Below are 144179 nucleotides of genomic sequence, written 5' to 3' on the forward strand. Positions count from 1 at the left end.
CACAGTGAAAACTGGGCCAGGCCAGGTGAGCACAGGCACAAATGAGGGGAACTGGACAGGTGAGGTGCCCCCACTCAGTGCTGGTGAGAACTGCAGACAGCTTTGGGACAAAGGCCAGGAGCTGGACGAAGGAGGTGAAAACAAGAAACACAGGAGGGACCAGGCAGTTACCCAGGGCTGGTCTTTGTGGTTTGGCTCATGAAGAACAGGAGACAACAGTGAGTGGTGACATGGACAGCAGAAGAACCCTCCTGATGGCCAGCAGGAAGGTCTAGTGTCCCTTCTGGGCTGAGGACAGACATTTTAGGGACATATTCCATTGCGGTATTTAAGGAAAAATGAGAGAGTGCACCGTACCGCCTTCTCCCTCACCCCATCACTCCTGTTCTCTGCCATCTACTGTTCCTAAGGCAAGACGCATGAGCCGTTCCACCTAAACTAGGTAGGCAGCCTGGTTACATGTGTGCATTATTTAATGTATGAAGTTATCCTACCCATTGCATATTTTAAAGTTAGCAAACGCTGCTCCTGATCCTCTTTGTACAATGTACTGAAACGGCCTCAAGTTAGCCTACTTCAGGAAAATCCACTGGAGGTCCAGGAAGAAAAGCCCAAATTACAGTGGATCCAAATCGAATCCTGACTAGTTCACAATAGTACCATTGCCTGAAATGATGCTCAAACTGAATAATCATATCACACTCCACCCTGCAAATGTCATTTTTAAAAGAAAGGCAAATATTCATCTATGATAAAGATGTAATTAAGGATATCAGTCAGTGTATTTTATCCAAGATCCCCTTCATGAGACGCTTCAAGATCCCCTTCATTAGGTCTTAGCACAAAGAATAGCTGTGTGGGGAAATTGGTTTTGCTTTTTCTTATAGATATCATGAATTACATAGCTTATCAGATTTTTCCTCTTCTCACTAGCAGCAGGAAAGCTCAAAGTCAAATTGGAAATACTAAATATTGTCTCTAGGAAGTATTTAGGTATTTGTAATAAGCACTTTGGAATTAGCCTCATTCCTGGCTCCATTTTATTTCCAACAATTTCTCTTTCTCACAGAGAGTAACTTTTAAAATTTACTCCTAATGTATGTTATCTTGATATATTTAGGTACCAAAGAAGCTACCTTCAATCCTTTATGGAACAAGATGGCAGAACAGGGAGAGAGAGAGGCTAATAAAGAAAGAAAAAGTATGGATAGAGGAAGTGACATCTCCTTCCTGGAGGGTTCTATAAACAAGACAATCTTCATGACCCCGGTGGCTTTAGCCAGACAAACTAGAGCCAGGTTAATGGGCCAATGCTCTTCAGGTCACGTACCAGCAACTCTTACTCTGTTCCTAGTGGCTCAGCAGTTTCTAGTCATTGATTTCCCAAATGACAAGATCAGTTGTGGGACCTGTTCTCATTCACAAAACTGTCCATGGGAACAGGCAAAGCCACATGACCAGAAATAACAAAGAGCTAACATTGGTGGGCAAAAAGGCAGGGGGTTGATGCTAAGGGATGAAAATTGGAAAAGACTGAAAATTGTTGTAAAAAACTGTCATCATCAAATGAACAGTACTTGTAGATGCTTCATTGCTGATAACAATCACAAGAACACTGGGATTATATATTGGGAAAATATCAGGGTGATTATAACTTTGAGGGAAGTTATCTTATTATTTGCGCTTTGATACATGACATAATATAATTATAGGCAGGGGCTACACTTCACCAAAATCATCAACTGGTTTAGTCACTCATCAATCAGTACACATTTATTGAGCATTTATATATGCCAGACTGTGTTAGGAAATAAGGACATAAGATGGATAAATGAATGAGATATTATCCCTACCTTCAGGGCCCTTACATTCTAGCAGGAAACAGACACATTAATAATTACAATATACTGTCTCTACAGAGTATAAATCAAGTGCGAGAAAAGCATGATAGAGGAGTGGGTTCATTCTATCCTAGGCTTCGAGGAAGGGAGAATCAGAGAAAGCTTCACAGAGGAGTTGAAATTAACTTGGACCTTAGAAATAAGGAGTGCTCAAGCATCAAACCAAGAAGGAGAAGATCAGGGAGAGGGATGAGCTGGAGCAGAGGCCTAGAGGCATGCAAGACCCAGAGGGTTCAAGGATAGCCTGGCGTTTGGGGTGACTGAACCTTAAGTAGGAATTGGGAAGCACTTTACATGTCTGTGCCATGTTTGTGATTTGGCCTTTATCCTGTGCGTGGTGAGGAGGCACTGGAGAATCTTAAGCAGAGAAATGACATAATTAGAATTAAAATTTTTAAAGATAACTGATAGTGATACAGGGAATGAATAGTTGGAAATAAAATGTTATGGGATCAGATGTCGTTTATGACCATCTCAGTTCCGGGAATACAAAATTTGGAGTTATCAGAATGTGGGTATATGCTATAGCTAAAACCATGGGGATGATTGAATTCACCAGTAAAAAAGTATAAAGAAGCAAGAAAAGGGCCAACAGCAGTGTCAACCACTAATGGTGGGCAGGGCAGAGGAAGGCCGGCCATTGAAGGGGACTGAGAAAGGAGGCCAGAACTAGCAGTGATCTTGAATAAGGAAAGTGAATTTGCCAAAGGACCAGTTGGGGGTGGAGTGCCTAGTGTCAACAGTGCCTAGTGGAGTAGGGCAGTAGAGAAAGGCCATTGAGCTGGACATTAGCTGAACATCTGTGACTTTTGCAGTAAATGCTGGAGATAGAAGCCAGACTCTGGAGTTAAAGTGGAGGCATCAGGAATAGACTTTTCTTTTTCAGATACTTGGCTGGGAAGAGGAAGGAATGAGGTAAGTGTAAGAGAGGCGGGATGCAGGAAAGATTCTTTGGGGATGTCAAAAGCCTGAGTCTCTGGGCTAATAGGAAACTGCTAGTGAAGAAGAGATGCTGGAGGGGAAGAGAGAGTGAGGAGGGAATTGGAAAGAGAAAAACAGATGATACGAAGTCTTCAGATGGAGGCTGGGAGATGTAATCAGATGAAAGGATCAGCTCTGGAAATCCATCAGGTCACCGGGAAAAAAGACCAGTCTAGCAAGTTACTTGACACAGCATGCCTGCATTTTAAAATGTTTCAGCCTGTTCTGTTGGACTTTTGAAGACAAAGCCATGGTGACCTATTTAGAAGCCAGCCAATAGAAATAGTGGCTTAAGATACTGTGTTTTGTTTTTTTAAGTAAATCATCCTGGAAAATTTCAGCAGTGCTTAGGAAAAATCTTCCCCTCGTTTTTTTTTTTTCCCCTAAGTTTTGATGTAACCATTGAAGTATTAAAAGCACATTGTTTTTTTTTTGTTTTGTTTTGTTTTCAGTTTTTATTTTTTTTAACATCTTTATTGGAGTATAATTGCTTTACAATGGTGTGTTAGTTTCTGCTTTATAACAAAGTGAATCAGTTATACATATACATATGTTCCCATATCTCTTGCATCTCCCTCCCTCCCACCCTCCCTATCCCACCCCTCTAGGTGGTCACAAGCACAGAGCTGATCTCCCTGTGCTATGCGGTTGCTTCCCATTAGCTATCTATTTTATGTTTGGTAGTGTATATATGTCCATGACACTCTCTCACTTTGTCACATCTTACCCTTCCTCCTCCCCATATCCTCAAGTCCATTCTCTAGTAGGTCTGTGTCTTTATTCCCGTCTTGCCACTAGGTTCTTCATGACCTTTTTTTTTTCCCCTTAGATTCCATATATATGTGTTAGCATACTGTATTTGTTTTTCTCTTTCTGACTTACTTCACTCTGTATGACAGACTCTAACTCCATCCACCTCACTACAAATAACTCCATTTCGTTTCTTTTTATGGCTGAGTAATATTCCATTGTATATAAGTGCCACATCTTCTTTATCCATTCATCCGATGATGGACATTTAGGTTGCTTCCATGCCCTGGCTATTGTAAACAGAGCTGCAATGAATATTTTGGTACATGACTCTTTCTGAATTATGTTTTTCTCAGGGTATATGCCCAGTAGTGGGATTGCTGGGTCGTATGGTAGTTCTATTTTTAGTTTTTTAAGGAACCTCCATACTGTTCTCCATAGTGGCTGTATCAATTTACATTCCCACCAACAGTGCAAGAGGGTTCCCTTTTCTCCACACCCTCTCCAGCATTTATTGTTTCTAGATTTTTTGATGATGGCCATTCTGACCGGTGTGAGATGATACCTCACTGTAGTTTTGATTTGCATTTCTCTAATGATTAATGATGTTGAGCATTCTTTCATGTGTCTGTTGCAATCTGTATATCTTCTTTGGAGAAATGTCTATTTAGGTCTTCTGCCCATTTTTGGACTGGGTTGTTTGTTTTTTTGTTATTGAGCTGCATGAGCTGCTTGTAAATCTTGGAGATTAATCCTTTGTCAGTTGCTTCATTTGCAAATATTTTCTCCCATTCTGAGGGTTGTCTTTTGGTCTTGTTTATGGTTTCCTTTGCTGTGCAAAAGCTTTTAAGTTTCATTAGGTCCCATTTGTTTATTTGTGTTTTTATTTCCATTTCTCTAGGAGCTGGGTCAAAAAGGATCTTGCTGTGATTTATGTCATACAGTGTTCTGCCTATGTTTTCCTCTAAGAGTTTTATAGTGTCTGGCCTTACATTTAGGTCTTTAATCCATTTTGAGTTTATTTTTGTGTATGGTGTTAGGGAGTGTTCTCATTTCATACTTTTACATGTACCTGTCCAGTTTTCCCAGCACCACTTATTAAAGAGACTGTCTTTTCTCCACTGTATATGCTTGCCTCCTTTATCAAAGATAAGGTGACCATATGTGTGTGGGTTTATCTCTGGGCTTTCTATCCTGTTCCATTGATCTATGTTTCTGTTTTTGTGCCAGTACCATACTGTCTTGATTACTGCAGCTTTGTAGTATAGCCTGAAGTCAGGGAGCCTGATTCCTCCAGCTCCATTTTTCGTTCTCAAGATTGCTTTGGCTGTTCGGGGTCTTTTGTGTTTCCATACAAATTGAATACCCCATGAATGAATACTTGCTATTTGTGGGGTGGAAAAGTAAAGGCTTGCCAACAATGAAACAGAAAGGACATTGGGGCTCCCAGACACACACTCCCAGATCTCATGCCTTTGGAGCCTAACCAACACAGGTATTATGTCCTCTGTGTTTATGGACAAGGGACTCAAGCTGGAACTAGAAACAATTCCAAGTTGTTCCCATCTCCATCTAATATGGCACCTCCTCTTGGAAAAAAATGATGACCTGAACCATAAAAAGTGCAGACAAGCACTTTTATACAACTTGATATTGTGAATACTTCTGTCCATAATTATTCACAATGCAGGGCACCTAGGACATCGGCTATCCTCAGTTGTAATTCACAGTTCCAAAATAGGCATCTGGTATGATACTAAATGAAGTAAGTCAGAGAAAGACAAATATCATATGATATCGCTTATATGCGGAATCTAAAAAAATGATACAAATGAACTTATTTACAAAACAGAAACAGACTTGCAAACTTAGAGAATGAATTTATGGTTACTGGGGGGAAGGATGGGGGGAGGGATAGATTGGGAGTTTGGGATTCACATGTATGCACTGCTATATTTAAAATAGATAACCAACAAGGACCTACTGTATAGCACAGGGAACTCTGCTCAATATTCTGTAATAACCTAAATGGGAAAAGAATTTGAAAAAGAATTAAAAAATAAAAAACAAAAACAAAAACAAAACAGGCAGTTGGTCTTTTTCCATAAACTGTTTGCTACTTTTTAATCTTATCACTGACACCTACTAGGAAATAACATAAATCCCACATATTTCTTCTTCCAGTTTGAAAATTTTCTTTTGGCTTCTTAAGATTATTTGGCTTCTCTATGGTTAACAGTTTGAGTTTAATTAAAATCTAATGGAATCAGGAATCAGAATTCCCAATTTATCTTATGATGGAATAATACTTTAATAGGCTCAGTTTTTACCAAGAATGTGATAACAACTTTTAAAATTAAGTATAAGAATTTAGGAAATAAAAGGACTCTTTCCTGGCTATAAGGCACAAAGCTATGTTTAAAAATATATTAAGCTGATACTTGAAAAGCCAGGGCTGACTACATACAGTCTACCCACAAGCAAAGAGGTACATTTATTTGACTACACAGTTTCCTTATGCAACTATAAGAACAAAATCTCTATGTCTCGTTTATTTTTAGGTAAACCAACATGTACGATACACAACAGTGCTATGTGACTGGGGAAAGTGTGTTAAGAGATTGCAGAAACCTGGCTGCCTGACTCCAAATACAGCATTTGAACTGCGATTTGAAGGGTTGGTAGGATTTCAATAAGACAAGAATTGAAGGAAGAAATGCCAGGTAGAATGGCAGAGGCAACACCAACAACAGAAAATTGAAATGTGCATGTTTTTAGTAATCCCACCAAAAAGTGATCTTTTCTCATCTGCTAAACTCTAAAATAATGGAAAGGAAACAGTCCATACTCTCAAAGTTCTCATGGGACACGGGAAGGGCAGCATCAGCAATCCCACAATAGTGTGTCCGTGTTTTCTACCTTTAGGACACTTTGAGCAACCAGAGGAGAGAAGCTGGAGCTTTAGCTCAGTTAGAGGTTTGCATGTTGAGAGAGTAGGAAAAGGGTCATCCCAGCAGAACGAGCAGCACATGCAAAGACACACAGACATTCTTCCTATAGTTTCTTTTTCTAATTATGTAAATATGAGAAGAAGAAGAAGAACATCTAACTCTTTACACTCAACTATTTGTCAGGTACAGGTATTGAAACCTCACTGAATCTTTAGATATCCTTCGGATGAAGGTACTATCTCCATTTAACAGATGAGGAAATTGAGATACAGGGGGTTAAGTAACTTGCCCCAGGTCACAGAGCCAGAAGGGAGGATTTCAACGCAGGGTGTCTGGCTCCAGAGCCCACATCCTCAACTGCAGTGTCACCACAGATAGCCCATGTGGTACGGTCAAGGAAATGTGGGAGATTTACTCTTAACAATTCTATAGTCGGAACAGCTATATTTTTCGAGCCCTAAAAGTTATCCGGCAGGCAGCCAGTTTCAAACATGCATTGAGCCCTCAGAACATTCTACTTGAGACACTACCACCTGTGTCCCTGGGGCTCTTACAGTTTAGGCTGGAAATCGTGATGGACTGCTATCATGTTTTCTGCTCCAAACCTCCCTTGTGTTGAGAACTTGTCTCCCCACCCCCTTTCTTTTCAACCATGTGATCCCAGTGGGGGCTGCCATGATCTTACATGAGATGTTTGGCCACCACTGATGGATCTAGAGGTGTGTCTATCTGGTCTTGACTGAACTAAAACTGAGAAGTGGGAGTTGGCGAATCTAGTGGCCGGAGCCATGAGATACAAGACTTGGCATCATCGGCCATGTGTTCTCAGCCACATGGTCTACAGCGGTTGAGGTCAAAACCAACAGGCAGAAAGAAACACAGCTGAGAGTTGGAGAGAGCAGGAATTCTGAGGGCATTTGAATGTCCAGATCCTATTTTCCCTAAGGTCTAGCCACATATCCCCCCAACCTGAATTTAGGTCAAATAAGATAAACCTGTAGCCTTCCAAAACATTCACCTCTTTCTTAAACGAGCTGGAATTCTGCCACTTGCAATCAAAAAGGTCCTGAATAACACAAGCATAAAGAATTAATTTCCATAAAAATACTCAGAAACGCTTTATAAACAACCTGCAAGCAAGGGCTGCTGTATCACTATGTAAAATATCATTGACATATATATAGTGGAAAAAGTTTGACCAAGGGACACTTTCTTAAAGGTAGAGATTGGCAACAGATAACTTAGTTCATGTTGTCAAGTGATTCAGCTTCACCCACACTTATCGAGACCATCCCTCTTCTCTGACACCAGAAATTTTAGGGCTAGGGGATCCTATGTGCTTTAAAACATGGCACCTCCCAACAGTTTCCTGAGTACACAAAGATTCTGAAAGAGGTGCATTTCTAAGTCAGATGGTACACAAGTTATGACTCCACAGCAAAGCAACTGATTTTTAAATAAATATACCAGAGTCTAAAGCCCAAATGTGTGCTTTTTCATTTAAAGCCATCAACCTAGGACCACACACTTGGTCTCTGAGGCTGCCATGTCTCAAAGCAGCATTGGAACTCCATTTGGGGGATGGCCTTCACAGCTTACCACCTATGCTCTAAATTTTTTTTTTTTTTTTTTACTTACTTACTTATGTATTTATTTTTGGCTGTGTTGGGTCTTCGTTGCTGCACGTGGGCTTTCTCTAGTTGCGGCGAGCAGGGGCTACTCTTTGTTGTGGTGTGCAGGCTTCTCATTGCAGTGGCTTCTCTTGTTGCAGAGCACGGGCTCTAGGGTGCGCGGGCTTCAGTAGTTGTGGCGCACGGCTTAGTTGCTCCACGGCATGTGGGATCTACCCGGACCAGGGATCGAACCTGTGTCTCCTACATTGGCAGGCAGATTCTTAACCACTGTGCCACCAGGGAAGCCCCTCTAAATATTCTTAATGGTACCAAATATTTATCATTGGAGGCAGGTCTAGACTTTTGGAATGAGCCAAAATATTTGGAGCCAAGGTTATTGATTAAGGTGAGTAATCCAGCTTAGAAAACTACTTGGCATCAGAAATAACACTTGAATATAAATATGGAGATAGATTTTTTCATTCATTATTGACAAACTGCTTCTGACAAGTGATTTTGCTCAGTTATATACTGTTATAATTTTATAATATAGTTTAACTGCAAAGTAAAATTTTAAAATCTTACTTTTATGGTTTATCTAATCAGATTCATAAATGAGAAGGAAAAATCTCCTCCCCCTAAGCCCAAGATCTGACAACAAGAGATGTGCCACCAAAAGTGTTTGGATGTATTATGCAAACTTGTTTTAAAAAAAAGACTACTTTGGATTTTACAGAATCTTCCATTCCAACCTCAACAATACTGAATTATCTGGACTATCATCAAGCCCAAGGGGGACATTTATTACCTTGGGGGATGAGAAGGGACAATTCTTCACTCTAAATTCTTCCCTCTAAATGTGATAATTTTCTCTTTGAAAAATATAGCAGTTAAAATATTTTTTTTCATTTTTTGCCTTTTAAAAAGTTTCCTTCCTCTATAAGTTATTCTTTTGCCTACGCTATGAGGCTACTGAGTCTACTGAGGACTCCCCTAATGGTCCAGGAGACAAAGATCCTGGAGGATTGTCTTCATACTTCCAAAATCTTCTTTCTTTATATATTCTCTGTGTTATAGATCACAAGGGTTACAAAGCAATCTCTCACATTTCCCAGAAAATAAATACATCTGATTTGGAAATTCTTACATCAGCAAGATTGTATATTATTTGTACCAGTTATTTCTTAAACAAATAAATGAAACCCCAGAAAATCTTTTTAAAACATCATTTCAAACAATACAAATAGAAATGTGACATGCATGGCACGGCTGTCCGTTTACTTGCACCGTTTTACTGTTTCATATTCTGAGCAAACAGAGAGGCTATTTTCCCCCAAGGGTTCAGGAGGGCATACGATTTCATTTCTTCAGAAAATTGTTTCTCAAGATTTCAATCTTCTTCACTGGAGATGACAAAATATAATATCAGAAACACTTAGGCTTTTTATCTACTATGTTTTCAAAGAATAAATAAAAGCTCAGTATACGTTTAATTCAGGTAGATTCAAACTTAGGAATAAATCACATACATATTGCAAAATAGCTTTATAATGTAAGAACATTTTAATTTTAAAATGTTTAAGAGAAGATCAATAGAAAAACTAAGCCCTTTAAAAATATTTTGCATTGTCACTCTTATTTTACTCAGGTAGCATTCTATTTTCTAAATCTTGGGGTTAATGAGACAAGAAATAAAAAATTAAATTGGATTTTTAGAAAAAGGGATTCAAATGGGCAACATTCAGCTAAAGCTTCTTTTTCCTTTTTCTTTTTCTAATAGTGGTGAGCACTATTTTGGTTTTCAACCTCATTACACTTCTATTCATAGAGCATGGTATAAAAACTTTAAGCCTCAAATGTTTTAAATAAAACAAATCATGCATCAATGAAAAGAAGACCATAATGGTTTTTTTTTTTGTAGCTTGCCTAGTGCAGTTTGCAACTGGTCTCACAGCATTAGCTAAAGAATTCCCATTAGTATTAATATGCTCTTAAGTTCTAACTGTCCTATCATTTAAGCAATAATTTGAGGATCAATTCAATTTCATGGGAATTTCACTATTCCAGGCCAGCCCTGTGGCTTTGTGCGCAGAGAAATTTAGTTGTTGAGACACTGAAGTTTTCACAGTCTTTTGTGGAATAATTGAACACATACACACCCACCACACACATGTCATTAAACTAACATCTTGGATGAAACCAGTTATCAAATAAAGGTAGCTTCTGTGGTATGGATGCCCATCAGCTCCACACCTTTCTTCTCTTGGATCCTAGCTTGTCTGCAGACACCATAGCGAACAGGTCATCCAGGAAAATATCAGGGTTGGTCCCTGAAGAGATTTAAGAGACGCTTAAGGAATACTTGAGTCCCTATTCTGTCCGGTTGCTGTCTTGGCTTAAGGCATTGCCTCTAGAAGGTCTCTGATAAGACAACAATTTCTGATCTGGGAGAGTTAACAGGAACTCATTAGCAGGGTTCCCTACATGTAGTAAGAATATATGCTCATTGAATTGAAATAGCACCCATGAGATCACGTCCATGTAATCTGCCCAATCAGTAATGAGCAAAAGCATCACAGGACAGAGCGAGTCCTGAGTGCTGTGTGGGGGGCAGAGGAGAGAGCAGAAAATAAAAATCCCACCTGAAAATACAGAATTCTTACGTAACTGAAAAAGGCTTAGAAAGAGGCTTCATTGTATACTGAACAAACTATACTCTTGACACAAAAATTATTTTTACTGGTTGTGGGAAAGTTCAGAGAAGTCACCACTATAAGCTTAGGCAGCATTTTATATTTCATTCACTGGAAGTAGAAGAGGCTGAGGAATAAGAACATTGCACCAAGACTGATAGGTTGTGAGACTTCTGAACTTTGACACTAATAAACCCACAAAAACTTCAGCAAGTCTCCTGGCTGATCTTGGAATTTCCTCCTGTTACGTTCTTTATAGATAATCCTGCTCCACCCTTAGTTTAGCTTCCTAGGACAAACCCTGAGCATGATCAGTTATAACAGCCATGCAACATGCATTAAGAAAATGAAATACAGGCTCTTCTACTATAAGATATATATGTGTTTCAGGGCTTCCCTGGTGGCGCAGTGGTTGAGAATCTGCCTGCCAATGCAGGGGACACGGGTTCGAGCCCTGGTCTGGGAAGATCCCACATGCCGCGGAGCAACTAAGCCCGTGAGCCACAGCTACTGATCCTGTGCGTCTGGAGCCTGTGCTCCGCAACGGGAGAGGCCGCGACAGTGAGAGGCCCGCGCACCGCGATGAAGAGTGGCCCCCACTCACCGCAACTGGAGAAAGCCCTCGCACGGAAACGAAGACCCAACACAGACAAAAATAAATTAATTAATTAATTAAAAAAAAAAAAAGATATATATGTGTTTCAAATGATACTTGCATTCTGCAAAATCACAGGATTTACAGGAGAAAAAAAGTAGCAAACCACTCAAAACTTAAGCAACTTTATAATGAAAACACCAACACAGAGAATAATAAACCTAATCAAAATATTTTCAGTTTTTTTAAAAAAGTCGTTAACTTCCTAATTTAAAAGACTACTGCAAAAGTTTAAAATTATATTCTCCGTAACGATTTCTTCTCTGCCTTGTTATTTTTCAGAAACAGTGAATGAACAATGAAGACTAAATAAAACACTGTTATGTAAATAAAGGATGTATTATATTTAAATAAAATGTAACAAATACTGATTTTTAGAAATATCTTTTTTGTGGTTATAAATATTCATGCTCATTATTAGAAGGTATCCTAGAGAAAATGAAAATGACATACAACTCTGTTGCTGCAATATATCTGTTGAAATAATTATTCATAACTTTTCTTAGTTTTTCAAGTGACCAATGGCTGTTTTGTTTTAAAAAGTAAAAGGAACAATTTAACTATCAATAAATTAAATAATGAGATAATTTATAATGTATGCCTACAAAAAAACTTTCACAGTCATTAAGTATAGATGAGACCGTTCTGCAAGTATTGATGTGAATAATGTTCCATATGATACATTAAGTGGGGTAATGTTCAAATTATTGCAAAATATGATTTTATATTATATTTGGTAGAAAAATATCTGTTGTTATCTGTGTGCTTACAGTATAATAATATGTGTCTAACCTGGTAAATTAAGATTGCAATATAATAATATTTGACTAACTTGGTAAATTTTTATTTTACGTATGCAGTTTTCCATTTTTGTGTTGCTGTTTTTAATGAACATATTTTTTTTATCATTGAAAGGATGAAATTTATGTGCATTAAAGTGTGCACATAAATTTCATCCTCAGCCTAATGTGCTCTCAGATATACATACCACAGTGACCACAGGGGCCCCTGCCCTCACCTTTGATCAATAGAAATAAACTTCATGGCAAAAGAAAAAAAAAAAAAAAGACTACTGCAAACACAGGAATTTTTAACTTTTTTAAAAAAAAGATGTATATTTCACCACAATAAAAAGAGAGAGAGAGAGGGAGAGAAGACAGCTTGATGGAAGGGATGAAATGAAAGATAGAGGCTACTGATTTGAGAAGACAAGAGCCAAATACCCAAAGATCAGAGAGAACCACACACTCAGCACTTCTAAGACAAAGCACATGGCCACACTGTTCACAGGCTGGTCTTCTCTTTAACTTAGTTTGGCTGTAGGTTCTATATTCTGTGTTCTTCTAGCTTGCTGCATTCAGCTGCTGTTGTTTGCTGATGCAAAACATTAATGATCTGAGGAAAATCATGTATGACCAACATGACTTCTGAGTTATACTGGCCTCATTCTCCTAATTACCAGTTGCATAAGAGCTAATTCCTGTTACAGAAACATACTACAGACTCCCCTGGAAAAGTTGTCATCCAAGTGTTGACATGGTATTTTCTGAGAACATAGAAGACATCTGAGAATCCTATGCATTACTTCTTTAACCATCTAAAGGCAGAAGCCTGAACCAAATAACCTCCAAGCCCCATCTAGCTCTTTCATTTTAGGAATATTCAATTTTGGAGGCTCAAGAGCAATTTAATTTTTTTAATGATATATAAATGACAATAACAGTAGATGAAATAGATGTAGATGACAATAAATGTAGATACTAATTGGTAGGAGACCATTGCCCAATACCCTACGTGGAAGAGGAATTTTTCATAGCATAATGATTTTGAAATTCCAACATAACAAGGGAACTTAGTCAAACAAGAGGACAGTTAATCAAGTCAGCCATCAGGGGTACGCATGCTTTGGGGAAACAAGTGTCCAAGGTCTATCAGGGTTTTAGATCCAGGAAGGATCACTTTGTTTATAGCCCTTTGAAGACACACTCGTGGAAATCAAAATTTCCACTCTTTGAGATTATTCAACTAATGCATGACCAACAGGCTATACTCTAATCTGTTGCTTTTCACCAAAAGGATTTATCCAGGCCTCTTTTCTTTAGGCTCTTCTCGAAGCTAAGCAGCTCACCCTTTTAATCTGCTTATTCAGCACAAAATATGAAACACAAAATAAAAGCAGTGGTTGACTTTCCATAACTGCCTTTTGTTTTACCTTGTTGGCCCCCTTTTGCACTATTTGAATAGTAGTGTATCTCCTTCACATTCCAGTCTTAATGAGGTTATTTACCTTGCATACCCAATGAGATTATACCTTATATAATAAATTCTCTTCTCTGAGATATATCTGAGAGGGCAGCCTATTTAACTATTAAAAGGATTAACCTTTTAACTGAGAATAATCTTAAGGCTGGACACAATTTTCATGCTGAGCTTTCAATTACTTAAAGATGTCACCACTGCATACAGAGGTGTTTACATTTACATATACTAGTAGATCAGCCTTAAAAATAGCCACTCGTGGGCTTCCCTCGTGGTGCAGTGGTTGAGAATCTGCCTGCCAATGCAGGGGACATGGGTTCGAGTCCTGGTCTGGGAAGATCCCACATGCCGCGGAGCAACTAGGCCGTGAGCCACAACTACTGAGCCTGCGTGTCTGGAGCTTGTGCTCCGCAACAAGAAAGGCCGTGACAGTGAGAGGCCCGCGCACCGTGATGAAGAGTGGCCCCCGCTCGCCGCAACTAGAGAAAGCCCTCGCACAGAAACGAAGACCCAACACAGCCAAAAAATAAATTAATAAATTAATAAATATTAAAAAAAAAAATAGCCACTCGTTAGCTTTGCACAATGGCTGGTAAAGAAAGCTCATTTGTTGCTACGTGTGTATTGCTCTTGCTCATGTGTGTTAATGAAATACATGTGAGCTAAAAATGCAAACTGGGAAGTAAAGAATATCATTTTTAATGCATTAGTATTGCTATCAATTTTATATGCTAACAAAATACGTGGAGGGACAATCCATATGGACCCTTCAAATTTCCTTTTAGCCAATAATTGTTCTTTTCTTCCTCACCCAACTTTTTACCATAAGTGATAATATTAATTGCCTTAATTCTTTTCATATTGTCATTCCAGGTAGGGAACAATAGAATTGGCCAAAAGTCTATAAACAGAAAGGGCATGAGGAAAAGCAAATGGCTTGGGTAATCCACCATTTGGACAATAAGTTTGGCTTTACTTCATCGATTGGGGATGGGGATGGAGATGAGGGGGGAGGCAGTTGGTGGTTGGGGGTTAGGAAAAATAGGAAAAAAAAAGACTTACTTATTTAGCTTATCTAGATCATTGCATTCAGGTAATAGTAAAAAGAATTCTCACAAATCTATTTTCCTCCAAAATCCAGTTGACTTTTGCATTATGGCACATCTCACTCTCAGATCCTCATAAACATTATAACTTAATATGCTTGATTAAATGTTGTACTGACCTAAAAAGGAACTGTTTATAGTAATGTCCAAGGCACTGGGAGAGCAGCTCTCTTAAGTCAAAACAATTTGGTCTCTATTCTTAGGAAAGGAATCATTGAAAGGAGAACCTCCCCTTGGACATAAACTACCTTGTCCATCTCCCCTGCAAAAGTCCCAGAAAAATCTAGTCTATTTACTAACGTTCTGGGGCTCATGGATTATTTCTGGAGAACTCAAATATTTATTGATAACCTACCAACTGCTGTGTACTGGGAGTACAGCAGGGAATAAAATTTTCAGAAATTTCTGGCAACATGGATTACTTTCTACAGGGGGAAAGGGTGCAATAAACAAAGATGCAAAATATACACACGTTAGATGGTGATAATATTGCTATTGAATATTAGTGATAATAGAGAAGTTTTAGCCAATTTTAACAGAGGAAAAAAGCAGGAAAGGGAATGGAGGGATATTTTAAGGAAGGTGTTGCCAGGTTAGGTAAGGCAAGTTGATATTTGAGTAAAGACCTGGGGATGGGGAATCCAGCTAAGCAAAAATGTTTAAGGCAGAGGGACAATTAAGAGAAAAGGCTCTGAGGCAGGAGTATGGCTGGCATGTTAGAGGAAGGCCAAGGAGGTCAGTGAGGGCAAAGAGAGATGGGATCATAAGAACAGGAACATCAAGCAGGGGGTGAGGGTGGATAGTGTAGGACTTTATAAGCCATTGCAATGTCTTGGGCTTTTACTCTAAATAATATGGAGAACTGTGAATCTAAACTATGGACTTAAATGTCTGTCAACAGATGAATGGATAAAGAAGATGTGATATATACACAATGGAATATTATCCAAGCATAAAAAGGAAGAAATCCTGCCCTTTACAACAACATGAATGGACTCTGAGGGCATTGTGCTAAGTGAAATAAGCCAGAGAAAGACAAATACTGTATGATATCACTTGTATGTGGAGTCTTAAAAAGACGAACTCAGAGGAATAGAGAGTAGAGTGGTTGTTACCAGGGATTGGGGGGTGGTGGGAGAAATGGGGAGATACTGGTGAAAGGTTACAAACTTCCAGTTATAAGATTAACAATTTGGGGGATCTAATACACAGCATGGTGGTTGTAGCTAATAATACTGTACCATATACTAGAACATTGCTAAGAGAGTAGATCTTAACTTTCTCACCACAAAAAGAAATTGTAACCATGTGATAGGATGGAGGGGTAGCCAATACTATGGTGGTAACCATTTTACAATTTATAATTATATAAAATCAACACATTGTACATCTTAAACTTACACAATGTTATGTGTCAATTATATCTCAATTAACCTGGAAAAAACCCCAACAACAACAAGAAGAACAAAAAAAGATGAGAAACTATGGGAAGGTTTTTGAGTAGAGGAGTCATCAGATCCTATGAACAGGCTTACTTTGGCTGCTGCTGGGAATGGATTGTGAAGCAAGTGGATGAGTGCCTGTTACAATAACCCAGAGGAGAGATGAGAGGGGCTGGGGTCTGAAAGAAGAACAGACACAGAGCTCAGGTCTGAACAGCATGGAGTGAGATTAGAGACTGCTCACAGAGACAGCCAACATCTAGGTTACAAATGAATTTATTTTATTTTATAAATTCTAATTCATAAAATTTATGTACTGTGAAATCAATCCATCAGTGAGAACACAACTTAGTGGCCTCCAGTGTTAAAATTTGTAATAAAATACATTGTGTGTACATTCTTTAAAGTCACTACACATCTGCATTAGAAGTTGAGTCAAATGTTCGAAGAATGACAGAAGGACCTGTGGAGTCTAGGGTATCTGTGGAGCACAGCATGAAAACTAGAACTCCCTAGGCTGCTAGGAAAGATGCCATATCCTGTGAAAACTGACGGAGGTGGCCTCAGATCACTCTTGGGAGGCATCAGGAGAGGCGGGGGCTGTTGAAGTGAATGGAAGCAATAGGACATCCCACTTCCTCATCACTTTTCTGGGAGGGCTTAGTCTCACAGCCCTGAACTACTTCCTTACTTGCCTTCCCAAACATCTGGCGATAATGTTTGACAGCAACATGTGTTAGAAGTTTGTGTAGAACGCATGTTCTTTGTGAATAGAACCATCACAATGCATGAATTACACATAAGAATCAGGAGTCATGAAAACTACATGCAAAAGCCATAAAGGACTAGGAGAAAGGTTGATACCAACCCCAAATTCAATAGAAGGGCATGCAAAGTACTGGGGATGCAGGTGCTGGGTGAGCACAGGATGATCGCAGAGGAAGGATAGGAGAGGAAGGAAGGGGAGAGGGGCCAGACAAGGCAGCTGACTAGTGTGAGGACCTTTGTTGGGCCAGTGCCTGTAACCAAAGGTTAAGTGGAGAAAGGCAGCTGGTCATCAATGCCTAGACCTCTAGGTAAAGCCCAAGGGCATGGGAGCTGTGCACAGCAGCAGTCCGTAGCCTTCCCTCCCTGGCTTCAGATGAAGACCTAGATGCACAAGGAAATCCAAAATCAAGGTTTCTTCATTTCATTCAAAAATCTTAAATTTCAGAGAAGATAAGCATCTATATCAGGGGCACAGTGTCCTGCTAGAAACAATTCCAATTCAACAAACATGCATGGAGAACGTACTGTTTGCCAAGAACTGTTCTAAGTGGAGAGTTGAAGGTACCTAAGAGACAATTAGTCCCTCAGTGAAAGTGCAATCCAGGAAGAAATCTGCATCCTTTGTATAAATCAAACCAGCATTTGACATGTACTCAGAAGAACATTTCGATAGACAAGAAATATTAGATACTTTTCAGTACTTTCAGTAAAAATCTCATTGGAAAGACAAATTTTTTAATGGCACAGAATCAAAGAATTTAGATGTTGGTTTTAGAAATTCACTTAGTACCAAGAATAGAAAGGTAATTTATGTACTGAGCAACTTATAATCACCTTTTCTGCTGTTGTCACAAATCAAGTCAACTCTGTATGGTAGCACAGAAGAGACACAGCTAACAGTGAAAGCGGAAAGAATGTGCACTGCTCCTTACTAAGTGGAGGAGGAGCCAGCAAGCAGTATCATATTCTTTTTTAGCTTCTAAAATAATAGTAACATCTCCAATACTGTTTCACAAAATCTGGGCAACCCAAGGAGTGAGTGTCTTACCAAAGGGACTCTTCAAGATTTCCTTCAGAATATTACTATGGAACATTTTTACAGGATATTTTAATCACTTAAAAGTATATAAAGTAAAGAGAGTATTGCTGGTAAAAAGTCAACTTGAACAAATGGATAAGACTGGAGGTGGTGTGATACAGTGAAACATTTATGGATCAACCTAGGTTCAAATACTGCCTTTCCCACTTACCAGCTGTGTGACCTTACATGCGTGACTGAATTTCCTGGAACTTCAGTTTCCTTATCTAAAGAACGGAGATAAATAATTTTCTATTTCAAAGAATTCTTCTAAGGATCAAATGACACTGTGTATATGTCTTACAGCAGGTTGGGTATATATTAAGTATTTAGTCAACTATGGTTTCCCCAGTAGGAAACCAGCACATCAGGGGGGCCTCCAGGTACACTAGCCTACATAAATAGACATTTAAAATAACTACCATAAAGTAAATATTTCTACAAAATCTTAAATGTATTCTAAATTTACCTAATTTTCTAAATCATGAAATTCATTCTCATCTCTATCACAAATTGCCACAAATTCTCAATTTGGGAAGCTTGAGTCAGATTTTGCTATGATTGCTATCATATGATAATTCCAGACCAGTCTGCACTAAGATACATTACTGCATACTGTACTGTGATTATTTCTAAATGTTTATCAGAACGCAGATTTAGGAAATTATTTAACCATCCATAGGAAGCAGTCTCGACAACTTGTGAGATTTCCAAAGAAATATATTAAGGGAAGATCAAAGATTATGGTGCCATATGGCATAAAACGAAGCAACTGCTTATTAGAAGACAAAAACCTTTGATTCATTCCTCTTAATCAAAGGAATTAATGAGCTATGTATGCCTATGTGCAAAGAAAGGAAGGTGGAGAAAGTATGTAAATGCACAGGGGTTTTCATAAAAATCTACAGGCTGAGAGTACTTTATTTAAGCTGCTGGAAGAAAAAAATTATCTGAGTTTCTCAGATTCCTTCCTAATTTTTAAGTCCATGTTTTTCATAAAGCATTCATTTCTATTCTTTATTCCAAAGTAACAGAGGTCTCTATTTTTTTCATTTATTCACTCATTCATTCATTCATGGCTGCACTGGGTCTTCGTTGCTGCGCACAGGCTTTTTCTAGTTGCGGCGAGCAGGGGCTACTCTTCGTTGTGGTGCGCGGGCTTCTCATTGCAGTGGCTTCTCTTGCTGCGGAGCACGGGCTCTAGGTGCACGAGCTTCAGTAGTTGTGGCTCGCAGGCTCTCGAGCGTAGGCTCAGTAGTTGTGGCGCATGGGCTTAGTTGTTCAGCGGCATGTGGGATCTTCCTGGACCAGGGCTTGAACCTGTGTCCCCTGCGTTGGCAGGCAGATTCTTAACCACTGCACCACCAGGGGAGTCCTTCTATATTTTTACTGCCCAGATAAACTCATTTTTTTCTCTGCCTTTTGAAGTTGAACTCTTTCTCAAGACTTTGTATATATGAAAATGTTCTGAATTTGGAAATAACTGAACTATTAATTTGAATTTAGAAATCTTTCCGTAACACAGTGATTTGTTGTAGCTCATTATTCTGGATTTTTAATTTTTTACTTTAAAAATTAGACTTGCTAAAAAGTAATGCACATTCTTGATATTCAAAGTACAGGGGGAAAAGGTGAAAAAACAAAGTAACACGTATACTACAACCCAACTATAATTAGTTAAAATTTCTTATATTTTTATAACATTTGTTATAATATTTTTATAAACTCTTCTCTCTCATATATCTATATATTTGTAGATAGATCTATATTTATGTATTTATATAGATATAGATTTATCTCCACATTCTTGTATATGAGACCAGACTAAATATACCATGTAACCTCATATCCACTTTTCTGTTAATATTAAATCTTCAGCATTTTCTCACATTATTAAAAATACTTCAAAAATATTTAAATGCATTATTTAAATACTCGCTCACTTCTGAGCATTTTGATCATCTATTTTTCTCACTATCATAAATAATTCTGTGATGAACTTCATTTTACAATGCAACAGGTTTAGACCTACGAGGCAAATGTACAAACTCAAACTTAAGGTATATTCTGAAGGAGAAATGGAAGAGGAGATACTAGGGGAAGGACGGAGACCAGGCATTCAAGCGTTCAGCCTGCATTTGCCTGAGTGTAAGGGAAAATAACTCATTACCACTTGACAGCTGCTTCGTGGTTTATAAAAAGTTAAGGGTTCAAACCTCTTCCCAGTGACCAGATGCCCATGGCTTCAGGTGCTACGGAACGGTCAGTAACTGACTCACGATTTTGATGACAGTTCACGTGAGAGAAGCTACAGGAGGCAAGTGGGGCCCCACACAGAGCACCTTGCTCAGACACAGTTTGGTTTAAGAATACAACTGTTTACCTATCAATTTATAAAGCATGTAAGCTAAAAGGACTAAAGACTAAAAGGGAACCTAAGGAAGAGAAAGCAGTTAATGCATTACAATGATAGAATGCAGTGAAATAGCTTCTAAAATTTTTATCATTGTGCTTTAGATTTCTTATATTAAAAACCAAGAGAGAAATAGACAAGTATTGGTGAAAAAAACTAATTTTATGACATCATTGCAAGAGCAGGAAGTTCCTGGGTCGTGGGGAGGGAACAAGTAGGGGGTTGGGGGGAGGGTGGTGAGACTTTAACATTTATAACATCAAAATCCAGTAAGATACTTTGGGATTCCTTACAATACCCCTACCTTATTTTCAAAATGCAATCTCACTAATCTCACTAACACTGTCGAGTTTTAAGCAATTCTCCTGTCTAAAAATGATCACTGATAAAGCTATCAGCAATCCAAAAACACTCAAGACCCACACACTAAACTATAGTTCCTTTTTTATACTAATTTTGCCACTGCTGTGGCCATTGCTGCTTTGTACCTGGCATATAGCTTCTGGCCATGGGGATAATTTGATGGGTTCTTTAATGCCCAAAGAAAAGGTACTTGAGATTCAATTGTGGTTTTTTTTAACATCATTAAATATTACAGTAATGTTAACTGGTATCTTTGATAGTTAGCTATTCTCCTAGAAGAGAGCTACAGAGTTCCTGCTCTACTAACTCATGGTCCCCTTTGAAAATTAGATGAGAGCTATGTATTCTCTTCATAGAAAAATGTGCATGCACACATATAAAATTCTGCAGAAAATTTCCAGAGATCCTCGGACTCCCTGAATCCCTGTTAACCTCTATGCCAGAAAGAGAAGAATTTATAGAGAAATAGTAAACAGGCTGAGAGGTATAAAGGGAGATAAAGGAAGGATGGGAAGTAGACAAGGAAGTTTCCCATTCTAGTCCAGACTTGGCCTAGACTTCCCCTATTTACTTTTCACAGCAGCTCTGTGTACTACATATCATTTTCTATGGTGAAGGAAACCAAGGTTCAGAGAGGTTACCTAACTTTCCCACAAGGTCATACTGCTGGAAAGTGGCAGAGTCAAAATGCAAGCCTGGTCTCTTGACTTTTTAAGTCCCATGTACATTTCACTTAGGACTTACTAAGTCAACTTACTGCTTTTTCATCTTGGACTTCCTAAGATAGAACTGACCTATTAGAATAACCACCTAGTAGACTATGAACTCCCTGAGAGTAGGGTCCATGTCTTACTCATTTTATATCTCCAGTGCCTGACACACAGAAGGCACTCATCAAAGGAGAAATGAATATATAAATTAACACCCTGGGGCAACAATCCCTTAGACAGTGGGAGAAGCTACATGCAGCTGTGTGTGATCACAAAGATCCTTATCATCACTAAATATTCCTTTAGATGACCACTGGGCACAGACTTCAATACATTTTAAACTACAAATGGTAAAACTCTTGTACAGAACCAGCATTTAATCCTTTTGAAAAATAACCTATTTATAAAACACAAAGTAGCTTTACAACAAACCTGCCTAATGTTATCATGTCAACAACATCTTTTGATAGTGAACTACTGCATCTTATGAAAACCAAACTCATGTTGAAAATAAGTGCATAAATTAGGACTGTTTTCAAAAGATACTTAACTTTACAAATGTTATAATAAGAACTTAAATGTATTTTTGTTGTTTTTGCAATAATTGCTCTGAAGATGAAAACTAAAGCACCATTTCAATGAGGTAAAGGTAATTGCTGCATTTACTGCTCATGTCATGTTGATGTATGACCATGTATCAAAGGTCATCCTTCTGTACTCATACATTATCAAATTTGAAAGCACAATATTTGATTCTGACCAACCTTTAAACTGCCCACAATGTGTGTGAAAAATAGACGGAGTTCTACCTTGGGTTTAAAAAAAAAAAATGACCCATGTTTCGGAAGCAGAAGGGTCAAGAAGCCAGTGGCGAGGTTAGATATCAGCACCATGAACCTCGCAGTGTCTTAGCTTATCAGTGAGGTCTAGTACAATGATCACAAGCTAAAATTGCTGTACTAATGAAGACAAAGGTCTAAAAACTTAGATAGCACAGGCCCTCTGACAGAGGGCAGTATCTTGGGGACAATTATGCAGAGATAAGGACATAAATCACCCTTTAGAGACAATAAAACCTATAATGCACAAATAAAAACTATAATGCACAAATTGCATTGTTTACATGTCTATTGGAGACACTGTTAAAAACAGAAGTGTTGGAGCCATACCTCTTGTTACTCATCTGCAACACAGTAGCAGAATTCCACTGCAACACAAGAATTCCACTTCTTCATTAGAAGGCAAGTCATCTGCTCCCCTTCCCCTCTTCCTGCTCCAAACATACAACACTACTGTCCAACTTAGTAGTCCTGTGCCATCCTGACCTAAAAGGAGTGCTGAACATTCATGCTTGCTTCAAACTATTGCTTACAATTGTTTGCTGGGAGGAGAAATTGGTCTTACCAGAATCTCCTAAAACCTGAACAGCTGCTGCTCTTGCCTTTGCTGGTTGGGGGAGGGGAGGAGGTGTGGCAGGGTGGGGCGTCAGGCAGCAGGGAAGGAAGAATCCCCACTCTTCAGTAAGGATTGTGGCTGTCTTTAAATAAATAAAACGCCATTTAATTCCATCAAGCCCAACTACAGGAGACTGCCTTATTGAAGAGAAGAAAGATCATACAAACATACAAAAAGAATCCAGATCTTCAAAAACCAAAAGAAAAAAAAAAATCATTCTTAAAAGAATCCACAACGTCCACCCAAAACATGTTTCAAGCATATCAATTTTATTTCAGCCAATTCTCAGGTTAGATTATTTTACAAAATTCACAACATCCTATACTGAAAACTCATTTATTCTTTGGCTGTATGAACACTCATAATTGAGAATACAAATTCACTCCAAAATTTGATTCCTTCTTGTTCCTAGGAAAAGGGTTTTTTTAAGCATACCACTGTAATTTAATAAAATATGTCAACTCTTGGCAGGTAGGCCAAGCCTTTAGAATTCTTGCTATAGACAATAAGGCACAAGTAGCCTTTCTCATTTTCAGAAAAAAATAACATAGCTGACTATAATTCATAAAATATACCACACTAATGCAAGTTTTAATTATACTTGCCATGTACTGTAAACTTTGCCTTTAATGATTTTTTGAGGAAAGTACTCAATTTTAAGGTCTGAATTCCTATAGCTTATATACTGAGAGGAAATATTCTTAAATTATATATATATATATGTATATATATAGTGCGTGTGTGCGTGTGTGTGTGAGTGCGTGTGTGTGTGTGTGTCCAGGCTCCACCAATGTCCAAAAAGCAGCAACTTAATCCATAAAGTTCCTAACTTAATGTCAGTTGCAACATTAAATGGTCAGAAATGAGATAATGAATAAAAATAAACATAAAAACAAGGTATTTTTAAAAACCTCATTCCACAGGTAAGTAAAATATGGGATCGGGGGTGGGGGGAGTATAGGGATCTTCAAGAATGGGAGTTTGCTACAGAACACAAATTATACATACAATTTAGAAATCATACCCAAACAATGGACTCACATGAGTCAAGGAAGAGCTCTGACACTGTGGTCCCCCCCAGCACACCAGTTCTTAGGCCTTCTCCAGGTCTGTTCATTCACAGTTATTGAGCATCTATATCAGGCATTAAGAATTCAAAACAAATGAATCCTCCCCACCCTCAGTGTGCTCACAGTTTCCATTTTCTTATATCTTGAGCCAGTCCTTCTCACTTTCTAGCCCCAATTACTATATTTGTAGGAGTTTCAGATGGAAGTAGCACACCAACCACTAGTGCTGATCAACTCACGTCTATCACTTATAGGAATCCACTCTCTAAACGTACATGTAGCAGAGACCATGCCAGGTTTTAGTTTTGTTTTAATTTGTGCTGTTTTGTTTGAAGAGAAAAAAAGTGAGAAAATAAAAACTGAGAAACATGGCCTTTCTTCAGTGTTTACAATCAAATGAGGGAGGCAAACATCAGGAGACTACAAGTTACACCTGGTATATAAAGTACACTGGGAACAAAAGGCAAGTGACTGCTTAGGAAGGCTGAGGAAATCACTCAGATTACAGACAGAGTTAGTCCTTAAAGAAATGAGAGTTGACAAGAGTAGTGTCATGCAAGATCAGTGCAGGGCATCTCTCAGAAGTATGAAAGACTCAGAGCGCAAGGGAGAATAGTGGGAGACGAGGCCGGAAAAGTGATTTAGATTCTGAGGGCATGCTTACAAGCCACCTAAGGAGTTGGCCATACACAAAGGAGCCTTACAATAATTTTTAAAGTTTATGTTTTAGAAAACTCCAACAGCAATGTGGACAATGTATTAAAAAAAAAAAAAAGACAAAAGTGTCAAATGGAATTTTCCTAAATTGTGAGAAACAAGCTTTCTGGCCCTTTCCCTTCTCAATAATTCAAATAATCTGAGATTTGCAAAATTCTTCACACTATAAAATCTGCATTAAGACTGCAGTGGTATTTCCCATTGTGCGTGTGTGTTCATGCACGCATACTACCATTCAACAGATAATTTATTATCTCTTCTATACGCCAGGCACTAGGAATATAATAAGCAAAACCAGACATGTCCTTGCCTTCAAGGAGTTCATAGTCTGGTGCAAAAGATAATATTATGAAAGCATTTCAAGGGGAGGGTGTGTGTGAGTGAAAAGTCTGACAAGTGTTAGGCTAAGAGAAGATTGCCCTGAAGAAGTAACAACTGAGTTATCACAAAAATGAGAAACCCAGGAGCCTGGGTCTATTTCTTTCAGCTACCAAAGAAAAAGAAGTAGAGGGCTCGTAGGTAGTAGCGAAAAGGACAGGACTTAAAGATCCTAGGTTCCAGTTCCATTTAAAATATCCATAAACTAAGTGATCTTGGGAAATTAATTTAATCCCTGCTTGACAGGATTCCATCCTCTCACATAGCTCATAGTCTCACACAGACTGTAAGGGAATGTATATGAAAGAACCCAGAGCACAGTGCCTGACCAAGAATAGGTATTCAAAAAAATGTTCATTTAATTCCCCACTTTCTTTATCCTTCAAAATCAGACTAAGATAGAAATATTTATTTCCACAAAAATAAATGATTTTTCCCAGTTTTCCTAAATCAAGTGCCAGGGATCTGGTAAAAGTCTTTGGCAGTTGAAGATTTGGCCTATTCTCATATAATCCTGGAATAAGAACTTAAAAAACTAATTTATGAGGGAGATTTTTGAGAACTCTTTTTAATCTTCTCAGAGTGCTTCCAGATTCTATCAGTTGTGCTGCCAAAGAAAAAAGGAAGGCATAAATATCTTTTTAAAAAGAGAAAAATGCATAAAGCAGAAACTCTAGGTTTTAAAAAACATCGAATAATACAGAACTACATAAGTGGACAGTATTTTCTTCTCCTAAAACTACATGAGTAGTATAAATTAAACTACATATAACAGGACCTTTGAAGGAGAAAGAATGGGAAATTAAATGGAATCTAAGTTTCATACAAAGGCAAACTGATAAAGGTAACTGGAGGGATATCTACTATCCAATAAATGCAACAATTTTTTAAAAGGAATTTTTAAATAGTATTAAAGTAGAAAATGTAGATTAGTTTCTGAGGAGGAAAGAAATTAGACAAATAAATAGTTTATGGATTGATACAATTTAATAAGGTTTAATTCTGTACTCATTTTAATTTTTATTCTTATGATTATATTCTCATAAATGTACTTTTCTATGTTTATCTTTCCAAACTCAGAGCCTGAATCTGTGGACATTAATCAAACACTTTAAAGGAGGTCACCAGCAAACTTGTTAACCAGTCTCATTGGCTTCCATCTTTTTTTATGCATAATAAAGTCAACTGACCAAGTGACCATGAACAGAGACTGACTGGGGCTCCTGTTTTTTAGCAGCTGTTCCTCTTCAGCTCTGACCATGTTGTTGTGTGATTATCTCAACTGGTTTTAATCAAGACAGAAACTGAAGCTCTACCACTGAACTGTTTAAAAATAAGACACTAGTTTCTTGTATTAAAATTGTTTGCAGTAACAGCAACAACACAAAATCTCTGTTTGTCTTATGTCCACATTTTACTTATTAACTTGGTAGAGTTAATATATTTAGGTCTTTAATAACTTTGAAACAAGTCAAATTACAAATTGTAAGATTTAGCAGATCATTGATTCACAACTATCTCTATCTTGGTCTATCTTTACATAAGTACTTTTATTATTTTTAATAGCTCTTTGGGAGTTCATAAACTATATCTAAATCCCTTCTATAATTTTTACAATGAACTGAAGTTATACTAGATGACTTACCATATTATTTTTCTTTCAATTTTCTAAAGCAGCTCTGTTCTCCATAATTGTTTCAAAATAGCTACCATAATTCCATAAATTATGCTCATTCTTCGACCCTTCCGCTAACTGATCTGCACACAAGCCAACAGGTAATACTGTAGAGTAATACTGTAAAGTGGTATAAGGAAAAAAATAAGGAAAAAGTTTTAAGATAGTTAAGTAGTTACTGTCAGCTGGAAATAGAAGTAAACATGTTACATATTTTAAATAATCTTAATCTCTAACACCAATATTGATTGTATATAAATGGTGTGTAAAATGTATAAAAATGGTGGTTTAATATAAAGCATCCTACATTAAGAGCTGAGATCTGAGTTCTGACTTGGCTCAGGTAGCTAGCTCTCCCTATGACTTTGTATAAGTCATTTAGTATTTCCAACACTCAGCATACAATATTTAATGAAAAAAATCATTATATAATTAGAATCTTCCCCTCCACCTCATGAAATGGTAGCTTTCCTGATTCAATTATGTTCACCAAACAATAGTGATTGTGTGTCTAATGCATACAATGAGAAAGACCAATTACAAGAATAAAGGGCAAAGCTTAATAACAATAATTAGCAAAATTTCTAAACTTGGGTTCTAACTGGAACTATTTCAATTGAATTCAACAACTACTTACTGAGTGTCCCCATATCTATGTGAGTGGGAAGATACCCCAGGCAGAGAAAGAGTACCAGGAGACTGGGGGATTAGAGGAAAAAAACACTGCCTATGCAAACCACAGAAAATGGTATAGCTACATTAAAAGCATGGGGGAACAAGGGGAGAGGAACAGTGGCAGTAGCTGTGGTGAGAAATGCCAGAGTTAACTAGGAGCAAAATTACACAGGCTTTGTGGGCCATATGGGTAAGTTTGGACCCCATTCCAAGAACAATGAGGAATAATTAAAGGGTTTAAGCAATGGTATGACATGATTTGTTTTCCAATTGTGAAAACTCTTTCAGGCTACAGTGCACAGAACAGATAGCTGTGGGCAAGACGGGAGACGAGAAAACCAGTTAAGAGACAGTTTTGAGACGAAGGAGGCTTGAATTAGAAGGCAGTACAACAGTAATAAAAAGTAAGACTTCTGAAGTCATTTGCCTGCATTCAAACCCCAGACTTCCCACTTACCAAGTTGCTTACTCCCTACACCTCTTTCCTCATCTATAATCCAGAGGAAAAAATCCTCACAGGGTTCTTGCCAAAGAACAAATAAAATAATACTCATACAACAGTTGGCATGTTGACTGGCACATAGTTAGAATGCAAATGTTTACTATCATTAAGTAATGTTAATGGGATGGAGAAATGAGAATATAACTGAAAGATGTTTAGGATACAGAAATTGACAGTTAAGGTACAGGAAAAAGGGTAAAGGAATGAGTGAACAGATTCTAGTTTCTGGCTTGAATAGTGGCACTATTTGATGAGATGAGAAACACAAAGTTTGAAGGAGAAAATAGTGTTCATTTTTTAATAAATTGATTGAGAAAGACATTCCAACAGGCAGGTGAATATATTGCTCTAAAGTGAAGGTAACAGATCAAGGGTGAAGATCTGAGAATGAGAGAGACAGATGGTAATTAAATCCATTGGGGTTGACCAGAACCTCTAGAGAGAGAATACATAGAGTGAAGAAATGCTGACAAGGTAAAAAGTATGAAACACCAACGTTTAAAGGATGGGCAGGGGAAGAGAAGCCTGCAAAGGACACAGAGAAAGGGGCCAGAGAAATAAGAACAATAGTGTGAGAAGTCAAAAGCCAAAAGAAAAAAAGTGTCTCAAACTAAAGGAAGTACTCAACAGTGTCAATACTGCCAAGCAGTGGAATAAATTAAGGACTGAGAGTCTTCACTGGATTTAGCAACAAAGTTATTCATTCACATAATAAATGTGTCAAACATTGTGCTAGGCCCTGGAGAAACAGAGGTAAATAAGACAAGAGCCTTGCACACACAGACTCTAAGTCTTGAAGAGATACAGTAAACTAGTAAACAGATAAAATACTTACACATTATGATAATAAAGTAATGTGACAGAGTAAAAGGCAGAGGCTAGCTTTAGATGCGGAGCTTGGGAGGGCATTTCTCTGAAGAAAGAACATTTAAGCTGAGACCTAAGATGGGAAAAGGTTTAGCTTGGTCAGAGAACTGAAAGAGGCCCTGAGACTGCAGCATAATGGTGGAAGGGCCAAGGAGAGAGAAGCCAGGTCATGACTGTAGATTACGCTGAGGGTATAGTGAGAAAAATTTAGGTGATGACCTGTTGAGCATTAGTAAGTAGGGAAGTTAAGATCACTCTAACTAACAGCACTTATTAGTTTGCTTTTCCTCATTTATACTAGTCTTAATAATCAGAAATAGGACATTTTACCACTCTTTCAACCATTAGCTGTTTATTACAATGTCAAAATAAACTTTTCTATTTTAAAGGGTACTATATGATTACAGTATGTTACCCGTTGCATTAATTTACCTTTTAACCTTTTAACCTTCTTCCATAGATACTTTTCATAATATCTGCTTAATTCTATCATTAAATTATATTTCTCTGAGGTACTCCTCATTTTCCAGTAATGTACATCAGAATTTGAATGCTTTATAACAAGAAGACTCAGCAAGGTGTTACTAAAGTGTTATGGGCCAATAACACACAAAAAATCTGATGGGCTTCATCAAAAAAAAAAAAAAAAAGAGAGAGTGTCTATATCCTGTAGTATTATATTCCACAGTTTCAGGTTCCTATTTTCTTAACCTATGCATTTATATACATGTATATGATAAAGAAAAGCTGATGCAGAAAACTTTGGCTTGATTTTGAACAGCTGAATTATATGTGCATATTGTTTTTTTCATTTCCTTATCTGCAAGAGGAAGAATTTATAGCCCTTCCATATTTCACAAGGATATCCATAGTATAAAATGCTACCATTTACTTAATATCTATTAATTATCAGGCAGTGAGCTAGGCACACTACATAAATTATTTTTAATTGTCCCCATACCTGAAAAAGTAGGTATTATTCTTCCAATTTTACAGATGAAAAAACAGTCTCAGAGAGATCAGCTGATTTGCCCAAGACTGAAGAGCTGGAATTTAAGCCCAGTCCTGTAATCTTGAAAACTCTGGTCACTATACCATGATGCCTCAGACTATCAACAGATTTAGGTTCCTTAAAAATACCTATCAGATATAAGATATTAAACCATAAAGATGAATTTTTAAATGGTAACAAATGGTATTTTATTAAATTTTTAATAAACTGTGTACAACTTAGAAATACTTGCCATATACACCATTCCTATATATTCCTCCCTTTGGCATAACTTGATTTCAATTTTTTTTAATAATAGAGAAGAGAGATAAAAGGAAGAGAGAAAAGATAACAACACTGTACTTAAAGTACAAGAATTACTATTCTGGGTCAAAAAAATTTCCCAGTTAATCCTTAATACACATATTAAATCCAATGAACTACTAGTAATTAACTGCCTATTCTCACAAAACTATGTCTCTCAAAATTAAAAACTACAAATGGCCTAAGGATTTCATGAATCAGAAAAATCTAACCTCTGATTAGAACCTCTAAATGTCACTATTTCTCTGAATTTGAAAGGCAACAAGTCCGAAAAAAAAGATCATAATTTGCTCTTAGCAGAATCTATTGATTTATTGAATTGTGAGCTTTTCCTCCTAAGACTTTTCAGGTAGCCATGTCAGCCACCAAGATACTGTCTGAAGAAGTCTAGGTATTTAACAGAAAGAAATTGCTGCCAGATCATCTTTATTTTCCTTAACAAAATACATAATAGAGCACAAAATTCACTTATAATATCATTTTACAAATATAAATAATGCTCAAAATTCAAGTACAGTGAAGTGCAGAGATAGTTCCTATATGTTAATATGTAAACATAAGCTAATCATATACATCAGGTACCTCTGGCCCAGGTGCAAAAAAAGAGACATCAAAATTAACACTGCACTTGACTGTTCGACTGCATTCTTACTGAGAATTCATACCAATGCCTATATTGTTACTGTAATAACTTTCATACCTCTTAATATAAATGCCTAAATAGACATTTTACCCCTTGGAAAATATCTCAAGAGTTAAAATTCTATCCATTTTAATGATGTAGTATTAAAAATCTTAATTGAGTTTCATTCCTTAAAACAAACGCTATTAGAACTTATTCCTAACCAAAGTTCTTCCTATGTCAAAATGGATAGTATTTACAGGTCACAAATAAAAAATAAAACTGCTATATTTGTTTACATTTAGAATGGAAAAAAATACCTAAAAGCTGTCTAAACAGTGTGGGTTTTATACATTAAAAAGGATTTTACTTTACTGATATCATTTGCTTTTAATTTTAATAGCAGTAGACATAACTTTGACATATTGAAATAGCTAGGCAATCTGAAATTCAGATGACATCAAGCATGTCTTTAGAGGGGGAAAAAAAAAAGAAAGCACCACCTAAGAAAGCAATAACTGACATCAACAAGACTACAAATATCCAGTTGAAGGCACGTGGAAGCATTTACTACATTGTCGAAGATTCTCCACTTAGTTCAGGATTAGGAATAGCATCAGCTCTGGGAACTGTTGATTTGGCTTTATTCATTGAGGTTTCCTCATTCTCGGTCTCTTCTTGCTTCTCCTCTGGTTTCTCTGTGCCAGATGCTTGTTCAATCACTGGGTCTGTCTGCTCTGTATCCGGTATTTTGTCATCTGTCTGCTCTGTATTGTTATCTAGAACATCTTGTTCTTCTAAAGATTCTGAAAAGATAAAGAGTCAAGACTTTAGGTATACCCAAATGTTAAAACTACTAAATAAGATAAGCACATGCAAACATGGACTAAGAAACAGTAGAATGGTCTAACATTAACCTCAAAAATCTTAAAAAATATGTACTTAACTCCCTACAGCATACCATATATGAATTGGTATAAATGAAGGAAAAAACAAATTGGGGGGAAACAAACCCACAAACATACTTTTACCTAAAGACCCATAGTTCATGAAATATATGAACTTTCATAATATTTAAGAACTTCAAGATGGATTTGAAAGTTGAATGTCCAAATATATCAAAGTCCCAACAGAATTATGTGCTATAAGACAACAGCTCAGCAAAAAAAGCAAATGTATTAACTCCCAGATTATGTTTCCTGAAGGAGCAGGTCTCCCTTGCGTCCAGGCAACGCTGTGACCAATGTGTAAATGTGTACCTTTGTGTGTGTGTATGTGGTGTGATTTCCCACACTGATTTACATCTCTATTATCCATGACTGGGGAGGTCTGGATCCACCTTTTCCAAAGGCATGACAAATCTTCCCTCATCCCTCTGCAAGACAAGTCCTCAGGATTTAAACCTCTGGGTCAGAATATGCTACATACCTTGAATGCTAGGGAGAGAAAGGGAAGGGTCTTTTGCCCCTGTCTCCATAGTGGAGGCCAAGTAAGGGTCTTGGTTCCTACCTGAAAACTTACTCCCTTCAAACTCTCTTTTGAGTTTCATTAAATTCAAATCTCTTAATAATAATTTAATAATAACAACTTTAATTCTTTGAAGTTTATAGAAAGGGATAGGAAAGGGAATGACAGGAGCAGAAAGCTTTGAGCCACCCAATTTCCAAATCAAAGATAAAAATCTAACTTTGAGGTGTTTCTTTGTTTTGTTTTTGTAATAAACAGCAACTAATATTATTGTTAGGAGAAATATGGTTAAACTACATCGGCTAAGCAAATAAGCCGATTTTCATACCATCACAGAAGATCCCTTGCAATAAACTACAAATGTTACTAATTCAAAAAATCTGGAGGAAAGGTCAGTCTACACTAGTAAAAAGTTCTAGTTTTGTTCCTTATATAGTACAGGCCAGAATTTTGCTAAATAGAATTAATTAATAGTTTTGCAAAGAAATTATGTGCTATACGCACACATATTGACATGGAGATCTTACAAATTCATGGTTTTATCATATCAGTTTTAATCAATACAAATTATCTATATATCACACACTCTATGCCAAGAGTCGAAAAATATTTTTAAAATTATATTTAAAACAGATATCTTAGACCCTAGTTTACAAAATTAATTACAATCTCTTTCTCTCTTTTTATATATAGAACAAAAGGCCAAAATTGCATAGTTAGGGACATCCAAGTTAATGAGGCTTTACTGTATGAAAATTTCACATGCTCACAAAAAGTAGTGAGGAATGTTCACATGTCACAAAAATGCTATTTTTATCTTAAAAGGAACTTAAAATGGCACTGCTGCACCACTTGGAATCTTACAAAAATCCAAAGCAGAAAAGCAGTAGGTCATTTGAGTCGTGTTACTTGAATGTTCCAGTGCTCAAAGAAAAAGCAGAAAGTGAAATGAAACTCTATGGACATGTACAGATCATTTCTGCTATAAGGGCAAGCAAGCTCTTCAGTGGAAAATTTCAGGAGTCACTAACCATTTGTAATTCTACCTTCACATATTTATCCAGAGTAGAATTTTAAGAGTCATGGTTTTCCACAACTCTCTGGCCATAGAGCAATACTTACTTGCCAAGAACTTTATAAGTGGTTATAATTTAGTAAGCCCTCCAATAAAGTCACATTAAATGAAAAAACAAAAAGCTCAAAATTCAGGACTCATCAATAAACGTGCTTAAGCGAACATAGGCCCACATAGTTTGTCATATTCTGTTTGACAGATTGCCTCAGTACTAAACTTAAAACAGGAGAGGTATCAAAGTTCATGATTTATCATATTAAAGCTCTGTGATGTAACTATTTTCAGAATCAGATACATCCCCAGTCAAATCCGATTTAATTTAAAAATTCTGGGATCTTAAAGAAGCAGTTAATACAAAGAGAAGAATTATAATACTTAATTTTTTAATGTCTATAGAGGTGAATTCTAGGAAATACCATGTGCTGTCATAATTAGAAAATAGCATTATATACAAAACTTGCTCATCAATACTGCACTGTATTTCAGAAAATATACAGAAGACTAAAAACTGGTGAAATGATGAGTAGGGCTGGAGAACAATCAAAAAGCCTAGTAATGACTACTTTTCTTCCCCCAGGTTAATTTTTAGAAAAGTAATTTTAATAGCAGTTAACACTACAAAAATTTGGTATGTGTCATAATATCTATAATGCAGATATCAGCTAGTCTAAACGACATAGATATTCAGTGTATGGATGCCAATGCCATTTTGTGAGAGGTCATCCCAATAAGCTTGAAGTAAACTAGGTGTGCAAGATTAACAGAGAATTAATTACATATCAGTTTAATAACTAAACCACAGAGCTTTATAACAAGTTTATTAAATATATTCCAAAAGTACTTACTTTATTTCTGTGGGGGGGGGGGTATCATTTGCCTATTCTAATAAAAACAGTGAATTTTTTCTGTGAAGTTTAAAATAGCTTGGTGGTATAAAATACATTACAGTAGATGTCAATATTTGGGCATAAAATACCAAAAGAGAAACCAGCTTTCATGTTCACACTAATAAAACAGGCCTACTCTCCCTGTGCAGCACCAGTTTAAGACTAAAATTGATGCAAGTTACATGAGTGACCTAATTCAATCTGTAAGAAATTTTTAAAAATCACCTTTGACATCTGTAATGCCAAGAAAACAACAGATCACAATGTGATAAAACAAAAATTACCCAAGGGATTTGTTCCTTACCTGACTCTACCCCTGCCCAACTCCCACCCCAATATCTTTGAGAGAGAAGCTTTTTCCACAAAATTGTAACAACTGGCTTCCACTTGTCTGGGCAAAGCTTCAGTTCAGCTAGACAGAGCTCAAACTCGTAAAACTGAGTGTAACTGTACAGTGAATACCACTGCCTCACCTGTAAACCACACACATGCAAAAACATCTAAGAAGATCACCTTACCTTTAGGTTTTTATTCTAGCTCTTAAAAGAATAACTTTCTAAGAAAATTAAAGAACAGTCTAGCAAAACAATTTCATATATCTCCAAAAGAAACACATAACTTCCACAGCAAAATACATGATTGTATTTAGATTATGCCTTCCAAAACCCCTCATATTTTAGTGATTTAGATTCTTACTTCTTATTCCTTTTTATAATAACTTAAAAAAATTTTTTTTGCCTTGCTAACACATCAGTACCTACTATATGCATAGACTATAAAACTTACCTCAAGGAAATACGTTAAATTAAAATGGACAATTTGTCTTTGAACTCACAGATTTTAAACAAACAGTTTTTGCAAGATTTTTCTGCCTTAAGAAAAATGGCCAACTTATATTTAAGGACCAAAGACATGAATTTCATCCCAAAACTCAACTCAATGGTTCAACGAACAAAATTCAAATAAATGATAACCACCTATGAGAAAACAGCTTATCTTAAACACACAGAATGTTGTGTAATTATTTACCATTGGTGAACAAATTCATTAGATGAGACTTTAGAATGTCATTATTAAGTAATAATGTAAAACTATTAGGTGAAGGTGTTTTAGAAAAGGGAATCAAAAGGCTAAAAGATCTATATGTCTAAAACAAACATGCAAAACCATACTACAGGCAAGTTTACATCTTGAGTAAGCTATACATAGCTAAATATAAATAAAGGTATAAGTTTTTTTGATCTGATAAATACACAGAATTCAATAAAATTTATATTATCAAATAGTTCAATTTCCTAGAGCATCATAATAAGCAATACTAAAAATAGAATTTTCCCTAGTTCAGCATAACCTAATGGTTACAGTATATTGCTTAAAAGAAAGGAAGAGCAGAAATCAGGTTATCAGATAAATTTCACCTTATATAAATTTTAATCACTATTTTTGATAGTACTGATTAGATGCCATGAGTTTTATTATTAGCAAGTTATTTCCAGTTGAATAAAAGCTATATTCTACTAAAATAATTACATAAGATCTAGCCAAATATAACTGAACAATGAAAATGATAGTAACATTTTTCACACATGCTAACTCCAAATCACTTTACTAAAATACTAACAGTGTAGAAACCTTGTGCTCTAATTATTACCATATCTAACAAAAAGAATGCTATGTATCAGTTATTTTGGAAAACACATTTTTAAAAAAAGCAAAACTGATAAACCCACTTTAACATGGCTTAGCAGAGACTCAAATATTACTGTACTATTCATTTCACAGTAAAAGAAACCAAGGAACCAAAAACCAGTTCATTAGTTTGGCATACCATATCTAGTATGCTTTTAGATAAAATGACAATCCTAATATCTTGCTTTCTCTAATAGTCTATTACCAAAGCATCTGTATACACAGTTCTATAAAAAATACTAGGAATTCAAATGAGCAATTAATGGGAGGAATTTCTTCTAGGTCTCCTTCTTTGATGAAAACTTTCCAAGGTTTCATATGTAGTTCTAAAGAGTGGTCCAAAAATTTCAAAAGCCTTGTGCCTCATCCTAAACGCAAAATCTTCCAGTAGCAGGATCAAGACAAAACTTAATTTCAAAGTCTTGCATCATAAATTGAAAAAAAAAAAAAAAAAAAAAGGTTTCTTCTATTAACTCTAGATTTATATAAATGGTTGTGGAATATTTTTTGAAAAAAAATTCAGATGGAAGAAAGTTACCTTTTGGTTCCATCTGTAAATTCAGTAATGCAATTTCAAGGAGCTATTTCAATACTTTAAAAAAATATAAATATTAAAACAGGAAAGTTTTTCTCTCAGACCTCAAGTTTCTATGTCAAAAGTGTAGAAATCAGCAATCTAAGCCCTTAATCACATTGGCTGTCAGCAGAGAGAGTAGCTGATTCAGATGATATGCTCCTTACTTCATAGTTCAATTTAATCATAAAGGTATGCTACCAGCATTCAAATAAATGCAGCTTCATCCGTTCATCAGAAATACTTCCTGTCATTTACTAATAGAATCCAGCTTGGAATTGATAACTGTATATCAACAGTGTTGAGACAGGAGTCTTCGAAAAAATTTTCAGTCTTCTGGAAAGCCAAAGAAGTAAAAAGGTGCTCATAATAGCCATTTTGATGAATCCAAACAGAAGAATGAAGAAGTTACTACTCTACAGACTATCTTAACCAAATGGAATCGCTTTAGTTTCTAGCACTGTGGAACTATCAGACCCTGCCTCAATGTCTTCACCTATTAACGTTACCTTATTAGGGTTGACTTTGAGCCAGTTAGACTTCATTCCGGAGATTTCTGACAAAAAATGAGACATCTGGGGTATTGCTCCTCCTAGATTAGATGAGAAGGGAAGGTATAGCTGGGTGTTGTTTTGCTAACTGTGCATCTTCACCTTAGCAGAAGATATAAAGTATGGGACTCATTATCAAGACCTCTATTTTGTTGGCTGTTTTTTCTTTTCTTTTGTCCCAACTATTGGCTTTCAAATATTCACTTTAGCTTTCATAAGCAAGGTTACTCATGGAAAGGACTCCAATTTTTCCTCTAGGCATCTTCAGTATGGAATTCTTTAATTTTCAGTTCCAAGAGGCTTGCAATGGCAAAGCAGATGATTTGCATGTGACAGCATGCAGCTCAGAGCATGACTTAAGCAAAAGAAAAAATCTGATATTGTGTTTGGAGTCGATGTTGCAGACTTGGAGAAGACGAATGCACTGATTCAGTGTTGGAAGTACACAGGCCTCTCGTCATGGCTATCTGTATTCAAATTCATTTTGATATTTGTTAGTAAGCCAAAAGCCAAGCCCAAGTCAACACACATATTTTAGGTTCATTTTTCGAAGTTAAAAAAAAAAAAGATACTCACAGTTTCATACTAAACTTTAGATATGTGAAAATTCATTGCCTCATATATTATTCTCAGTTTAAGCACTTTTTCTACTACTCAGTGATTTTATAAAGAAATCAAATATATGTAACTGATAATTACAAGAAGTTAAAAAGATGCATACTGACTACTACTTAAACTATGTGAACTGAACTTCCCATATGGATTTTTTTTTCTGTACCAGGTAAAGCACCAAAATATCAGGGCCTTTGTCATAATTTTAGCAATCTTCATAATTCAGAGCTGCTTAACAAGCAGCTCCTCACCCAATATTAATAACAAGAAATAGCTGGCAATTAATAGTCAGATCTTCCATCTCATCTTTTCCATTTTTTCATGAAACTTCCTCAAGAATTCCTAAAACAGAATTAAAAGATAAGTTCTAAAACTCAATGAATCCTGATAACTTCAGTTTCTCTAAAATAAGGTTGTTTTACAACAAAGGCATTCATCAGCAGTGTTAAATCTTGTGGACCTCAATAAATTGTTTGTTTCAAAGGAACACCAGTCCTATCAACATAGTCTTCCAAAGAATGTAAGGCTGACTTTCCAACTCCAAAGTTTCCAGCTTTCGAGTAACTTCTATTCATTGAAATGGTAGGCACAAACCTATTTTTATCAATGTTAATTACAAAGCTTATAAGAAATTTACCCTTATGAGTAGTAGTTTCATAATTCTCATAATCTGCTTCATTTAAATAAATTGAAAAATAATTCCATGAAAACATTACTAGTTAAATCTCCCAACAGTTATTAAAAGAGGTAACTCCATAAATAATATTTACCTAGCTATTTCTAGATGCTGCTTAACACAATATAACCTGTATTTTAAAACTGAAACACATCATACCAGTTGCACGGGAGGCCACAGTATCAGAACAACAGCTGATATACGCATGCTGCAAAATCTGATCCATTCTTGTCTAAAACATTATTAAGAGACAAAACTTTTTAATTAACATATTCATACCTTCACTGATCTGGTTCTCTGATGAAATCACACTTCCTGAGGGCAAGGAACCAACTGTACTTGAGCGTTCCAAAGTCTGCCCCTTCTCAAAACTAAACTCTGGAAGTCTTGGAGCCTGGGGTCTGGTTTTTCTTGCAGGATTCAAGAAAAAACAGTAGGCACAACGAAAAGCTGCAGAGAATTTAAAAAAACAAAACAAAAACCATAAAACCAAAGAAATTTTAAGGACTAATCAAGTAACTCTCAAGATTACTTTTACAAACAGTCAAAGAACCCTTCAAAAGTTACTTAGCCCTTGTGAAATTACTCGTGGTTTTAATAATATTATGGCAGGTGTTCTAACCAAAGTTTATTTTAAAGCATACTTTCTAATTATTATTAAAATTATAATATCAATTTAAAGCAGAAAAGATAATAAGTTACATAGCAGGTTAACTAATAGCAAAACAATATTAATAATGATCTAAATGTGTTACAGAAATTACATTTCTAGTCACCGGAATCATTAGGTATCTTAAAATCCAGAACTTTGCTCACTTGACCCAAAAAAATGTAGTATGTCATGTTTGAGAAGCATAATTAATCTAGTTCAATATTTTTAAGTACTCGTAGCTGCACATAAAAATATTCTGAGGAGCTTTAAAAAAAATGCTGATTCCTGGACCCCACCCCAGATCAATTAAAGCAGATTATTTCTAGGTGGGACCTGGGCATCACAATTTTTAAAAGCTCTTCATGTGATTCTGATGCACAGTGAAGTTTAAGAACAACTGGCCTAGGGACTTCCCTGGCGGTCCAGTGGTTAAGACTCCGTGCTTCCAATGCAGGGGAAGTGGGTTCAATCCCTGGTCGGGGAACTAAGATCTCACATGCCGTACCGCACAGCAAAAAAAAAAAAAAAAAAAGAACAACTGTATACTGTACGAAGAAAAAAACCTGAGTTGTCTTTCTTGCTTTGCTCTGTGTTCTACAATATGCCTGAACAACATATAAAGAGTAGTACCTAAAATAAAATGGCATTACATGGGAATTGGCATAGAATGAAATATTTAAAACATTTAAATCTAACTGCCAAATAATTCTTACCAATGTATTCAAATTCTTCTTTCAAAGCCATGCCATTGTGAGAAAAACACTGCTGACATATAAGGGCATACCTACACCAAAAGGAAAAATGAATAGACCAGTTACAAATGCAGATAAAACCCATGGGAGAGGCTACTTTAGCCATCACAGCTAAAGTACACAGTACATAGCATTTAATATAGCTAAATGTGTCATAGTAGATATTACTTATAAAACAATAAACAATACTCTTTAAACATGCTAACAGTCAAAATTTCAACTATTTTAAAATATAATTTATACATCAAATTAAAAAAAACTAAGAAACACTCAAATGAAAATATTCTTACTAAGTAAGCAGAAACATATTTGATAACAGAACACTTAAATTTTAATGTTTTCTAACATATATTCCTGGGGATGACGGACCCCAAATCTGTGGTCAGATAAGACTGGAAAAGATGAAACCTCTTAGAGATTCACAGCGAGTATTATTAAAACCTCTGAGATGTCTTGTAGTAAAGAAATGAATTTAATTTTGTTTAGTCCAGTCCAAAGGTTAATTTCTGTACATCATGATTCCTGTATCTATCCCAGTTACACTTAAACATCTTCTGCATTTTCTACTTATGTAATCTTTCTGTCCTCTGCATATGTACTTAACAAATACTTGGCCCTATCAAACAACATTCTATCTGTTTTGGATAACATATAAATTTTTACATTAACATTAAATTCTAGTCCCTTTATTAAAATGATAATATTATAATAACCTTGTCAAATATCTACTCTAAGAATATCCTAAGAATTAATTAAAAGTCTATACTATGACAATTGCTTTGCTCACATCATACCTATAATCCTACAGTTATTATAAGGATCAATTAAGATAATAACTGGAAAAGCATTTTGGAACTGTAAGTGCCAAATACATGAAATTGTCCTCACTGTTATTAAAATTATCACCATCAAGTCCAGTACTCACATTTATAAAACTCCATTTCTAACAACCTACCAACTTTTCACTATATACATGCTCTTCAAGTTCAAAAGAGTCAATGAAATGATTCAATTTCTCTAAAAATTACCTTATAGTACAGTTATAACATAGCAGAGTTACAATATTTTTTCTGTTTTAAATGTTTTATCTAGATACTTTAAGCTACTACTGAAAAATAATTGAATATGTACTCTTCTGCAGGGCTATAAAATACTCCATTACGTTCTAAAATCAGGAAACAAGAACCACAAAGTTGTAGAACATCTAGTACATGTGCACACACACATACCCTAACCAATAAACTTTTCTTCATTTTCATTTATCTACCACCCTAGTAAACATTACCTGTTCTGTGGACCATCACCAACTAAATATTCAACAATTCTATCCAGAGCACCTCGTTCTCGGGGCAGAATAGGTCTTGCTAAAGGTGGACCAGGAGGATGAAGACCTAGTAAATAAATAAATATATATATAACTTATATGTATAAAATACATTTAAACTTTAATTCAGTTGCCAAAAACTACCTATGCTTGTCAGAACTTTTAAATGATTTTAACAAAACAAAAATAATATTGTTATTAACCTCTGTATTCAAATTTTCATTAAAAATACTGCACTACAAAAAATACATTTATACATGTGCTATATTAGAACCAGGAACATAATCTATTAAGGAATAAAGCTATGTTGAGTTCTGTACAATTAATTTTTAAAATGCTCAGACTCTTAAAAGTTTATGTAATAATAAACTAGGGGACTTCCACTTTGTACCACAATAGAATAACCAGGGTCAGATTTAATCTTCCCACCTAAAACAACTAAAATACTGTGTAAAATATATGATGCAATGGTTTTAAAGACACTGGATATCAGGCAATGTAGGATAAAGATCTCTGAAAGACAAAAAGCAAATAAGAAGAGCCCACTGCCAACTGCCAACAGCCAACTGCCCCCAACCTGTTGCCTGGAGAGAATTTCCAGGCAGCAACTCAGGCAGGGTAAATCCAGGTGAAGTTCATCAGTCTCCTTGAGTTGAGGAGATAAAGCTGGAACTCTGGGGAGGCCAAGGCAGGTTGAGTTCACTGGAAAGAGTACCAGAGAGGAGAGAATGCACAGAGCAAGAACATCAAAGATCTGCCCAGGATGCATATGAGGAAGACTACCTGAGGACAGAGAAATAACTGCCCCAAAATATTAAAGCTACCAGTGCTCACATGGGAACAAAAATATCACATGTTCCCACCAGCCAGGGTGGAAAACTTCATAACTCACAGGTCATTGGGTAAGTATTCAGAGGAGCTTTGTATAGGAATATGAAAACATCCTGTACCCAATAAGGTTAAATCTACATGTCTGACATCAGATAAAAAATTATTAGACATGCAAATTACCAGGAAAATACAACCCATATGAGAAAAATCAATCAAAAGTGACCCAGAAATGACAAAGATGACAGCATTAATAGACAAATATACTAAAACACTTATTATGACTATATTCCATATGCTTGAGAATCCAGAGGAAAGATTCAATATGTTAAGTAGAGACATGAAAAAAATTTAAAAGATCCAAATTGAATCTCTACAGATGAAATCTATAATATCTTGATTAAAAAATCCACAGATGAAATGAATAGCAGTTTGGACATTACAAAAAAAAAATTAGTAAACTTGAAGGCAGAGCAACAGAAACCATACAAAATGAAACACAAAGTCTAAAAAGATTTTTAAATGAACAAATCATCAGTGAGCTGTGGAACAACCTCAAGCACCTAGTATACATATAACTGAAGTTCAGAAGAGGAGAGAGAGGGAAAGAAAAATATATTTGAAGAAATAATGCACAAAAATTTTCCAAATTGGATGAAAACTGTAAACAAACACACAGACCCAAGAATATCAACAAACCCTAAGCAAAAGAAACATAAATAATATTGTGCCAAGGCACAGCATACTCAAACTGCTTAAAACCAGTGATAGAGGGAAAATCTTAAAACCAGTCAGAAAAAGATACATTATATACAGAGAAACAGAGATAAGAATGACAGATTTCTCATCAGAATATAAGCAAGCCAGAAGACAGAGAAACAGTATCTTTAAAGTTCTGAAAGAAAAACTATCAAATTAGAACTCTGTATTAATGAAAACATCTTTTAAAAATGAAGGCAAAATGAAGACTTTTTTGGACATACAAAACTGAAAGAATTCATCACTAGCAGAACTGTACTACAAGAAATGTTAAAAGAAATCCTTCAGGCAGAAGAAAAATGACATCAGACAGAAAGCTGGATCTACACAAAAGAAAGAGGAGTACCTGAAATGGTTACCATGTGGGTAAATATATAAAATTTATTATTTAAATCACTTTAAAAAATAATCAATGGCTTAAAGAAAATGTAATACATGATTTCCCTTCCTGTCCAAAATTTCCCATGAAAGCTTTTGTAAGCCAAAATGGCATAAAGTGAAGAAGCAATTACCTTAGGATACATCTTGCTAATGGATTCACAAAACAAATTGAGATAAAACACAGATGTTCACAGACAAAGTTCAAAGCTATGGCGGCTTGAGGCTGAGATGCTGAGTGTAGTTCCCAGGGAAGGAGCTTTGTGGTGCCACTCTTGCTGCTCAGGATGTGCGCTGCCTCTATAACAGCTCACTGCAAAACAAACACTAAACGCTATTTTTGCTTTCCACCTTTTTTTGTAAAAGCGAAAACCCTCTTCCGATTTCTTTCAGTTAGTGAAAACAGGTACTAATGTAGGTCTTTCATAAAAGCAAAGTGGTGTAAAGTGAACTTTCAAAATGTGGGGGATATCTGTAATTTCTTCTGGGGTTTATAATACATATATAAGCAAAATGTATGACAACAATAGCACAAAGGCCAGAAGGAGAGAAACATAAGTACACTGTAGTTTGATTCGTAAACTATGTGAGAACTGGTATCACATTACTTGAGATGAACTGTGACAAATTAAAGATACATACTGCAAACTCTAAAGTACCTGCTAAAATAACAAAAACAAAAAAGCACTATCGCTGATAAGGCAACAAAAAAAATTAAATGGAATCATAAAAGACACTCAACCCACAAGAAGGCAGAAAACAGGAGAAAGGTAGCAGAACAGATGAGACAAATAGAAAAAAAATAGCACAATAAAAGATTTAAACTCAAACCTAAACATACTAATCATTACATTAAATGTATGTGGCCTGAACATCCTCACTATAAGGCAAAGATTGTCAGAATGGATAAAAAAGCAAGACCCAATAGGTGCTGCTTACAAAAACCCCATTTTAAATATAAGGACACAAACAGGTTAAAAGTAAATGACAGGAAAAAATATATACATACACTAACACTAATCAAAAGAAACCTGGAGCACTTGTATTAATAGCAATCAGAGTAGATTCTGGAGCAAAGAATATAATCAGGGATAAAAAGGGTAATTTCATAATGACAAGGAGTCAATTCATCAAGGAGACATAATAATCCTAAACATATATGTGCATCATAACAGAGTTTCAAAAACTAACAGAACTACAAAAAGAAACAAAGACACAATTATAGTCAGAGATTTCAACAGCATTCTCTCAATAACTGACAGAACAAACAGACAGAAAATCATTAATGACGTACAATACTATCTACTACCAACTTGACCTAATTGACCTTTATAGCCATTCTACCCAACAGGAACAGAATATATATTCCTTTCAAGTGAACATAAAACATACACCAAGACAAATGATAGTATGAGGTATAAAACAAGTCTCAATACACTTAAGAAGATTCAATAATACAAAGTATGTTTTCTGATAACAATAGAATTAAATTAGAAATCAGCAACAAAAAGACATCATGAAAATATCCAAATTTTTGGAGACTAAATAATAGACATATAAAAAATCCAGGCTTTAAAGAAAAATCAAAAAAGAAATTACAAAGCATTTTTAACTGAATGAAAACAAACAAAAAAAAAAATGTCAAATTTATGACATGCACCTAAAGCAATACTTAGAGGAAATAGAGGAAAATTTATAACACTAAATACTATACCACTAAACACCTACAAAACAGGATAGGCCTAAAATCCACGAATTCAGCTTCCACCTTAAGAACCACAAAGGAAACAGCAAATGAAACCTGAAGTAAACAGAGTAAAGGAAATAATAAAGATCAGAGAGGGAATTAATAAAAGAGAAAATACAAAAATAATAGAGAAAAGCTAGTTCTTTGAGAAGACCAGTTGAATTGATAAACCTCTAGCCAGACTAATCAGGGAAAAAAAAAAAAAGAAAGATACAAAATACTAACATTAAGAATGAGAGGGACTTCCCTGGTGGCGCAGTGGTTAAGAATCCGTCTGCCAATGCAGGGGCCACAGGTTCGAGCCCTGATCCAGGAAGATCCCACATGCCAAGAAGCAACTAAGCTCGTGAGCCACAACTACTGAGCCTGCAGTCTAGAGCACGCGAGCCACAACTACTGAGCCCATGCACCGCAACTACTGAAGCCCAGGCACCTAAAAGCCCGTGCTCCACAACAAGAAAGCCACTGCAGTGAGGAGCCTGCACACTGCAATGAAGAGCAGCCCCCACTTGCTGCAACTAGAGAAAGATCGCGCGTAGCAACGAAGACCCAATGCAGCCAAAAATAAATAAATGAATAAATAAATAAATTCATAAAAAACAGAATGAGAGAAATGACATAAATCGAGACAGTAAAGATATTAAAAGAATAAGAAGGGTATATTATGAATGACTTTATGCCAATAAATTCTATAAGTTAGATGAAATAAATTCCTCGAAAGACTACCAAACTACCACAACTCACTCAACAAGAATTAGATAACTATTCAATTTGTTAACATTTTGTTAAGAATTTTTGCATCCATGTTCATGAGGGATATTAGTCTGTAGTTTTCCCTTTAAAAAATTGAATTTTTAGTTAAAAAAAAAACCTTCCACAAAGAAAACACCAGGCCCAGGTACTTTAACCTGTAAAATTTTAATTTATTATTAAGAAATAATACCAGACCACAGCACAGACAGCAGAAGCAAGAAGAACTACAATCCTGCAGCCTGTGGAACAAAAACCACATTCACAGAAAGAAAAACAAAATGAAAAGGCAGAGTACTATGTACCAGATGAAGGAACAAAATAAAACCCCAGAAAAACAATTAAATAAAGTGGAGATAGGCAACCATCCAGAAAAAGAATTCAGAATAATGATAGCGAAGATGATCCAGGACCTTGGAAAAAGAATGGAGGCAAAGACTCAGAAGATGAAAGAAATGTTTAACAAAGACCTAGAAAAATTAAAGAACAAACAAACAGAGATGAACAATACAATAACTGAAATGAAAAATATACTAGAAGGAATCAATAGCAGAATAACTGAGGCAGAAGAACAGATAAGTGACCTGGAAGACAGAATGGTGGAGTTCACTGCCAAGGAACAGAATAAAGAAAAAAAAATGAAATGAAATGAAGACAGCCTAAGGGATCCCTGGGACAACATTAAACACACCAACATTCGCATTATAGGGGTCCCAGAAGAAGAAGAGAGAGAGAAAGGACCCAAGAAAATATCTGAAGAGATTACAGTTGGAAACTTCGCTAACATGGGAAAGGAAATAGCCACCCATGTCCAGGAAGCGCAGAGAGTCCCATACAGGAAAAACCCAAGGAGAAACATGCCAAGACACATAGTAATCAAACTGACAAAAACTAAAGACAAAGAAAAATTATTAAAAGCAATAAGGCAAAAATGACAAATAACATACAAGGGAACTCCCATAAGGTTAACAGCTGACTTCTCGGCGGAAACCCTACAAGCCAGAAGGCAGTGGCATGATGTATTTAAAGTGATTAAAGGGAAGAACCTACAACAAAGATTATTCTATCCGGCAAGGATCCCATTCAGATTCAACAGAGAAATCAAAAACTTTACAGACAAGCAAAAGCAAAAAACATTCAGCACCACCAAACCAGAGCTAAAACAAATGCCAGAGGAACTTCCCTAAGTGGGAAACATAAGAGAAGAAAAGGACCTACAAAAACAAATCCAAAACAATTAAGAAAATGGTCATAGGAACATACACATCAATAATTACCTTAAATGTGAATGGATTAAATGCTCCAACCAAAAGACACAGGCTTGCTGAATGGATACAAAAACAAGACTCATATATATGCTGTCTACAAGAGACCCACTTCAGACCTAGGGACACATACAGACTGAAAGTGAGGGGATGGAAAAAGATATTCCATGCAAATGGAAATCAAAAGAAAGCTGGAGTAGCGATACTCATATCAGATAAAAAAGACTTTAAATGAAGAATGTTACAAGAGACAAGGAAGGACACTACATAACGATCAAAGGATCAATCCAAGAAGAAGATATGACAATTATAAATATGTATGCACCCAACACAGGAGCACCTCAATACATAAGGCAACTGCTAACAGCTCTAAAAGAGGAAATCGACAGCAACACAATAATAGTGGGGGACTTTAACTCCTCATTTACACCAAAGGAAAGATCATCCAGACAGAAAATAAGGAAACACAAGCTTTAAATGACACAATAGACCAGATAGATTTAATTGATATTTATAGGACATTCCATCCAAAAACAGCAGATTACACTTTCTTCTCAAATACACATGGAACATTCTCCAGGATAGATCACATCTTGGGTCACAAATCAAGCCTTGGTAAATTTAAGAAAACTGGAATTATATCAAGCATCTTTTCCAACCACAACACTATGAGATTAGAAATCAATTAAAGGGGAAAAAACATAAAAAACACAAACACATGGAGGCTAAACAATATGTTACTAAATAACCGAGAGATCACTGAAGAAATCAAAGAGAAAATTAAAAAATACCTAGAGACAAATGACAATGAAAACACGATGATCCAAAACCTATGGGATGCAGCAAAAGCAGTTCTAAGAGGAAAGGTTATAGCAATACAATGCTACCTCAAGAAACAAGAAAAATCTCAAGTAAACAATCTAACCTTACACCTAAAGTAACTAGAGAAAGAAGAACAAACAAAACCCACAGTTACTACAAGGAAAGAAATCATAAAGATCAGAGCAGAAATAAATGAAACAGAAACAAAGAAAACAACAGCAAAGATCAATAAAACTAAAAGCCGGTTCTTTGAGAAGATAAACAAAATTGATAAACCATTAGCCAGACTCATCAAGAAAAAGAGGGAGAGGACTCAAATCAATAAAAGTAGAAATGAAAATGGAGAAGTTACAACAGACACTGCAGAAATACAAAGCATCCTAAGAGACTACTACAAGCAACTCTGTGCCAATAAAATGGACAACTTGGAAGAAATCGACAAATTCTTAGAAAGGTATAACCTTCCAAGACTGAACCAGGAAGAAATAGAAAATATGAACAGACCAATCACAAGTAATGAAATTGAAACTGTGATTAAAAATCTTCCAACAAACAAATGTCCTGGACCAGATGGCTTCACAGGTGAATTCTATCAAACATTTACAGAAGAGCTAACACCCATCCTTCTCAAAGTCTTCCAAAAATTTGCAGAGGAAAGAACACTCCCAAACTCATTCTATGAGGCCACCATCACCCTGATACCAAAACCAGACAAAGATGTCACAAGGAAAGAAAACTACAGGCCAATATCACTGATGAACACAGATGCAAAAATCCTCAACAAAATACTAGCAAACAGAATCCAACAACACATTAAAAGGATCATACGCCATGATCAAGTGGGATTTATCCCAGGGATGCAAGGATTCTTCAATATACGCAAATCAATCAATGTGATACACCATATTAACAAATTGAAGGATAAAAACCATATGATCATCACAATAGATACAGAAAAAGCTTTTGACAAAATTCAACACCCATTTATGATAAAAACTCTCCAGAAAGTGGGCACAGAGGGAACCTACCTCAACATCATAAACGCCATATACGACAAACCCACAGCAAACATCATTCTCAATGGTGAAAACCTGAAAGCATTTCCTCTAAGATCAGGAACAAGACAAGGATGTCCACTCTCGCCACTATCATTCAACATAGCTTTGGAAGTCCTAGCCATGGAAATCAGAGAAGAAAAAGAAATAAAAGGAATACAGATTGGAAAAGAAGAAGTAAAACTGTCACTGAAGTAAACCTGTCAGTAAAACTGTTTGAAGATGACATGATACTATACATAGAGAATCCTAAAGATGCCACCAGAAAACTACTAGAGCTAATCAATGAATTTGGTAAAGTTGCAGGATACAAAATTAATGCACAGAAATCTCTTGCATTCCTATACACTAATGATGAAAAATCTGAAAGAGAAATTATGGAAACACCCCCATTTACCACTGCAACGAAAAGAATAAAGTACCTAGGAATAAACCTACCTAGGGAGACAAAAGACCTGTATGCAGAAAACTATAAGACACTGACAAAAGAAATTAAAGATGATACCAACAGATGGAGAGATATACTATGTTCTTGGATTGGAAGAATCAATATTGTGAAAATGACTATACTACCCAAAGCAATCTACAGATTCAATGCAATCCCTATCAAATTACCAATGGCATTTTTTACGGAACTAGAACAAATCATCTTAAAATTTGTATGGAGACACAAAAGACCCCGAATAGCCAAAGCAGTCTTGAGGGAAAAAAACGGAGCTGGAGGAATCAGACTCCCTGACTTCAGACTATACTACAAAGCTACAGTAATCAAGACAATATGGTACTGGCACAAAAACAGAAACATTGATCAATGGAACAAGATAGAAAGCCCAGAGATAAACCCCATGCACATATGGTCACCTTATTTTTCATAAAGGAGGCAGGAATATACAATGGAGAAAAGACAGTCTCTTCAATAAGTGGTGCTGGGAAAACTGAACAGCTACATGTGAAAGAATGAAATTAGAACACTCCTTAACACCATACACAAAAATAAACTCAAAATGGATTCGAGACCTAAATGTAAGACCAGACACTATAAAACTCTTAGAGGAAAACATAGGAAGAACACTCTTTGACATAAATCACAGCAAGATCTTTTTTGATCCACCTCCTATAGTAATGGAAATAAAAACAAAAATAAACAAATGGGACTTAATGAAACTTAAAAGTTTTTGCAAAGCAAACTACAAACAAGACGAAAAGATAACCTTCAGAAAAGGAGAAAATATTTGCAAACGAATCAACGGACAAAGGATTAATCTCCAAAATATATAAACAGCTCATGCAGCTCAATATTAAAAAAAAACAAACAACCCAATCAAAAAATGGGCAAAAGACCAGATAGACATTTCTCCAAAGAAGACATACAGATGGTCAAGTAGCACATGAAAAGCTGCTCAACATCACTAATTATTAGAGAAATGCAAATCAAAACTACAGTGATGTATCACCTCACACCAGTTAGAATGGGCATCATCAGAAAATCTACAAACAACAAATGCTGGAGAGGGTGTGGAGAAAAGGGAACCCTCTTGCACTGTTGGTGGGAATGTAAATTGATACAGCCACTATGGAGAACAGTATGGAGGTTCCTTCAAAAACTAAAAATAGAATTACCATATGACCCAGCAATCCCACTGCTGGGCATATACCCAGAGAAAACCATAACTCAAAAAGACACATGCACCCCAATGTTCATTGCAGCACTATTTACAATAGCCAGGTCATGGAAGTACCTAAATGCCCACTGACAGACAAATGGATAAAGAAGATGTGGTACATATATAGAATGGAATATCAGCCATAAAAAGGAATGAAATTGGGTCATTTGTAGAGACGTGGATGGACCTAGAGACTGTTATACAGAGTGAAGTAAGTCAGAAAGAGAAAAACAAATATCGTATATTAACGTATATATGTGGAATCTAGAAAAATGGTACAGATGAACCAGTTTGCATGGCAGAAATGGAGACACAGATGTACAGAACAAATGTATGGACACCAAGGGGGGAAAGCGGGTGGGAGGGTGCGATGAATTGGGAGATTGGGATTGACATATATACACTAATATGTATAAAACAGTTAACTAATAGGATCCGCTGTGTTAAAAAATAAAATAAAATTCGAAAAAAGAAATAATACCAATTCTACACAAACTTGTCCATAAAATTAAAGATGAGAAAATACCTTCTCATAGTGAGGCCAGCATTACTCTGATACCAAAACCAGAAAAAAAAATTACAAGAAAAAACAAAAAACAAAAACAAAACTACAGACCAATATCCCTAAGGAAAATTGATGTAAATATTTCTAATGAAATTTTAGCAAATTGAACCCAACAATATATACAAAATAATAAAACATCATGACCAAGTGAAATTTACCTCAGGAAAGCTAGGTGGTTTAACATCTAAAAATCAATGTTAAAAAAACGTATCAGGGACTTCCCTGGTGGAGCTGTGATTAAGAATCCGCCTGCCAATGGAGGGGACACGGGTTTGATCCCTGGTCCGGGAAGATCCCACATGCCGCAGAGCAACTAAGCCTGTGTGCCACAACTATTGAGCCTGCACTCTAGAGCCCACGTGCCACAACTACTAAAGCCCCTGTGCCTAGAGCCTGTGCTCCACAGCAAGAGAAACCACCACAATGAGAAGCCCATACACTGCAACGAAGAGTAGCCCCCGCTCGCTGCAACTAGCGAAAGCCCACGCACAGCAACAAAGACTCAATGCAACCAAAAATAAATAAATAAATTCATTTAAAAAAAATCAATCAGTGTATTTCACCATATGAAATAGTGATGTTAAAACAAAAAAACAAACTAAAACCCTACATGAGCATCTCAATAGATGCAGAAAAAGCATTTGACAAAATCCATCATCTTTTACTGATAAAAACCTTTGTAACTAGGAATGGAAGGGTACTTCCTCAATCTGACAAAGGCTATCTATTAAAAAAAAACACAACCCTATAGCTTACATCAGGCTGAAGGAAGAAAGAGTAAATGCTCTCCTCCTAAGATCAGCAATAAGGCAAGGATGTCTGCTCTCACCACTTCTATTTAACACTGCACTAAAGGTTCTAGCTAGTATAATAAGGCAAGAAAAAGAAATGAAAGGAATCCAGATTTTAAAAGAAGAAGTAAAATTGTCCTTACTTACAATCTGACAGCCTATGTAGAAAATACTATGGAATCTATAAAAAAAAAAAGCTATCAGAACTAACAAGTGAGTTTAGCAATATTACAGGATACAAGATCAATATACAAAAATCAACTCTATTTCTATATATGTTAGCAATGAACAATGGAAATAGTTAATAAAATATCATTTAAAATAGGATAAAAACATGAAAAAATTAGATGTACGTTTAACCCCCAAAAGGTGCAAAACCTATATACTGAACACTGCAAAACATTATTGAGAGAAACTAGAGAAGATCTAAATAAATAGAGAGATACACTGTGTTCATGTAATAAATTAGCCAGTATCAGAGGAGATGAATGGAGAATGGGGAGTGGAGGAATAACCCAGAATTTAGTTAATGATTACATCATATAAAAACAGTAGCAACAAAGAGTTGCACATTCAAACTTTATGAATTGTAACTCCACAGTCTCTGAAAACTGAAACAGAACTGTGTGCAGGAGATACTCTGAACTGAGAGACTACACTGAAGGCACTGAGAAGTGAGAGAATAAAATAAATAAGATGTGATGTTTGCCTTTGTAAAACAAGGCCAGATAAGAGTAAGATAGGCAGCAATGGAGGTTACGTGGAGACCTTGTAGAAGACTTTGAAACAAAATGAGGTCTTGTTGGAATAAGCCCTGCAATACATGGATAAAAGGTTTTCAAAATGACTGTGACAAAAACTTTAAAGCATTAAAAAATGGCTTTAGGGCAGCAATATGATATTAATATATTAAAAGATAAGAGATTTGTTTTGTAAATAATCACAAATCTAAAGGTTGTTACCATCTTTAAAAAGGCAAATGATGTAGAATTATAGCTAGTAAATGAAATTTAGGTTCTAGAATAAGTTTTTAGTATTACAAATCAAGTACATTTTTCAGATTTCATCAGTTATTGGTATAGTCGTACTAACAACATTCAATCATTATCATCAAAACATTAACTTGAATGCAGACATTAAGTGTCATCCTTCATTACCAAATTTGCAACTTGAATAAACATGCCAAATTAGATTTTGAAAGCATTTAAGCCAACTTAACTTTTGCTGGAGTATTTTACTTCTACATGTTTCAAATGAAAATGTCCAGAAAGGAATCTGGATAAATAAAACAACAGATTTCATAAAACTATCTTAACTCCCTTGCATACTAATAACTTTTAAAATAACACATCTTTGTATTCATGCTGTTACGGGTAACAGTAATTAATAAAAACATCAAGAGCAATCATTGTAGGAATACTGGTCATTTTTACACAGCTTGGCAAATTATCAAGTACCTGCTGGTTATTAATTTCCAAACATATGGGAGCCCTGTGGTAATACACATTAAATTGATTCTCTTCCACAAATATGGCATAATGAAAATATGAATTATTAATCTTCTCTGTAAGAAATCACTTAACTCATTCATACTTTTGGCAATGTACAACTTAAATACAAAGTCTTTTACACAGAAACTAATTAAACACTTCAGTAAAATATGTTATATTTACATGATCATGAAATGGTAGGCCATTGCTCCTGCTATAATCCTGTTCTTACATGTGCTATTATATAATTTTTATTATTTTATATAAATTGCTAAACTTTAATTTCTTTAAAACTAGTTACACAAATGTATATAACTCATGCATTCTCACAAAAAAAGTTCTTTCATTAAACAACTAAGAGCTTTACTTTACAAATATGGGTATCTCGAATCAACTAGATAACAACTGAAAGATGAATAATTTTCAATCACTTTAGTTTACTCAACTTCACAAAATATATGGCTGCCTTGGGTGACATCATTATATGTCAAGTTTAAAAGTATTTTTTCAATAACCAATAATTAAAAGTTATGTTTTATATTTTCATTTGTAGCTAGCTTTCTTAATGTATTTATAAATTAATAGTTTTCTAGTTTTCTAAAATCTTATGCTGCTTTTTTTGAAGAAAAAGCAGGAAAAAAAGTCTACTGCATTAGTAACATTTAGATTGCTTATTGATTTTATTACAAAAGTGCCCTGAATACCTGATATCAACTACTGACTAGCCTCAAAATCATTATAAATTATATGTAATTAGTCATGAAATATGAAAGTAATCTAAATTAAAATTAAATATTCTAAAATAAGATAAATAATTTACTATCATATTCAATAATCGGACATGGAAATCTACATAAACTAATGTGATCTGCTGATGTAGTGGACTTCCATGTCCCAATCACACTCCAAAAGAAAGTTGCAGGGTAATATAATCTATTACACTCCAAAAATGGGATCTTCCCCTAGAGATCTACAACACTGAAAAAAGAGAATCCAAAGAAATGAAATAGTAGTAAAGGCAGTATGTTATTAATTCAATAGAACTTTATGTTAAAGTATCTGTCAGAAAATACTAAGGTTCTATGGCTTAAAAAAAGAAAAATCTACCAAGCCCACATTAACATTAGTAGTATTACACACCACAACACATGAATATTCTTCCTGAAATATGTTAATTGTCATATTTTAAAATATATATGAAGGGGCTAGCAAAAAGCACGAATATATTCCAAAAATGTTCTCTTCTATCCTCATTTTATATAAATCTGGGACCATTCTAAAGCTGAATATAAAAAGATATGTTATACTGTTGACTACAGAATACTACAAAGTTTTATTGCCATTTAAACAAAGAAGCCATAACAGTTAAATGAGCTCAAGAAATAGGTTTCAGTATCACAAGGTGCCAGCTGTAAAGAGTTATGGCTAATTGAATATGGAACTCCTGCTTAATCAGATAACTGCTCTGCTATTTCCAAATGAAATGCCATTTCCATACTGTCTGAAAATGGCCCGTTTTATTGGTAACCAGAGAAAACAATATAAACTGTAAATAACATTAAGTGCTCTGTTTACCCATTCCAGGCACTGAAGTAGCAGGGGATCCAAAACGTCTTGGTAACACATTTGACGATAGGGCTGGAATAACAGTTCTTTCTGGGGGTCCACCAGGGGCCGAAGTGTCCTTTGGTGGTCCAGGAGATACTGGAACTTTTGGGGGAGAGCCCTGGCTAGAGCCTGCTGGTGCTGGAGAAAGGTTTCTTTGAGCTGCAGGTCGCTGACGAATCTCTGAGAATAAGAATAAAAAGTATATATTAGGTTCAACATCCAACATACCACCATTAGTCAATATCACAAATGACTTACATTTAATAATGTTTTGTGGCACTAGAAAGCATCTGTAGGGTCAAAACTACTTGTAATAAGAAATCTATAAAATGTGACACTGAAAGCTGACTGTAGAGTACTCCATTTCTGAACCTACAATTCAACTACATGTATATATTTACCCAACAAGCCTTGATCTAAGTCTACCTGCTGATATTATTTTTCAAAATAAATTCAAATAAAATAAAATCATCACCCAGTTATGTATCATATCTTTTTACAATAATCCTTCCCAAGTTATGATAAAGAAAGTTTGTCAGAATTAGTGAAAACGCCAGTGAAAACTGTAAAATTGTTTTTTCAAGATAAAAAAATGGTAATGCTAAGAAATGAGTAAATAAGTATATTCTGTAATTATCAAGTATTTATGAAGTAATTAATCAAAGTAGTCATAGAAATGCTGAAAAAGTATTCTTTACTATTAGGTACCATTAGCTTCCCATTCTCCTTTATACTATTGCTATCTTTTTGGGTAAACTTTTTTTGCCAATACAGTTTACAAAGGAAAACTTCCACTCTGCATAAACAATATATTATCATAAACAAATCTTATCTTTTTGTTGCAAAAATTACAAGAAGTGGGCAAATGTGCCAAATCCAGGCTGCTGCCTCTTTTTGAAACACAGTAACGCTGTTGTTTACATACTGTCTATGGCTACTTTAGAAGAGTTGAGTAGTTACAACAGAGACCCTATGGCTCTCAAAGCCATTTACTATATTTACTATCCGGTGCTTTACAGAAAGTTTCATGATCCCCTGCCTACTCGATAACATGAAATTCAATTCTGTCATTCCCCATACCCACCAGTATCTTACTTGAATGTCGATGGTAAGATCTCAAATAAAGATGCACTTCTAGCTTTTTAATTCTACATATCACCTTAAATTATCACAAATCCTGAAACTGTAGGCTAAAATTAAAGAAGTTAAATTTTAATTGGCATGACTGGTAAAAAATGCATACTTCCAGAAGCAAAATTGTTTAGATTTGGACTCTATTTGGCAGTTAAAGATTTTCATGAAAAGTTCATTGCAATCAAAAGTACAGCTTGAGCATCAGATTTCAGTTTACTATAATCTAGTCTACTAGTTAAGAACCTGGGCCCTGCGGTCAAAAAGGTTTGGTTAGAATCCTGGCTGCAGCTACAAGACCTCAGATGGGCTAACATCACTAAGTCTCTGTCTCTTTATCTGTAAAATTAGGATAATAATATCCTAACTCAGAATTGTTATGAGAATTAAATAAGATAATATCTGTAAGTTGATAGCTCACATTTATTGAATACATATTTCAGATGACAGTGTTTTCATACAGATAAGTATTTCAAATCACCATTTATCTGTAATTAGTGGGACCAACTAATTTTCCATTGGTTCTTAATTTAATCTCTAACCTAGCCACTGCAATAATAAATTACAAGCATGTCATCATTATATAAATGGAACTGCCCTTATATTTGGTTATTTTCCTTACAGTTTATAGAAAACTTCAGATTTTACCTAGACTAAGTGTATCTTAATAACTCCTGCAAATTAGCTGGTCACTTAATTATCTTTTATTCACAAGGAACACCTTAAAAGATGGTTACACATTAAGAAAGCCATTAAATGCTGCAAAAGGTACTGAGATCAATGAAATCATATAAAGATCTGGTCACTGGAATTAATTTAAAAAAACAAGGCATCAAATATTGTAAATCATTTCTTTAGCAGATTTTTAGGTAAAACATAACTCAAAAATTACATTTTTCTTCCAGATAAATAAATGCTTAACATTTTTTAGACTATCTTAAAAGTTACTATTAGCCTTCCACTTCTTGAACAAAGACTTGAGACTGCTTCCTCTGAGTGTACATTTACCCAGTGAAAACTAAGGCACTCTTTTTTTTAACATCACTCATATGCTACTGAAAGGTAAGGCCTATAACTATTTAACAAAGAACACCATATCTAGCATTCCATAAAAGAGATATGGCTTAATAATTTCTAAATCTAAAATTAGGCAGACAAAAGGGAAAACTGATACAGAAGAGTCAGGAAAGGGAGAAAAAGTTTCAATGTTTACAAAGGAAAAGCAGGTAACCAAGAGTTACAATGACAATGGTTGAAAATAGTTAGCAATACAATACCAAATCTATATTTGGTAAAGTGTTATGGAATATTCTGGTAGTCTCAATTTAAAATATCTAAGATTTATCTACTTTTAGCTACATGGCACTTACAAATGCTTTGTATTATAATTCTCTTAAAAAGTTTCTAGTACTCAACAAAGTAGTCATATCGGTTATACTGAACATTTCCCACATTTAAATGTAAAATACCATCCCCCAAAAAGATTTACCAAGCATTCTACATCAGTCTGGTTAAGTATAAGGACTGTCCCATAAAGCCACCTCTTGGCCAGAGGATGTTTTAACATCCTTATCAATGATCAATCAACTATTCAAAAAAAATCATACCAAGTATGAGGACATGTCTATAATTTTAAATTCAAAATGAAGCAGACTCAAAATGAGATTAAAAACTACTATTTTATGATAAACAAAAGGAAGAAAACAAAGTTTAAAATAATAAAATAAGATAGTTGTTAAAAGCATAGATTCCGAAATCAAACTGTCTTGATTTAAATTTTAGCTCCACCCTGTTTATTAGATGTGCATGCAGCCTTTTCCAAGTTGACATCTCTCAGTTCAGCTTTCCTCACATAATGAGAATACTTACCTCCATGGTTGTTACAAAGAACAAGGGCCTCATTTGTCTTCTACTTACTTGACCCTTTGCAGAATATGACAATGGATATCATCCCTACTTACACTTCAGCTTTCTAGATGCCAGTTTAGTTCTGCTTTTAACTTTGATCATTTCTTCTTTTTCCTGGGCTCCTCTTTCTCCATCTTCACTTAAATGTTAATGTTCTTATACAGGGGTCCCCAACCACAGGGCCACAGACCAGTATCGTCCACGGCCTGTTAGGAACCGGGCCGCACAGCACAGGAGGTGAGTGGCGGGTGAGCGAGTGAAGCTTCATCTGCCTCTCCCCATCACTCGCATTACCGCCTGAACCATACCCCCACCCCCTACCCCACCCCGGTCCGTGGAAAAATTGTCTTCCATGAAACCTGTCCCTGGTGCCAAAAAGGTTGGGGACAGCTGTTCTTATAGGTCCTCTTACTCTATTTTCTCTCCCTGGGCAATTTCACTTAATCCCATGGTTTCAATAAATATCACCTATACTTCCCAATGACTCCTAATCTGTATCTATAACCTCAACTTTTTTCTAAGCTCCATTTGAAATAATTAACTACCTATAAACCATATCACCTGGATTTAACTCCCACTCAACAGATCCAAAAGCAAATTCATTATCTTCAACACAAACCTACTACTCTGATTCTTATGTTCCTTATCTTGTTTAAAACACTAACATCTAACCAGCTGCTCAAGCTAAAAATCTTTACTCCTCCTTCGACTCCACACTTTCCAAATCTAATAGCCATCAAGTCCTATCAATCTACTCTTAAATCTGAATTATCTCTTAAATCTCTTCCCTTTTCAACTTCTTTGCAATAATCTATCTAGTGTAGGCCCTTATCTCTTACCTATATTAGTTGGTATCCTAATTGATTTCCATGTGTTCAGCCTTGCTCTCTCCAATCCATTCTCCATGTTACAAAAAAGAAAAAACCAAAACCAAACAAACAAAAGCTGTTCTTTCTAAAATGCAAAGCCTCCAGTGGTTCCCATGTTGCATATAAGATAAAGTCCCAAACTCTGTAATGCTGCATACAAAATCCTTCATAATTATCCCTCCCTCACATAAACCCTACCTCCCTTTTTCAGGCATATGGCACTATTTGCAGTCCCTCAAGGTACCAAGGTCTCTTCTTGGTACCTTAGAGTAGACCTGAAGAGTCCTTTCCTACCATGTTCTCAAAGCAAATTGTTATTACAACATATGCATTGTGATTCGTGACGACCTTCACCGTGGTCCTTGGTATGTTAAGATTATTTACATGTGCATAACTTTTTTAACCATGAGCTAATAGGCAGGAACTGCATTTTCATAGCCCCAGGATGTGGCAAGGTACTGGCACAGAGTATGAGCTTAATGAAGTCTATGAAACAAATTTATGTTCCTCCTGCACTTTAATAACGAACTTCCAACTGCCTATTACCTAACTTACGTGGTATAGTAGGCAGAATAAAGGCCTCCCAAACACATCCATGTCCTCGTCCCCAGAAAATATAAATATGTTATGTTACATGCAAGAATAAGTAAGGCGGTACATGGAATAAGACTGTTAATCAACTGAATTTTTGTTGCCTGCTACATTGAGAATTTCAGCCTAATTTCAGGAGACCATACAAAAAAGCTATCTTCAAGCAGAAAATTTTCTAATAATATATACCACTTGCCAGCCTTTAGTTGAGTTTACTTTTTTGTTGTTCTGCTTTTTAAAGAACTATTAAGCAAAATGTACTCTTAATTTATCGAAACATTTATTTTTCTTCATCACCTTGATGATTTATTTCTACTCTAGTTTGTCTCCTACCTCTCTCAATTTTAAACAACCTGCACCTTGCAGTTTACCAAGGTCTCATTTGGTTAATCACTTTTTTACAACATTTAAACAAAATTTATGAATTCTTAAAAAAAATTTCCTTTTATTTCCTTTGACAACACACTTATTAAGCAACCACTATGAGTAAAGCACTACTGAATGGAATTCAGAGTTGCAATATAAAGGTGGCAAGCAAAGATAACACAATATTATAACATACACTAATGCAAGGTAAGTGCCACAAAAAAAGGAAACAACAAAGTACCATGAAGGGTTCAGGAAGGGGGATATTAAAATCAGTGATGGGATGAAGAAAGGTTTCATGGTAATGTTGGCATTTAAGATGAACACAGAAAAATGGATGGGGATAGAAATGCCTTTGTTACCTGTATTAAGGTATATGTGGCAGTTTTAAAATAAGAGTCCAAAATTATTTGAGTCACCTCCATTCAAAGGGAGAAGGAGAATGCCTATGTCCCCTCCCTTGAATCTGTACTACTGCTGTTTAACCAAGAGAATATAGGTGTGCCAGCTTTCAAAACTACTTTCTGTCTTTTGGGTGGCTTGCTCTTAGAACCCAGCACCATATTAGGAGCAAGTCCAAGTGGCTCCATTAGAGAGGTCCATGTGGAGAGGAACCAGTGGCCAGCACCAATTTGTCAGTCATGTGAGTAAGCCATCCTGGTAGTAGATCCTCCATCCCCAATCAGGTAGCTCCAACCCATGTGGGGTAGAGATGAGATGTTTCTACCAAACTCTGCCGAAATTGTAAATTCATGAGCAAAACAAATGAATGCTGTTTTAAGCCACTAAGTTTCGGAGTGGTTTGTAATACAATAGATAACTACAACAGTATAGCTATAACATGTAAGAACACCCAAAAAAGTACATTTGCTATTTTATGTTTTCGCAGATTTTCTTTATCAAGTGTACATCCCCCAAAACAGCAAAGTATGAAGTATCATTCCATTTACTATCAAGAGCAAAAAAGATTCATGACTTCTACTTTAATCTTCCATATATGCCATGGAACACAAGTGAGTAAACTCTAAAAACCTACTTAAATAAGAAGTTGTAATCCATTTGCTAGGACCATTAACTTTTTTTCAATACTTTTTGATATCAAACTTAGCTGTGGCAGGATATAACTGACTTTCCTTTTGTTAATTTCACTAGTACAAGATGCACTTGTACACTAAATCCCATCCCTTCTTGCCTCCTCATGGATGGTTCTCCATCAATTGTCCCCACTCTCTCCATCATCAATTATTCCATGTCTTCTAGGCCGTTCCCAGTAGCACATAAACATGCACATGCTATCATTTCTTTCATACATCATGCTCACTCATACACACAAAATGCTTCCCCCTCCAGCTACCCATTTTTTCAATTTCCTTTACTCAAAAGAACTGCCTCTTCTCATTGTCTACAACTTCTCTACTCCCTTACTTTCTCAAATCTACTCTAAACAGGCTTTTACTCCATTCCTCTACCAAAACTATTCTTCTCAAGGTCACCAAGTTCCTCAACATTGCTAAAACCTAAGGTCAATTTTCGACCCTCAACTTACTTGGCAGCAGTATGTGTCACAGATGATCATGACCCAGAAACGTCAATTAGTGTCCAGGACACCACACACTCTTGGGATTTCCTATCTCACTGACCAATTCTTCTCACTTTCTTTTTCTGGTTCTTCTTCATTACTCCAAATATCTTAATGTTAGAGTACCTAGGGTGGCCTTGGTCCTTTTCTCTTCTTTCTCCACATTTACATCCTTGATAATCTCATCCGGTTTCATGGTTTTAATAGATACCATCCAAATACTGATGACACCCAAATTTATATCTCCAATCCACATAATTCCTGTTTGCAAGACTCATATTCAACTAATTCCTTAGAATCCCCACTTGGACATCTGTCTAATAAGCATCTCAAACATACATATCCAAAATCAAACCCTGTTCTTCACCACCTCACCTGAAACCCCATCCAAAAAGTGCTCCTCTTGTAATTTCTACCATCTCAGTAAATGGAAACTCTATCTTCCCAGTTACTCAGGCCAAAGTCCTGAAGGTCACCTCTGACTCCTCTGTCTCTGACCCAATATCCAATCCATCAGGAAATCTTTTAGGTTCCAACTTTAAAATATATGCAGAATCTTAAACCACCTCGTATGTTACTAAACAAAGGTTCAAGCCACCATCAGTGCTTTCCTAGATAACTGCAAGAGCTTCCTAAGTACTTTCCCTGCTTCCACCTTTGCTTCCTTTGCAGCCTCAACACAGTCACCTTCCTTTTAAAACATAATTTAAATCATGTCAATCCTCTGCTCAAAACAAAAAACAAAATTTTTTAAAAATTGAAAACTGAAGTTCTTACACTGGTCTACATTCTACAAGACCCCACATGATATGATCCTTTGCTACCTCTCTTACTGTCTCTCCTACTATTCTCCCCATTGTTCAATCCAGTCCAGCCATATTGGCCTCCACGCTATTTCTAGAGTAATCTGGGCATGCTCTTTACTCAATCTCTGCACTTACTGATCCTTCTGTCTGGAATGTACTTCCCTCGGATATCTGCATGACTCATTCCCTCACCTCTGAGGTCAAATGACTTTGATCAAATGTCACCTTATCAATGTGGCCTTCCCTGACAACCCTATTTAACACTTCAATCCACCCTCACTCAAGACAGTCCCTATACATCATCCTTTCTTCATTTTCCTCCATCTAACACTATACAGATAAACTGATAGATAAAATTGTCTACCCCCACAACATGCACAAAGGGAGATTTTTTTTTTTGTCTCTTTTGTTTACTACTATGACCTCAGGGCCTAAAACAATGCCTGACAGCACACACTCAATAAACATGTACTGGAAAAAACAAAAACAAATGAATAAATCAGAAATTAGTATATACAAGTCAAATTTATTCCCATATACCAATTAAAACCTTAAAAAGGAGGTCCTCCCCAAGGACTGAGGAGTCTGCTCCCCACACTGGGCTCCTGAACCAAGATGAGCCCCTAAAATGTCTGACTTTGAAAACCAGCAGGGTTCACATTTTGCAGAGCCAGAGGGCTGTAGGAAACTGAGACTGCTCTTAAAGGGTGCAGGCAAAAACTCACTCAATCTGAATTCAAGCAGAAAGGCAGCAGTGTGAAAGGTGCCAGGGTCAGACCTACTTGCCGATCTCAGAAAGCCTCCTGCTGGGACTCCCCCTGGGGACTGAGATGATGGCAGCAGCCACTTATGTGATCTCATATTACCTAGATGACACCAGAACCGGCAGGCATGCTCTGGAATCCTCCCTCGAGCCTATTAGCACCAGGGGCCTGCCTCGCCTACCAGTGTGCTCACATCAGTTGCCTGCCACCAGGCCTCACAGCCAGATGTGCTGGGGGGCCTGCACCACCCACCAATGTATCCCCCATAATAGCACAAAGCAGGTCCTCTCAGCCAGCTGGGCCCAGGGGCCAGCCCCGCATACCAGCAAACCCACGGCAGTTAGCCCCGCAACAAGAGAAAGGCACACACAGCCTACATAGGATACACCCCTGAAGCATCTGGCTCTGGTGGACAGAAGAGAGCATGTGCCTGGGCCCCACAGGACACCTCCTACATAAGACCACTTCTCCAAGATCAGGAAATGTAACGGGCCTACGTAATACAAAGAAATAAACACAGAGAATTAGGCAAAGTGAGAAGACAGAGAAGTATGTTCCAAATGAAAGAACAAGACCTATCTCAGAAACTAAATGAAATGGAGATAAACAATCTATCTGATAAAGAGTTCAAGGTAATGATCATAAAGATGCTCACAAAACTCAGGAGAAGAATGGATGACCACAGTGAGAACTTCAGCAGAGTAAGAAAATACTTTAAAAAATCAGAGCTGAAGAATACAATAACTGAGATTAAAAACACACTAGAGGGAATCAACAGAAGATTAGATGATACAGAAGAATAGACTAGTGATCTGAAAGACAGAGTAGTGGAAATCACCCAAACTGAACAGAAAAAAGAAAAAGAACTCAGAAAAATGAGAATAGTTTAAGGGACCTCTGGGACAACATCAAGCATACTAACATTCGCATTACATGAATTCCAGAAGGAAGAGAGAGAGAGAAAGGGGCAGAGAAGTTATCTGAAGAAATAATAGCTGAAAACTTCCCCAGTGTGAGGAAGGAAACAGACATCCAGGTCCTGGAAGCACAGAGAGTCCCAAACAAGATGAACCCAAAGAGGTCCACACCAAGACACATTATACTTAAAATGTCAAAAGAGAAAGATAATGAGAGAATCTTAAAAGCAGCAGAGAAAAACAACTAGTTATACATAAGAGAGTCCCCATAAGACTATCAGCTGACTTATCAGCAGAAACTTTGCAGGCCAGAAGGGAGTGGCACAATATATTCAAAGTACTGGAGAAAAAAAAGAAACAACCAAGAATACTCTACCCAGCAAGGTTATCATTCAGAATTGAAGGAGAGGTAGAGTTTTATAGACAGCAAAAGCTAGAGGAGTTCATCACCACAAAACTGACCTTACAAGAAATGTTAAAGGGCCTTCTCTAAGTGGAAATGAAAAAGCCACAACTAGAAATAAGAAAATTCTGAAGGAAAAATCTCACCACTAAAGACAAACATATAGTGAAAGTAGTGGATCAATCACTTATAAAGCTAGTAGAAATGATGAAAGGCAAAAGTAGTAAAATCATCTATATCTATGTACTTAAGGGATACACAAAATAAAAGGATATAAATTCAAAACATAAAACATGATGGGGGGCTAAAAATGTAGGGCTTTTAGAAAGTGTTTGAACTTAAAACAAGATCATCAACTTAAAATAGACGGCTATATACACAGGTCATTATATATGAACCTCATAGTACCTAAAACCAAAACACACATACAAAACAAAGGAATCCAAACACAACATTAAAGATATTCATCAAATCACAAGGGAAGAAACCAAGAGAAGAAGAAAGAAACAAAGAAGAACTACAAAAACAACCAGAAAACCATAAACAGAATGGCAATAAGTACATACCTATCAATAATTACTTTAAATGTAAATGGACAAAGTGCTCTAATCAAAAGACAATGGATGGCTGAATGGATCAAAAAACCAAGACCAGGACTTCCCTGGTGGTGCAGTGGTTAAGAATCCGCCTGCCAATGCAGGGGACACAGGTTCAATCCCTGGTCCAGGAAGGTCCCACATGCCGCGGAGCAACTAAGCCCGTGCGCCACAACTACTGAGCCTGTGCTCCAGAGCCTGCGAGCCACAACTAATGGCCCATGCACCACAACTACTGAAGCCCACGCACCTAGAGCCCGTGCTCTGCAACAAGAGAAGCCACTGTAATGAGAAGCCCATGCACCACAACGAAGAGTAGCCCCCACTTAACGCAGCTAGAGAAAGCCCGCACGCAGCAACAAAGACCCAATGCAGTCAAAAAATAATTAATCAAAAAAAAGAATACTAGCAACCAAACTGAACAATACATTAGAAGGATCATAAACCATGATCAAGTGGGGTTTAAACCAAGGATGCAAGGATGGTTCAATATCCACAAATCAATTAATCTGACACACCACGCTAACAAGACAAAAGATAAAAATCCTGATTATCTCAATACATGTAGAAAAAGCATTTGACAAAATCCAACATCCACTTATGATAAAAACTCTCAACAAAGTGGGTATAGTGGAAACATACCTCAACATAATAAATTTCATATATGACAAACCCAGAGCTAAGACTCAACAGAGAAAGCTGAAAGCTTTGCCTCTAAGATCAGGAATAAGACAAAAATGCCCACTCTCATCACGTTTATTCAACATGCATTGGAAGTCCTAGCCACAGCAAGCAGACAAGAAAAAGAAATAAAAAGCATCCAGGCTGCTGCCAGTGTCCTTGTCCTCATGGTAAGACACAGCCACCTCCCGCCTCTGCAGAAGACCTTCCAACACTAGCAGGGTGCTATAGACTGGAAAAGTCCTGGTTTAAAAATAAAGAGATTAGGAGAGGACAGACGGCAGAAGCAAGAAGAAGTGCAATCCTGCAGCCTGTGGAACAAAAACCACATTCACAGAAATATAGACAAGATGAAAAGGCAGAGGGCTATGTACCAGATGAAGGAACGAGATAAAACCCCAGAAAAACAACTAAATGAAGTGGAGATAGGCAACCATCCAGAAAAAGAATTCAGAATAACGATAGTGAAGATGATCCAGGACCTCGGAAAAAGAATGGAGGCAAAGACTCAGAAGATGCAAGAAATGTTTAACAAAGACCTAGAAGAATTAAAGAACAAAGAACAGAGATGAACAATACAATAACTGAAATGAAAAATACACTAGAAGGAATCAATAGCAGAACAACTGAGGCAGAAGAACGGATAAATGACCTGGAAGATAGAATGGCGAATTCACTGCTGTGGAACAGAATAAAGAAAAAAGAATGAAAAGAAATGAAGACAGCCTAAGAGACCTCTGGGACAACATTAAACGCAACAACATTCCCATTATAGGGGTCTCAGAAGGAGAAGAGAGAAAGGACGCGAGAAAATATTTGAAGAGATTATAGTCGAAAACTTCCCTAACATGGGAAAGGAAACAGCCACCCAAGTGAAGGAAGCGCAGAGAGTCCCATACAGGATAAACCCAAGGAGACACACACCAAGACACATAGTAATCAAATTGGCAAAAACTAAAGACAAAGAAAAATTATTGAAAGCAACAAGGGAAAAGCGACAAATAACATACAGAGGAACTCCCATAAGGTTAACAGCTGATTTCCAGCAGAAACTCTACAAGCCAGAAGGGAGTGGCATGACATATTTAAAGTGATGAAAGGGAAGAACCTACAACCAGATTACTCTACCCTGCAAGGATCTCATTCAGATTCGATGGAGAAATCAAAAGCTTTACAGACAAGCAAAAGCTAAGAGAATTCAGCACCACCCAACCAGCTCTACAATAAATGCTAAAGGAACTTCTCTAAGTGCGAAACACAAGAGAAGAAAAGGACCTACAAAGCCAAACCCAAAACAATTAAGAAAATGGTAATAGGAACATACACATCAATAATTACCTTAAATGTGAATGGATTAATGCTCCAACCAAAAGACACAGGCTTGCTGAATGGATACAAAAACAAGACCCATATATATGCTGTCTACAAGAGACCCACTTCAGACCTAGGGACACATACAGACTGAAAGTGAGGGGATGGAAAAAGATATTCCATGCAAATGGAAATCAAAAGAAAGCTGGAGTAGCGATACTCATATCAGATAAAAAAGACTTTAAATGAAGAATGTTACAAGAGACAAGGAAGGACACTACATAATGATCAAGGGATCAATCCAAGAAGAAGATATAACAATTATAAATATATATGCACACAACATAGGAGCACCTCAATACATAAGGCAACTGCTAACAGCTCTAAAGGAGGAAATCGACAGTAACACAATAATAGTGGGGGACTTTAACACCTCACTTACATCAATGGAGAGATCATCCAAACAGAAAATTACTAAGGAAACACAAGCTTTAAATGACACAACAGACCAGATAGATTTAATTGATATTTATAGGACATTCCATCCCAAAACAGCAGATTACACTTTCTTCTCGAGTACGCATGGAACATTATCCAGGATAGATCACATCTTGGGTCACAAATCAAGCCTCAGTAAATTTAAGAAAACTGAAATCATATTAAGCATCTTTTCTGACCACAATGCTATGAGATTAGAAATCAATTACAGGGAAAAAAACGTACAAAACACAAACACATGGAGGCTAAACAATAAGTTACTAAATAACCAAGAGATCACTGAAGAAATCAGAGAGGAAATCAAAAAATACCTAGAGACAAATGACAATGGAAACACAATGATCCAAAACCAATGGGATGCAGCAAAAGCAGTTCTAACAGGGAATTTTATAGCAATACAATCCTACCTCAAGAAACAACAAATATTTCAAATAAACAATCTAACCTTACACCTAAAAGAACCAGAGAAAGAAGAACAAACAAAACCCAAACTTAGTAGAAGGAAAGAAATCATAAAGATCAAAGCAGAAATAAATGAAATAGAAACAAAGAAAACAATAGTAAATATCAATAAAACTAAAAGCTGGTTCTTGGAGAAGATAAACAAAATTGATAAACCATTAGCCAGACTCATCACGAAAAAGAGAGGACTCAAATCAAAAAAATTAGAAATGAAAAAGAAGTTACAACAGACACCGCAGAAATACAAAGCATCCTAAGAGACTACTACAAGCAACTCTATGCCAATAAAATGGACAACCTGGAAGAAATGGACAAATTCTTAGAAAGGCATACCCTTCCAAGACTGAACCAGGAAGAAATAGAAAATATGAACAGACCAATCACAAGTAATGAAATTGAAACTGTGATTAAAAATCTTCCAACACACAAAAGCCCAGGACCAGATGGCTTCACAGGTGAATTCTATCAAACATTTAGAGAAGAGCTAACACCCATTCTTCTCAAACTCTTCCAAAAATTTGCAGAGGAAGGAACACTGCCAAACTCATTCTATGAGGCCACCATCACCCTGATACCAAAACCAGACAAAGATACTACAAAAAAAGAAAATTACAGACCAATATCACTGATGGATATAGATGCAAAAATCCTCAACAAAATACTTGCAAACAGAATCCAACAACACATTAAAAGGATCATACACCATGATCCAGTGGGATTTATCCCAGGGATGCAAGGATTCTTCAGTATATGCAAATCAGCAATGTGATACACCATATTAACAAACTGAAGAAGGAAAACCATATGATCATCTCAATAGATGCAGAAAAAGCTTTTGACAAAATTCAACACCCATTTATGATAAAACTCTCCAGAAAGTGGGCATAGAGGGAACTTACCTCAACATAATAAAGGTCATATATGACAAACCCACAGCAAACATCATTCTCAATGGTGAAAAACTGAAAGCATTTCCTCTAAGATCAGGAACAAGAGAAGAATGTCCACTCTCACCACTATTATTCAACATAGTTTTGGAAGTCCTAGCCATGGCAGTCAGAGAAGAAAAATAAAAGGAATACAAATTGGAAAAGAAGAAGTAAAACTGTCACACTTTGCAGATGACATGATACTATACCTAGAGAATCCTGAAGATGCCACCAGAAAACTAGTTGAGCTAATCAATGAATTTGGTAAAGTTGCAGGATACAAAATTAATGCACAGAAATCTCTTGCATTCCTATACACTAATGATGAAAAATCTGAAAGGGAAATTAAGGAAACACTCCCATTTGCCACTGCAACAAAAAGAATAAAATACCTAGGAATAAACCTACCTAGGGAGACAAAGACCTGTATGCAGAAAACTATAAGACACTGATGAAAGAAATTAAAGATGAAACAAACAGATGGAGAGATATACATGTTCTTGGATTGGAAGAATCAATACTGTAAAAATGACTATACTACCCAATGCAATCTACAGATTGAATGCAATCCCTATCAAATTACCAATGGCATTTTTTACAGAACTAAAACAAAAAATCTTAAAATTTGTATGGAGAAACAAAAGACGCTGAATAGCCAAAGCAGTCTTGAGGGAAAAAAATGGAGCTGGAGAAATCAGGCTCCTGGACTTCAGACTATACTACAAAGCTACAGTTATCAAGACAATATGGTACTGGCACAAAAACAGAAATATAGACCAATGGAACAGGATAGAAAGCCCAGAGGTAAACCCACGCATATATGGTCACCTTATTTTTGATAAAGGAGGCAAGAATATACAATGGAGAAAAGACAGTCTCTTCAATAAGTGGTCCTGGGAAAACTGGACAGCTACATGTAAAAGAATGAAATTAGAACACTCCTGAACACCATATACAAAAATAAACTCAAAACGGATTAGAGACCTAAATGTAAGACCGGACAGTATAAAACTCTTAGAGGAAAACATAGGAAGAACACTCTTTGACATAAATCACAGCAAGATCTTTTCTGATCCACCTCCTAAAGTAATGGAAATAAAAACAAAAATAAACAAATGGGACCTAATGAAACTTAAAAGTTTTTACACAGCAAAGGACGCTACAAACAAGACAAAAAGACAACCCTCAGAATGGGAGAAAATATTTGAAAACAAATCAACAGACAAAGGATTAATCTCCAAAATATATAAACAGCTCATGCAGCTCAATATTAAAAAAACAAACAACCCAATCAAAAAATGGGCAGAAGACCTAAATAGACATTTCTCCAAAGAAGACATACAGATGGCCACGAAGCACATGAAAAGCTGCTCAACATCACTAATTATTAGAGAAATGCAAATCAAAACTACAATGAGGTATCACCTCACACCAGTTAGAATGAGCATCGTCAAAAAATCTACAAACAACAAATGCTGGAGAGGGTGTGGAGAAAAGGGAACCCTCTTGCATTGTTGGTGGGAATGTAAATTGATACAGCCACTATGGAGAACAGTATGGAGGTTCCTTAAAAAACTAAAAATAGAATTACCATATGACCCAGCAATCCCGCTACTGGGCATATACCCAGAGAAAACCATAATTCAAAAAGACACATGCACCCCAATGTTCATTGCAGCACTATTTATAACAGCCAGGACATGGAAGCAACCTAAATGCCCATCGACAGATGAATGGATAAAGAAGATGTGGTACATATATACAATGGAATATTACTCAGCCATAAAAAGGAAGGAAATTGGGTCATTTGTAGAGACATGGATGGATCTAGAGACTGTCATACAGAGTGAAGTAAGTCAGAAAGAGAAAAACAAATATCGTATATTAATGCATATATGTGGAACCTAGAAAAATGGTACAGATGAACCGGTTTGCAGGGCAGAAATTGAGAAACAGTTGCAGAGAACAAACGTATGGACACCAAGGGGGGAAAGTGGCTGGGGAGGGGGCGAGGGTGGTGTGATGAATTGGGAGATTGGGATTGACATGTATACACTGATGTGTATAAAACTGATGACTAATAAGAACCTGCTGTATAAAAAAATAAATAAAATAAAGTTCAAGAAAATAATAATAAATAAAAATAAAGAGATTAGGAGCAGTTGCTCTACTGACTTGCTCTATTAAAAAAAAAAAAAAAAGCATCCAAATTGGAAAGGAAGAAGTCACTGTCACTATATGCAGATAACATGATATTGTATATACAAAACCCTAAAGACATCACCCAAAAACTTTTAGAACTCATTAATGAATTCAGGAAAGTTGAAGGATACAAAATTAATATACAGAAATCTGTTTCATTTCTATTCACTAATAATGAACTAGCAGAAAGGGAAAAAAAGAGAAAACAATCCCATTTATAATTGCATCAAAAAGAATAAAATAGCTAGGAATAAATTTAACCAAGAAGGTGAAAGACCTATACTCTGAAAACTATAAGACACCGATGAAAGAAATTGATAATGACACAAATAAATGGAAATATATACCATGATCATGGGTTGAAAGAATTAATACTGTTAAAATGTCCATACTATCCGAAGCAATCTACAAATTCAGTGCAATCCCTATCAAAATACCAAGGGCATTTTTCACAGAACTAGAACAAATAATCCTAAAACTGGTAGGAACCACAAAAGACTCCAAATAGCCAAAGAAGAACAAAGCCAGAGTTACTGTGCTCCCAGAGTTCAAACTATACTACAAAGCTATAGTAATCAGAATAGTATTGTACTAGCACAAAAACAGTCCCATTGATCAATGGAACAGAACACAGCCCAGAAATAAGCCCATGCTTATAGTCAATTAATCTATGACAAAGGAGGCAAAAATATAAAGTGGAGAAAGACAGTCTCTTCAATAAATTGTGTTGGGAAAACTGGACAGCTACATGCAAAAGTATCAAATACCATATACAAAAGTAAACTCAAAATGGATTAAAGACTTAAGTGCAAAACCTGAAACTATAAAACCCCTAGAAGAAAACATAGGCAATAAACCCTTGATATCAGTCTTAGCAATGTCTTTTTGGCTCTATCTCCTCAGGCAAAAGAAACAAAAGCAAGAATAAACAAATGGGACTAATCAAACTAAAAAGCTTTTGCACAGAGAAGGAAACCAACAACAAAACACAAAGGCAACCTACTGAGTGGGAAAAGATATTTGTAAATGATATATCGAATAAGGGGTTAATATCCAAAATATCCAAAGAACATACACAACTCAATATCAAAAAAACCAAGCAATCTGATTAAACAATAGGCAGAGGACTTGAATAGACATTTTTCCAAAGAAGACACACAGACGACCAACAGACACATGAAAAGATGCTCAATATCACTAACTATCAGGGAAATGCAAATCAAAATCACAATGAGATATCACCTCACACCTGTCAGAATGGCCATTACCAAAAAGACAACAAATAACAAGTGTTGGCAAGGAGGAAAAAAGGAACCCTCATACATTGTTGGTGGGAATGTAAATTGGTGCGGCCACGATGGAAAACAGTATGGAGTTGGCTCAAATAATAAAAGTAGAACTACCAGAAGATCCAGCAATTCCACTCCTGGGTTTCTATCTGAAGAAAACAAAAATACTAATTTGAAAAGATATATGCACCCCTGTGTTCATTTCAGCATTATTTACAATAGCAAGTGTCCACCCATAGATAGGTAAAGAAGATGTGGTATGTATTTATGTATACAATGGAATATTACTCAGCCATAAAACAGAATGAAATCTTGCCATATGCAACAACATAGATGGACCTAGGGGGTATTTTGCTAAGTGAAATAAGTCAGGCAAAGGAAGACAAAAACCACTTATATGTGGAATCTAAAAACCAAAACAAAGGAACAAACAAAACAAAACAGAAACAGACTCACAGATACAGAGGACAAACTGGTAGCTGCCAGAGGGGAGGGGAGTTGGCGAATGGACGAAATAGATGAAGGGGATTAAAAGGTACAAACTTCCAGTGACACAATAAATAAGTTAAGGGGATATAATATAGTGTACAGCATGGGGAATATAGTCAATAATATTATAATAACTTTGTATGGTGGCAAATGGTTACTATACTTATTGTGGAGATCATTTTGTAATGCATGTAAATGTTGAATCACTATGTTGTACACCTGAAACCAATATTGTATGTCAACTATACTTCAATTATTTTTTTAAAAAATAAAGAAAAACACAAGAGATAAAAAAATGGCGGGGGGGGGGGGGCCGTGAGAGGCTGGCAGTCAGGTTAGTATTATGTTCAGTAAATATTATACTCCTTTTAGTGCTAAACCTAAGCAAATCAAAGAATACTATTCTCAAATTTTATAATCATTCTTAGTGTAATATATATCATTAACACCTAAATAATAAAAAATAAAAGAAAGCTATCTACTACACATGAACCCAAGTTCTGGTTCAGAAAACATGCAAGAGAGCTAGTAAAATAAGGACACCACAATTAGATTCAGTTTGGAGAGCCACATATGTACATACATACATCCTTTAGTATTTTTTCCCTTTTCTATTATTTAAGTTCAGAAATAGGTGAAAGAAACAAAAAGGAAAGAAAGGGGGAGGGAGAGAAGAAGGTGTTGGGGAGAAAGGGAGTGAGGAAGGAAGGAAGGGAGGGAGGGACTGACGGACTAACAATGGTTCAAAGCAAAGAAATAAAAATTTTAAACTCACAGAAACTCAGAACTTAAACATAAATAAAATGTATGACAAAGTCACCTATAATAACAAGATCAAATTAAACAAGGAACTAAATTATAATTCTCAAAAAGTAGAATAAAGTTGAGATACAGTTTAGAATTTTTTTTTAATAGGGAAAAAAATTCCAAATAGCAATTAATATCTACAGACCCAGAAAAGTTAGAAATACTAGAATAGTGTACCCCAGAAGAAATATTAAAAAAAAATAGGTTATAAGCTTCTTAAGGTCAAAAACCATATTACATTCATCTCTTTATTCCCCATGATGTCTACACATAAGAGTTATTTAATACATTCTTTGAAGTGAATGATTCATTCATATTATAGCTAAATGTTAATTCTCCCTAAAAGAATATCCAAAAGCAGTGCTGCAGGAATCCAAAGTAGAGAGACCAGAAATGGTTTTTCTATAGTTACAATATGACAGCAGAAGAAAAAAATTGGGGCTTCAAAAGTTTCTAAGGAAAGATAAGTTTAGATTCTTAAAGGAACTAATGTTGCCTAATATTAATAAATGCTTAAGAATGTCAATAAAGGGCATCATACATCTGTTCTTTTTTAATAAGAGAGAAAACAGATTTTTGTTAAAGTAACAGCAACAGCTTTCTGCAAAATATCACATTTTAAAAATATATTCACTAAGGTTATTCAAGAAGCACTTTTGAAAAGTTACTACCAGTCATACAAGTAAAAAGTATAGAAACCTGGCCTGCAGGCCAAAAAAATTTTATAATTACTAGTAAGAAGTATAAATTATAGAAAAATTTAAACTGATTATGAAAGTAGGTGTTACATTGCAAGTATCTATGACTAATTTTCTTTTTTTCGGCAGCAAAGCGCGGCTTGTGGGATCTTACTTCTCCAACCAGGGGTTGAACTCGCACCCCCTGCAGTTGGAAGGGCAGAGTCCTAATCACTGGACCTCCAGGGAATTCTCTACGACTAATTTATTTTAATCATATTTAAACTTTTACATAACTTTTGATAGAATTTTACATTTATCAAAAGAGCAGGCTAATATTTCTATAAACCAGAATCCTACTTATAAAAGATGGGAAACAGTGGGATTCTTCCCACATACCTCCGCCAATTAGCATACCTAAAACTATTATGGCTTATTTAGTACCCATGGTCTTTGTGGATATTTATAAAAGAACTGACTTCTCGAAGTTCTAAATGTCACCCTAACTTTATAAACCAGGCTCCAATTCTGATGATTTATAAGAGTAGAAGTTAAATTTTTGTAATAGTATATTCCATATAGCAACAAAAGCCTTACAAACTACAGGCATACCTCGTTTTATTGTGCTTCATTTTATTGTACTTTGTGAATACTGAGTTTTTTCACAACATGAATTTTACAAATTGAAGGTTTATGGCAACCCTGCACTGTCAGATGATGGTTAGCATTTTTTAGCAATAAAGTATTTTTTAATTAAGGTATGTACATTTTTTTAGACAGAATGCTATTACACACTTAATAGACTACTATATAGTGTAAACATAACTTTAATACACACTGGGAAACCAAAAAGTGTGTGTGACTCACTTTATTGCGATATTCACTTTATTGGGGTGGTCTGGAACCAAACCTGCAATATCTGAGGTATGCCTGTTATTTTATTATACTCTAGAGAAGAGAACAAAAAAGGAAGCCAATGCAAACTCAAAAATATCTTTTCACGTGCCAGTCTTGGGAATACTTTATGTAACCACTTAAAATAATAACATAATAGTAATGGTTTCACTAGTAATCTGGCAATATAACCTCAAAAAGAAAGAGTTAATGTTATTATATAGCAGTAATTCAATTTTTTTTTCTCATTTCCAAATTATTTTTTTCTCTTCCTAACTAAAAGTGTTATTTTAGAAGGAACTCAAGTTTGACAAAAAATCTTCATTAAATTCCTCAAAAAATAAATCATAAAAATGTAAGAATTTTCATAATAGCAGATATTCCAGGAGACTCTTATTTAAAGGGGGGAAAAAACCTTACAAAATACTGGTGAAATCACTTAAATTTCAAAAGATTAAAACTAATTATATATTTAATCTCAACAGATAATAACAACTTTACTCATCAACATATTTCTATAAAATCAAAATGAAATAAACTTATTGCCATCTATTTTAAGTCATATCCCAAATTACCAAATACAAATTAACATAAAAGCATCCTACGTAAGTTTTTCACACCTCTTTCTCACACACTTTTGAACTCACTTGGGTAAATATGGATCTTTCCAACAGCAGCAGCAGTTTCTACAAAGTTATTTACCTTGTCCAGGTCTTGCAGTTATAGTTGCTCCAGCAGATGGCGGCTCCAACTCCTGTCAAATACAATAATGTTATTACAGTGACCTACTACAATGTGCGATTTATAATAAAATAGTAGTGATATTACAGCCTTACCTTTGCTTTCTTTGAGTCCGGATCAAACCTTTCAAGAATTAATTTAGCCGTTTTATAAGTTTCTTTTTCCATGACTTCTTCAAGCTGCAAACAAAAATTTCCACAAGTTGTCACACTTTAAAACACACATACCCTACTTACTTTTATAAGTCCTATTCAAAAAGTATTCAAGTACAAGGCTTAAAATAAACAGCACATAATATATCCAGATAGCATGAAAGACTTCCACATTCAAATAATTAAAATCCAGATTTTAAAATGGCTTCTAACCTCTAATATGTTACTTGTATTTAACAGCTTTACTGCAAGGAAATACCAAATATTGCTAATTGTTTACATATAATGAGGAGAATAATTACATGCACCAACTTCAATAATGGAATGTGCAAAAATCTATCAGCCATCATTATTGGAAGTTATTAGACATGACAAGCAAATGACAGGCAATTCCTCAGATTTATTTCCTCCTAGCACTTAATGCTATTAATTTAAAGAAGGTCGTTAGCCAAGAGCTTTACAAAATAAAATCTCTGTGCCAATTAACTGCTGTCAGCATCGATTTTAGATTATTTATTAGCAGAAGCAACTAGCTTGCTGCAAAATGCAGTGAAAACTCACTTAACTGGGAGAACAGCCATGCTCTCTCATGGAATTTGCTCAAATGACTTTAAAAGCTGAAGCTCCCCCTTTTTTACTTAGATTCAAACAAATTTAGAGGGAAAAAACTGAACGTAATAAGAACTTAAGTAAAGATTTTACTGAGTTCTATGCTCACACTAGGGACTGTAATTAAAGCACTTCATTATTATAGAATTTTATTTACAATGCACTCAAGTCACTTTATGGCTTAATATGTGGGTTTAATTTAAAAAGTAATCACTAGTAAAGTATCATTTTAGCAGTTACAGCCCAATATCAGAAAAAGTTTAACTTTAGTACAAGACAGTCATAGTTATGACAAATAGCTAATATATAGAATAAAAATGCTTTTGCAAAACTTGGAAGAGGACCTTTTCCTTCTCAGTGACCACTGAGAGCCACTTAGATTCATTAAACGTCATGTTTATTCCAAACGACATTTATTTTAAAATGCAAAGCAGAGAACATTTACCAAGTTAAAATACAATTTAAAATATGCTGCCACAATAGTTAATAGATTCCTCATTAAAAACTCAATATAACACTTAAGAAGTGCTTAGATGAATGATCTATTAACCTTGGTTTAGTGAAACTAAAATATTTTTCTAATTATTTCAAAATTATGATAAATTCTCAAAACAAGCAAGTTTAAATTTCTGATGTAAAGAAAATGTTTGTAACATTACTACTTTAGGGTTGGGGAAAAACTTGGGATGGGGACAGAGAGAGGGCATGATAGAATCTATCCCCAAATCAACATAATCTACATGAAATAGCAAAGAACTGAATCCCTGATCTCTACAAATTAATTTTTGATGGTCCAGACCAGTGCTGTAACAACAGAACTACATGTAATGATGGAAGTGGTTTATACCTGCACAATAGAGTAGCTACAATGCCATATGTGATAAATGATCACTTAAAATATTGCTTGTGCAACTGAGGAACCCAACTGTAGCTACTTTTATTCCACTTTAAATAATGTAAATTTTAAAAGCTACATGGGTCTAGTGGCTACTGATTTGGACAGCACAATTCTAGAGTAAGACTATTGGTAGGTTTAAAAAGAAGATTAGATACAACTGTGATCTTTAAAACAATACATAAAACTCAAAACTAAAATGTCATTTTATTAAACGATTGCCATTCCTAGTACATCATTCAGCAAGTATTCATGTTTATGTCTATGTACATGTAAAGTATCTTAAATAAAATCATTTTAAAAAGCAAAAGGTACAAATCCATTCTCTTTTTCTCTTGCATTTACTTTGAAAAATTCTTTTTTCACGTAATAGCTTAATTAACACATATATTCCTACTACATTTTAAGTGAATAATTTGTTTTATAAATAGGGAGACATCTGATCAGTGGGAAGAATACAAACTTGAAACCATGACATCAGAAAAGATCTGGGTTCAAAGTACATCTCCATTCTTAATTAGCTGTAGAAAGACTGAGCAAGTCTGTTAGCCTCAGTTTCTCCTTTTGTAGATCAGAAACATTAATACTTTCTCATAGCACTGTTATGCAATTTAAATAATGTAGGAGAGTCTATAACAGTACCTAACACAAAAATGCATAATCTTCAATGATACCTCACTTATTCAGAGTGGATCTGAAACAAGCAGTGTTTTCAAATACCCAACATATTAATATCAGGATTCAGGAATGAGAAATTGAATTCTCAGAATTCCCTAAATTATAAATTACTCTGTATTCTTACTAAAATTTTACATATTTCAAATAATAATGAATGATGTAACAAAGAGTGAATTGTTTTTCTGTGATATGAGTATACTAAAAGTTTCAAAGTTTTTTATTTAAAAAAGAGAATAATAGGGGCTTCCCTGGTGGTGTAGTGGTTCAGAACCCACCTGCCAATGCAGGGGGCACGGGTTCGAGCCCTGGTCCGGGAAGATCCCACATGCCATGGAGCAACTAAGCCCGCGTGCCGTAACTACTGAGCCTGCGCTCTAGAGCCCGTAAGTCACAACTACTGAGCCCGCATGCTGCAACTACTGAAGCCCACGTGCCTACAGCCCGTGCTCTGCAACAAGAGAAGCCACCGCAATGAGAAGCCCGCGCACAAGAGTAGCCCCTGCTCGCCGCAGCTAGAGAAAGCCAGCGTGCAACAACGAACACCCAACACAGCCAAAAATTTAAAAATAAAATAAATAAATTAAAATTAAAGAAATAAAAATAAAAAAGAGAATAATAAATACATGGTTGCTTATTTATTATGAATCAACATTATTTTGGCAAGATTATATATTTTGAGGACATATAAAAATTATTTCTACCTGATATAGAATTTCATCATAAAGAAGGGAACACTAACACAAAATAAATGTCAATTTTTTTAATTCTGAAAGATAATTATACAATATTTAAATTATAACTCTTGAAATAAAATTTTAAAACACACAAAGCATTAATTGCCCTATCCAATAGTCTTGATCCTTGTTTCATAACAAATATTCCAGATGTAGAAAAATGTCTTCTGTTTTGTACTGACTTTGGTCAAATTATTAAAAGCATCTTCAATTCACAGCTTTAGGGTACATGTTGCATTATTTAAACTCATATTTTTAAAATGATGAAAATACTGTCTGCTTATCCTGATTTTGTTTTGCTGTTGAAATCAATATTGTTTTTACTAATTCAGATTTTAAATCATTTTCTGATTTCATATAGGAGTATTCTACAATAACAGTAACATCTCTCTCAGCATTTCTTCTGTTAAAGTATTTACAAAGATCTGTAGCCTACAGTGAATATTCAAACACTGGAAAACACCAGCAAATATTACTGGGTAATATAAAAATGTAACATATGAAACTTCTAGTGAGGTTAACAGCCCCACACAGAATCACATGCTAAAATTGCCAATTTAAGGACTTATTTTGCTTCCAAAATTTATTTCATGGAATATCACTCACAGGATTTTGTATAGAGTATTCTATATATATAAACTTATTAACATTTATTTGTAAGAATAAGTCACCATTAATAAGAGACAGGGCCCATAAAACAGACTTATGGCCACAAAAGCAAGACTGACTAATTAGATTGTGCCACTTCTCCTCTATGTGCTCCTGTCCTGTTGCCTGAAATGTCCACATTAACCTACAGCTCAGCATGTCAGCATTTCTTGCTCTTGCTTTCAACTGACACTAGTGGATTCTTTTGAACCAGTAACATTTGTAGTGATTGTTAAGTTCTAATTCTCAGAGAATTGTAATACTTCTTTCCCAGGTTCCCAATTTTCTCAACCGATTTTCCTCAGGACTTGGAAAAATATAAATTGCCTGAGAAATGCCAGAAAGGAATTACCACATAGAATCACCTGTACTATTCTGAAAAAAGCACAGCATTTTCATGAAGCCACTTAAAGAGGTCATTTTGACTCGAGTTTTGATGGATTTTGATTTTGAACTGTTTTGACGGGATGCTCATGGATACAAAGCGATTATCTATTGAATACTGATATTTTTTAAACTAAAAGTTAAAAAAAAAATGTGAGTGGCAAAATGTACACAACCAGACTTGGGAGGTTTTTTAGGTAACTAAAGATTAATTCCTAGCTTTATTTTAGTAAGTAAATACTTACATTAAGTTCTTAGATTTAAAACATTGTTTTAAAACATTTAAAACATTGTTGTCACTCATTTTCCTTTCTAAGTAATTTAACTTTTTAATCAATTGATAATTCATGTTTATTGTTACAAATTACACTTTGACAAATTACAAATTACATTACAAATCTATCCAGATTAAAGAGATGCATCCCTGAGGAAACCACCTTTAATAACACGTCAAGTAGTAAATACAATTTACATTCATTTTTTTAGTGAAAGAGAAGGGTTAGGAGTTGGGTAATTTTAAACTAATGGCTATTTTTCCTGCCAGCATTTTTAAAGCTATAAATGTAGAGTTAAACATCAAGGAACAAGATCAGTTTTGATTACATTTTGCTTTTGCTCAAAAGTAATGTCCCTTCTTTTTCCTCCCATTACCAGTACAATCATTAGCTAGCACTGTACTCCTTACAAATTCACCCTTAACACCTATTGTTCTAAACAAAGTATAATGCTACTACTCAAACAAAGCAGCTCTGTTAAGGGCTTGAGCAATAAAGGCAAGGGACTAGTTCCCAACAGCAACAGTACTGAAACCAGAAACAATCAAGTCAATGCAAATTGTGTTCCCTAATTAACAAAATGAGTTAGAGCAGCCAACTTATTTTTCTTTAATCATACACTGCAAGAGAAATGCCATACTGAAGTATTCTGTAATATTGATGTCTCATGAACCATTTGGATATACAAAACTATTGAACCTTGAACTGAGTTTCCCAACTGTCAGACCTAGATGAAGCATCATCGTTTATGTTGTGATTCCATCAAGGGCTATTAAAGAAGTAAATAGCTTCGTTTGCCCTGTCAAAGAATTTTCTAAGTCTGCTCTGTTACTCTACTGAGAGTTCTTCACCAATCATATGTTCTCTAAGATTCTGTTTTCTGTTCATGTGATGCCACTGACATTGAATCAGCTTCTCAACACTTAGAATTTTTTTCTTTTCTTCTTTTTTTTTTTCTTTTTTCTTTTGTCTTCCTCTTTGTCTTTTCTACTTTAATCAATATTTCTCCATTTTGGTACAAGTAAGGCTTGGCTCTGATCAACACTACCAGCTCTTCTTTTTTTATCACATCAGCAAACCAAACCAATCATATCACAACCTCTATATTATTGAGAACCATCAGTATTTCCTCACTTTGAATTTCTGGCTGTTCCATAATGTGTAGAATGCCAGAAATATAATAAGATACAATGGAAATATTTCTACGTTTCAATTTAGGACCATCAAAAATATCAATGCAATTTTGATAAATACCTCACAGAACACTGAAGAGGCATCAAATAAAAAAGATAAGGAATCCTTTCAGAATTAAAGTTTCTTTATTTTTCAGGTACTTAAATCCCTCAGGACAAGTGTCTTTTCTTACCAATTCACAGAACAATTTTTAACATTAATCTTAACCTTCATAATTTTTATTAGTTTCATCCATAATTGTTACTTATTATGTTAGACTAAAATACATTAAATTGATTTTGCATCTGATTAAATTTCATTAAGTTTCCATATAACATGATGCTCCTATCAATTATCTTTTTTTTTTTAATTAATTTATTTATTTTTTATTTTTGGCTGTGTTGGGTCTTCGTTTCTGTGCGAGGGCTTTCTCTAGTTGTGGCAAGCGGGGGCCACTCTTCATCGCGGTGCGCGGGCCTCTCACTATCGCGGCCTCTCCCGTTGCGGAGCACAGGCTCCAGACGCGCAGGCTCAGTAGTTGTGGCTCACGGGCCTAGTTGCTCCGCGGCATGTGGGATCTTCCCAGACCAGGGCTCGAACCCGTGTCCCCTGCATTGGCAGGCAGATTCTCAACCACTGCGCCACGAGGGAAGCCCAATTATCATTTTTATACTTCAAAAATAATTATATGAAAAAAGTATATGTAAATTCAAGCCAAACACCAAGTTCAACCCACTTATTAAAAACTATTACATATTAAAAAAAAAACAAACAAAAAAAACTATTACATATCAACCTCTAAACATCTAGAGTCCTTACTCTCTCTTGATCCTCCTCTTTCCAACCCATCTGAAGGATGCATTTAACTGGCCCCACAACAGACACCCATGTGATCAGAACTGCTGATAGAAAATGAAAGAAACCAAAGAAAAAATACTCTCTTTCTCTCTCTCCCCAGTTTTCTTTGGCTTTTTTTTTTTTTTTTTTTGCATGTTAAATTCGTTTTTTACAACCAATCTTGTTGATTCCCTCTCTCCTCGCCTTATTATGTCAAGAAAATCTGAGAACTGACATATGATGTTTGGTCTATTTTTGGCCCTAATAATAAATCTGGATACCCACCTTTTTACCACTCTGCCTCATTTAGTCCTCCAAAATGATTCATTTACTTACTTCTCAGCTTCCAATTGACATAGACACTCAGACTCTCAAAAGTTCATCTAACTACTTTTTCCTGTCGATCATTATTAACTAGCAAAAATATTCATAACTTAGCTTCACCATTAAACTGTTATCTAAAAACATACTTGTTCCTTGGAGAGTCATTACTTACAACATATAAACATTAATTATTCAGTTCTTAATTTATTAGTTTTATATAAATTAACTTAAATAAAAGTTAACTCACTATTTTTTTCTTCTGGGATTTTAAATCATCCAATGCTTCATCTAGAAAACAAGATTTAAACCAAAACTAAATCAGATATTAAGATACTTAAGATACAAGAAAAAAAATCATGTCAAATGATATACATTAAGCAACTGCAAGAAAACAGTCTCATTTTAGAATTTCTCACAGATATGTACAGACAGAAGTCATCTCAATTTTTACCCATATATATTTTATATGTTTGCTTATATTATATATTACAAGCTCAGGAGGGGAAAAATGGACTTTATATAGAATAAAACACGTTTCCAAATTTTAAAAGATACATATTTTTAAAATGTTTTCAGAAATATTACTTTTTATTATTTCTCCTTCCTTTCAACATCCCACCCATGTTAATTTACAAAATTAAAGCCAATTCTCTTTTTATACATTGGTAATAAAAATGTTCTCTTTATTTATGAGAAAAGAAGTACATATTTTATTAAGTTATTTGATCTTCAAGATACTGAGCACTAATAAAGAAAACCTTTGAAAATCTATAGTATTATATACCTGAGGAGGGACTTGGAAAGGAGGAGGATTCTAATTACTTTTCAAAATTAAACTTTTCCAAGATTTGCCTGTTTAGTTAGGTTGCATTGGTGGAACATAAAGAATCATTTCAAAGGATATAATTTATGAATGTCAATATCTGCTTTACAAATTTATTTTAGGTTTCTAGTTTTTCTCTAGAAATACTGAACTAGTATAAGAATACTATTCCAGCTGGAAAGAAGACTTACAACTTGATTTAAACATTTTACCAAATAGAATTTAAATAATTGTTCTTAATGTTTAATTAAATTTACAAATAAAATTATTGCCTTTTCATTGAAGTTCTGGAGTAGCAAACATCTGAATACCCAATTCAAATAATACTATTTATGTAAAAATCCAAAGAAATACAAACTTATGAAAAGATGATTTTACTATATATTTTTTTCAAAGTGTTCTAGCAGACTTATTACTGAAAGGGGAAAAAAACTGCTGACATCTTTAAAGAGAATAGTCATCTTTAGTTAGATAAGACCAAGCCAAATATCTAACCTTTAGTGCAGAGATCAGCAAACTTTTTCTATAAAGGGCCAGACAGTAAATATTTTAGGCTTTATGGGCCAAAAGGCAAAGTTAGGTGAGCACTTTTAAAGGAGTAAACAAATTTCCACAAAACTTTCATTGACATAATACAAATATAATAATAATTGAGTTCAATTTTTTGTAACATAGGTCAACCAATGAAAAGAATGGAATCTGGGGGGGTAGGTGGGGGGTAACATTTCACTTAATTGAGATTCAAAATTAGTGTCCCCCATCCTCAAAACTGATCACAAATGTCAATCTGTTAGTTTATCTGTAATGAGATTTCACACATTTTATTTTTGAAAAATTTTTTTCACACAGATAGGTGCTGCTAAATATTGAAATCAATCCACAATCACATGATTTTAATTGAGCATATTCATTGTGTGAAAGGCATTTATAAAATTCTTTAGATTCTTCTCTTGATATTTGCCTTTTATCATGTCATTGTAAATTAATCACTTCCAGTTAAATGGATTTTGAAATACGGAAATTTCCTTTGTACTTGCATGAGGTCTGAAAAACACTGCTGGAATCGCAGTTTGAGCTCAGATAATGTATCTGCTGCAAATCTGCGTGGGAATGGAGATCTTGTTTCTTAACTTTTCATAGCACTTTTTAAAACATTACCTTTCGTCATTAAATTATTTGCTTTTCTAAATCACTTTATAGCAGTATAGGTTTCACATATAAGGACTGTTTTGTCTTGTACTCTCAGGTTGAATTCATTAAGAACCATTATCAAGTCTGCAGCAAAATCTAATTTCCAAAGCCAGTTCATTCTTAATGGTTGAAGGTGGTTCTTCTCATTCAGAAACATTTTAGTCTTGGCTCTGAGCTCAAAACATCACAATAAAACTTTACTACTACTACTAATCCATCCAACTGCTTGTATTTCTGATAAAAGTTCACATAACTGATGATGATTAAGTCCATGAGAGCAAATGAAGTTCCCCATTGACAATACTCGTTCAGCAACACATGATAGGTTCAAATATGCTCTGCAAGTACCTGCTGTTGAATAACACAGTGGATAACCACAGAATTTAAACACCTTACAGTTTCATGAGCTTTGTAAATTAATCCACTAAGCCTCTTTCTGCTTCACACATATTTTTACCACCAATAGTTGTAAATACATCTCAGTAGATTCCACTTCAGGTTGTACTAAATTAGTGTTTTTTCAACTTCTTTAAAAATATTCTCTCCCAGAGTGTTCTACACAGACTGTTCACAGAGGCTAATTCTTTAGTCAGTTCAAGTTCAGTATTGACTCCTGAAATAAATTACAATTGAGCTGTATCAGTAACATCTGTCAACTCATCAAGAGTCAATGACAGGGAATTCCCTGGCACTCCAGTGGTTAGGACTCAGCACTTTCACTGTGGTGGCCCGTGTTCAATCCCTGGTCAGGGAACTAAGATCCCGCAAGCCTCGCAGCATGGCCAAAAAACAAAAAAAAAGAGCCAATGACAATCACTTGAAATAATTTTTTTAAATGATCTTGTTTTTAAATTAACTATGTTGCTTCCAGTGTTCTTAATTCTTCAAGCAATTGTTCTTGCTAAAAAGGCTACTAGCCAAGCAAGTATTTTCTCTAAACACATTTTTTCAGCTGCTGCAATTACACAGTTTAATTAACTCACCAATGTTAAATAGCTTTCTTTGCTTCACAAATAAGCAACTCAGAAACTTACTTTGAAGTTCCATTTTCACTTCTTATTTTTATGAAGAAATTCTGCTATGATGAGATATTCCATTTTAAATGTTCTAATTTTTCTAACATTGCTTTTCTGTGCATTGGGAGTATCATGATGAGTACTTAGCATGATAGTCAATGTATATGTGTATTCTTTTAGTACATTTATAATGGCATTGCATAATAAGCACAATGCTTTGTGTTTTGATAATAAAATAGTCCATAATCCATTGTGCCTTAAAAGTGTAACATTCAAAGTCCAATTTTCTCTTCTTGTTTTTACATAATGAGTGTACACTGGTAATAATAAATAAAATAGTCGCAATACAGCAATATACATGGCACGTGAAATGCTGTCAAGTTATAACAGTGTCACTGTGATTTGTTGTGCATCCTACAATAGGCTGAAATGTTGAGAGCACCATACAGTCTGTCACAACTACTCAATTCTGCCATCATTGAATGAAAGCAGCTACAGATAAGATAAACGAATGGATGTGGCTGTGTTCCAATAAAACAGAAATTTGAACTTCATTCAAATTTAACATGTCACAAAATATTACTCTTTGAATTTTTTCAATAATTTAAAAATGTAAAAACCATTCTTAGATCATGAGCTGTACAAGGTGGTGGGCAGGACTTGGCTCACAGGCTGTAGTTTGCCAATCCTTGCTCGAATCTATACTAGGTCCAACTTGTAAAACAAAGGAAATACAACTAACAGAGAACAAAAAGCAAGACATGATCAGTAGCTTCAAACTTAAAAAAAATATATATATATATATATATATATATACACACACACATATATGTACATATGGTACCTAACTTTATGCTAAAAAGAAGTGTAAGACTGCAAGACAATCTCTTATGAAGAGATTTTATCTACATGCAATACCTACGCAAATGAATTTGTACAATTTTTTTAAATGAAAGGATCTGTGAAATAAAATTTTAAAGCAAAAAACTCCTTTATATAATAAGCATGTCCTAATGTGCCTACTTGCAAGTCAAAATATTCACACATTTTCCTTAGAGAAGTGTTTCCAAGGGCTCTTTTAAAATAAATTTTCTTATATTTTTCACTATTTTGTTAGTTCCATGAGGTCAGAGATCATATTTGTTTTAAACTTCTTCTTGTCTTCCCGGCATCTACTATATTGCTAAATATCACTGGAAACAATGCCGTAAGCTTAATTTCTCTAATCTGATTAAAAGTATCAATATTTTTTAAAACCACAGCAAACATCATACTTAATGGTAAAAATTAAAAGCTTTTCCACCAAAATCAGGTGCTAGACAAAGATACCTGCTATTCCCACTTCAACTCAATATTATACTGGGTCCTAACCCATTAAACAAGGCAAGAAAAATTTTAAAGGCAAGAAAAATAAAAATAGGAATTGGAAAAGAAAAATCAGTACCATCAGCCCACATGTACATAACACTTTACAATTTTTATATGCTTTCACACATAATATTATCAGTTAAAACTCATAACAGTCTTGCCAAAACAAATATTTGTTTCTAGTTTATAAACTAGCAAACTGAGGTTCAGAGGACTTAAACTTATTTGTAGGACAAAAAGATGGCTAGTGTGGCTGGAGCAAAGGTGAAAAAAGGAGAGTGGAAAGAGATGAAGTTAGAGAAATAAGACATAAGCCAGAAAGTTGGAGTTAAGGTCAGATTTTACTCTGGTTGCAATGGGAAACCACTAGAAGAATTTAAGTAGGAGAGATACAAGATCTGATTTATACCTTAAAAATAGACTAGTTAGGAAACCACTGCAATAGTGCCAGCAACAGATGATGATGACCTGAATTAGAATTGTAGTAGTAGTAAAGAAAGTTAGAAGTGGTCATATTCAAGATAATTTTGGAGGTAAAAATGAGAGAACTTTGAAGGGGAGGGAGAAATGCATTGTAAATTAAAGGGAATATGGAGTCAGGATGAAAACTCCAGATGACTGTATTGAGACAGGATTACATGCCAAATAGGGACAAGCCAATACAAATAGATAATGCAAAAGAGATGCAGGTAGGGATAACTATAAGAGCAAAGTTCATGAGATGGTCAGAGTATCTAGAATCCAGAGCATAAATGAAAGGCTTAGCCAGAGATGGGATCAAGGTCGGTCTTCCAAATTACCATGATGGATGACAGCATACTGAGTAACAGATGGGGTTAACTTTATGTTTTTGGTGGTGGAGATAGCGCTCACCTGTTTATATCTATTTTCTTCATGAAGTGAGACTATAAGGTGAGAGTGGCCAGGTAGATTTTGTGAAGTTTTGTTTATTTGTGGCTTCTGAATTTTTATTTGGTTGGTTGGTTTTATTTTGGTTTGGTTTGGTTTTGGTTTGGGGGTTTTGGTATGGTGGTGGGTATTAGTGATTTGAGGAGAAATACAGTGTCAAATAATACTCTCAAAGAGAAAAAAGTAAATTTACTAGGGAACTATAATAGGATTGTGTAGCAGTGTTGAGTGTACATTTGATATTTGCAATCATAGATTTAAAGTGAGTCTAGTCAGCATGTTGTATGATTTTCCTCTAACAAATTCAGCTTTTCCTGATGCAGACATAGACTAAGCATATAAATGTTTTTAACCAGGATATGGTTTTGCCAGTCACAGATTAAGCATATAACTGTATTTAAAGAAGGTATGGTTTGCCAGACAAGTAGAATGGGAAAGAGAGGCAAAGGAGTCAAGGGTGTCTAAAAGGGATGGTCATTGGTCTAGATCACAGAACCTTAACTGGGTCAAAGATAAGTCATACATGAGGAGAGCAGTTTGAAAGTCATTTATCTGCGTGAACCTTGTTTGGATCCTGAGTCAAACAAAATATTTTTTAAAGCAAATGACATTTGTAAGATAACTGGAAATTTATTATTTTTATATTTAATATTTTATATTTTTAAGAATTCTTTTTTAAGTATAATAATGTACATTGTTTACATATTTTTAAAGTACATTATGGATAGATATATCTGGGATATACCTCAAAATAACAGAGATGGAGAAGTGGGTGGGGGTAAAAATGAAATAAGATTGACCAGGAGTTGATGATTGTTTAGGTTGTGTGATAGGTAATATGAGTGTTCATTATACTATTCAGTCTATTTTTGTATATGCTTGAAATATTCTATAATGAAAAGTTAAAACAAGAAAAAAAATCACATGTAAAGTTCATTTAAAATGAAATTTGCATACCTTGGGTTAATTATAACTCATAGTTTTAAGACCTGAATATCTTTAAAATCTGCGCATATACAGAATATAGGAAAATTGTCATAATTTACATACTTCAATAAAAACAAAAGCCTAGGGGTTGTGAGCCTGAAGAGAATGATGCAATTAATAGAATAAATCAAAAGATGTTTAACTATATTTTACTCCATAATAACATGTTTTCTATAAAGATAATTTAATAAATATAATTTCTCTTCATTTAAAGAAATGAATTGTTCTGTGTATTGTGTAAAAAAAATTCTAAATGGACAAGACAAATAACACAACTGAAAAACAAAACCAGTTTGATCATTCATAACCTTTCTTATACTTTACAGTAAACAGCTCTTCAATATTTACCACGTTGTCATTTCAATATACCATTTCACAACCTGTTATTCAATTACAAACCAATGCACCATAAGATGGGTTTTTTTAATGTATTTATAAAAACTTCGAAATTAAACTTACTATTTCTTTCTGTTCTCTTGGAAAAGAAGAAAATAAGCACCGTTCTTATGCTCCAGATGCTATAGAACAAGCAAAATTCAGAAACAAAAACCATCATTAGGATACATGAATTAGAAGCCACATAAAATGAAAACAAACACACATTTCCAATTAGAGTTAGGGACATTGTATCCCTTTGTATTTTGAAAATCAAAAAGCACTCCTTTCTTTCAGAAGCCACCAGAAGTCTACCTGTGCTTTCAAAGGAGGAGTTCTCAATCTAAAATCCATGGACCTCCTGAGGGTCCCTCCAAATTGTGAAATTGCCTTTGTGGGCATAAGTGCATTTCTCTGGAGAGACCATTACCCTCATCATTCTCAAAGGAGTCTATGAATCCTCCAAAAGATTAAGAACAAATTATAAAATCCCTTCTTACTAGGTAAGCATCAACTCTAAAACTTTATCTATTCCCATACGTTAGGGAAAAACACATTTTACAAATCCAAACCATTATACAAATGTTAAGTTGCTACTCCTTCCCTGTTATTTAATATTAGAGGGATCTTCTCTACTAAATAGGATAAGCTATCTGGAGAAAAAATAAAATCTTACCATCAAGTAAATAACTGACAAGTAAATTTAGCTAAACATCGCCTTTCAAAGATTTTATGAAGGTAATTCTTTAGGCCTTGCATTAGTAAGTCGTCAAATGATACTAAAAGAATTAAAAGAAAATCAAAGAATGATCCTCATCACAAACTTGTCCAGGTCATCTCTTAAATTCAATGTAAATAAAACAAAATTCCCTTCTCCATAGAATATGGCCGAATAAGTATACAAACATTATCCATCATTTTATAAAAAGAAATACATTGTATCTAAATACAAATTCAGATAATAGGTATGAAAATTAGTTCTTCACTCTGAAATATATCATTGCTATTCTTAGGAATTAGCCTGCAAGGTCATCACCAGTGAATGCTGTCTCCTGGTATTCATAACTTTGTGTAGTCCTCTCTCACCAGTGTTGGTCTGTGTGACCAATAGCACGTCACTTCAAGATTAGGTTATAAAAATACGCAGTTTCCATCTCAGGCCTCTTCTTCCGCTTGCTTTCTTTCTCTCTCTTGGATTACTCGCTCTGAGACAAGTCAGCTGCTTTGACATGAGGACATTCAGGGAACTCTATAGAAAAGCCCATTTGGTGAGGAACAGAGGTCTCTGGCAAACAGCCAGTGAGGAGCTGAAGCCTGCCAACAACTGCATGTGTGAGCTTAGAAGTAAATTCTCCAGCCTTAGGTAAGCCTTGAGATGACTACAGGCCCAGCCAATAGCTTAAGTGCAATTTATATATGAAAAAAGACCCTGGGCCAGAACCATCAGCTAAGCTGCTCCCATATTCTGTCCCTGAAGAACTGTGAGAGAGAATAAACATTTGTTGTTTTAAGCTACTAAGCTCTGGGGCAACTTGTTACATAGCAATAGATAACTTGTACATGTTTTGGGGGTTGTTTGTTTGTTTGTTTGTTTGTTTATGGCTACGTTGGGTCTTTGTTGCTGCATGCGGGCTTTCTCTAGTTGCGGTGAGCGGGGGCTACTCTTTGTTGTGGTGCATGGGCTTCTCATTGCGGTGGCTTCTCTTGCTGTGGAGCACAGGCTCTAGGCACACGGGCTTCAGTAGTTGTGGTGCGTGGGCTCAGTAGTTATGGCTCGTGGGTTCTAGAGTGCAGGCTCAGTAGTTGTGGCGCACGGGCTTAGTTGCTCCTTGGCACGTGGGATCTTCCCGGACCAGGGCTCCAACCCATGTCCCCTGCATTGGCAGGCGGATTCTTAACCATTGCGCCACCAGGGAAGCCCCTACATGTTTTTTACATGGTGATGATTTATTTTTATGATATGAAAACACCAAAATAACCAGTACCAGATTCCTACATGGTACTTGGACAACTATCTAAGCACTAAAAAAAAGACACTGGGCATTGTCCTTATCAAGGGAAGGGAGATGAGAAAAGAGGTTAAACATACAGCTCACAACCCTCAATGATCCTACAACAGTAGAAAAGTCCCATAATATTTCCCCACTGCAAACCCCCTGAAACAGTGGCAAGCTGAGAGAGATGATTTAGGAAAAAAAGTATAGGGAAAGAAAACTGAGAACACAAGAGAAGGAGTTGCAGAGATAATGACTAAAATTCTGAAGGAAATCAGTAAATTTTCTTAAATGGTAGATTTTTTAAAAGCATATATAATTTTCAAAGTATAAAAACTACAAGAATGGAAATATATTCCCTTACTTCACAATAAAACTCACTAATTTCCCTTTGTGGACAACAAATTCTTCTTTTGGTTTTTATCAGAACTACTGGTGGAGAAAATGAGCTATCAAATAATATACATTTCTAAGTGTCAAGCCTTCAAGACTTGAAAAGGTAGACTATAATAGAGTTAGTTATTCCTTAAGGCTAAATTAAATGAAATTCTTTTACATAATTCTTTAAAATTTAGGAAAAGAATTAAAGTACTTCAGGAATATGTGTTCTACTTATCCCAACAAAGATGTTGCTCTCCCAATAATTAAATATAATTTATGAAAATACAGCAACATGTTTTGTGAAGATATTAAAGATATTACTATTGACTCCTACTTTGAGAATAGTGGCATAATCTTCATTCCCCCCTTCTCTTCTTAGAAATCATCCAACCAGCAAGGAGACAAAAACAAAAACACAAATTCCTTTTCTGATAAAATTAAGATAAGCTAAAACTCAACCCTCAAAATATGTGGAAGTGTTCCCCAAAACAATGGAGCTCATGCAGAGGCTCAAAAGAGTAAAAGCAGAGAAGGAAAACTGCTTATCTCACTAAAAGGTAGGAAGATAAACTTCTCAAAGTGTAAAGCCTAAAACTCATGTTTATTACACTGAGAATAAGATACACATGCTACAGGCAGAAACTCCTAAGTTTGGTTCCAACAATGAAACAGAAAAGGCAGGGCTTAAAGAGAAATCACTCAGAAATACCCTATTTACAAAGAATATTCTGTTTCTATGGCAGCAAGGGAGAAAAGTTTTGTACTATGAAAAATTTTATACACAGTTGCCTAACCCTATTGGCTGGAGAAGGATAAAAGCTGAACAAACTAACACACTAAATCCTGGATCATAAGGAAAATTCTAGATAGCCTAAATGTAGGAAGACTTGCCTCTATACTCTCACATAAACCTCTTACAAATAACTGGGCCAAAGCGAACATACCACATAGCTAGAAATTTTCTATTTAAGGTATAAAAACCAAAAGCAAAATAGAAAATTAGTTTCAAAACTTAGACCAACATCTTTCATCTCAATGAATGTAAATGAGCTAAACTCACTAGAGCAAAAGAAAAAGACTTTCAGACTGGATCATAAAATAAAAACCAACCCTATAATGTAAACTGACACCTAAAACTGTTTTTGAAGGTTGAAAATAAAACAATGGGCAAAAAATATAGTAGGCAAATACACACAAAATAAGGGTTGTGATCTTAATATGCCACAAGACTGAATTCAAGACTACACCCCCACCAAAAAAAGCTTTAAACTAGAAAAAGAAGGTCATTTTATAGTATTATAAAGGATGCGGTTTCTTTCCAACAAATAGAGCTGGAGCAACTGCACATCCACAGGCAGAAGAAAGAAAGAGAGAGAGGCAGAGAGGGAGGGAGGGAGAGAGAGAGAGGGAGGGAGGGAGGGAGGGAGGGAGGAAGGAAGGATGGATCTCAGTGTGAACCTCACATCTTATATAAAAAATTGGCTCAAAATGGCTTATGAACTTAAATGTAAAATGTTAGAAGGAAAAAAGCATAGCAAAAAAACAAAGAAAATCTTCAGGACCTATAGATACAGAGGGGTTCTTAACAACTAAAGCACAATCCATAAAAGGAAAATTTTAAATAATAAATTTGGCTCTGTGAAAAACCCTTTATAAGGATGAAAAGACAAATTACAGACTGAAAAAAAATATCTGCAAACCATATATCCAGCAAAGAACTTGTATCTACAATATATAAAGAACTCTCAAAACTCAACAGTAAAAAGACTAATTATCCAATTAGAAAATTAGACAGCAGACCTGAACAGACATTTCAATGAAGAAAAGATACAGGTGGAAAATAAGCACATGAAAAGATGTTCAACATCACAGCCATGAGGGAAATGTAAATTAAAACCACAATGAGCTATCAATACACACCTATCAGAATGATCAAATCAGAAAATAGTGATAATACCAAATGCTGCCAAGGATGCAGAGAAACAAGATCACTCAAACATCACTAGTGGAAATATAAAATGGTACCTCTACTCTGAAAAAAAGTTTAGCAGTTTCTTATAAAAGTAAACATGTACTTACAAGCGTCTCAGAAATTACACTCTTGGGCATATACCCCAGAGAAATAAAAACTTACATTCAGACAAAAACCTGTACACAAATATTCATGGTAGTCTCATTTGTTAGAGCCAGAAACTGGAAACCATCCTAATGTCCTTTAACAGGTGTATGGCTAAACAAACTGTGCTACATTAATGCCATGAAATACTACTCAGCAATAAAAAGTAATTATTGTTACACTTAACATCTTGGATGGATCTCAAGAATATGTTGAGTTTAAAAAGCCAATTTCAGAAGGTTACATACTATGTGATCCCATTTTATAACATTCTTGAAATAAAATTATACAGATGGAAAACAGATGGGGTGGAAGGGGTTAGGAATGGGGCATGTGGAAGAGGGTTGGTATGACTGCAAAGGGGTAGCAAAAAGGAACTCTGTGAACAATTCTGGATCTAAATTGTGGGGTACTTACATGAAGCTACACATGTGATAAAACTGCATAGAAATATAAAACACATACACACAAATGAGTGTATGTAAAACTAGTGAAATCTGAATGTGCTCTATGAATTGAACCAGTGTCGATTTCCTGTTGTGATATTTAACTGTAGTCATGCAAGATGTTACCACTGGGGAAGGCTAGGTGAAGGGTACACAGGACTTGCTTGTACATCTGTTTTTTCCAATTTCCTGTGAATCTATAATTATTTCAAAATAAAAAGTATTTTTTAAAGGATGTGCCTACAATGAAGATATAACAAGAATATTTACTCATCAAATAGAAAAGCATAACATTCATAAAGCAAAACTAAAGGAAATATAGGGAGAAGTAGAAATATACTGCTATTAGGATACAGAAGACCTATTAACACAGTAAGGTAGTTTTCAGTGATAGTACTAAACTCTGAAAAAAATATATATATATCTTCAAGTGTTCATGAAACACAGCAACTGATCAAATAGCATGCCACCAAAAAAGGTCTCAATAAAATCAAAGAAGTAGAAATATTATTAAACAACATTCTCTGAAAGCAATATAATAAAACTAGAAATAGTAACTAAGCCAAAAACCAAACATACAAACACACATTGCCGCCTGGAAATAACTCTTAGATTATAAAAACTTTAAAAAAAAACTTAAAAAAAACTTTTAAAAAATGTAATGAAGTCTTAAAAATAACCAAAGTAAATACATATCACTACCTATCAAGACCTGTGGGATAAAACTAAAGCAGTCAGAAAAATACCATGGCCTCAAATACATGTGTGGTGTACTGTGTTAAGAAATAAGAATGAAAATAAATACATTAAAGCATCCGTTTTGAGTTACAAGAATAAAGTAAGCCTATGGAAAAAAAAAAGAATTAATAAAAAGAAGTAATTTTTTAAGCTGGTTCTTTGGAAGAAACAGCTAATAAAAACAACCAAAAAAGAATTACAAATATACAAAATAAGAAATAATAAGGAAGCAATAATCATAGCTACAAAGAAATTTTAAAAATCAATGAGACAATGATTATTGCTATTACAACACTATGCAAATACACTTTAAAACTGTAGAATGGTTAACAAAACTAACCTTGGAAGAGAGAGAAAGCCTAAAAAATTAACTACTATTGAATTTTAAAAGTTGTTAAGAGCTACCCTCTATAAAAAACACCAAGCCCAAAAGATTTCAAATGGAATACTACTAAACCTGTAAAGGACAGATAATGCTAGTATTATTTAAACTGTTCCAGAGCACTAAAAAAGAAAGAAAAGCTTCCTGATGTCCTTATAAAATGACTACAACTAAGAAAGTAGAAATTTTCCTAGAATTCAAGATTTCAATATTTGATTTCAATATTTAATATAATCTATCATTATCAAGAGATGTAAGATGAAAAATCACATGGCTATCTCCATAGACGATGAAACAGCATTTAACAAAATTCAACAATCTTTCTTGATTTAAAAAAAAAAAAAACTAAATAAAATATAAATAGCTAGAAGATTCCTTAACATAAAATATATCTGTCTCAATCCAAAAGTCAGGATAATGCCCAATGGGGAAACATTAGAAGCATTCCCAAGGAACAAGTTAAGGATGTCGACCATTTTCTCTGTAACTTAACATTGTCCTGAAAGTATCAGCCAATACAATTAGCAAAGAGGAAAAAAAAATCTGAAAGGAGTCAAAAAATCTGAAAGGAGGTGGTAAAATTATTGCTATTTACAAATAATATGATTGTATACTTGGAAACTCTCAAAGAATCAACTAAAAAACTTATTAGAAACAATAAGACAATTATTATAGTTGAATACAAACTTAGTATAGAAAATCAATAAGTTCATATATACTATCAGTTCTAAGACATACTAAATACCTTAACTCACGTTCATGAAATCATTCCTGTTGTTCTTTCCTGAATGAAACTGATGCTATTTGAAATGTAAGTACAGCATGAATTTCTGTTAAATATTATCCAGTGACTTGCACTATAAAATTATAAAGGTGTTCTAACAGGAATAACTGGAGCCTCAATAAAACAGAATCATACTTTAGATTCAGTCAACATTTTAAATCCTTAATACTAAGTGCTTTTACTGTACTAAAGTTAAAAATGCTAAAAGTTAAAATGTAGCAGAATACCTAAAACTCAATCAATATAATAAAACCTTCCTCACTTTTACTAAAGGATTAACATTCCATAAACCTCTGATGATTTTTCACCAACCTTCATATAAAAAGGAATTTTTACTTATCTCGTCCTTTCTGCCAAATTTAAGTGCTTTCTTTCCAACAACTACACAAGCCCAATCCAATTTATTGAAATGTTTTTAAGATGAGACTTAACAATATATAAAGCTAAAAATGAAAAGATACAGATCTCAATATTTATAACTATGTTGACAATTTTGTCAGTTTATTTAACCATCAAAGGCTTTAGGGAGAATTACCTTCACATTTAGACAAGTAACAATGATTTATTTTGGTATAAGGAACAAGCTTTATTTATTTATTTATTTTTTATTATTTGTGGGGGAGAGCTATAACTCAACACCATTTTCCCCCAATGATTTGAAATGCTATCTTTATCATATATAAAAACCATATATGATAAAAATTCCTTTTGGGATTTATTTCTGGATTCTTGTATCTCTTCCTTTGGTCTGTGTCTCTATTTAGACACTATCAAACTTTTAATTAATGAAGTTTTACAATGCATTTGATGCCTGGTAGACCTCTGCTTCTCATTCTGCTCCTTTTTTAGACTTTTCAAGACTATTCTTATGTGCTTACTTTTCCATTAAAAATTATGGAATAAGTGTGCCAAGATTTTTAAAGTATTGTTATTATTTTTATTGTGATCACACATTTTTAGATTAATTTAGGGAGAACCAATCTCAGAATAGGATTTGTTTTCCCATCCAAGAATAGGATTTGTCTCTTAATTATGTCTCAGTACATAATTTTTTAAGTACAGAATTATATCAAGTGAATATCTATATTTTAATATCAATATTATAAAAGGGATGCTTGCAAAATGATTTTCTTACCTACAAAAACTAAGAGTAAATATTCCCCTTGAGTAAATACCAAGAGATGTTCAGATACCTTCTCCTTTAAGAGCCAACTACAGTTGATGGGAGATACTTTGTATTATTATTAGAGTGCCATGAGACAAACTTTTAACTTTCCTGAAAAGGCTACAAATTATGTCTGTTAGCTGCCTAGCTGGATTGAGGAAATATACACCACAAACTGGTTGGGAGGAGGGGAAGTGGGAAGGAGGCATTCCCTGACAGTCCAGTGGTTAAGACTCCACCTTCCAATGCAGGGGACCCGGGTTCAATCCCTGGTCGGGAACTAAGATCCCACATGCTGCGCAGTGCAGCAAAAAAAAAAAAAAAAAAATTGTATAAAATCAAAGCTCTAACCTCAAACGGCTTTCAATTCAAGTAGAAAAGCAAGAAAACAAAAAACAGGAGACAAAACCACATTCCTCAGTTCCTTGCTTAAATTTTTTCCCCTCAGATCTCATTTTAAGAGGAAAACACACATACACACGGAAAGAAAATATGGCCAAATCCTCTGGGAAGGTTAACATTTTATGCTAATTGGTCTCTGAAATGACCTTATAGAGAATGGAACTTCTAGAAAGTTATTATTTGTAAGAATAAGGTATCCAGGAATAAAAGTTTGTAAGATTGCTTGCAGAGTCAGTTAAGGGTAGAGACAAAGTTTATGGTTGTTCATTCTTAGAAAATGAGCCAACTCCCAAGATAATGCCTATCTGCCAGCATAATGCAGAAATACAAAAATTTAACTGTAAACCAAACCTTCCCTCACTGTGGAGCACAATCTTAATAATTCCTATGAAATCACTTCACCATAATTTCAGTTTCAGTAACAGTTGAAAAGATCAGAGAGATATAAATATATTACTGAATATGAAAAGCAGAAAACCAATAGACTGGAATCTCACCAAGTTCCTATTACATCCTAAAAAGAGGACAAAATAAAATCTCAAAGCTTCTTAGGTATTGATACTCTATCATAGAAGATAATTTGGGGATAGTTATGATTAGGCAATATATGCTCAGTCCTGAATCCATGACCTCTCTGTCAGTAAAAGCATTTGGGAAACTTGGAATGCAGAGAAAACAGTCGTTTTTTGCCGTTACCAGGTAGATTTCTAAGCTTTATAATTAATGTAGACAGTGATGAGTAAAGCAATACCTTTTATTGCTCCTTCTGCCTCCATTTCTTTAAGCAAACCCTGGTCTAGACCTCAAACTTTGTTTCCAAAGAAAAAAAGTCCAGGGGTAAGCTTGGGCGAGAGCTAACATTACACACAAAAGGCAATGTCCTGTGGTAAGTCCTCTTTCTGTTCACCACAACATCCACTCTCATGTTGTTGTATTCTGTTTCATGCTTTTTTGATTGTCATCAATCAGAAGGACAATTCTATTCTTTGTTGGATAACTGGTCTATGCTTCCAAAAGTGAACAACAGCTCACTGAAATAGAAGCTGCAGCAGTTGAGAACCAGGTCACAGATGTGAATGAGACAAAGTGAGAAATGGCTCTGAAGCTTAACCAGCCAAGAAATACTAGATGTAGGTGATGCAGAACAGGCAGAAGGACACAGTAAGGATAACAAAGCTTCATACTCAAAAGAGTAGAAAGATCAAACTGAAGAAATAACAAACATTTTTAAAGAAACTAAGTTTTTTTACTTTTAAAAACAATTAGTATATGATTTATGTGCAAAAAAACAAAAAAAAATCTTCTGAGTCACAATAGCCAATCACAATCTGTGCATAGGCATTAGAATTAGCACAGAGAGTTCCCTGTCAGGTATTCTTTTACAATTAGATAAAAATCTTCTATAATCAGAAAATCAATTTTTATATGGAAATGGATGTCAAATGGAGTTTTTTAAAGTATTTAAAGACATTTAAATCAACTAAACATCTCACACTTATTCCCTTTCTAAATTTTTCTCCCTTCTTTTCATAAAAAAAAAAAAAAAAAACAGAAAGTTAACAAGGGAAAGGGGCTCAGCATTATGAAATCTGAGACTACACCTGGGATAAGAAGCATTCCAAAAGACTTCAAAAGAGAAGAAACATTTTTTAAATGGCAGAGACAATTATTTTGTAATATGCATGTACTCAATTTTTGGCTCTTTACCTACATACAAAGTTAAAATTGTATCAGCACCAGAAGTTCCTAAAGACTAAACCAAAAATGTTTACTATAGTAGTCCCAAAGAAAAAGATCCTACCCCACCCACCAATGTCAAACCAAAAAACCTAAGTATCACCCTGATTCCTCCTTTTCCCTTACCTTCCATTTCCTCCCATCAAGTTGTCTCAGTTTTACTTCCAAAATATTTCCAAATCATATGTTCATCTCTACTGCCACTGGGCAGTCCAATCCGTCTTCATTTTTTTTTTTTTTTTTTTAAATTTTATTTATTTATTTATTTTTGACTGTGTTGGGTCTTTGTTTCTGTGTGAGGGCTTTCTCTAGTTGCGGCAAGCGGGGGCCACTCTTCATCACGGTGCGCGGGCCTCTCACTATCGTGGCCTCTCTTGTTGCGGAGCACAGGCTCCAGACGCGCAAGCTCAGTAATTGTGGCTCACGGGCCCAGTCGCTCCGCGGCATGTGGGATCCTCCCAGACCAGGGCTCGAACCCGTGCCCCCTGCATTAGCAGGCAGACTCTCAACCACTGCGCCACCAGGGAAGCCCCCCGTCTTCATTTTTTATTAAACTTCTATAACAGCCTCCTAGCTGATCTCCCAGTTTCTATTCTTGCCCTCCTCTTACTCCATCTCCATAAAACATCACACACGATCTTCTTAGATCTCATCATGCCATTCTTCTACTAAAACCTTTACACACTTTCCATTTCACCCAAAATAAAATTCAGACTCCTCTCTGTGACCCTCCATGACCTAGATTGTGCAAGCTCACCTTGCATCACTCTTCCTCTCCATCACACACTCCAGATATAGCTATGTTTTTGACCCTCGCGTGAGTCACGCTCTCTCCTACTTCACAGACTTTGCATTTTCCGTTCTTTCTTCTTGGAATTTTTTTTTTTTTAATTTGAAGAACACATTGATGTAAAAAATTCTAACAATACCAAAAAAAAGCATGTGGAAAGAAACGACTACTTAAAATTCCAACACCCGAGAAAATTACCATTATTATTTTGAGGATAATCCTTTCCTATATCTCTCTATGGATATATGTGCTATTACACACTGTATATATAAATATTCTTCCATATATTCCAACTCTTTCCATACTGGTTCTTTCTCATACTTTAGTTCTCAATTCAAATACCTCCTCAAAAGAGGCCTTCCAGGACCATCCTAAAGTATCCTATTCTTCTCTATCACATCACCTGTTTATTTTCTTCATTGCACTTATCTCTCTCTAAATTAACTATGTTTGTTTACTTGTCTCGTTTTTTGTCTGTCCAATACCAACTGAATGTAAGCTCCCTACTTTCTCAATCACAACGGGCTAGCCCAAAACCTAACACATTGCAGGTGCCAAATATTTACTGAATGAACAGATGATGGCTTTGACTAATATTTATAAGCTGCCAAATCCTAAATTTATACCTCCCATTCAAATTTCTCTCCTGAGCTTCATAGTCATACTTAACCATCCCACTTGGCAGCTCTATCTGGATAGACCATAGGTATTTTGGTCTCAGTGGGTCAACTACCTGCTCCTCCTCATGTTGTTCCCTATTTAGATGAATGATGCTACCATCAACCAAATTTCCCAAGCCATGAACCTGAATTTTATCCTTGATGCAATTCTTCCTCTTCACCCCACATCTAACCAATCACCAAGAGCCTCTCCATATTACCTCAATTCTACCTCCTAAATCTCTTCAACCCATCCACTTCATTCAGCCCATCTGTTTCTCTTCAACGCTGCTACCACCACTCAAGTGCAAATCACCATCAATCGTTTCTCCCCTAGACAACTACAATAACCTTCTAACTTGCTGCTCCGCATCCATTCTTACTCCCCTCTAATTTACTCTCCATGCTGTAGCCTCACTGGTATCTTCAAGATAATGATATGATCGTGTCATACTCCTTAAAAATCTTCAGTGGCTTCCCACTATTCTTAGATTAAAACCTAAAATCCTTATCATGGACTATAAGGCCCACAAGAAATATCCTTCGTCTAACTATCCAGACTTTTCTCCATAATCCAGTCTTTGGCCTTCTTTCAATTCTTTAAACCTACCATGTTCTATCCTCCTTCAGGGTCTTCAAATATGCTCTTCCTTCTGCCTAAAACACTACCTACCATGTCACACCACCCTTGCTACACGTACTTATCCTTCAGGTCTCAAACTCAAACGTCACTTCCTCAGGAAGGCTGTGGTAGGCAGAATTCTAAAGATATCCCCCCCTCTCTCCCCAAGATTTCCATTCTCTGGTTATATTATCAAACAGTAATCTAGGTACTACCATGAAGGGACTTTGCAGATATAGTTAAGTATTACTCAGTTGATTTTAAGACAGGGAGATTAACCTAGATTATCCTGGTGCGTCTAATACCATCAGTTAAGCGCTTAAAAACAGAGGTTTCTCTCAGCCAAGGGCAAAATAGGAAATCAGAGAGATACAGCAGAAGTCAGCCAACACCCTGTTTGAGCCTGGAAGCAGATTCTCCCCCACCAGAGACTCCAGGCCAGCTGATAACTATGATTTAAGCCTGCAAGACCCTAAGCAAAAAACCCAGTCAAAAAAAAAAACAAAAAAAACAAAAACCCAGTCAAACTACCTGGACTTCTGACCTACACACCTGTGATATAATAAATGGGTGTTAAGTCACTAAATTTGTGGCAACAGTAGTAAAGAATACAAAGGCCCTTCCCTGACCTGCATGTCCACTCCAGACTGTGTTAGGGACCCATTATAATATTCATTATACATTTTACTTAATTTAATGTATGCAGTCAAAGGTTCTGTATTTTTGTGTACCATACACCATTATAATCCAACATGCACACAATTGGTACCTATAAATGTTTGTTGATTGAATGAACAAATTTTTCATTCAACTTTCTCTCAAAATTCTCAATCATTCTCAATCATTCTCATCTCAATTCACACCTCCTGTAAAGTGCTGTATTACAAAATATTTCTGTAATAAGGGTCAATTGCTTTATAGCAGTTACTAAAAAGAGGGGAAGGGTGGGATGAATGGAATACATTCAACATGGGGCAGTTGTTCTTTTTGTTTTACAAGTCCTTCCTCACTTGCCACTACCCACAATCTGAAATGCCTACTCCATGCCCAATACTCCTAGGGAGCATGAACACGTATTAGAGAATCACAAAAGATTCCGTACAGAGCCATTATTACTAATGTCACCGGGTCATATTCTTCAAGTATGTTGGATTGTAAATAAAGGTTTAAAACAATTGTTCTACTTTTTAAAGAAACAGTTTTCAAACTGCAAAAAAATGCAAATTTATTCAATCTGCAACATTATTATTTCATAATAAAAAGAAACTGACTATATTAAAACTATCTACTCAGGAAGAGGAAAAGTCAACAAAAAGAACATTTTACTTACATTAACGGGAAAGCAAAAAATGGGAGTGTCATGGCAAGTCTTGCTGTAAATTCATCGGGAAGGTACCATAAGTATACAATTAAACATGTAAACAGATAGAGAATTGAAGAGTAGAGAATTAATCTTCCAACCCATAATTTTTGTAATCTCTGATTTTTTTCCCTAAATTCTTCCAATGCTTGAATTTCCTGTGAAGAGAAAGTTATTATGTATTATTAAATCTCAAATTCATAAAGAAATTAAAATGGTAAAAAAATTTTTAATATGATAGAGAGGTTATAAAGAACTCTTAAAAATTCAATGAAACATAATACCTTAATATTTTAAACAGAACATAATATGAAAAAGAAAATTAAAAATGAAGTTAAAATACATGAAAAATGTCTATTATGATTTGACAAATCTTTTTTTAAATTCAAAATTAAGATATTTAAAAATAATATTTGATAACTTATCAAATTAGCAAAGATCAGAGGTATAAAATTGGCATCAATAAATAGTCTTTGTTAAATCAAACAAGTAATAATTCTCCCTGTATAAGGCCTAAAAAAAAAACTCTGACTACAAAAAGAATTAATAAAAATTGAAACAGTGACCCATACTAGATTCTTTCAATCCATTCATCACTCTCAATATTCTCAAAGAATAACCATTTTTTATGATAGAAAGTATAAAAAGCTGTGAAGTTTGCAAACTGATACAAATAGTTGCAGACTATTTTATAATCTACTTTGTCCTATCCGTAACATTGATTTACACCATGCTGTAGATCAAATTTCATTCTAACGTTCACTATTACCTGACACAGACTTCTTAGGTCACTGATAGACTTTGAATTTTAACATTAAAGTTCTCAGGCTTACTCTATATCACCTCTAAATTCCCATACCAGATCTAGTCTCCAAAGTAATATGTACTAAAATAATATTTATATAACACCTAAAATGAATTAAAACACCCCAGAGCCAAAGAACATACCTTATCTATATTTTCCAGAACCTCTACAGTTGAAGGTTTTGTCTGTTATAGAAACAGAAATAAGAGACAGCATTAAAACTTGTTATTGCTAACTTAGAAACACTTTGACTTATATAATCATAAAAGAACATTTTAATCCAAAATTAAGTTTTTTCAATGTTATCAAGCAATATGTATTCCTGCTTTTTACAAATGAGATTTAGACTTAAATAAAAATTATAACTATAAACAAAATTACACAAGACTAAAGAAATAAGAAATAAGATGTACCTACTTAACTTATTTTTAGTCCTAGAAGTACTTTCAACTCTGATAGCTCAATTTTTACCATCCTTAACCAACCCCAATAAAACATAATTTTACTGAGAGAAAATTTGTTTAAATTTTCCTCTAAGAAAAATTTTCTTAGATATGATTATTCAAAAGAATTAAGTTACTATAAATTATTAATTCTATAATAATTCTATTAAATTATTATAATTATAAATTCTATTTAAAAATTCAAGACTAAAGATGGTCTGATTTACTATTGCTAAAAGTTCACTTAGGACTCTGGAGGTCGAAAATCAATAGGTTACCTTCATTCTGAATTCCTAAAGTACTTTTCTGAAGATCAGATTTTTAAAGGGCGCCTAAGAATACTTCATTATTGCAGAGCTTGTTTGTCAAAGATATTTTTTTATATCACCTAGAATAAAAACCAGCCAAAATGGCTCATACAACATTTGAAAAAAGTAATTACCAATTATATACTCAACCATCTAAGAGGGTAATGATTATCAATTCATTGTAGCGCCCACAGGAGTTGTTAATATTAGGTTGAACCACATGAAATTGCTGTTTATGTAGTCAAAACTGTCAGTTTCATATGGTTCAACCTAACAAGAAAGACAAAGGAAGAATAGATAAATTTGATTCTCAGGCAGAACTGTAATAAGGTTTTAAAGGGGGGTGGAGGGTGTCAATGTAATGCCAATCCAAAACAGAACACCTCCAGTAATAGTCCAAAAACTAAATTGTGTACCAAGTATTGCTAGACTCCATTGTTATGGTAAAAAGGAGTCAAAAAATAAGCAAAGTAGTTGTCCTAGACTACATTACCTCCTCTTATATTAGAGAAGAGCATTGACCAGAATATTTTATATTTTATAGCTCTAAATTTGAGATACTTCCTCTAAAGACTTAGCCAATAAAATCAAACTATATTTTTAATTTTGTTTAACCTATTAATTCCTAAAAGTATACCTAGTGTGACTTTAGTAAATATTTGTGACAAGCTTTAAGCAAAAAGATATAGCCTATAAAAATGTAAATATTGTATAGAATACTTAATTTCAAGTATCTTTCAAGTAAGATTGAAATTTAGGCAGTATGAAAACAAGAAAAGATAACCATTTGTACACGAATGTATAAACAGAGAAATAAAAATAATTCATAGGTCAACGTGAAATAATTCTGTTAAACAGAGACATCAGACATCTATATAGCAAGTAGAACCATTGAAGTCCAAATAAAAAACTAATTCATAAGAGAAGAAAGAAAAAATATTAAATAGAGTTAGGGATAATATTAAACTACTACTCAAGTCTACACCACAAAGGAGACCTTTACAAATAGCTTTATGTGACACTTCTGTATTAGACTAAGAACTGGCTGTAAAGAAAAGTAACTTACCCTCCATCGAGAAAATAATCCACCCATTTTTTTATTTGTAGAAACTGGGCACAATGATAAATATCATCAGTTGTCCAAAGGAATTCACAGCTAGAAATAAAGCAATTATTTTTAAAATTTAAGTTAAACATACAGCATATTCACTATAAAATTTAGATGTTGCAGTACTACCCAAAAATACTATAAAATATTAATTTATTTGGACTCCACTTATGTGGAATTTTAATTCAGACAGTCTTGCAGACAGTCCACCTTTTAAAAATTCCTTTCTTCCAAGCCAAAACATATTTAAAAGTGAAAGCCGGAAAGACTTAAGTAGCAAGGCATTTTAAAAGTGTATATTCATACCATTTTGCAATTTTCTGTTCCTTAAAGTAGGTCCCTTATATTGTTCTTCTAAGAAAAATTCTGCTGTACTACTTTCATTCTACATTCTTAGATACAGTCATTTCTATCATTCAGCTGTCTCCCAACTAAACTAGTTATTTGGAATTAGGGGTGCTCTACAATGTTTAGAATAACATCACCTTACAATAATAGAAAGCCAACAGGATTTTGAGTAAGAAAATAAGGGTTATAAAGCTACCTGTGACAGTGAGCATATCATTTAATGTTTCTGAGCCATAATTTTCTTTTCTGTATATTAAAGTTAATAATACTACCACTTTTCACAGGATAGCCTTTATTATTACCATTTTACAGACAAAAAAATTAAGTGGAAAGAAGTTTAGTGATTCACCCAATAGCTCAGAAGAAACATTAACCAAAGCCACTCTATCTTCAGACTTCTGGTCTGTTCACTACCGTTCAACACCCAAATAAACATTTCTTTCTGAAATTGTGTCTAAGTCCCTCAAGTTAAACTGTCATGTCAGCTAGCTGTATCTCATATCCCCTTCTTTTAGTTGTTTTTCTATGACTCTCAAATGTATTAAATATTACCATACATATAAAAACGTAACAGCAATATTATATCCTAAATCAATTTACCAGAAAATAGTTATATAATTTTTAATTCTTTTGAACTGAAATAGTGAAAGTATATTTTCAAACTTACATATTTTTACCAGGTTACAGTTATATACTACCAATGTATAAAACTGCTTCATTTCCACCTAAAAAAAGTTAGGCCATAATTCTTACTTTTTTTAAACCCATAAATGTAATCACAAAATAATGCCAGTACAAAGTAAGTACATTCACTCTGCAATACTATTTTTAGGTTGGAATTATCGTCAGGCATGCCTATCTTGAACTTTCTTGGTTAAAGAAGTAACAAAAAGCCTAATTATGAAACACACAAAGTGATTTTTACGAACAGAAATACCTATAATCTGTCCTGAAAACTTCTGAAGTTTATAAATGTAATCAATGTTATAAGTCACATTTAAGTTGCAATCTAAATATTATTAATCCTTCAATAGTAAATCAGTATTCAAATTTCTGAAGTGTGGTTGTAGGAAATCCAGGAACTTTAATGAATAAAAGTATAAATTTCTGAGTTAAGACATTAACTAGATCTTAAAACCTTAAGATGCTAAAAATCACCAAGAAAGGTGGCTGGGAAGGGAAGATTCAGAGGAACCACTTGTGTATTTTCAAAGTATACATTATGCCTTGTATACGTTGAATGTATGTGCTATACATCACTATGTATGGTGTATAGCACAGTGTTTTGTACACAACTGACCTACACATTTTGGTTTGAAACAGTTTATAGCTATCACAAATCAGAATTTTTAATATTTGAAAGTAATGACAACAATAATATCATTTAAACACTTGGTAAGGACTTAATCTTCTAGCAGGCCCTAAAACAAATGCTTTTCATGAATTTTATCATTTAGATACTACCATCACTCTATTTTACAAATGACAAAACTGAGTCTACAGAAGTGAAGTAATTTGCTAAGTTCCCAAAGACAGTTAAGTAGCAGAGCCAGACCCAGTATTTTAGTTTTGATTTTTTAAAAAGCAACAAGTTAGGGGTAGTGGCTTAAGAGATACAAACTGCTATGTATAAAACAAGTAAGTTACAAGGATATATTGTACAGCACAGGGAATATAGCCAATATTTATAACTATAAATGGAGTATAATCTTTAAAAATTGTAAATCACTATATTATACACCTGAAACTTATATGATATTGTAAATCAATTATAGCTCAATAAAAAAGGCCAAAAAAAAAGCAACAAGTTACTTCTAATAACTCAAAATCAGAAATTAAGTCTTTCTGTAGATTAGATTGGAATATTTATATATAAAATATATAAAAGCACCTCAGACATTCTCAAATAGCTGGTAAACAGAGCTACTGAAGTGGAAAGTTATAAACATAAGACACAGGGTTAGTACAGTGTATCATGTAGCCCAATTCCTTCATCTGATTAAATCTGAATGCTTAAATCTGCATGGAAGAGAAGCTAAATGACGTGCCAAAATCATGCAGCTCCAGCTAGGGGCAGAACTGGTGCTAGAAGTCTGCAAGTACTGCCTCTACTTGTTTACTGCACATCACTTTTAAAATACGTGTAATATGAAATGTATGCATAATATTACAATTAATACCAACTTTGACATCAACTATTTGCTTGGAGAATTGTTTTGGTGTTAATGAAACAAACTACATAAGATGCCTTTAAGATCCCTGAAGCAGAGAACTGTGCTTCTAAATTTGTCCTCTAGAACAACACACTATGGTAATAGTCATTAAATGCCATATTCATCCTTTCAGGTTCATAATCAAAGAGCCAATCAACCCTCATTGTCCCAACATTTTTTCTATCAAATTCTGGTATTTGTTAGGGAAGCCTGATTTACTATAATACACATGTATAAGTAGTACTTTCCAACAGATACGAAAGCATAACAAAATTAAATAAATCAACTATTTCTCTACAACTTTAATTTCATACCTCTTCTATTTCCAAACACTTTTTCCCTCCTTGCCACCTGAACATCTTAACTCCAATTCCTGTGGCCCATTACTATGAAACCTTGGGCAAATAAATAACTTAACCTCTCAGTTACTCATTATCTTCACCTGCAAAAGAACGATAGTTAAGAACCCTCTCAAATGTTGAAAAGCTTAAACAGCATAATGTATTCTAAAGTACTTACAACAGTGTCTGACACATACTAATTTCTCGATACAAATTGTTTTTACTGCTGTGGTTGCTGCCCTTTTCTAGTCCATCTCTGCTTCCTTTCAACACATGGAAAATACATGGGAATCAAATAACTAGCATTTCTTTCTGAAGCATAAATCAATTTGCTTGCCCTTGAGTGGACAGATGGTTCAATCTCAAGTGGCCTGTTCCAAGAAATCTTCCGTGAACGTGTATACAGTATCTCTTTCCACTCTGATATCACAATGGGACCTGACATGACCTTAAGAGCTGGGTGCATCTAATGTGTTTTTCAATAAATAATAACACCCACCATATTATTTGAATGTTTTCTACTAACTGCTATTCACACTCAGGTTTAGGTGTCAGAATTTGAAATCTTGGGATGTGTTATTCTCAAATTTTCAGCTTACTTCAAGTCATATTGAAATAATGGAATAAAAAAGGTCTTGATTCAAAATATGACTCAACCACATACTAGTTACGTGATCTTGGATAAACTAAACTCTCTAAGCCTCAGTTCAGCATTTGTAAAGCGGTGAAAATATCTACATCTACGCTTCACAGAATTGTTGCATGAGTTAAATGAAATTATATATCACTTGGTAATGAAATAATAAGTGTATAATAAATTATAGATATTATTACTACTATTACCAGAAAACACATGTAGTACACGGCAATACTTCTCATATGGAACACATTTCTTTCTAATTTCTTATGAAGAAACTGTTTCATAATTTTAAAATTGGAAAATAAAGTTAGTTTGTATTTTAACTGAAATTGTATTGCTCTCATTTTCTCCAGTATAAAAAATAAAACAAAATACTCTGAAGACTCTTACATTAAAATAACCTTTAACAGCAAAGGAAGTTTAGTTTTATGTTTATCAAGTTCCAAACTTAAGTAGAAACTATTGTCACCATCAACAGTACCTCTATAACACACTGGACTATTCAATTTGAGATTAAAAGTGTTTGTTCTAGAACCCTAAGTTTCAAATATCCTAACAGAAAAGACAATTCTGAAATATCCCAAACCGCCACATTTATTGCTCAAAAATAAAATTACTGAAAAGAAGTACATCTCTAAAAGCACTTTTATTATATAATGATTAAGTTCTGGTCTTCATGGTAAGTCAATGCTCATTCTGAATTAAATACTACCAAAAAATGACTATTTGATTGTAAAGATTTCTCCTATAAATCATACCTGTTGTAAGCCATATAATTTCTTCCATTTTTTATTCTTTCAAGTTAATAATATGTAAACACTAAGGTTTTTAATAGCAATGGGTTGATGCCAGTAGATGACGGAGAAACTTGAAATTCTAATTTTAAATGTTTAAAAAAAAGTGTTGAAAATCAACTTAGTCCCCCTAAAATGAAACCACGGGGGCTGCTGAAGACAAGAGATTAGCATTCCCTGCCAGTTTGAACATATGCCTAAAACCAAGTTTACTCACATCCACACAAACGGCTGTTGAATTTTGTGTGGTGACAATTTTGTCAATGGTGACACCCAGGCCACTGAGAAAGGAGAAGAAAGTCGACACTAGGCACCACAAACCAGAAGCCTACTGGGAAAAGCGGAATATGGAAAATTCAGTGAGTCACAAATTTTACTTAGTAGAGTGAGGGCACCATCAGCAAAACTGAGTGCATCAATCCCAACTCTTTCTCAATCCCCTTACACTGTATTCAAGAATTAAAACTATGATGTAGTTTAGATTTGCTCTTCTCCTTCGGCCATGCCTATGACACCCACGCAATCTCGCCCTTCCCTCCACCCCACCATTGCTCAAAAAAGGAATACAGTCGGAGAGGCTTCTCTAAGCAGCATACAATCCACGCCTACACGCCTGGGCCGAGCAGCGTGACACTGACAGTTTTCGGTCCCTCCCGATCTCACCAACTCGTGGCGCCTCCGCACAACTCAGCAAAAGACAAGGGTAGAACCCACTCAAAGCGATGGCTTAGTGTAGGACCTTCTGACCCTTCGACCGAACAGGAAGGTGGGCCAAAGAGACGATGCTCAGCTCAACCCAGTCACTACCCCCTTCCCCGCCCCGAATCTCCGAGAAAAGGCTGGGGAACCAACTCCCCTCGGGGAACAGAAAGGGGTTTCCAGCACTCCAGAGCCACCCCTGCCACTGTGCTGGGAAACCAAGGGGATCAGGCGGCGAGACAGGGTCAGCGCGCAGCCGGGCAGGAGCTCGACTAGCCGTCGCCGCAGAGCTCGTAGGCCACTCGGCATGGGGCGGAGGCGCCCAGGAGAGGCAAGCGGGGGAACCCGAAGCGTATTTCCCAGGGAAAAGCTCAGCGCACCTCCCCTCTGCCGAACCCTTCCAACGGCCCTCATTTTGACCCCTCTACCTTGAAGTTGAAGTGGGCAAAGCCCGGCGCTGGCGTCCAGCTCTGCCAGCTTCAGCCGCCACAGCGCACCCCGTCCCCGGAGCAAGCAGCATCCGCCACTGACAGAGCGATGGGCTCAGCCAACTTCCCATCAAACCCCGCGCTCCCGCCGCCGGCCAATCGGCGCCGCAGCCGGCGCGCGGCGCTCCCCCGTCACGTAACCGTGACCGGGGCGGGCAGTTGGGGAGCGAGGCCGGTGGTTGGGCCGAGGACTTATGTCCCTGTGGCTTCCGCGGCAAAATAGGGTGCTCGTCGTCGCGTCTCACAGGTGGACTGTCATTTATTATGACTCTTACCAGTACAGTTACTTCTTACTTCTCCTCTGCCTCCTTCTTTTCTTTTAGAGCCCATTTTGCCAAGTCTTACCGGCGAAAGAAAACACCGAAATTGGTCCTGATGGTCCTAGACGACCGCGGGAGAAAAGAGTGCGCTTGGGTGGAGATGGGTGCACCTGGAAAGGAGTCCGCCCCGAAGAGTGCCCGACCAGCTGTCATCCAGCCGGCAGCAGAGCAAGTTAATGCTACAGCGCTTAGAAGAGACGGGTTCCCAAACAAGCCAGTGGAGGAATTCAGCCTAGACTCCAGGAGTGCTTGAGGCTTTCATGACTCTTGGACGCCAAAAAGGGTCATTTGATATCTGGGCGCTTACCGTTGTGTGGTAAACGTCGAATGCCCAAGGATGTTGATTTCAAACTTGCGGATAACAACATAAGCTGAGTTTTCTATCTCTTACCTTAAGAACACTCCCTTCACAGGTCCTGGTACTAGGCCCACGAATGAACCACCTAGGTTTTATTTGCCTCAGATTTGAAACATTGGCTAAAGAGTGTTAAATCTCCTAGTCAACTGGGAATGACAAGTCTAAATAACAAATGGTACTTGAACCACACAAGGCAATGTTGGAGAAGGGTAGAGAAACCTCAGCAAAAGCTTTTGTCACATTTTACCCCTGTGTGCAAACATTTTTCATGGGATTTTTCTATTTTATTTAGTTACATACACATTTTAAAATAATGAAAAGTGTCCATAGTTTTTAAAGAGTATAACCGTTTTAATGTGCTACGTTTAAACTTTGACAACCAAACAGGTAAAGTAAGAAAAGAAAGTGAGCATAGTATCTAGTTGGTAAGAATAATTTATTATACTGGAAGCTACCAGATAATTCACTGTAGAGTTGCTTAACTGCTAAAATCTTTAGTTATAGCTTTGTAAACTTGAAAACAAGGGAAGGGAGCCAAAGTTTCTTCTCGTACTCTGGGTCAGACACTTTACAAATCTAAAAGAAAATGAAAAGAAACATTTCACCTATTCTGGTATGGCAATTTAATCATTTTGTTTTTTCAGCCATTGCTATTTCAAAGTTGTTTTTTTTTAAAAAAAAAAAAGACCTGTGCAAGACTTAGAGGCCAAACTAATGGTTACCAGGGGGGAAGGGTGGGGGGGAGGAGGGATAGTTAGGGAGTTTGGGATTGACATTTACACACTGCTATATTTAAAATGGATAACCAAAAAGGACCTACTGTATAGCACAGGGAACTCTGCTCAATATTATATAACAACCTAAATGGGAAAAGAATTTGAAAAAGAATAGATACATGTACATGTTAAAAAAAAAAAAAAAAAGGCCTGTGCAGTTTTTCAAATGAATCTCCTCACCTCAGGACAATCTCTTTTCCTAAGAGAACAAGGAAGAAATGTTTTCTACTTGCTAATAATTTGTTCTCTAGTTTTTTGGGGTTTTTTAATATTATTTATTTGGTTGCACCAGGTCTTAGTTGCGGCTCGCAGCCTCCTTAGTTGCAGCACGTGGCCACCTTAGTTGTGGCAGGCGGGCTCCTTAGTTGCGGCTTGCTGGCTCCTTAGTTGCAGCACGCAGGCTCCTTAGTTGCGGCATGCATGAGAGATCTAGTTCCCTGACCAGGGATCGAACCCAGGCCCCCTGCATTGGGAGTGCAGAGTCTTATCCACTGCGCCACCAGGGAAGCCCCTGTTCTCTAGTTTTAATTGAGCCATCAAGATCTACTGTAAAGGGGACAAAAACAAGAGAGGGAAACAGAAAAGAGCTAACTGGGTGCAAGAGATTCCAAAAACCTAATCCTGAGACAAAACTCCCTAGGTAATTGATCTACACGAGGAGAGATTTGGCCTGGCAAGGGGAGAGAGAAGAGTATTAAATTAACTTTTTAAATCCTCCCAGCAACGTTTTAAGGTATCAGTATTCAAATGAAGAAACTGAAAAGTAGAAAAATTATACATATATCATTGAAGGTAATGCTAGCACTGCCTCTATCAAGTGGTAAGAGTTTGTAGGCACAGTGAGGGAAGATATTAGAAGCAGAGAAATCAGCATATGCACTATATGGCTGTACTACAAGCTACAACGGTCATTCCAAATATTTATTGAGGACAAGACCCTGTGTTAAGTGCTGGGGATACAGAGATAAGTAAAACAGCTGTCCTAAAGCAACTGATGCTAGTGAGAGAAACCTTCAAGAAAACAACAACAAAAAAATACAATATAAGGTAAATAAGTGTTGTGGTAGAGGCAAATTTCAAAAGATTGGAAAATGATTAGGCAACAAGAGCCAGAGGTGATGTGGGAAAGCCAATGAAGGTGGTTCTTCAGTTGAGTCCAAATATTCATCCTAAAAATTGTTCTGGAATAGGTTCTAAGGAAGTGAAATCAAACAAGAGAGAAGATGAGCAAGGAAACAAACTATTCTAGGCAAAGGAATTCGAAAATGTCTAATTCAACAAATAAGTGAGCCACATTTATTTAGATAAATAAATGAAAGTTGCAAGAGATAGGTGCTCTGAGAGCTTACATTAGGGTCATTCACTGATCTGGTCAGAAAAGTTAGGTAAGGCATGCTTGAGGAGGTCTCCTGGAAGAGGGATCTGAAGGATGAGAGACTGAAGAAAGGAGAGAAGGAAACAGGGAGCATCGTGTATTTTGTCAGGAGTGAACAGTGCAAACCTGAGGGACTGAAAGGAGGCCATTGTGGCTAGAGCATAGTTTGCAGGGAGACCAAACTAAGCAGAACTTGGTTGGCCATACTGAGAACCTTCATCTTTTTCTTCAGAGCAAAGTGGGGAAGGGATATGACCTGATCAGATCTGTGTTTTGAAAAGATCATTCCAGATGCAGTGTGGGAACAGGAACAGGATCAGCCTTGGACCAGTTAGGATCTATGGGTCATGGTTAGTGTTGGTAGTAAGTAGTTCAAGTGGACTGGGGTGGGCACAAGGAGACGGAGACAAGTGTGGAAAATGGACCGATTTAGGAAGTGAAATAGGAGGTCTTGGGAATGGATTTAGATAAGGCAGAGTGGAATGAATGGGGATTGAGGGACAGAAAGGAGTCAGAAATGATGGGATTTCTGGCAGGCCCAGTGGGTGGATAACAATGCTCACTGAGGTATGGGGAACACTGAAAGAGAGTCGGATGTGGGGGAAGATGGTGATTTCAATTCGAACATGTTGAGTCTCAGATGTTTTCGGGACTTCAAGGAGAGATGTCTTGTAAACAGATCTATGGGTCTGCAGCACTGAGGAGAAGTCTGTGCTGGAGAAAAAGTATTTTACGGTTTGTAATATGTTCTTTTCCACAAGGTACTTATTTTTTCAAAATGCAAATATTATAAATATTGTGGAAAAATGAAATAAAAAGTAGAAGTCTCTAGAGCTGTATCCCAAACTTCCTTTCAAATTACCTGGGGACTTCATTTTGAAGAAAACAAATTCTCAGGCTTCTATCCTATAGATTCTGATTATACATGTCTAGTATGAAGCCTCAAAATTCGGATTTTTAACAGGTGCCACCGGTGATTCTTCCTCTCAGTGATTTTCTCTGGGCAATGGTACTCTAGTGCCAGAGGCCACCTGCATGAGAGTTATCCTAAGTGCTTATTAAAATGTAGACTCTTGGGCCCTGCAGACTAAAATCTCTAGGGATGGGAGGACTGGAGAAAGGAAGATGGTACAGTACCAGGTTGTCCAAGATTTCACCATCTATGGCAGAGGTGTCCTAGGCCCTCCACCAGGCAGTTCAGAGGAGAGCTGGTGTCCTTTGTTGTATGATGCAAATGTAGGCAGCAGGCAGCCCTGGCAGGCTGGTATGATAACAGCTTTCCTGGCTCCTAGCCCAGGTCTCCCGCCCTGTCCATTGAAATGGTGCTCAGCCTATTCCGATGCTCTCTTTTTCTGCCACTCCTGTCAAACCTCATCCTTCCCTCCCTGGGGAAGGTGTTATGGGTATTATGCTCCCAGTTCAGAGGTTTCTTGTAGCTAATCTGGCCAGGGTTGGGAGAGAAATAGGTTCAAATGCTATGTTTCACTCTCAGCAAGGTTTTTTTTATTCTCAAGAACCTACTTTGTAAGCGTTTTGTTTTTAAAGACTGAATTGTTAGTGTCACTGTAACATCTCTATTTCTCTATGAGGTACTGTAGATGTAGAGGAAGAATCAGAAAGTATGGGGGGAAAAGAGAAGATTAGAATTTTTTTTTTTTGGCTGTGCCGTGCGGCATGCGGGATATTAGTTCCCTTACCAGGGATTGAACCCACCCTCCACACTCTCTGCAGTGGAAGTGTGGAGCCTCAACCACTGGACCACCAGGGAAGCCTCTAGAATTATTTTTTGTGATGGGAAATACAGCAAACACACAGAATAGTTCATTAAACAGATGTGTACTGCTTAAAGACTATAACCCAAACACTCATGTAACCCCTACTGGGTCAGAAAGTAGAACATTATCAACATCCCAAAAGGCCCCAAAGTGCCCCTTCCCTTATAACCCCCAAGTACCTAGGGTTAATAACCACTGTCATGATTATTAACATATTCACTTTCTTGCTTTTCTTTATAGTTTTATTGACTAATCACTCAAACAATATAGCTTATGCCTGTCTTTCAACTCTATGTAAATGGAATCATAGAGTAAGTTTTTTTCACGTCTTGAATGTTTTTAATCAAAGTTATATCTTTAAGATTCATCCATGTGGATGTGGCTATAGATTTTTATTAAAATTTCTTTAACTGTATGTATTAATTTCAGGGAGAATAATATCCTTCCACATGAGCCTTCCCTTTCTGGAATGTGGTATAACTCTACATTTGTTCAAGTGTCCTCATGTGTTTTCCAAAAAAATTTTTCATTTTCATCATATGAGTCTCATACGTTATAATAGGTAGAATTCTAAAGACGGCCCTCCAAGATTCCCATCCCCTGGTTAGCCAATAAAACAATAGTCCTGGGCTTCCCCAGTGGCGCAGTGGTTGAGAATCCACCTGCCAATGCAGGGGATACGGGTTCGATCCCTGGTCTGGGAAGATCCCACATGCCGCGGAGCAACTAAGCTCCTGTGCCACAACTACTGAGCCTGTGCTCTAGAGCTCGTGAGCCACAACTACTGAGCCCGCGTGCCGCAACTACTGAAGCCCGCATGCCTAGAGCCTGTGCTCCACAATGAGAGAATCCACTGCAATGAGAAGCCCACGCACCGCAACGAAGAGTATCCCCCGCTCGCCGCAACTAGAGAAAGCCCGCGTGCAGCAACGAAGACCCAACACAGCCAAAAATAAATAAATAAATAAAAAAATTTTAAAAACCAAAAAACAAAAAACAATAATCCTGCTGTGAAGGCCTTTTACGGATGTAAAAGAGGCAACCCCGAGCTCCAGGGACTGGGCCTTGAAGGGCATGTTCAGGTTGGAGGGCCCATGTGTGGACCAGGAGGGGACCAGGCTCCGCTCCAGAACCAGCCTCTAGAGTGACCTTTCTAGCCCCAGGCTGTGCTTGTGCATCCTTGGGGGACGCAGGAGGCAGATACTGCCGTGCCTGGGCCCCGCACCAGGCTAACCACATGCCATTACTCGAGATGAGCCACAACATGCCTGGATTTCTGATCTACAGAACTGCGAGATAATAAATCAGTGTTGTTTTAAGATGCGAGTGTTGCAGTAATGTGTTATGGCAGCAAAAGAAAATTAATACACACCTTTCTTATTAAGCAAAAATCTTTTTGGCTCATCAAGTAAGCCTTTACTCGAAGTAGGATGATACCAGGGAGGTCACACTACTCAAGTCCTATAGCTGAGATCACTTCACCTTTTAGAATCCAGACTAAAAATGCACGTATATCTACTGAAGGTGACACTTGAAGCTACTCTCAGCTGCCTCTGAAGCTGGGTTTGGTAGATTGATAGTACTCGGGAGGAGAGGGACGACAAGTCGGGGAAAGCACAGCAACAAAAGCCAAGAGCTTGCGGTGCAGCAGAAGGAGCACTGCGGCTCCTCAACCTGTTTGCTCACTTCACATTTAGATTCGTCCAGCCCATGCTCTGGAAGCAAATGCATGCTAAATGTAGTTCCCATGTTCCAATCAAACAGTGAAGAAAGAAAGAAAGTAAGGCTAGATTGCTGTGAAATAACTGAAAATAAATATTGACATTTATCAGGTCTAACATTAAAGATCCATCTATTATCATAAATAATGCGTAATTCCAGAGACCATTTGTGTCTGAAAGGCATAATTTAAAATTAGAACACAAAGTATCCTGGCATGTAGATAGTTCCATGTGAGCTCAATCTAGTTACTGAAAAAGAAAGGAACATTTCCTTCTTAAAATGGAAAAAAAAAAAAAAACTTTGCTTGTTCTGGAAAAATATATATATAAACTAAGCTAAAATAAATTATTGGCTTGCTGCCCAGTAATTCTAAAAGATGGCATTCTAATGCTACCTGAAAAATAATGATACACATGACAAATCAGGGAGCTAGTGAAACTTGAGTCTTCACTTGTATGCATGTAAAGCTTACACATAAAACAAGGAAGATGTAGCTTTAGCTAATTCATACTGAGATTTATTGTTAATAGGAGTCATAAGAGTACATGGGATTTTACAAAGCATAAAATATGGAAGACAAATTTTCTGCCCTGAGGAGCTTAGTAAAACATGTGTAGGCAGTAGCTAACAGGAAAAATATTAAGTCATGATGATTTACAAGTGATCACCAATGGGAGACTGGGTATAAAAAAAAAAGATGTCATAAAAACAGAGAATTGGGAAATGCCAGTGATTTGAAAAAAGATTGCAAAAGCTTGAAGGAAGAATGAAAAAGAGATGTGAGAAATGAAAGACAAAGGTCTAAGAAATGAGGAAAGAGAAAAAACTGAAGATAAAGATAGAAGAAAAGACTTGCCACTGTGAGGCATGAACCAATACATGAGAAAAAACGTAGGATTGATTTGCTTGACAAACCTCTGAAATTAGACAACTGGAAATCCTAACTATACAATTTATTTCTTATAAAGTTTAAGAGCTAATTTTCCCAAACAGTAGACACTAAACCAAACTTCTTGTTCAAGCCAAATTATTCCATCTATAACATATGTATGTATAAATAAGATTCCGTACAACTCTGTATGCAGCTGAATTGTGAACAACTTAAAAGCTTAAGAATATTTTTTAGCTATAATGTAAAAGGAACTTCACTTTAGACTATATACTCAAAAGCAGTAGTTTTCTTTATATATACATATGTTCTAGAAAAGTCCCAATGCTATGGCAATACTGAAATCAGACCCAATATTTCTCTCCAAGATAAAGGCCAACTTCCTGTACAGTGTATTCAGGGCCCACACCATCTCCATGTGCTACCTTTGTGGACACAACAGGTGTACAGTTTTCTCTTTATTCACCAAATAGGTCATACTCAGGAAATTATCTGTTCAAAAAATTTGCACATCTTTAAATGACATTGTCTTTTTATTAATGAGTTTTGAGCATTCTTTATAAATTCTGGGTATTCCTTTTCAGATATGTGACTTTCAAATATTTCTCCCAGTCTGTGGCCTGTCTATGCATTCTCTTAAGTGTCTTGCAAAAGGCATAAGTTCTTAATTTTAATGAAGGGAATTTATCATTTTTTTTCTTTTATGGGTTGTGCCTTTAGTATCGTATCTAAGAAATCTTTATCTAACCCAAGATCACAAAAATTTTCTCCCAAGTTTTCATCAACAAGTTTTATGCTTTAAGGTTTTGCTTTTAGGTCTATGATCCATTGTGAGTTAATATTATATATAAGGTGTGAGATATGAGTTGAAGTTCATTTTTAAAATTTTCTTTGCATATAGATGTCAAACAGTTTCAGCACCAACTGTTAAAAAGATTATCTTTTTTCCATTGAATTGCCTTTGCACTTCTGTCAAGAATCAGTTCACGGGGGCTTCCCTGGTGGCACAGTGGTTAGAAATCCGCCTGCCAATGCAGGGGACACGGGTTCGTGCCCCGGTCCGGGAAGATCCCACATGCCGCGGAGCGGCTAGGCCCGTGAGCCACAACTACTGAGCCTGCGCGTCTGGAGCCTGTGCTCCGCAACGGGAGAGGCCGCGACAGTGAGATGCCCGCGCACCGCGATGAAGAGTGGCCCCCGCTCGCCGCAACTGGAGAAAGCCCTTGCACAGAAACTAAGACCCAACACATCCAAAAATAAATAAATAAATAAATTTATTTAAAAAAAAAAAGAATCAGTTCACTATATATTTGTGTGTCTATATCTGGGCTCCCTCTTCTTTCTATATTTTTGCCGTTTACCACAACATCTTGACTACTCTACCTTTACAGTAAGTAAATGAGGTGGTGTGAGTCCTCCAACTTTGCTCTTTTTAAAAATTGTTTTGGCTATCCTAGTTCTATATGAAGTTTTAAGTAAATGTATCAATTTCTAGAAAAAAATTTGCTGTAATTTTTATTGGGATTGCATTGAATATATATATTATTTTGAGGAAAATTGGCATATTAACAATATTGAGTCTTCCAATCCAAGGACAGAGTATTTCTCTCCATCTATTTAGATCTTCTTTGATTTCTTTCATCATTATTTTATAGTTTTCAGCATATAGATCCTGCATATTTTTGTTAGATTTATATCTAAGTATTTCATGGTTTTGGTACTTTTTAAAAAAATAAATTTATTTATTTATTTATTTTTGGCTGTGTTGGGTCTTCGTTGCTGCACACAGGCTTTCTCTAGTTGCGGCGAGCAGGGGCTACTCTTCGTTGCGGTACGCGTGCTTCTTATTGCGTGGCTTCTCTTGTTGCAGAGCACGGGCTCTAGGCACATGGGCTTCAGTAGTTGTGACACGAGGGCTCAGTAGTTGTGGCTCACGGGCTTAGTTGCTCCGCGGCATGTGGGATCTTCCCGGACCAGGGCTCGAACCCATGTCCCCTGCATTGGCAGGCGAATTCTTAACCGCTGCGCCACCAGGGAAGCCCAATATGTGAATTTTAAGAATGGCTGTCAAGTGTGGGAAAAGTGCTATCAGATTGTTAGTTTTTTCATATAGGCATTGTAAGATGTCAGGGTTTCATGTTTCTTTGTGCAGTAATTAATTGAAAATATTCTTTGAATCAATAACAGTTATTACTCATTCTTGATGTCCTTGTTGTAATAGCACATTATGAGTTTTATATTACTTTTTTCAAAGTAATCATTTTGTGTCTAATCAAAAAGAGTTTTAAATCGTTTTCTAGTGTGTTCATATGATTCCTTCCTCTCATTAATTGCATTATCAAACAATCCAAGAGCCTATTCATCACTTCTATTTGAAATGTATCTCTTCCTTTAGTGAATTCCTGCTTTTGGTGATGATTTGACACCTTTTTTGTTGCAAATACTTCTTGATGTCAGAACAATTTCTATTAATTTAATTGCTTACCTTTTCCACTTTTGTTTCATATTCCATTAATTTTTTTATCCGAATTTTTTCTCAGTTCTTTATAAATAGATTTAAAGATGAAGAAAGATGGTCCCCTTTATGTAATTCAAATAAGGTGATTGCAATTTCTTAAATATAGAAGCATTTCAAAGTGTCTTTCTGTATTACAGTTATAATGATGTATTTGCTGGTTGTCAATTTTTTGAATAAGCTTTTTGGTTTTTCTTCTGTGTTGGGGTTTTTCTTCCAAATCTTTGAAAATATATTTTAGCATCTGTAAAATATCCTTGACCCATGTTGTAAAGCTTGAACAGCTTTATAATGGATAACCCATTATATTACTCTTAGACTTTTTTTTAAATCCATGTTGATATGTTTATGTAAAATACTCCATTTGTGAGAGGAACCTGAAATGAAAATAACTGTTGTAAAATGCCGAGGTGGTTAACAACTGTGAAGCAGCTTTTTCTCTTACCAGATTAAAGGAATGAGCTGCATGTGGTGTATATCCTGCAGACTTATTAACATTCTTTAAAGGTTGCTGGGAGCCCTTTTCCTCACCTTTGTTGGACAACACTCCATGAATGTTTTCAACCACAGGTTACTATTTCCAAAAGTTATTTTACACTGTTGGATAAAGCCACAAGCTGGTTTTCAGTCGGTGAAAAAATTTAAAACTATACATAGAGTTTTCGATAACAGCAGTAGAGCACAATAATGGCCAACTAATGGAGTAGTATTTGGTTTCTGGTTTATTTATCTGTTAACCCTTCCATTATATAAATATTTTCCCATTACTTCTATTCATTCTTCATAAACTGTTACTTTTTTCCCTATTTTGGGCATTTTTCCAAGTTCTCATGCAAAAATTAGTTAAATTTAACAATTATTTCTAGGATTCCCATTAAATTTCTATTAATTGAATCATGATTATTGTTTCATCATGACCTCTGAAAGTTCCCTTAAAACTGCAATAACCTCAACTACTCTTTTCAGCTCTTCAAAATAATATGGAATGTTCTTACTCAGCTGTTTTTTGATTCATGGGTAATCTAAGAAAAGATAGTTGTCTTGTGCTCCATAGAATAGTCACAGCTTTTGAGGGCTTTCGATATATTCGCTTAGTCTGAAAACCCATCCCGTGTAAGTAATGTCTGTCTTGTTGAAAATAATTTACAAACAAAACAATGTTTATGATCTTTTTTTGCCTTGGCATAAACTAGCTAGAATCTCATAAGAGTATGACTATTTAAAACTTTTTTTTTCAAAATATCTTTTTGAGAAACATCTCTCTTGCCCATTTTATGTTCTATTTGATTCTGTATAAATATTATTGGAATCACAATTTTGAAGGAAAAAATTTTCTTTAATTAAAGTACTGAATGACATTATTACTTTTCTCAATAGGGCCATAATAAAAGACCACAGTCCTTATTAAGGTCAGTGAAGTCATCAACATGAAGCTGCTGCCAACCTTTGTTGACTATACAAATTGTATTTTGCTTGACTATTTTCTATTTCTCCTGCTTTTTCATTTCCTCTTTGGGAGTGCCCTGATTCTCATAATCTTTATCTCTTCTGTTGTCATTTTAATCATCTAAATTTTCTTGGCTCTAATGAATGCTTTCTTTTCTTCATGATTTTGGCAGTTTTAGTATACATTCCAAGCTAATAAGAAAGTTTTTGATATTTTGAAGCTTTTGTGAATCTTCAGTTTAAATTTTTTGCTTCCAAAAGGATACTCTCTTCATGAGAACTCAATTTTCCACTTATAATTTTACTCATCTGATGATTGAAAGAATTTTCCACAGACTATCTTCTAGCTCCATATGTTGCAAACCTTGTTTCTCCTCCACTAACAGCCTATTCCCACCATCCAGGTACCACTCATCTTGCAGTAGCCTCTGGCCTTGCACCTTCATACCACCATGCCAAGTGAGCAGGCAGAACAGGCAACTGAAGTATGCTGAGAGGTTATTCTTACCCTGAGGTGCTTAGCAATAACCATAGGAGTGGCTGTGAACCACGTAAATATATCCCACTAAACCTAAAATAGCATATCTCCAAATCAACTACCTCTAAGCTGGATCCCAAAACTGCCTAAGCAATTGCAAAGCCACCTAACACAAGGGGAAGTGTGATGAAGGGAAAGCCAGAGAGGAAAGACACAGCAATCTTCACTGGTTGGAGTTAAAATATCTTACTTGGGCAAATTTTGCAAAAATATATAATTTGGGGAGCACGTCATTAGAGTCCCTACCAAGAAGCTTTATTAACATTTTCTTCCAAGGAGTCATGACACATCAACCTCCTTAGCTTCTTGGTAAATCTGCCTCTGGACATTACTTCCAGGCTTTATCCACAATTTCCCCAACTGCCTGAAATGTCTTATCTCTTTTTCTACTCCTAGCAAATCCCTACTCTTCTTTCACGGCTTAATTCAAATGTCAGTAATTCCCTGAGAAAGAACTCAGTGTATTGGAAAGAATTTGGACTCTGATAAAAGACAGATAGAGGGTTTCAATCTTGGTTGGGCTTCATGTTCTTTGTGTGTCACAACCAAAGTACTAACTTCTTTGAGCCTCAATTTCTTCATATATAAAATACGGATAAAATATATATACATTGCTGACTTGTAATAATTTTTTTAAATTTAGCAATTTCATCAATTCTATTTTTTCTCATTTTAATATCTCTCCATAGAATATTGGAAACATTGAGAAAATGGTGCTTAAGAGAGGCTTTAAATTATTTGTTTCTCTTCTTTTAGCATTATTTTATTATTTGGGTGATCAAAAGAACTGGAACTAGGATAAAGTGAGTGAGACATTTGCCTTAGGTCCAAACTATAGGGAGGTGTCAAAAAACTCAGTAATCAATATAAATTCAATATTTTTTAAAAATCAGTGCAAAAAAATCCATAATGAACAAAATATCAAAAATTTTTTTAACGATGGGATCAGTACTACTGATTTTTCCTTTGCCTTAGGCTCCAATATGACTCACATTGGAACTGGTGATCAAAACTTGATGGAAGAATTTGGAAGATTATTTTTATAACTATTCATAGCATTTAAATTATTCTCTTTATATTCAGTTGTTTTTACAGATGCCATATTTCAATACCTCCAGTATTAATTTTTCTAGCATCAAACCTTAACCCTCGGGCTTCCCTGGTGGCGCAGTGGTTGAGAATCTGCCTGCTAATGCAGGGGACACGGGTTCGAGCCCTGGTCTGGGAAGATCCCACATGCCACGGAGCAACTAGGGCCGTGAGCCACAACTACTGAGCCTGCGCGTCTGCAGCTTGTGCTCCGCAATGAGAGGCCGCGACAGTGAGAGGCCCGCGCACTGCGATGAAGAGTGGCCCCCGCTCACCACAACTAGAGAAAGTCCTCGCACAGAAATGAAGACCCAACACAGCCAAAAATAAATAATAAATAAATAGCGCGTTCCCTAAAAAAAAAAAAAAAAACCCTTAACCCTCCACGATAGATGATTATGCGCAAATTATCTTTGTTTTACCATAGAAATATTGTTTGCTCTATTGAAAAGTAGGATACTGTTTTGGAAATCAATTTCTATTACAGATAACCTCACTCTAGAATGATCTATTCCATTTTTTCCTACACCGAAGCTATTTAAATTTCACTCTCAACCCTTTGCAAAATGACTCATTTCAGAGTACTTCATAGATATTATGCTTCCTTTAGGAATTCTACCTATATACCAGTAAGTTGTTCTTATTTTCCATCTAAATTATTTAGCCAAATTTATTTATGACTATTTCTCTGAGGTGATGGAGTAAAACACCTCAGATAGTCTACTTGAGATATGCTCTGTAATGTGTACTCTCATACACTGTTAGTGAAAGTATAAATCGGTACTTGCTTAAGGTCAATTCTAACATAACCACCAAATTTGAAAAATGCGTGGCACATATTACTTTTATAATTAAAATAATAATTTTTTAAGTGTAGTTTTTTCCCGTTCTATCCTTCTAGGTGAAAGAGTACAGGATCCCTGGCTTCAAGGACCTCATACTTTAAAGGTGAAGGAGAAAAGAATAACTTGTGGTCTTTATATAGGGTGATATTTTTAAATTGTTTTGAGTGTGTTTTCATATTATAAATATTAATTATAACCCATAATTATAGCCCACATAGAAAGTATAAGGAGAGTCTAAAAAATTTTGAAATTGCCTTAATTCTACACTTCGAAATTAAAGATAATTTTGTGTTAAATGTAAATAAATCCTCAAACTCAGAATAAATGAATTATTATACTATTCACATATTTCTCTTTTTTAATTATTTTGTTTATTTTTTGAATGGGTAACATGCATATGATACAAAATTCAAAAGTTACAAAAGGGCATACAGAGAAAATTGTCTCTCTCCCACCCTGTTCTCAGGACTCATAGTTCCTCTCCTTAGAGGCAACCACTGTTGCCAGTTCTTGGTTAGCTTCTCAGATGTCTTTTGTGAATATAAGGATATATTCTGCTCGCTCTCTCTCTCTTTTTTTTTTTTTGCACAAAGATTATTTCATTCTATACACTATTATGCATATATCTTAAGAATGACAGTCTTTTTAATGGCTGTGTTATATTCAACTGAAAGGATGTAGCATTCTTCATCATCATTATTTAGGTTGCTTCTGATCTTTTAACAATTACAAGCAATGCAAAAAAGCCCGTAACCTTTTACATGTGCCATTTCTTTCTATATCAATATACATCTGTAAGAAAGAATTTCTAGAAGCAACAGCTTTGAAGCCTGAGCAACCGAACTCGGCAGCCACAACCCAACTCGGCTGAACTCAGCTTCACCGAACCCTATCCGAGACGTTCTGCGCCCTGGGCTTACAACAGCTCCCTGATCCTTCCTAGCATCCTCTTCAATTCCAGCTAGAATGCTGTGGCAGGCGCTTTGCAGATTTGGTCAAAAGCTGGCATGCAGATGTACACTGGAGACAGGCATGGCTGAGACTCGCCTTGCCAGATGCCTGACCACTCTGGACTTAGTGGCCCTAGGTGTGGGCAGCACATTGGGTGCAGGGCAGCACATTGGGTGCAGGCGTGTATGTCCTGGCTGACGAGGTGGCCAAAGATAAAGCAGGACCATCCACTGTGATCTGCTTTCTAGCGGCCGCCCTATCTTCTATGTTGGCTGGGCTGTGCTATGCGGAGTTTGATGCTCGGGTTCCCCATTCTGGTTCTGCATATCTCTACAGCCACGTCACTGTGGGTGAACTCTGGGCTGGAAACTCATCCTCTCCTATGTCATTGGTACAGCCAGTGTGGCCCGGGCATGGAGCTCAGCTTTTGACAACCTGATTGGGAACCACATCTCTCAGACCCTGCAGGGGAGCATCTCACTGCACATTCCCCACGTCCTCGCCGAATATCCAGACTTTTTTGCTATGGGCCTTGTGTTGTTGCTCACTGGATTGCTGGCTCTGGGTGCTAGTGAGTCGGCTCGGGTTACCAAAGTGTTCACAGTGGTGAATCTTTTGGTTCTCGGTTTTGTCATCATCTCTGGCTTCATTACGGGAGATCTGCACAACTGGAAGCTCACAGAAGAGGACTACAAACTGGCCATGGCTGGACTCAATGACACCTATAGCTTGGGCCCTGTGGGCTCTGGAGGGTTTGTGCCTTTCGGCTTCGAGGGGATTCTCCTTGGAGCAGCGACCTGTTTCTATGCGTTTGTTGGTTTCGACTGTATTGCTACCACAGGGGAAGAGACCCAGAATTCCCAGCGTTCCATCCCCACAGGCATTGTGATTTCACTCTTCGTCTGCTTTTTGGCCTATTTTGGTGTCTCTTTGGCACTCACGCTCATAATGCCTTACTATCAGCTTCAACCCGAGAGCCCCTTGCCTGAGGCCTTTCTTTGTACTGGATGGGCCCCTGCCCGCTATGTTGTAGCCATCGGATCCCTCTGTGCTCTGTCTACCAGCCTCTGGGCTCTATGTTCTCCATGCCTCGGGTGATCTACGCGATGGCAGAGGATGGCCTCCTATTTCGTGTCCCTGCCGGGAACCACACCGGCACACACACCCTTATCGTGGCCACTGTGGTCTCTGGCATTATCGCAGGATTCATGGCATTCCTCTTTGAACTTACTGATCTGGTGGACCTCATGTCAATTGGGACCCTGCTTGCTTACTCCCTGGTGGCTATTTGTGTTCTCATCCTCAGGTATCAGCCTGACCAGGAGATGAGGAATGAGGAAGGTGAAGTGGAGTTGCAGGAGGAGAAGATCCATGAAGCAGAGAAGCTGACCCTACAGGGACTATTTTGTCCACTCAGCTCCATCCCCACTCCACTCTCTGGCCAAGTTGTCTGTGTTTGTTCCTCTCTGCTTGCTCTACTGCTGGGCGTCCTTTGCCTGCTGCTGGCCCAGTGGTCCGTTCCACCGCTTTCTGGAGACCCAGGGTGGATTGCAGTGTTTGTGCTGCTCCTGATGCTCATTTCTAGGATCACTGGAGTCATCTGGAGACAGCCACCGAGCTCCACTCCACTTCACTTTAAGGTACCTGCTTTGCCTCTCCTCCCACTAATGAGCATCTTTGTGAATATTTACCTTATGATGCAGATGACAGCTGGCACCTGGGCCCGATTTGGGGTCTGGATGCTGACTGGGTTTGCTATCTACTTTGGCTATGGGATGCAGCACAGCCTGGAAGAGGTTAAGAGTGACCAACCCCCACTCAAGTCTAGGGCCAAAAACTATAGACCTGGATTTCAGCAGTGCCTGTACACATTTGATCTGACATAATCACACCTGAGTGCTCTCTGGTCTCCCCACACAATAATGGAGAGTACTCCTGACCACACGGAGAGCTAGGCTTCCCATGGGATGTTGGTGGGGGAACACAGATAGAGCTCTGTAGTTATTGTGGAGCGAAGAATGTGTCTTTGCTGTTTCTTATCTTTTTTTTTTCACTTGTCTACTTTTTAATTGTATCTGTAGCTGCTTACTGGCCTTTAAAAAATTATTATTAAAAGAAACTAGAAATTTAAAAAAAGAATTTCTAGAAGTAGAATTGCTGGGCTAAAGGATCTATACAACTATAGTTTCAATAGATATTGCCAAATTATCCTCCACAGAGGTTGTACTAAGTTACATTCCCACCAGAAATGCCTTTTTCCCCACCCTGGACAGCACAGTGTATGATCACATTTAAAAAAATTTTTGACAGTATGATAGTTTTAAAAAATGGTATCTCACAACATTGTAAATCAACTATACTTCAATTTTTTAAAATGGTATCGCATCATAGTTTTGTATTTTTTCTAATTATGAGGGAGGTGGATCATCACTTCATGTGTTTAAGAGCAACATTTACTTTCAAGGCTCATTATGGAAAGAGTAGTCAATAAATATTTCCTTCCAAATTTGACTAGATTCTTTTCCTTTCAATGAAAAAAAAAAAAACCCTCCTACTGAGTTGTAGCTTTATAACAGCTACCATTAAAATAAATAGATAGATAGATAGATAAATAAATAAAAACATTACAACACTTTAGAATATAAAAGCAGAGTTTTTCCACCTTTTCTGGAAGAATTCAAAAGTTTATCTTTGGATTGTAACAAAGATGTGAAACTTCACTGAGATTATCTATTAGTGAAGTTGGAAATCCCCACAGTATATAAATGCTCAATTTGAATTGCTTTTCACAATTCCATGCCAAAATGCAAAAAAAAAAAAAAAAAAAACCAATAAAAAATGTTTTCCTTCAAAACAATAGCTGTGATATTATTCAGTAATAAAAAGTAAACTTCTAAGACTTAGAAAATCCCTCTTCTAATGAAAGCTTGTCTTTAGGGACCTTCTAAAATGATTATTGATGAGTAACATAAGTATAGTATAAGTTTCAATGCAGTATCCATAAATAACATTCTTACATTGTTGCTAGAGTAGTAACACCAATGTAAATAAATATTATAAATGAATGTCAATAGTAATGTTTCCCTCTGTTCTATGTCATTTCACTGTTGGCATTAAACCATTCTCTTTCTTTTTTTAATTTTTAAAAATTTTTATCAGAGTATAGTTGATTTACAATTTACAAAGTTAGTTTCTGCTGTATAGCAAAGTGAATCAGTTATATGCATATACATATATCCACTCTTTTTTAGATTCTTTTCCCATATAGGTCATTACAGAGTATTGAATAGAGTTCCCTGTGCTATACAGTAGGTCCTTATTAGTTATCTATTTTATATATAGTAGTATACCATTATCTTTTAATCATTGTTATAGAAGTTAGTCTTACTAAATAAAATCTAGCACTTGAAATGTATCAAACATCTTAGAACTTTTCTAGTTAGTTTGTATTGATAGTATGGAAATACTTAGTATTTTTAATATCTTTTGGGGGGGGGAATCAGTCTTCTTACTCCCTACTTTCCACCCACCTGATCATCCTCATCCAGAGAAATAGCTCTCTCAAGTTACAGATACGAGATGCCAATTAATCAATCCGGCTGGTCACTGGAGTGAAAGATGTCACTGCCAGATCCCCTGATAACCTGTATAGTGGCACAGACTCTTGGAATTGAAAAGGAGCCAGCTCGAGGAGTCATTTAATCCAGACCTCTCTCTTCCTGCAAGGCTCTGCCTGAAATGTCTAAGACAGATGGTTTGTCCTTAAAATTCACCAGGGACAGAGATTCTACAGTATTACTCTGGAGCCTTTTCTAATGTTTAATCACTATTACTGTCAGGTTAGCTTAAGCTCTTTCCTGCTAGTTTTTCCTCTGCAGACATGGAAAACAGTTGGTCAGCAACCTCTTTATAATCACCTTTCCAATAGGCAAAGACAGTTACCAAGGTGCCCTTCAGCCTTGTTTTTTCAAGTTTACACAATTTATCTTCTATCCATTTTCAATATATCAATATTTTGTCTCTATATCAGTATTTTATCTCATTAAACATTTGGATTACTTTTCATTAAACTCTTTAAAAATTTTTTTTTTTATTTTTATTTTTGGCTACATTGGGTCTTCGTTGCTGCACGTGGGCTACTCTTCTTTGCGGTGTGCGGGCTTGTCATTGCGGTGGCTTCTCTTGTTGCGGACCACGGGCTCTAGGCACGCAGGCTTCAGTAGTTGTGGCACGTGGGCTCACATTGTGACTGGCGGGCTCTAGAGCGCAGGCTCAGTAGTTGTGGTGCACGGGGCTTAGTTGCTCCATGGCATGTGGGATCTTCCTGGACCAGGGAGGGTTCGAACCCGTGTCCCCTGCATCAGCAGGCGGATTCTTAACCACTGCGCCACCAGGGAAGCCCATCATTAAATTCTTTCCATTTGTTCTATATCACTGCTAATTTAACATTATAGTAAATTCTTTAATTGTAATGTGGTTTTTAAATTTTTAATTATTGTAGGATAAGGTAACAACACTTTTGTTTATTCACTAAGTAAGTACTTATTGAGTATTTTGTGCCAGCAAGAAAATGATAGGCAGATCTCTTGCTCTCATATAATATATATTCTAATAGAAGAAATCAAGAATAAGCAATTAAAAATGGATCTATAATGTAATATAATATAATGTTATGATAAGAATAAAGCACCTTGTATGAATTAGAAAAAAGCTAGGCTGCTGTGATAGAGACCCAACAATAATTCAGAGGTTTGAAGAAGAGGTTTGTTTCTTACCTAACGGTCCACCCTGACTGCTCTGTCATCAAGAAGTTCTGCTCCATAAAGCCATTCAGGGATGCCAGTCCTTCCATCATGTTGCATCATCAAACCTTAGGTCATTGTCACTATCTTTATAGTATAAGCTGGGTGACCCAGAGTTCCAGCCAGCAGAGAGGAGAAAGACAGTATGGATGAAGCTATCCCAGGCCCAGAAATGGCACACATCACTTGCACTCCTTTCCAATGAAGAGAACACAGTTACAGGGCCACACTTGGCAAGAGAGACCGGCTAGCCATGTGCCCACGAAGAAGAGGAGAATGGATTTCGGGGGGCCCAGATAGGGTGTTGCAAACACTATCAACATTGGGACTTCCCTGGTGGTCCAGTGGTTAAGAATCCGCCTTCCAATGCAGGAGATGCGAGTTCGATTCCTGGTCGGGGAACTGAGACCCCACATGCCATGGGGCAACTAAGCTCGCGTGCTGCAACTACCGAGTGCCGCAACTACTGAGCCCACCCACTCTGGAGCCCTCGCACCACAACTAAAGAGAAGCCCATGCACCACAACGAAGAGCCTGCTCAATGCAACAAAAGATCCCACATGACGCAGTGAAGACCTGATGCAGCCAAATAAATAAATAAATATTTTTTAAATGTAGATTTGTTTTTTTTTTTTAGAATACAAAGAATTTTTTATTTTCCAGGACAAAGAGGAAAAGAAAATATTTTCAAATTTTCATTGAGTTGTAACAAATTCAAAAAATAAAGAATCGATTAAAATGGAAAATTTGCCTATCAATGCGATGCATATACATGATTATATTTAATAAAAAATATTTCAAGGCAAATATATATATATATATTTTTTATATTGGAGTGTAGCCGATTAACAATGTTGTGATAGTTTCAGGTGCACAGCAAAGCGACTCAGCCATACATATACACGTATCCACTCTCCCCCAGACTCCCCTCCCATCCAGGCTGCCACATAACATTGAGCAGAGTTCCCTGTGCTATACAGTAGGTCCTTGTTGGTTATCCTTTTTAAATATAGCAATGTGTACATGTCAATCCCAAACTCCGTAACTACCCCTTCCTTCCACGATGTTTCTCCCCAATAGCCTCAGATCCTGTTTTACCTCTTTATGTGTTTCTGCTTCCAATGTCAAACACTGGACTGTTTCTCAGAAGATGCTCTAGGAGCACTGGAAAGTCCTAGGAATTTACCTCCCCCCACTCTACCTCACCCAGGGGGGACTGATGAGTGCAGGAGTATGAAAGACCAGCCCCCTTACCCTCTGCTGTCAGGATGATTCTGAGGCATAACTTACATTTCAGAGTTCCCATGTAAGCATAGGCTGAAGCTACTCTCTATGGGAGTTGGCCTGAGATTCATCCTTGCTTGGATGTCTTCTCTTTCCTGTCCTGCTTTCCACATCCCCTTCTTGGTTTCCCCCAAGAGTACTTTCTTAATAAATCACTTGCACATGAATCCTCATCTGATGGTCTGCTTCTAGGAAACTTAATCTAAGACACAAGGTAAAGCATTAAAGGTGCTGGATCATTTTCAGTGGCTTCACACATACGATCAAAAAGAGTATTTGGACAAGTATGAATGACTTAGCTAGCAGCTATCACCACTACTGTGGGAAAAAAACAAACAAACAAATGAAAATGTGTATTTCTGTTGCTAGGGGTACATTCATATATATAAATTTAGCTTTTGTGATGTGGATATCTACAATTTGTTCAAAAAGTGAATGCGTTTGTATCTTGTATATTATCAAATTAAGCTTCATAAAAGCAGTCTTCTAATTGGATCTTTGAAGATAAAGGGAATACAGTTAAGTTAATAGAATGGGCAACGAAAGTGCTCAGTGGCACCTCAGCACTGGGTAACCCACAGGTACTTAGAGCCTTTCCAAATACAAGATATCATGGATTCTAAAGCACCGAAGAGTGACATCTTTTGGGGGCCCAAATATATTGCATGTAATTGTTTTGAACAAGGGTACTGCTTGCTGAACCACAGAGAAAACCGTGCGGGCCTTTGGGTATGGGGAGGCAGAAGGACTGCAGAAGAAGCAACTGGCAAAAGATTAGCTGATTTAGTTTTGACTTTACTAATTGTAACCATCTGTGATTCTCTTCTATAATCCTAATTAATAAATTAAGACAGAAGTTTATGTTGCACAGTATTTTTTACAATAATATTAAAGTATGTAAATATGAGACATTTGTGTGTTGCAGAATTACTAGGTTTTGTATGAGTAATTAACACAGCAAGATAGAATTTTTTTAAAATAGGTTTCTAAGTTAAAATATCGCCTTTGATAAATACAAAAATCAGGAACTAGAGATGCGAAAGTAAAATTCTACAAATTTTACCCTCTCGGAGCCCTACAGACTCCTCTGAGACACTGTGGCTTTACTCACAGTTACAATTGTACATTTATTTTTGTGCTTATTTGATTAATGTCTGTCTCCCACACTAAACTATAGATCTGTGAGGGCTACTTTTGATCACTGTTGTATCTCCAGCATCAAATGCAATACCTAACACATAATAGGTACTCAAAAAAATGTTGTTGACCAAAAAAAAATTCATGAATATATAAATACAGAATAATTTATATTAAATTTCAAATAATAAAACCTTTACCATCTAAAGTACATGGTGCAAGTATTCTTATACACGACTCTGTAAATTATAGAAAATGGATAATACAAATGATTCTTGTCCTTAGAAATGCAAATAAATTGTACCCAGCAGAATGCAGTTGATTATTGCTCTGTGCATAGATCAGTTTTGCATCATTTGTAAATGTAGTTTAGCTTTCCATACTGCCCACATGTATGTGGTTCTTTGAATTCTCCTTTGAAATGCATATAACATTCTACTGGTTCCCTCATTAATCAATGCATTAAATTAGATATTTGGTATGTGTTTATATTTGTATGAGTCATGACTTTACCTTCTTTTAGAAAATATGCTTTAATACCTTAAAAACATCTTAAATAATACTAATAGTTTATTTATGCAGACAAAGATGTATTGAGAATGAACTACATGAACACTGTGCTATGCCTGAACAGGAACTGAATACACACCTTTAAAGAATTTTACTAGTCAAGCTGCAAAGAGATTACTAAAAAAACTATTCTTACATATTTTGTTTTTTATCACTATTGTTAGTCCATGTAACAAAGTACTAGCACTTCACTGTATCATTCAGACCCTTCCCCAGCTTCTTAGGATTTGCATACTAGGAAAATATTTTACAGAGACCATCCATACAAGTATTTCAAAATGTCCTGGTTTGCAGTTAAATTCATTCTTTTATTTTCTGTTTTCTTTTGTTGTTGTTATTTTGTTACATTTTATATGCTTTATAACTGAAGAATTACTCAAAGTTGGAAAAAGAGACAGCTCAAGCACGGGAATTTCAACTCCATACATGTTTTGAAGAGTGCAAAAAGTTGTATTCCGGGGGGGGGGTACTAAATTACATATGATTTTTTTCAAACAAATGCCAAGAACTATATCTGCTAATAAGTTTTACCCAGCTTGGAAACCAAACTCAGCCACATAGTATGAGAATGCCAGATATACGACAATAAATATTTTTGGCATAGTTTCAAAGCTACATAATGCCAGACATAGACATGTAAAAGTAATGGCAAAAACTACAAAGATTATGAAAGAAATAAAGTCACAGTTCGTAATTCATATGATTATGTTCAATAGCAGGTTTAGACAGCTTTTCACATAATAAGATCCACATGTAAAAGCATCAGCTTATTTTACTCAGAAAAAGATAACAAATATTTAAATGGCTTTTAAAAGTAAAATTTTATTGAGAGGTTGTAAATGTATTTTTGTAAGCTGAAGGAGAGTAACTTAAATTGTCTTTTTGTTTCTATTTAGATACCCAACTTCTGCTCCCCTTTTTGTCACACGGAAAAGTTAAATAAGAAAAGAAAATGCGGTTTCAAAGATTGGGTCTTCTCTGAATTACTGTCACTGTAGTCTGTATATTAAAACTGGAAAACACCATTCCCCTAAAATTAAATAACTTGTGCATTGCATTTAGAGAAAGGATGAAGGAAATATAGTTGTCAGATGTTCAAACCCTGATTTGACTACTGGGTACAGATTGTGGGGCTCAAAGCCAAAGTTAATAAAATAGTCCGAAGTAATTCCATTGTATCCTCCATTGCAAGGTGAGTATCTCAGGCTGTTTTTTTGTTTGTTTGTTTGTTTTTTAAATTAATTTATTTTTGGCTGCGTTGGGTCTTCGTTGCTGCGTGCGGGCTTTCTCTAGTTGCAGAGAGCAGGGGCTACTCTTCCTTGCTGTGCGCGAGCTTCTCATCGCAGTGGCTTCTCTTGTTGCAGAGCACAGGCTCTAGGCACGTGGGCTTCAGTAGTTGTGGCACGTGGGCTCAGTAGTTGTGGTTTGCGGGCTCCAGAGTGCAGGCTCAGTAGTTGTGGCACACGGGCTTAGTTGCTCTGCGGCATGTGGGATCTTCCCGGACCGGGGCTCGAACCTGTGTCCCCTGCATTGTCACGCGGATTCTTACCCACTGTGCCACCAGGGAAGTCCCTCAGGCTGGTTTTTAAGTTCAGGTATTCTAGCAACATTTTGTGCTACTTGGAATATTTTATTTTGGACCTAAAGACCTCAAACTAAATTGCGTTTGTGATGGGTTTGATTTCCAGAGATAAAAGAAGCATACTTTTGTGTTTTCCTTCTGCTTAATTTATAGATTAGAAATGATCAGCCATCAGGGTGGGCTAATGAAAAGCAAGACTAAGGGGAAATGCTAGTGAAAGAAGGATGGAAGAAACTGTAGAATCTGAGATAAACTGTCAGTCCCTTAGGCAAGATAAGCCAGAACACCACAGTGCCAAGAACAAGTAGCTCAGATTTCAGTTCTCAGTCACAAGCAACACTGCGAATTGAGGTTTAGTTTTTAAAAAAGGAATTTTACCAGGATGGAAAATAATAATTTAGTAGGTGAACTGAAAATAGTCACATTTTAAGATTTCATAGTAAGTGCAATAAAATATTTGTTAGTACTATATGTCTATATTGTATTGATTTTTTATTTTGTTGGATAAAATATTTAAAATGTTTTGTTTCTGATCAACCCAGTGAAAACTTATAATGTAGGATAAGTTATGTGGCATCTCTATCAACTATTATAAAAGGGAAAAATAATCTTTTGCAAACACATATTTTCCTTAGTTCCAAGTTTTGCAAGAAATTTTTAAATACCCCTCTAGTGATGCACTATTTGTATTGAATACATGTGTAATGCATTGGTGGGAATATGCACTCTTACTTAGATGTGGGTGAAAACGTTTGTTACAAAAAGACACTTTCAGATTGAGTTCTATCCACATTTACACAGGGATCCCTTTAATGGATGTTGAGAGTCTCGATTTAGAACTTTTAATAGGCTCGTTTACATTTTGCAAATCTCTACCTTTGAAATAAAAATGTAGTGATCCACCCATCTGCAGACAATTAGGACCAGCAGCCAAGTATAAAAGGGTGGAGAACTTTTAATAGGTGTTTATAGATTGGAAGCACCGACCCCCTTTTAAATGAAAGAGGCCTAAGAAGAAATAGTAAGTGTTAAGGATAACCATGAAATTCATTTAACCCCCCAAGCAGAAGATCTGTTATCAAAGAATTGACAGAAGTCTACACCTTCTAACTTAAGGTTCTTAGCTTGAGTACTTAGCAAATGTACTTAGAAAGAAATATCTTATTTAGAAGTGTTTTGATTATAAATTCTTAGCCGCTTTAAGGTCAAAACACAAGCCCACAGGAAGACCAACAGTAAGGTATGTGATATAAAAACAAATATTTCCATAAAACCTTTGCCCTAGCAAAAAGGGAAATTCTTAGTAGGTTCAAGGTGGGAATTTAGGGAATAGTATTTTTTTTACAGAAAATACTGGTTAGGCGTTTTATATAGGGGGTTCTGCATTTGTAAAGGGATAATTTGCTCTAAAATATGTGGGCAACCAGCCTAAATTCTCTAATTGAGTAGTTTGCTCATAACCCCAGGCCATTAGGTGAATGTAAACTGTTACAGGCTTAGTAAGAAAATAGTCCCATTAGGATTTTTGTATTTGTATGCGGTTGTGTGTTAGAGTAACTGTTTCCAAAATCATGGATTAATGAAAAGCTCTTTTTTCTGAGTTTGCAAATACCAGCTTTGAAATGCTCAAACTCAAATTAAGCCAAGGATTCTTTTGTTGTTGTGGTGGTGGTTTTACAGTTAAAATTTTTTTTACAAGATCAAGTCTCAGCTATAAGTTCCATTGTTAAGTTATCTAAGGAAAGTTAGAGATATTTAATTGACTGGTTGTTAATAAAGGAAAGCAGCCAAATTTTCTTTGATACTGTCATTCAAATACTTTGCTCACATCCTAAAATTCCCCTCATTGGCCACTGCCAAGGAACGTGATGCACAGAAAATGGGTATGACTTTTAAAAACTAACTACTAGTGCACAAATTCAAGAAATGTTGTGTGCATGTGTTTCATTTAGTACATGTGCGGCGGGTAAGCTCGTATTTCTGTGAAGGAGAAGACAACTTTATGTGCTGCTTCTTGCATCCAGTCTTGGGCTCCTCTTATAATGGATCCCTTCAGTTAAACAGTCTACTTCCTTTCCTGTTGCATGATTCCTGTTAACTCATCACACTGTTTCTTACCAAGCATAGTATACTTGTACAGCAGGGCAAGGAAGGAACCCAAAATAGACTATGTAATACTCCTTTCAATCAGTAACTGTAAAATGCAGAAGAAATTCAGTCAAAGGAGGAAAATATCTGACCAAATACATCAGATAAATTATATAGACATTCAAATTGAGATAATCCATGTCTTTTTCGTGTCTCCGTTTTCCCACTGTAATTGGCTCTAGTGCTAAGAAGGTTGTGGATACTAGTATTACATCAAACCTTCTTTTAAAAACTGAATTACACAAGACCTTTTCTTCGCAATTAAATAAATAACAAAATCACAGTTGGAGTCCAATACCAATCTCTTAGGGCAGCTGGGCAGTGCTAGGTGTTTTCATAGGCTGTTTAACTTTTCACTCTGTCAAGTTTCCTTTTTTCCACTTAAAAATTTCCTATTTCAAATCATTATAACAGTACAGCAATACCATAAATATATATTTGCCTAAACCATTTAGTTGAGAAAATCAGAATGATGTGATATGGGAGGAAATATAAAAAGAAATTCTGAAAAGAAGATACTAAAGCAGAATTGTTCTGAAATGACTTGTTGTAAGAAGTGAAAAATTAAACTCCTATACACAGGAGGATGTGAAGAAAGAAGGGATTTTTAAGAGGGCCCTGCTCTACCGTGAAAGTATGTGGAAACTCCATACCTTGAAAGAATGTACTAAAGATTTCTAGAATAGTTGGATAGTTTTGAATAGCTTTCTTAAAAACTTTGTAAGAGATATAACAAAGAGATTGTATTTATTATCTTCTTTGGATTGAGACTGAAGCTTGAATACTTGCATAATAAATTTTGGACAAGCTGAGAGATGAGATTTGCTGAAAGAACCGACGATAAAGGAAATACAAATTGACTCTAGTAACAACGAAATGGAGAGAAAGGACTTATCTTCAAAATTCTTCCCTTAATTTATCATTTTCAAAAGTAATAAAATAATACTATAGAGAGGAAAGGCAGTGATTTTTTCACATACCGGTTTACCAATATTTTTAATACTAGCATAGCTATGAATTGTGTTAAGAGCAAAGTGAAAATATGTATGTAGATATTTTCATGGAGAACAATCCCACTTGGAGTGCCCAAAAGACAGTAGAATGTTAATGAGGGCTGAGACCTAACAGAGAAAAAAAATCCATAAATATAAATATAAAATTAGAAACTATCTGCATATAAAGATGCTTCAAGAGGATCCTAGATGATTTTTTAGAAGAGATATAGGTGGAATTTTAAAAGGAATAAATGCCCCATCCTTCTTAGTTTAATCTTGCACATAGAATACTTTTAACAAATATTTTTTTAGATGAATTAGAAAGAAAGAAGAAAAGCAAGCCTATTATGACACAATATCTATTTTGTGAGAAAGAAAATACTGTAAGTCTAAATATTTGCTCTTTCAAGTTTACTAAAATATGGTTTAAAATAGGTTCCTGGTAGCTAACTGTTGAAGTCAGGTGAGGGGGTTTCATTTTCTCTCTTATATAGGTTTGAAATGTTCCATAATAAATATTTTAAAAATGAAAAAGTGTATTCCTTAGGGTCTGTAGAGTAGATAAAGTGGCATTTGCAAAATTCATAGTTAGTAATCAAAACTTGGAGATCATTGTGGAATTTCGCCTCTAGGAAAGACTTGCTGGGGTAAGGGATAACAACATGGGGTCTGCTCTGTCCAGTGACAGTGAAACAAGTAGGTGGAATGAGGCAGAAAGGGAAGTCAGAGGGAGGGGCAAGGCAGCCGTTTTCAGCCTGGTGGCTATTTCAATGTTACAGGACTTTGTTCTTCTGATGCTTCACCACCTCATTAACCTATGTGTCATTCTGAAGTCTTTTGCCATGCTCTCATGATGAGAGACTCGCTCGCTAACAACACAACATTTTAAATGCAAGCTCTTCCCTGGCGTCGCGGTGAATTAATTTTCAATTAGCTTTCATTAATGAACTTCATTTTTATGGGTCTAATTGCTGTCCCAGCTTCAGGAAATTCAGCAAGTACTTTGGTGGTGTGCGAGGGGGCAGCTGTAGGAGTCAGGAATATCCTGGGCCCTTTGCAGAAGACCTTACTTCAGTCATCAACAAAAACAAAATTTATGTCTAAATTATAAATCAAACATGTACCAGTAGAATCCATGAATATTTTCTGGGGTCTGTAGAGGTAAGTTTTACTGCTAGCTTCACCCGGTGTTTATTTTGTACCCCAAAACCAGACTCAAGAAGGGAAAAAATTGAATTTAAATAGAAAAATGCTCTGGGCTCTGGCACTCATCTTTCTATACCTTCACTTCCTCTCATGGAAAAAGGTTTAGTCCAGATTGTCTAGATCCAAATAATATGCGCCTATAATAGGTGGCAAATGATCGCAAATAAATCTAACACAGAAAGACAAACTACATAGTAAAACCAACGTTCTTGGGTTGCTAATGAAGGACTAGTAGCCTGGATAACACGCCCACACACCAAAACTCCAGCAGCTTCTCAGGAAGAGTGTGATACTCTTGTGCCCAAAGACTATAAGGTTTCTATGCTCTTTCCACTTCCATTAAAAAAACCGCAACGGAGAGCCGTGATCTACTCCCACCCTGTAGCCTAAGACTTTGCCTTAATAAAATTTAATAAACATTTTTCTTTCTCATGATTTTTCCATGAAAATGCTGTCTGTTGATAAATTAATCCTTTGGTGTTTGCTCTTAAGGAGGCACACGTTTTTTAAAGTACACTGGGATTTTAGAATTATAAAAATGTATTAATTCCATCTTGTTTCTTTGACTCAGAAATAAATAAATCCTATTTCTTAGTTAATGGAGTTAATTCTTCCCTTCACACGTAAACGATTAAGCATTCTTTTAGTAGGCATTTACTGAGTGCTAATTTATTCATAATACCAAGATCTTCAGGATCATAATCTAAAAAACAAAAACAAAAACCTAGAAGATGTTCCAGTGAAAATATAAAGTAGTTGAGATGACAAAAGAGGAGTGTATGAAACTCTAGAACAGTGACAAAGTGACTGATTGAATCAGTGCAAAATAATGCAGTAGAAATTGTAAGGGGAAGTACCCAGGGATGATGCTGTAAAACTTAATTGCTGTTTTATTATTTTTATTTACTTTCTTCATCACAAGCAGTTTCTCTGCATTACTGATCATTTTATTGTGAAAACAAACTCAGATTTTAATTCTTTTTAAATGAGTAGTATCTTATAGACAGAAGCATTTCCTGACATTTAGTTCCTTACCACAGAAGGGTGTAAGGATAAAAATGAGGATCTTGTGTAATGATGTAAAGAAAATGACTCCCCCCAAAATCAGCAAGAAACTAGAAATGTGAAATACTTTATTATGTAAGTCACTTTTAAAGATCTGGAACATCACAGTACAGATTAGAATCTAATCCTGGAAAATATAAAAGGAACAATAGATCATAAAACTGAATTAGTGACGTACAGGAACAAAACTAACCCTCAGAAGAAATAGGTGGTCCATCTGTTAATGCAATGAATAAAAGACAATTTGTCAAAGCCCTGAGAGGTGTTTAATCTTTAATAAATTTATGCGTTTTTAACAAAATATTGTCTAACTATGTCATTGGTTATGAACTTAAGATCTGGAGTCTGATGATAGCATAATAGAAAGAGCTCAGATTTTAGACTCAGACAGACCTGAATTAATACCATTTCTGACATTTATGAACAGGTTCTTGGGCAAGTTTCTTAGCTTCTCTGAGTCTCAGTTTCATTATTGGTAAAGTACAAATAATAATATTGCCGACATTATAAGGATTTTTGTGAGGATTAAATGGGATAACTCATGTAAAATGTTTTGCACATGGTAAGCTCTCAATAAAAATGGACTATTGCTATGATATATACTCAGCTAAGCATTTGGAACCAAGCAACATTCTCTAGGCAGATAAGGAGTTATCTTACAAAATCATCTCATTAGTGGAGTCTATAGAATATTTTTATTAAAAACCACTAATAAATTTGGAGACATAACCAAATGAGAATTATGCGACTGCCATTACTTAGGCTGCCTGGTGGTCAATTAAAAAAATTGATGAGATGTCATCAGTTTCCAAATCTCAACTTCTGGCACAAAAAATCAAGTATTTAATATTATTTTGCCTTCACAGTTCCACAGAGACACCAGATTATTGGGTTCTACCTTTTGTCCTAAACTCCAGGTTAAATCAACAATAATGTACATGTCCTGTGTCTTCCCATGAATAAAACATAAGTGGATATATGTGGTTTTATTAGATCAGCTGGGAAAATAAACTCCCCTGCAGCCATCTACTTGTTTGCTACATATTCCAATATGGAAAACATCAACTTTCTTTGAAAGAACCACTGTGAAACTGGCCTCTGAGTACATTTTTCTAAACTCAACATAATAATGCTTTTTTTAACATAACACATTTTTTTTTAAACATTAAAGGACTTTTTCAGGATTCTCTAATCTGAGTCACAATGTTCTCATAAGATGAATGATTTTTACTACATTTTAAAGAAATAGCCATACTTAGTAGCTGAAAGTCAAACAGTAATACCAGAAATAGCAATGAGAGAGAACCGAGAAAAATTATAATTCTGACTCCGCAAGGTACTTTTAAAAATAAGCCATTTTAGGTGTAAATAAACTTATTTACAAGACAGAAATAGAGTGACAGATGTAAAAAACAAACTTATGGGTGCTTCCCTGGTGGCGCAGTGGTTGAGAGTCTGCCTGCCAATGCAGGGGACACGGGTTCAAGCCCTGGTCTGGGAGGATCCCACATGCCGCGGAGCAACTGGGCCCGTGAGCCACAACTACTGAGCCTGCGCGTCTGGAGCCTGTGCTCCTCAACAAGAGAGGCCGCGATAGTGAGAGGCACGCGCACCGCGATGAAGAGTGGCCCCCACTCACCGCAACTGGAGAAAGCCCTCGCACGGAAACGAAGACCCAAACACAGCCAAAAAAAAAAAAAAAAATTAATAAAAAAAAAAAAACTTATGGTTACCAGGGGCAAAGGGGGAGGGAGGGATAAATTAGGAGATTGGGATTGACGTATACACAACACTATATATAAACTAGATAACTAATAAGGACCTACTGTATAGCACGGGGAACTCTACTCAATACTCTGTAATGACCTATATGGGAAAAGAATCTAAAAACGAGTGGATATATGTATATGTATAACTGATTCACTTTCCTGTACACCTGAAACTAACACAACATTGTAAATCAACTATACTCCAATAAAAAATTTTTTTAAAAGGCCAAAAAAAGTAAGCCATTTTACCTGCGCTACAATAATAGAATATTATTGCCCCCGTTCTAGCCTAATAAAATATTAATTGTTTTGTTTTCTTTTTTTGAAACAGTAATACATGTACATAGTTTCAGAAATTGAAAAGTTCAAAAGGATATGCTCCCTCACTGATCTCCCAATTAAACTTATTTCTTAAATTGGGGCATTATGCTGTCATGCACATTATAAATGTAATTTTCCATTGATTTTCCTGATAGATAAAAACTTTTACTTCTGACTTAATATATGTAGTATATATATTATATTATATTTTATATTTTAATATTAATTAATAATGTAGTATATTAAATCAGAAGTAAATTAACAAATAGGACTTAAGTTACTGCAAGTCTTTCATGACCGTTAGTTTTGAAGAAAACATCTAACATAAGAAGTAGTCTATTGTACTGCAAAAAGACCATTAAGAAAAGTTTTAAAAACCATTTTACTTAAGGTTTTATTTATATGAAGTCAAAAGGAGAATTGAAGCAAATACCATAAGCTCCTATCTAGCCAGACCGAAATAACCAGAATTCTTTGTAGTCATAGGCAATAATTCATGTTCCTATAGATGGCCCTACAACTCCACAAGATGAAAGTGCCTTCTGAAGCACAACGCAGTTATGTACAGTTATGTTTGACTTAGTCTCAGTATTAAAGTCATCTTATTATTTCCTTGAAATGTATGATCCAGGATTAAAAGTTTCATAAGTGTGGCAATGTCTTCATTACTCAGAATATTAAATTAATCATAATATTTCATTATCCTCAAGTTCTTTTAAAAAGGAATTTCCTTTAAGTTTAATGTGGAAATAAGAGGACCTGTGGAGAGAAGGGAAGACAATCTTCGCCTACACCACGTTATGAGTAAAACCTCTGTTTGTCCTTATTCTTGAGTTCAGTAGTATTAATATTGCCTTAAAGTGTGCTAAGCAATTTCACATTTTTTTTCAGTTTCTCCTAATAAATAAATTACATATATAATCAAACATTCAGATGTTTTCTTAATAGGTTTTGATTCCACAAACACAACATTTTAAATGCATATAAATGTAAATGATTAAAGTGCAGCTCTTCAGATATTTTCTACAAGGAAAAGTACTTTCCGTAAATACAGGTTATTGTGCTAAGATATCTTAAATGTACATTTAACGTTTATGGTACTCAGTTTTACAAGTTAACGATTTAATGCCATTTACTGGTTTTTTTACATAATTTAACCCATTTCTTCAGAGCTAGTTACTTCTATTTTTTACATCCATTTTAATAATTATGCATTGTACATGGTTTGAATAACCACCTTAAAACCTCTCTCCCTGAATCTAATTTAGAAGATAAATTATTAACACAGAAAACTGTTTTTAAAGTTTCCTATGGAAAATTTTTAAAAAGTTTTATGTATGCTTTGCTTCGAGTTTTAAAAATGTTTGGAGCAGACTAAATTGTTCCATTATTAACCATTAAATTTTTATATTTATATGCATAACATTAGAATACTTCTATTTTGACAGACAGAAACGAAAGGAAGCAAGGAAATGCACAATTACACCAGAAAGATACTGTGTCATCCAACACTCAAACACCACAGGGTACGCTAAGAGAGCCATTAAAACAGCATTCTGCTGTGTTCCAATGACATAAGGTAGGCTTCCAAAATTAGCAGAGTATTTTGCTGCCTACTGGCTTATATCACAGTCTTACTAGTTTGGTGGGGGGCGGTGTTTTTTGTTTTTGCAGAGTTGGGCATTTAAAATGTCTTCTGTGTTTTGATAA

The 144179-nt window shown here is 35.8% G+C and overlaps 1 protein-coding gene and 1 pseudogene across 3 annotated transcripts; one reads left to right on the forward strand and one right to left on the reverse strand.

Annotated features, from left to right (window-relative positions):
* Window positions 1–31374: 31374 nt before the first annotated feature.
* On the reverse strand, window positions 31375–111020 carry LNPK (lunapark, ER junction formation factor). 3 transcript variants are annotated; one of them, XM_061202272.1, is made up of 14 exons: window positions 110932–111020; window positions 105427–105516; window positions 103753–103794; window positions 102775–102962; window positions 89313–89371; window positions 82807–82847; window positions 75946–76029; window positions 75812–75863; window positions 54908–55120; window positions 41180–41285; window positions 39856–39926; window positions 38770–38940; window positions 37161–37243; window positions 31674–31765 (listed from the first exon to the last, which is right to left on the reverse strand). In XM_061202272.1, the coding sequence occupies exons 2-14, from the start codon at window positions 105451–105453 to the stop codon at window positions 31757–31759; spliced, it is 1146 nt and encodes a 381-aa protein (XP_061058255.1). In that variant the 5' UTR covers window positions 105454–105516; window positions 110932–111020; the 3' UTR covers window positions 31674–31756. The 3 variants fall into 3 exon arrangements, with proteins under 3 accessions (XP_061058245.1, XP_061058255.1, XP_061058263.1); XM_061202262.1 differs by lacking the exon at window positions 37161–37243 and having other exon boundaries at window positions 31375–31765; XM_061202280.1 differs by lacking the exons at window positions 31674–31765; window positions 37161–37243 and adding an exon at window positions 37558–37669.
* Window positions 111021–125605: 14585 nt separating this feature from the next.
* Window positions 125606–127471, forward strand: LOC133098926 (cationic amino acid transporter 3-like; annotated as a pseudogene).
* The last annotated feature ends 16708 nt before the right edge of the window (window positions 127472–144179 follow it).

This window comes from Eubalaena glacialis, chromosome 1 (assembly GCF_028564815.1).
Source record: "Eubalaena glacialis isolate mEubGla1 chromosome 1, mEubGla1.1.hap2.+ XY, whole genome shotgun sequence".
Lineage (NCBI taxonomy): Eukaryota > Metazoa > Chordata > Mammalia > Artiodactyla > Balaenidae > Eubalaena > Eubalaena glacialis.

Excerpts from the sequence above, each read along its gene's own strand:
- LNPK (XM_061202262.1), bottom strand. The coding sequence starts at position 105,453 with ATGGGTGGATTATTTTCTCGATGGAGG. Across the intron at positions 82,848-89,312 it reads CAAGAGAACAGAAAGAAATA|ATGAAGCATTGGATGATTTA; the intron begins GTAAGTTTAATT and ends CTTGTTTTCTAG. Across the intron at positions 41,286-54,907 it reads TACTTCAGTGCCTGGAATGG|GTCTTCATCCTCCTGGTCCA; the intron begins GTAAACAGAGCA and ends TTTATTTACTAG.